Here is a 144,179-nt window from a genome sequence, read left to right on the forward strand (position 1 = left end):
GTTTAATCACCTGGTACCAAAAGAAAAAAAAAAAAGAAATGTAAAGTTAAATTTGATAATATATGTAAACTGCCTAGTATCAGATCCATTTATTTCACAGCCATTTAAGGAATGGCAGCTTAGATCCTGCAAAATCACCTGGCTTGCCTTGGAATTCATGAATCTTCTGGATTAAGCTCCAGTTGTTGGGTCTGCTGTATCCTGTTTTATTCCCCTACTTTAATACCAGCACATTCAGCCTCATCTGATAATTACATATATTTATATGTAACTATGTTTTATTAAGTTATATGTACCTCTGAAGGAACCTCAAAGCTTTTAAAATAAAATGTAATTTGAATTTTAAAAAATAGATTTCTTGGATTATAACATATATCATAAAATTCACCTGGAAAAGTATACAATTCAATGTTTTTTAGTAAATTTACTGAGTTGTGCCAACATCCACCATGATAATTTTAGAAAATTTCCATGTTTCCCCAGAGATCTTTCAAATCCATTTATTCTCAGTTCCCATGCTGTAGATTTTGTAAGGAATTAGTTTTTGCATTTCATTTAAGAATGGTAGCCATGATATGGAGAAGAGATATAAGGAACCTAAGCCCAAAAGCTAGCATCTCTCTCTCTTTTCTTTCCTCCCTACTTTTCATCTATCCAGGTTATATTTATTGAACACTCAGTATGTAACAGTATGTCCAACTGTCTTCTGCCAGTTCAATGGCATTCATAAAAGGGCTGTCATGTATAGTGTTCTAGTGTAGTTTTGTTGTTAAAATACCTAAGTTTTATTTTAGTCTACAGGACAGATTTCTGAAATGGTTTTATATATAATTTAAAATTTAGGGCTGGGGTTGTGGCTCAGTGGTACAGCATGCGTCTAGCATTGCAGAGCCCTGGGTCCAATCCTCAGCACCACATATAAGTAAATAAATAAAATAAAGGTATTGTGTTTAACTACAACTAAAAAGTAAATATTTTTTAAAAATTAAACATATAGAAGAGAAAAAACATTTAACAAACACAAGTAATGTCACCTTATTTTACATGGTGCACTTTAATGTACTTGATATAATTAATTTATTATCTTTTTTTATCTCTTCCTTCTCAAGAAGGAAATTGAGATCAGGCAGGTACATTTCACAAAGCAGGCAAAAAGTGATTTTAAATTTAAAATACTATAAATAACTGACATAATGGCTAAGAAAAGTATAGTTTTTAAGCAAGAGTTAATTATAGCCTAGCTAGGATAAAGTACCTGTGTAGTAGATTTTAAATTTAGATTTTAGTAGATTTTAAATTTAGAACTCTATAAATAACTGACACAATGGCTAAGAAAAATAGAGTTTTTAAGCAATAGTTAATTATAGCCTAGCTAGGATAAAGTACCAAGTCTACTTTCTGGACAAATTTGCTAGGATAAGAATTGTATATCTGTGTTATTTTTATTTTGTTGCTTCATACTATATAAATTATTTCTCAAAACAGCCATTTGACATGTTAAAGTGTCCTCCTCATCCAAGTACTTTCATGACTGCTAACTCATTTTGTACTTGTTGGGTGGGAACTATTAGCTCCATTTGATGAATAGGCACATAAACTACGAATGCCAAAGTTAACCTAAATTCACATAGATATTTGTGCCCTTACCCAACACAGACCAACCTCAAGTCTTATGTTCACAATTCTATTTAACCCAAACAAATACAACCAAGAAGACCTTTCTGGTTAGAAGTCATTCCTTTAGGAAAATCCTAACCCATCATTTCACATTGTAGATGGGTTTAGACTGCAACCTATCCTGCCCTAATCTCTGAAAATTGCCACAAGATAAATTTAATTATTTCAATTAAAAAAGCATGTCTGGGAATCTTGCAACATTCAAAGATTATAACTGACGATGTATTTCCTTGCAAACAAAATGGAAAGGGACATTATTATTGGCTAGGGATGAATATAAAAGTATAGTTACACTCACTTCAATAGCTTTCAAGGAGTGTTTCCTATGCTTTCAGATTTTGTGGACCAGTGAAATTTCAAAAAACATCTTGTGGTCCTGTACAGGGTAGCCAACTTAATTTTTCAAACTAAGAACATTTTAAAAGGCAACCTCTCATCCACAATTGCAAAAACATTTGAAAATCAAACATGCCTTTTTATTCTTGCCTGTAACTCATTTGTCATCAACATCTCAACTAACCCTCCTCATCTGGCAATAAAGCCTGACCTAAACTGACATGAGGCTATTCACCGGCTTATTCTATCATGTAGAATAAACATTCTTATGTTTCACTGCAGAAACATTACTGTAATTGATTAGGGAGTGTCCTCTCAGACCCTGCTGTGGCTGTTATGTAATATAGGATACATGGACTTTATTACCTTTCCAGAATCCAAAATGAACCTAAATTCTGAAACATATGTTGTCTCAAGTATTTCATAAGGGTACAGATTCACAGTACCTGGTCATGAATGTTTCATTAAAAGAAAGGGCAAATTTCAATTTAAATCATCAGTAAGTATGAAGGACAATCTTAGAATAAAAGATAATCCTTTATATTCAATAAAATTTAGCTTTCTGAGGAAAAATCAAGTTGTTGCTTTTTATATGTCACTGAAGATGATATTAACCAACATATGAGATTCACTGCCATTGGAAAATGTCCTACTCAGATGGCTCCACATTTAAAACATGACCTTTGGAGCTTTATTTATAGTATGAAGCAGGACACATAGAATAGGAATGAATTATGCCATGCTGTGGCTCCTGTAGGACACAGATAAATTATAATTATACAGCAAAAGAACCAGTGATGTGGAATCTATCTAATAACAGAATTTTATTTTTTCCCTTAAATTACCTTTAGTGTTTACAAATTGGAAGTGCTTAGAATGCTGGACCTGATCTAAGAAAGTTCTCTGATTTAAAAAAAAAAGTTCAAATTAATGAACATGAATATGTATACAGATAAATCTAGAAAATCAAAAGATGTATCCTGCTTGTCAGAATACTGGACGACATGGAGGAAAAAAATCACTAGCAAACCATCTTTTTGCATAAGAATCTTATGGCATTTTTGTATTGTTTATTTCTACACTGCCTATTTTCTGAATAGTTTGAGATATTGGCAAAATGGATACTTGGACATGTCAAATTTTATCCTAGCAGATACTAATGAATTAAGTGTCCAGTAGTTTAAGAGAAATAATTAAGTCTCTGCTATAAGGGCTACCAGCTGCATGTATAAACAAGACAATAAATTATTCAGTTTGACAACATTTAATGAGTTTCTACATGAGATAAATCACTAGGCTACCTGCAGGAAATGAATGGCTAGATAATAACACTTAATTTTTCTCATAAACTTCATGGTCTAGTCAGGAGAGACTATTAAAAAATATTGCACAAGTAAGTTCTAAGTGTTTTAGTAGATGTGCAGTCAAATACTATGGGACAGAAAAGCATGTAATTTTGATTGGAGGCAAGCTGCACAGTACTAATGTTCAGTAAGAGCAAAGGCACAGAGGAAGGTCTTATTGAAACTTCAGAGGCCTAATTACAGAAAAAGATTATGGTGTCTCCCTCATTGTGTATGTCAAAATATAAATAGTTCTAAACTGTGAATTAGTTGTAAGGAAGTCAAATAAAGATTTAATTTCTTTGGTGATTAGAAATATAATGCTCATGAAATATCAAATACACTTTTTTTCACCTCATGGTTTGGTACCTATGCCTTGAGGAACACAGCATTATTGCAGAAATAAAAACAAGGTGGCAACTTGAGGAAGGATAAATGATGTGATAAATTAATAAAAATGAAAAGTGGCAAAAGAGGTAGTTTGGGAGTCCAGTGAAATGCTTTCTATGACATGCAAAGGACATGAGACTTTTTAAAAACTCATATTCTTATTTTTAAATAACTAGGAATAGATTACATACAATAGATTTTTAAATTAGCTTCATTCAAAAATGGTTATTATGAGAAAACAGTAGGAGTTTTTCAAATAATGCCAAAATTATCTGAAAACTCATTTTAGTCCCAGCAGCCTCATTTATTAAGCCATTATTTCTATAATATAATTAGGTAGAAACTAAACCAGCAATAATAATAAATGAGTAAACTAGTGTTGGGGTTTTTGTTTGCTGTTGTTGTCATTGTTTGTATATTTTTTTGAGATGAGATATCATTATGCTACCAGGCTGACCTCAAAATTCTGGACTCAAGAAATTCAGCCTCCTTAGCATTTTGAGTAGCTGGAACTACAGGTGTGCACCACCATGCCCAGCAAGCTAGTTAGTATTACTTTGAACAGCACTCAATTTGGCAAGCAAAATTCCCATAAATTATAATAAAAAATGTGGAGGTTGCCTGCAGTAAATCACTGTTTATAAGAACAACCACAACAAGAACATGTGACATACCTGAACATCCAATAGAAGAGTAGTAATCTTTAAAAATCCTGGTAGTGAGAAAATAGGTAACATCAACTTAAAAATCAAAGGATAGAAACTGTTCTTTTCATTTCCTTTCCTGAAGAGTTCAGTCAAAATCCTGTTATTGGGGCCCAGCAAAGCAGACATGCCCTGATAGGGGGACTAGGGGAGACCTGGCACAGTAAGTTGAAGCCTGAAAAAAATGAAGAGGATATTCATTCTGGGAGCTTGCAGCTGCAGCCAGGCATAGACTGTTGGAGGCCAAGAGTAAGGAGGGTATTCAGAGAGGGGGAGGGCAAAAGTGCATTAACAGATTTAGTGTTGGCCTACATCAGAACCAGTCAAATATTGGGAGTCACATTTTTTTAATGTTAGTTATTGAAAAGTGAAAATATGAAAAAAAGAAAATTTAGAATTGCCTTGAATTAGAACTTGAGGTATTAGAAAGAACTCATGGTCTTCCATGTATAAACATTTGGAAATACAGATATTAATATGTATATGGGTATGTTCCCTAACTCTTCTACCAATTGGGCTTAGGAGCAGCAATACCCCAATATCAATGAGTACTTTTGGCACACAGATTTTGGTTCCAGAAACCATTCTCTGCTAAGGGAAAAAGTACAAAAAAGTACAGAAAAAAAGCTCATTTTGTTCAGAAAAAGTACAAAATGAATTTAGAGGTAAAGAACAATGATAGATACATGTTTAAACCACACAGAAACAAATTGAAAGGGCCTCCGACTGGCCAAATCTGAGAGCATTTGGCACCAAAATAAATAACATTGTAAATCTTTGAATGAGGCTGACTCCATACTCATAGAAATAATTACATGAAATATTGAAAGTTTGATGAGGAATGTTCCAAAAATACTCCTCATTGACCCATAAATAATGCTAACTAGAAAGAGAAGAAAAAAATAGCATTAGAGAAATCTGACCAATACCACCATAATCAAGTTTTTGTCAGTATGAGACAAATTAAAATCAGGTGCCAACTGATAGGATGCATAGAAAAGATCAGATAACCTGTGCAATTCCTGAAGAAACAAAATCCAAATATGATCATGATGGACCATTAAGACTAACAGAAGTGCTGGGCATATAGCTCAGTTGATAGAGTGCTTGCCTCACATGCACAAGGCCCTGGGTTCAATCTCCAATAAAACAACAACAACAACAAAAGACTAACAGAAAGTGAAGAGACATTCTACGAAATAATGGCCCACAGCTTTCAAAAGTGTCAAGGTCATGAAAGTTAAGGAAATATTGGGAAGTGTCTCAAATGGAAGATAATAAAGAGACATTGCAATTAAATGTAATACAGGATTCTAAACTGGAACTTTTTGTTGTCAAGAATACATTGGGGATAATTGGGAAAAAATATGAAATGAGCTTTGATCAGAGTTTAGTGATGTATTAATGTTAATTTCCTGAATTTGATGGGTGAATTCATGTAATCTAAGGAAAATGTTCTCATTTATAGGTACTAGAGAATTTTAGGCTGAAAGGCACTGTATTATCAACTTATTCAAAATGACTTAAGCAAAAGAAATACTCTGTGTTCTAATCTTACATTTTTTGTATATTTGAGATTGTTTCAAAGTAAAGTTTTACAAATAGGAAAACAGCAACACAAATTTCACATTTATGATAAGGTGATTACAAAGAACAAATGACATTTGATTGCTTATTATGTTCCAGACAGTGTTTGTAATATTTTATAAACACACTTCCTATATTATCACATAGAATGGTACCTAAGTGAAATGAGGACTCAGACAGATATTACACAAAAAATCCAAATACAAAATAATATGTATAATATAAGTTTTTGTGGTTTTTTTGTAAAAACAACTTTATACAGAAGCATTTTATATAAATATAGATAAAAATGTTAATTGTAATATTAAGATATTCTTCACTGTTTAGATTTTGTATAATTTGTATTGTATTTCTTATATGTATTTTCTAAATTAAAAAAAAATCTATAAATAAATAGGAAGAGAGACCTACTGTAGAGTAGAGGAAAGGAAATGGGAAGGGAAGAGGAGAAGGGGGAAGTACTAGGGACTAAATTGAAACAAATTATAATCTATGCTTGTAAAATTATGTAAAAATCAACCCTTATATCATGTATAATTATAATGCATTAATAAAAAATAAAAGTAATAGCCATGTACTTACAATTTACTTTTTAAATTTACTGTTTAAATTTTTGCTAGAAGAGGAAATGTTAAGATTATACTATTCTTTTTTAAAAACACTTATTTTTTACTTATAGTTGGACACAATACCTTTATTTATATTTATTTTTATGTGATGCTGAGGATCCAACCCAGGGCCCCACATATGCTAGGTGAGCACTCTACCACTGAGCTACAACCCCATCCCTGTAAGATTATACTATTCTTAAGAGAATACCATCATACAAAAATACCTGAGTTGAATTTTACATTATTAAAAATTAGGAAGAAAACAATGACTGAATGAAATATGCTTATATTTTTAAAGTAGTTAAATTGTAATGGTGTTATTAAATTTTATCTGAGATTAGCCACTGTCTAAAGTTGGCAAACCTTTCAGGATGGACTGAAGTCCTGCATTTAAATTGTCATAACTAATCAACAATGACAGGCACAGAAACTAAAGTCCAATTCAGATGTAGAGCTTATAGGAAAAAGAAAAGGGGATCACTTTTTCCATTCATTTCAATCTGAAGGGAATAATAGAAGGAAAATGAAGTGCTATGGAAAGTAAAATTGTTGAAATATCAGACAACATGGACAAGAAGACAGAGGAAAACTTTGTTGTCTGGTCATATTCCTTTAAAAAGCATGCATATTAATTAAGGGCCTAAATTACTTTGTGAAACCATATTCCCGTTCATATTTACAGTAACCATTCTTTGTCCACAGTTCCATTTTCAGCAGTTTCAGCTACCATAGTCAATGGAGATCCAAAATTATAAAACAGAAAATTCTAGAAGTAAATGTTTATAAATTTTAAATCAAGCTATTCTGAATCATGATGAAATCTTGCACCATCCTATCCCATTCCACTTGGAATGTGATTCATCACTTTGTCTAGAGTTTCCACACTGTATATTTTACCTGCCCAATAACCATCTTAGTTATCAGATAAGCTATTGAGGAATTATAGTGCTTGTATTCAAGTAATCCTTATTTCACTTAATAATCTCCCTAAAGCACAAGCATAGTAATGTTATCAATTTTGTCACAGTATACTGTTATAATTGTTCTGTTTTATTTTTAAGAGATTGTTCTTTTTATTTTTGATTTTTAGCCATATATAACATTAAGATATATTTTTACATAATCACAAAAGCATGGAATATAATTTGTTCTAATTCAGTCCCTAGCATTTCTCCATTCCCCCCTCCTCCCTCCCCCTGCACCCCTCCAACTACTCCACTGGTGTTCCTGCAGTTTATTTATAGTTTTGTTGTTATTGTTGTTTTAAATTTGTGTCTTGCAGATATACTTGATTTTGGGATTCACTGTCATATATTCCTATATGTACCAAAAATGTACAGTAAGATTTATACACTGTTTTCCTTTTCCTTCTTTCTCCACCTCAATCTCCTTCAACTTCTCTACTGATATTTCTGTTATTTTAATAAAATTCACTTTCTCATTTTTTATTTCTTTCTTCCTTTTACTTCCTGATGCATTTTAGAATAGCCTCTGCAAATCAGAGAAATTATTTCACTTTGATAATTTGGGACTGGCTTATTTCATTTAGCATAATTGTTCTATTTTATTATGAGTTAATATTAGTCTCCTGCCACACCTAATTTATAAATTAAATTTTTTCATGGGTTTGTGTGGATATGAAAACATATACTACAGGGCTGAAGTTGTAGCACAGTGGTAAAACACTGGCCTAGCATGTGTGAGGCACTTGGTTCAATCCTAAGAACCATATAAATAAATAAATAAACAAACAAACAAACAAATACAATTATTGTGTCCATCTACGGCTGATTTTTTTAAAAAGAAGAAATATATTTCAACTCCTATATGGTACAACTTCTATATGGTTCAACCTCTTAGTATCTGTGCATTCCACATCCATGGATTCAATCAACTATGAATCAATAATATTTAAAAATTCCTTTCTCATATACAGTACAGTTTTTCTTGTCATTATCCCATAAACAATACAGCATAACAATTTACATAATGTGTATATTGTATGAGGTATTATACATAATTAGAGATGATTTGAAATGTACAGGAGTATGTGCATTATATATAAATACTAGGTATTATTTATATAAGGGATACCTTATATAAATATAAATATATTTTATATAAGGGATTTACATTTATATAAGGGATACTTTATATAAATATATATTATAGATATATATAAATATTAATACCTCATAGATACTGATGAACTATTATTTATACAGGGTTCAGAACTATCAGCTGTTTCAGTTATCCACTGGGTGTCACTGGACATATCTAGATAGAATGCTTTCACACTGAGAGACAGATGCAAGCCCTCCATCCAGATTTTGAAATTGCTTTTCCTGAGGCTTTACAAATGAGAGTCGTGAGGGAAAGAATTTCCTTACATTTATGGGAACAGAACAATATGGAAGAACAAACCCTGAAAAGAGTTTTAAACAGGACCAAGACTCCGGTAATTACTTCTACTACTTGCCCAACTTGGATTGCCATCTATCCAGGCAGAATTCTCCCCTGAAAACCTTACCTGTCAGTGATTTCTAAATTTCACAGTGATGCTTAGCACTCCTTTCACCAAGTCATTTCAGAAGGTTTGGAGGTGGTACACATCTTTTATGAAGACTTTCTGGGTAGCAGCCAGATTTCAGGAGGAATAGAGGATCTAAAGACTATATTAGGTGTTTCCCATCTGCAAGGCAAGCAGCAGTTCATTCATACACTTGCCAGGAGGAGTGCTGGAAATGTTTTCACTACACAAAACATATATACTGATGCACTTTTTCCTTCTCCCTAGGATGACAGATTCATAGGGCATATCAACATAGAAACAATAGCCTTCAGCAAAATGACTCACCACTATACAGTCAATTAAATACCAAATAAATTATTTTTCCCTCCATATTCTCAGGGAATATGAGACAAAAACCACAAATTCAAACATATTTACAAAAACAAACCAAGACATACCCCTGAACTTCTGCATCTATCCAAAATGTCATCTGATGGTGGGTTAAACTATGATCACCTTCAATGGCCTGTCCTGTCTCACCTCTGGTCTCCTTGGGCAAACGCAATGAAGTTGCCATGACCCAGTGATGATCAAGTACTTTCATTCTCAGGAAAGGGCCCTTCCTGGTGCTTTTCTGGAATTTGCCAATCCACAGATCAGTAGATATCAAGAAAGTATAACTCTTCACTTGTTGAGTCCAAACATGTAAGCAGACTGGGACTGTGTGTGGCTCTGGGTGCCTAGCTACCTGGATTCCAAGTTCAGAGAGTTCCATCAACAATGAAGTTGGGTGGGGTCACTACCTTCAAAGAAGTGAAGTGAGGTCACTTCCTTGGCAACCACTGTCTCCTACCAGGTGTTTCCAAGAGCCTCATGGGATGGAGGCTGCACCCATCTTCCTATGGCATTTTCACAAGTTGACAGTTATACCAATGCACCTGGCATCAAGTATTCTGACAGGCCTGGTTTTGTCCATCTTTTCTGGATTGCTTCAGACACATCCCTTCATTCTGACCATGTTTTTTTTTTTTTTTTTGTCCTGGAAGATGACATTGGGCATCTCAGAGCCTACAGAGCAACCTTAATATTCCCCAGGGATCATTCTGGCATCTACCTTTGAGGCTCTCAGCAGGTGTATAGTCCCCTACATACCAGTACTGGAAAAACAACTCTATTCATGAAATTAGATTTAGGTAAGGGAGTAAGGTTAGGATTAACATGCCATTTTTGTTTGGGTTAGGAAGAATATTGGTATGGGGAAACATGATATTCATAAGAATGTATAGGTGAAAATATGTATGAAAACATAAAAATATGTAAGATCTGAAACATAGAAGGGCATTAGGTATGTAATTTAGACACTTATTTTTTAAGTTAGGGGCTGCATGGATGTCCCATAGAAGTCAATATATGATAATATATGAAAGTGTACTCAATGTGCATGTCAAAATCCACTGAAACATTCAGTTTGTAGGTTTCAAATGTAGATTTAGGAAGAAGAATGAGTTTAAGATTAGTATTGATTTTCGTTTTAAGTAGGGTTTGTGTTAGATTCTGAATGTGAATGTCAGCATACAGGACTCAAAAGGATGTACAGGAGAAAATATGTTTGAGAACAGATATACATCTTTAAGTTCTGAGATAGGGAAAAGTATCATGTGAGTTATATGATCATGAATGTTTTTAAATTGGGAATAGCGAAATATATATAATATTACAAATACACAAAATATATATGCAAAAATATCATTGAAATTTCAATATATTTATGAACATAACCATGTATGTTTATAGCCATACATGCTTTTATTTAAGATTAGGTTTTGGTATAAACATCAGTTCAGGGTTAGTTTTGAATATTGTGTCAGTAATTTACTATTATTAAATAAATGTGTGCATTAGGTAACATGAGTATTTATTCTACTATACATGTGAAAATGTTTTGAAATCCTATAAATTAGTGTTTTTAGATAGAAAAAAGTGTACTGTGAGTTCTATGAATACCAATTTTTAACTAGATGATGCATAAATATATCATATAATGAATATATAAAATATTTGATGGAAATTCAACATGGATGAATGAAATTACATTTTAAAATATATATGGAATCTGATATTCATGAAAATTAATTAATTCAAACTATGTATAGGTATAGTGGTAATATCAGGGTTACTATTACATATTGAGTTTGAATTTTTTGTAGAAAATGAATATGTAGGGTTGTGGTTGTGGTTTGGTGGTAGAGTGTTTGCCTAGCATGTGTGAGGCCCTGGTTTGATCCTCAGCACCACGTAAAAATAAACAAATAAAATATTTTTGAAAAAGAAAATAAATATATATTTTGAAAACCATGTATAATTATAAGAATATTCATGTCAAATAGAGTAGGAAAATATGGGTGACTAGATGTGTATTAAAACTAGAAATGATTTAAAGTGAATCATATGAATACAAAGTTTTGGACTTGGAATGAATGGATATATCATATGATGAATATATACTAATTTAACCATTCATAATTAAAATTATAAGTCAAAATACACATCACATCTCATATGAATATATATGGATTTGTGCTAAATTAGGTATAGTTACAGTGGTAATATTAAGGTTAGTATTTAATATATAAAGGTTACTGAAAGCATAAAGGAATGAATAAGAATATCAGGAAACATGAATATTCCTGAAATTGAACTATTAAAAATTTGCATGAAAATCCATTTAAATGTACATGTAATAACTCAGGTTAGTGTATAATGTTACTCAGATTTGTAGACTGTACATATATCATATACATGAGTATATAATAATAGATATGAAATATGCCTTTGATAATTGAGTATACATCATTCAAATTCCACATAAATATTGATTTTATACTACATGCTCTTATGTAAAAAATAGTTTAAATATGGTTATCACATTAGGTTAATTTTCAGTTCAGCCAACTTTTATGGTTTGTGTTCTGATAAGGGAATTTGTATCTTCCAACATTAGAGTACTCATAAGAATGTTCATGTGATAATATATATGAATATATTCATATATGAATATATGAATATGTGTGTATATATATATATATATATACATTCATTTCATGATATTATGAGAGTCATGATATTATGCATTTCTTAAATTTGAGGACACATGGATACATATTATAATGAATATGTGACTAGTTATATAACTATACCATTGATAATGGAAAGGGAAAGACAAATGATACATAAAACCTCATATGATCTAACTGTATTCCCCATTATATTAGACTTAATTTTAACATAATATTAGGATTAGTAGTCAATATTTAATAGAGTTAATGTTAGAGAATACATAGACCATAAAATTTGAATATTCATAAAATGTGCATGTGAACCAGGTGATAACACAAAAATACTTTCAAAAGCCATTGCAAATAATGACATAAAATTGTCATTATCAAAAATTAGACAATTATAGCTAGAAGGAGGAGGATATCTTCAATGGCATATCTGGGATGGGTAATGCTCTGGAGCTCACCATGATGAAGGAGGTGGAGAAGAGTGCTAAACTAGGGTAGAGGGCAAACCTTCCACAAACATGAAGGTGTGCTGGCCTAATAGTTTCTTGAGAGCTAGCCTCTAAGCTTTGGTAGTTGAAATGGGTGTTGCTGTGAGGAGCATGGGCTCCCTTGGATGGATCTCCTTCAGTGTGAACTTTAGACATTCTTTCCTATTTTCCAATGTGCATGAGGAAGCACAGCCACTGGTGGCTGAATCGTCTTGGGTAAATATATTATCTAGGCCTTATCCAAATATAAAAATAAATATGTTGGCCTAGAAGTCACTGAAGTGCTATGAAAAACTCCCTCCAAAGAAGAGAGTATCATGGCACTAAATTCAGGATTAATTTTTCAAGCCCCTAGACCTCTATCAATTTTAAATTCCAATAACAGTATTAATGAATTAAAAGTTTTTCTGATTAACATTTTTATTTGAATAACAAATAAATATAAAACTAATGAAATTTGCTTTAAATGATCTTAATGGTGATAGTATATCAAAATCCCTTCAGCTTTTTAATTTTTTATTCTTATCTGTTATATATGACAACAGAATGCATTATAATTGATATTACATATGTACAGCACAATTTTTCATCTCTCTGCTTGCATATAAATATATTCACACTATTCATGTCTTTTTCATACATGCACTTAGGGTGGTGATGTTCATCTCATTCCAGCCCAGCTTTTTTTATAGAAATGAAAAAATGAGATTATTTGTGTATCTGCACAATTATTAACACAGGTTTTTATGGAAGCCCCACATCTAAAGAAACATTTTGCCCACATAACAAATTTACTTTTTCGTATATAACATTAACTTTCAATTTCCATACATTTTAAATTTCAAAAACCTTTTATGACATCTTTAGCTTTGGGGAAGCAGCTGATGGCAATTGCTGTATTAACAGGGAGAAAGAGAACTGTGGCCAAGAACACAAGGGCAAATTACTTTCATAAAAAGCATCCCATAAAGCTGAAAATAAATAACTCATTTAACCACAGAACTTTTAAACCCACAATCTTAAATAAAAGTATTTTCTAAACTGTGGGAAATTAAAAGTAGCAACATTAGTATGTTGATTTTAACAATATAAATCAAATGTTAATGTGCATTTAAAAATATCTACTGAAGATTTAAAACTGCATTAGACCTTACTTAGGTGAAATTATGCTAAATTTTGTGTAGAGCTAATTACAGAGGGTTGTTTATATATAATAGAGAACTAGGAACAGAGGCCATCCCTTTATGGTAGATCTAGGAACACAGTACTTCCTTTGTCTCTGTCCCATTTTTATACAGGAGTATAATGCCAAGAATATTTTCCAGATAAGGTGACATTCAAGGTGAGACCTGAGGGATAAGTATGGAAGGTCAGGAAAAGCCATTCCAGTAGGAAGTCATGACTGTTTCAAAAGTAATTTATTATTATTTGTTAGCCATTCATTCAACAAGTATGTATTGAATAACAGCCATTTTAGCATAGATATGTCTTAAAAAACTCTTCAGAATCTGGGTTCAACAGTTCATTGTTTGAGTTGTTCTGAAACTATGTGCAACAAAGTTCTCACATCTTTACAATTCTTTCCTCTTTGCCTCATAGTGAGAATTTTCCTTTTTTTTTGTCTTTTTTAGGCCCTATATTAATATATTTTATAATTATATGTAAAATTGTTAAATATATTATATAAAATATATTATAAATGAATTTGGTGTTTGTTCTATCTAAAATATGTTTATTCATAATAACATTGTAAGATAAGTAATCTAAAACAAAAATAATGAATTCATGAAGTTTCCTCATGAAGTTCAGAGCTGTGAATAAGGAATCATAAAGATTCATTTATCCCTTAACTATTATGATCAATAAAAACAATCAGTAAGATAACAGTATAAGAAAATATAAGAAAGCAGGTCTTTTCATGTTATATAAATTTTAAAATTGAAAACAACAATCTTTTATCAATAAGCTTTTCCTTTCAAAATAAAAATAATACCATGCCACTAAAACTTTCAGGAATCTAATCTGAGTATATGAGAATGCATTTCAGGGCAGTGATGAAAATTTGCAACAAAAGCAAAGGGAAAGAGTGAGGTGGGAAAAGGTGCTCTTTACTTCACATGCTCCCATATGGAGAGATAAGGTTATATTTCAGCCTCCTGTCCACCTTTTTTCAGTTGGGTCCAGAAGAGTAAGAGAGGCTCACTGATGAAGGATTTGAGGAGACCCGAGACAAAAATGACTTAGTCTGTGGCTTATTTTCTAAGCACCTTTCCTGAACAGAGGATCCCTTCTGGACTATTAAGAAGCCCATAATCTCACTGGTTAATATTACTCTAATGTGAATGTTACATCTATATCTATCCTCTGATATTTTACAACTAATAGTTGATATTTGACCTCCATGTTTTTGATCTTTGAACTTGCCTCTCCATTACTTTAATACCATTACTGAGTTTGCAACTTTGCACAGGACACTAAACCCACCCTATCTCAATGCACAGAACAACTCATATGTGAAATGAAGATAATTTTTGAGGGTCAAGTTAGTATTATTAATATTTAGAAGTTCTTAACCTAATTCAGTATATAGCAAGCACTATTTAAGTGTTATTAAATAAATAAATATAATTTATTCTTTTACAACTCCAGCATATCCATGGTTTATCTCATTATGTCTTTGTTATATAAAGACAGAAATTTGAAATGTGCTCAAAGCATAACAGTGAGTATAGTGTGAGGCCTGTATTATAGGGAAATAGGAGGAGGAGTTAGACAGCTGTTGCTGCAGGCTGGAAGAGATGAGATGCAGATAGGAGCTAAATGAGCAATTCTACAAAGATACAATGAATATGGCAGAAATATTGCTTTGGGAAATCTTTCTGTTGTTTACAAAACTCCCACATATGCCTTTCATAAACTTACCATTAGGTACAGGTTTTCATTGTGGTCAGTTTACTTTATCAACAACCTATAGGCAGCTTCCATGTCCTCTCACACAGGCATGTTTCACATGGAGTGGATGAAATGGTGGCTTTCAATGTGAAGTCTCCATGTCCAAATTCTGAAACCCATATAGATTACACTGTTAAGGAAAATATTATCTTTGCATTTTTAACAAAGTAAAGGGTCTTGAGATAAAGAGATGAACCAGAATTATCTGAGTGCCATAGCAAATGACTTGTTACTCTAAGAGATAGGAAGAGAAAAATTTGGGACAGACAGAAGAACCAATGTCACCCAATGTTATCAGCCATAAAACAAATACACGGATACTGAAGGGCCAGAAATTATTAATGAGACTTTAGAATTGGATAAAAGTTGAAGACTGGAAGAATTTGGAGAATCATGACTAAAAAAACATCTAAAGGCTCTGTTGGTAGACAGGAATTCCAAAACTGGTCTGGTGAGAACTTAGAAATCTCTAGTGTCTTAGTTGATAAATATATTCCATAAACAGAATATTGGCACAAATATGAGTGTTAGGTCCCCTCCTGCTGTGTGTTAAGGGAGAAGTGAAGCATATATAATTGGGAATGTGAGGAAACGTAATTCTTATATATAGTGATCAAAATTTGTCTTGAGTTTTGTTCTTTTTTATGCAAAGCTCTTACTCAATTGGTTAGTGCCTCACTTGCTGGGGCTGGCTTTGAACTGGTGATCCTCCTACCTCAGCATCTCAAGCCACTGAAATTACAGGCATGTGCCACGATACCCAGCTTATCCTTACTTTTGCTTTCTGGGGTTTCAGTTATCCATGATCAACTGAAATCCAAAAATATTAATGGAAAATTTCAGAAATAATTACTTCACGATTTCAAAACTGCTTTTCTGAGTGTCTTGTGAAATCTCATGCTATCCCATTCTGTCCTGCCCAGGGTGTGAAGCATCTCTTTGTCTAGTGTATGCACGTTATACACACACACACACACACACACACACACACACACACACACACACACACACACTACCTGTCCTGTGACAGAAAGATCACAGTCATGTAACTTCCATTACAATACAGTATACTGTCACAACTGTTCTATTTGAGGATTCCTCATAAGGATACGAAAATCAATGAACAAAATTCATCAAATTAATAGATCAAAACAGGAATCACACAATCATCTCAATAGATGCATAAAAAGCATTTGACAAAATAAAGCACAACTTCATGTTCAAAACACTAGAAAAACTAGGAACAGTAGGAACATACCTCAACATTGTAAACCAAACAACATTGTAAATCAAATACAAGAGGCTTATAGAACCCCAAATGTACAAAATTAGAGCATGCCCACACAAAGACACATTATAATGAGAATGACTAACACAAAGAATAAAGATAAAAATCTTAAAGGCTGTGAGAGGGGAAAAAAATCAAATTACATAGAGGGGGAAAACAATTCAGATCTCAGCCCAGACCCTCACAGCTAGGAGGTCCTGAAATAATATACTTCAAGCTCTGAAAGAACATGGATGCCAACCAAGAATTTTATATCCAGCAAAATTAAGTTTCAGATTTGAAGATGAAATTCCATGGTATCGAAGAGAAATGATAAAAACCTTCCATGATAAACAAAAATGAAAAGAATTCTCAACTAGAAAGCCTACATTACAGAGCATCCTCAACAAAACATTCCATGAGGATGAAGTGAAGAGTTCCTAATTTAAGGGCTGCTTTTTCTAGTTCTGTGAAGAACGTCATTGGCATTTTGATGGGGACTGCATTGACTGTGTATACTGCATTTGGTAGTATGGCCCTTCTGACAATATCAATTCTGCCTACCCAAGGACATGGAGCGGTCTTTCCCATCTTATGGGGCCCTCTTCAGTTTTATCTTCAGTGCTCTATAATTTTCCTTTTAGAGATCTTTACCCTCTTGGTTAGGTTATGTGGAGAGTGGTGAATTGAATCATGGCTGTGCTGTGCGGGGAACCAGCCCAGTTGTTACAGTGATGCTGGCCTGAGCAAGTTACATGCAAAGGCACAGAGCAGTTAGCAGTTGAGTCCTTGAGCTCAGGCACCAAGTCCCAGAGATGAGAGATCCTTCATATAGCCTATTTACCCACAGATAAGCTTTTTACAAAACTTATATAATAAATGCGCTGAGCTAGTTTAGGGTCACTACATCTCTAGCAGAGAGCAGTGCCCACCGGCTCCACCGTTTTCTCTCCCTGTGTGTCTCTTAGACTCTTTTATTCATCCTCCATTGCCTCTCATATGGTATCTCCTTAATTAATGGCTGTGGCTCGGAGAGAGATGAGAGGGCCACAGCAAGGTTAATTCCTCAAATTTTTTTCTGAGGTTATTAGGAAAGGAATGATTTCCTAATTTCTTTCTCAACAGAATCACTGTTGAAGTTTAGAAAAGCTATTGACTTAGAAGTGCTCATCTTGTATCTAGCTACTTTGCTGAATTTACTTGTCAGGTCCAGAAGTCTTCTGTTGGAGATTTTGGGGTCTTCTAGACACAAGATCATGTCATCAGCAAACAGATAGTTTGACTTCTTCTTTTTCTATGTGTATCTCTTTAATTTCCTTCTCTTGTTTGTTTGCTCTGGCTACAGTTTCAAAAACTATTTTGAATGGAGGTGGTGAGAAAGTATATCCTTGTCTTGTTCCTGATTTTGTAGGGAACCTTTAAATTCATTTGGAAGAATAAGAGACCCAGAATAGCCAAAGCAATCTAAGCAAAAACAGCGATACAAGAGGCATGACAATACCTGATCTCAATTTATACTACAGAGCTACAGTAACCAAAACAGCATGGTGTTGCAATCAAAATAGACACAAAGACCAATGGAACCAAAGACAAAGACAAATCCACATACTTATAGCTATCTGACACTTCATAAAGGTGCCAATATATGTTGGAGAAAAGACAACATTTTTAACAAATGGTGCTGGCAAACTGGATAGCAATATAGAAGAATAAAACTAGGTCCCTCTCCCTTACCCTGCACAAAAGTCAAATCAAAATGAATCAAAGACTTAAAAATTAGACCAGAAATATTACAACTACTAGAAGAAAACATACAGTCAACACTCCATGATACAGGTTCAGGCACTGACTTCAACAGACTCTTAAAGATCAAGAAATTTAACTAAGAATCAATAAATGGGATGCCATCAAATTAAAACACTTTTTCACAGCATGGAAAATGATTAAGAGTGTGAAGAGAGAATCTCAGAATGGGAAAAAAAATTGTTGCCAACTGCTCCTCTGACAAAGGATTAATATCCAGAATATATAAAGAACTCAAAATAACTTGGACGGGGGCTGTAGCTCAGTGGCAAACAGCTTGCCTAGCATGTGTGAGGCACTGGGTTTGATTCTTAGCACCACATAAAAATAAATAAATAATATAAAAGTATTCTGTCCATCTACAACTACGAAAAAAGTTAAAAAAAAAAAAACATTAACACAAGAAATACAAACAACCCAGTCATTTACTGAGCAAAAGAACTAAACTAAACTTTCTCAAAAGAAGAAACACAAATGGCCAAGAAATACATGAAAAAATGTTCAACATCTTTAGCATTCAGGGAAAAGCAAATCAAAACTCAAGATTTCATCTCACTTCAGTCAGATTAGCAATCATCAATAACACACAAAAAAATAATAAATGCTGGCAAGGAGATGGGGGAAAAGGTACACTCATACACTGTTGGTGGGACTGCAAATCAGTACAACCATCCTGGAAAGCAGCAAGATTAACAAACAAACAAAACAAAAAAACCCTAGGAATAGAACCACCATATGACCCAGCTATGCCACTCCTTAGTATTTATTCAAAACAACTAAAATCAGCAGACTATGGTAATACAGTCACTTCAATGTTTAGCAGCACAATTCACAATAGCCAAATTATGGAATCAGCCCAGATTTCTATCAGTTGACAAATGGATCAAGAAAATGTTGTCTACATACACAATGGGAGCTTAACACAGTCATAAAGAAGAATGAAATCATGGCATTTGCTGGTAAATGAATGGAACTGGAGAATACCATACTAAGTGAAAGAAGCCAGAGTCACAAAGTCAAGGGTCAAAAGTTTTCTCTTACATATGGAGACTACGGCAAAATCAGATATCAGAAAGATATAGGGAAGATTAGTGGTGTACAAGAACCGAGAGGGAGGGAAGAGGGATGCTAGAGGGAAGGAAGTATAGAATAAACTTAGCAAAATCATGTTATATGCATATATGAATATACCACAGGGGATTTCACCTTTATGTATATGTAGAAAGCACTAACCAAAAGTAAATAAATGAGCAAAAGGAGGATGTGTAGAGTAGTGGAAAGAGAGTGGGGTGGAGAGAAGGGGAGGGAAAGTGTACGGGGGAGAAAGGGGATTGAAATAAAATTCCATGCACATATAATTCTGTCAAAATAAACCCAACATTACTATATATAACTAAAATGCTTTAATTAAAAAAAAGGAAATTAAAGAGCCATGAAAAACACTGAAAACCAGAATAACACTCTTAGAGAAGTAATAAATACATTAGAAATAGCATCAAAAAAGACAAAATACTGAAGACAGAAATCACGATAAAGGCAAAATACTCGCAACAGAAGTAATTTATACACATGAAGAAGTCAGAAGCTAAGCAAATAAACATGAGACAACAGATGTGGGAGACAAACAGCTATTTAACACGGAAACAGCTTGCCTTAGAACCATGAGACAAGAAAGAAGTTGTGGAGGGAATGCTGCCCGATGAGGAGGATGGCGAGAGCGCAGGCTGCCGGGGATCTGAAGGCACCAAGGCAGCCGCGCCCCGCCAGCTCTGCCTTCCTTCCCCAGACTCCTAGCACAGAAAGATGCCCAGCCCCTTGGGCAGGCCTCTGTTGGGTGAGTTTGTCACCCACTCCCAACAAGCACTCGGCCCACTCAAGCTCTCACCTTCCATTAGCCTGACCTTCCCACTGCTGCAAGACTTTTATCACATTCTCATCGGAGTCCTCATCCTTGGTCTTAAACCTTCCCACCCTTAGCAGGGCATGTGGTGCAAACTGCAGTCCCAGCCACTTGGAAGCCTGAGGCTGGAGGATCACAAGTTTAAAACCAGCCTGTGCAACTTAGCAAGATGCCGTCTCAAAAAATAAAAAGGGCTGGGGATGTAGTTTTATGGGTTCTACCCTTAGTAGTGCAAAGAAAAAAAAAAAAACAACAACAAAAGGTGCCTTCCCCTTGCTCTCTCTCACCTTTCACTGTGAACTCTGGCAAATTCCCACCCATACACTGCACTGCCCTGTTATCTCCTCTGGTTGTAACTGTGGGCAGCACAATGCTGCTGCAGAAAATCACCAACTCCACCCAGCGGTGCTCCTGGGTTCAGGAGTGGCCTGGTGGGCAGCTGACTCTCACTCCGAGGCTCCTCAGGTTTTCCCAGTCTCAGGTGTGCACCCTGGCTCCTCCCTCAGCCCAACACACCTCCATGCAGCAGGCGTCTCTCCATCCCCCCACTTTGGCCCATCTGTCTTGCTCTTACACAGCTTACAATCCTTTCCATGTCTTCTCCTGCCTCTTCCTCACCTCAGATGCCACTGGCTCAAAGGCAGGGGAATCCCTTCTTCAGTTTCAAATGAATCCTGTTGTGTCTTCCAGGACCCAAGTCCCCAGCTCATGACGCTACTATCTCCGCACTGTTGTCTCAGCTCCTCCTACTGGTTGCTTTCCGTGGCCCTAATCACATCCCCCACCTTTCCAGCAAAAAGTCACATCACTGTTCCTTAGCGTTTCACAGGAAACCTGACAGGCAAAAGCATCATGATACAAATCAGCACCTCAAGAATGATCTCTGCCCACCTATCTGGCAGCATCATCACACATTCACATTCAAGTGAACTGATTTCATAAACACTGAATTTCTGAGTCTTATTATTTTGACTTTGGCAAGTGATCTGTCATGACACTGAGACACATGAGACACTTGAGGTTGAAAAAGGCATCTGTTTGGAGAGGGGAAATACTGGATAGAAAATAGCTATTTTTCTCTGTTTTTTTATTTTTAACTTATGTTTCTCAAGTAATCCTGAAAAGTATTCTCTCAAAGCAGGGAATGATAAAAACAGCAGTTTGTATAAAACCAAGAATGGTGTAAAAGAGATCTTTCAATTAGGCACATCTGGGTAAAACAAGAGCTGGCAGCTGCTGCCCTGGCTGGCTGCAGTCTACTGGGTCCTGTGCTGGTAACACATGAGAGCTCAGGGCCCCTGGGATGCTGCCTCCCCGACCTGCCTCCACAGCATATATACTGTTAGGCAAGAAACATGAGCAGCTTTAAATGAATGATACCCAACTTTGAGCTACTATCTTCTTCTTTTCAAGTTCAGGGATAGATGCAAACAACACTTTCAGGAAGACCTGCACCTTCGAAATAGCTAGGTAATACACCAGTTCTGTGAAATACTGGTTTGTAAGGAAAACAAAGGACCAAAAAGAGGAGGAAAAAAGCTGGGAACAATTAATTCTGTGTGCCTGAGATCTGAGGAAGGAAGAAGGGCAGAAGAAAAAGGAAAAAAAATGCAAAGAAAAAAATTACAAAAAAATAAGCAAAAAGCTGCTGTTTAAAAATGACCGTGTGCCATAGGAGTGGAGCTGACTGACAGCACAAGGAGCCTGCACCAGCCTCTGGCCTAAGTCAGGTCTGGATGCAGAAAGCAGGGCATCACCAGGAGTATCAGGTGTCCACCTGAAGAGTAGATGCTTTTGCCCCTGTGCTGAGCACAAGCCTGAACCAGCCTGCAGGAGAAAAGAAGGCATGTGGGCTAAATGTGAGATGCTTGGCTGTCCCTAGAGTCTACTGTGCACCAGCCACACTGGCCAACAAACAGGCATATGAGTCGCCCAGCAGATCCACACCTGCCTGTAGGTCCTCAAAGAGAGTAACAAATTCCTATTCATTAAAAAAAAAAAAAACACTTGTAGCTGGGAATAGTGGCAGGCCTGCAATTACAGAAACTCAAGAGGCTTGGGCAGGAGGATTGCAGGTTCAAGGCCAGCCTCAGAATCTTAGCAAGGTCCTAAGTAACTTACCAAGACCCTGTCTCAAAATAAAAAAGATGGGGATGGGGATGCAGCTCAATATTAAAGAGACCCTGAGTTCAATCCCTGGTGCCAAAAACTAATAAACAAAAAAGAACTCAAAATGCTTATAAAGCAAAAGAATATAAAAAAGAAAAACTCTAAGCAAAGCCAAAACAGAATGGTAAACAAGAAGAAAAATATTTACAACTGGAAAAAAGATAAAAGAATTAATTCTTAATATAACAAACTCCTAAAAACTGGCACTAGTTCACTAAAAAAGGAAAAGGAGAAAATGCTACAAAGAGACAATTAAAAATTCACATGACCCTTAAACATGAAAACCACCAACTCTGCTAATTAAGAGAAATGCAATTTACACAGCTCATCAGTTTGACCAGGAAATATTCCAAGGTTGGATGGTCTGCTCTGAAGGCAATGTGTTATCTCCTAGGATGGAATGTCTGGTGATACCCTGGAGTACCCACCCTTGAAATACATGGCTTTTTCACTCCTAGAAATCTACTCACAGAGAGACTGGTAAAAATGTGAAGTGACATATGCAAGAGGATTTCCATTATGACATTATTTTAATAACAAAAGAAGGAAAACAAGTCAAAGGTCCACCAGTAGTGAACAGGTTGAATAGACTACAGAACATCTACACAATGGAGAAGAAAAAACAAGGAAGACTTCTAAGCGCCTGTAAAAATAAATGTTACAAATACGAAACTGCTATCATATCTTACCATATGCTTACCATAAGGCTCATATGGTAGGTGTATGTTTAAATTTTTAAGAAAATGCCAACTAATTCCTAGGTTGTACCATTTTACATTTTATGTGCAGTGTATGAAAGTTCCAGATGCATGCTTCACTGCCAACAATGCAGCCTTTTCAACTTTAGACATTCTAATAGATGTTTAGTAGTGTCTCATTGTGGTTTCAACTTGTATTTTCCTAACAACCAATGCTGCTCAATATCTTTTTTTTAATCTATTTATTTGCCATCTTTAAGTCTTCTCTAGGGAAATCTGCTCAAATCTATTGAGTATTTTTTAACTAGGTTGTTTACTTTTCTCAATATGGAGATTGGAGAGTTCTTTACAATATTTTAGACACAAGTAAGATATATGATGTACACATTTCTTCCAATCTGGGGCCTGTCTTTTCAATCTCCTCACACCGACTTTTGAAAACAGACATTCTTAATTTAGATAAAGCCCGCCATACAGTTTTCCCTCTATGTCCTAAGGAATTGGTTCCAGGACCCACAGATTTTGGTACCCACAAATACGTTCTTAATGTAAAAGAGCATGGTATTTGCATATAACCTAAGCATATACTCTGATATACTTACAAATCATCTCCACATTACTTATTAACCAATACAATGTAAATGTTTGTAAAGATAGTTGTTATGCTATAATATTTTTGGATAGAAAAATGTCTGCACATGTTCAGAATAAGAATCAATATTTTCCAAATACTTTCAATCTGAAGTTGGTTTAATGTGTGGATATGGAACTCTCAGAATCAGAGGACTAGCTGTGTATACATTTTGTTCTTGTATGGATCATGATTTTGGTGTCTTATAGAACAGATCTTAGATTTCTAACTTGAGATTAGAAGGATTTTTTCCTTTGTTGTACGAGTTTCTATTTTTAGTTTTTATATTTAAGTCTTCAATCTATTTTTGTTAATTTTTACCTATGGCTAGTGATATGAATTGAAGTTTCATTCTTTTGCATATGGATGACCAATAGATGAAAGGCCTATTCTTTCCTCAGTGAACTGCCTTTGCATCAGGCCTCATTTTTAAGTAGTTATTATTTTGTCTTTCTTGTGCAAAATGAGGTACTAGTTTCTCTTCCAAAAAAATGCCTACAATTATCAGAAATATAACAAAGGGAAAATAAAAATAAAACTACCCAAGAACGCTGAGGGTCAAAACACATGATACAAAGGAAGCCTGCAAAAGATGGGAGCGGAAAGGAAGTCTAGGTTGTATACATGGCTCTAGGTAGGAAACAGAAGTTTAAATACCTGGAAGGTAAGTCACATGCTTTTAGCATCTTTGACTTTATAATACTAGTTTTTGTCCTCACTGTTCCACACTCAAATTCAGTTATATACACATACACGTTATTATTAACTGGCGAGCACAATGGCATGTTTTGCTCATGAACAACAATGTGATGAAGCTTCTATGTCTGCAGTACAGAGCCCCATGTAAATGACTAAACAGAAAACAGTAATAAGCATAGAATCCGTTATTTCTGAATGCAGACCTAGAGTTCAGCAGGCGGCAGCTCTGGGAATGCTAGAGCCACAGGGGCTCTGATACAACTAAGCACGAGTACCTTACAGTTCATCTTGTCAAGCTCCTTTTCCTGTAACCCAACCCCTGTGGCTGTCCTCTCAGCTAACTACACAGCTGTTCAGATTTTTTTTTGAATGTGTATGTACTAGTAACATAAGATCAGCAATGTAATAGAGATATTAAAATGCTACTTAATGCTCAGATATTCTCAACATCTTTGCTCATGCTTATAAATATCACAAATAAAAGCACACTTCAACTCCATGTTCAAAATGTGTTTATCAACCTCGGTTTAATTTTAAACAAATTTAAAAAGACTTTTCAAAAATTTAGGGGTTTCTTAAAAGTATATTCTCTACTAACCTCTTCTTTTAGAAAGAAAAAAGAAATTTTAAAATTGCCCAATATGGAAGGGCACAGATGCATGCTGTTGTCAAGGGGCCACCTTTCCTGCTACTCCAGGGCAGGACTAGAGACAGGAACTCCCAGCTATGTGGCCACTCCAGCTCAAAGGGACCCTTCCTCACATGCATCTTGCCTCACCCACTCCTCAGGATGTATCCATCTGCTTTGCTGCTGAATACAGATATTTTTTCACTTCTCTGGAAATTTGTTTTAATGTCACAGTCAAATCAAACCATTCTGTGCCGAGTCCCACAGCTACTATATCAGTCAGCAAACACAGTATGTACGTATGGTGTGTTACAGGGCCCTTGGCCACCGCAGGTGCTGTGTGAGATAAGTCAGGACAGAGCTTGGGCCCTGCAGTTTCCACATCCACAGGTAAGCCACCAGTATACCGAGGGAGCTGCCAGTCAGCAGCAACCTATATTTTTTGCTAGTAACTAAGTGATCCTAAATCAGAAGGGAGTATTTTTGTCAGTGCTAAATATCTGTGGCAATTTGGTATCTTACTCGAATGCTAAAGCAGCTAACTAAAAGCTTTTCTAAAAAAAAATAAATGCTGAGGAAATATTATATTTTCTTCTCTCTGAAAAACAGTACCCTGGTTTTCAAATTCATTAAATAGAAGAAAATTTCAAGTTTCCTCTATCTAATGAATCACTGATATCTTCCATCTTTTGGTGAGATATGGAGAGTCATCCCCAAAACAAGCCTCTATCAGACTGTGGGCAGCCAACTGTGCCAACCCAACACACGAGCGCGCTTTGTTTCCTTCAGCAGAAAGGAATGCCGCTCCCTGTCCCAGAGCTCTCCACACAACCCGGGCTGCTGTGCAGACAAGCAAGGGCCAGATCAGAAATCACTTGGGAACACAGGGCAACTTCCCTCTATACAAGGAAAGGGCATGAGTCCACCAAGACCTCTGTTGTGACAGACATAGAGGGCACTGGGGTTGTGGGTCACCACAGGTAAGATCCTGTCTACCTGACTGACTCTCAGGTCTCACCCTTTATGAAGTGAGGAAGGCAGAATGACTTGCCATTGTGAATGCTCGGAGAAGCTCCCCGTCTCCTCTTCCTGCCTATCCCCCAGGCACAGTGCTCTGAGCCCCCACAACACCAAGCAAGCATCTCTCACATTTGGGGTGCAGTGACACACTCCAAGTCCCAGGCTGTCATCAAGATAGGAAAAAAAAACGAGCTCCCCTCCCCTACTAAGAAACCAATTCTTCTCCAGCAAAGAAGCCCTACCTCCTCTCTCAGGTCTTCTACAAAGCAGAGACCACCAGGGTGCAATTTATGCCTGTACTGTTTTCCAAGTGTGACACTCGCAGGAGAGTGACTCATGTGGGGTCTGTTCTATTTACAAAGGAGCTGGGTTTCTGAGAGGAGCCACTGGAGAATGGTAAATACAAGTCAATCATAGCTGATCAAGTATTCATTATAAAAGACAGAAGCTGTGGTTTCCACTGATATAAGCTCCCAAAGAGCCTGTAAAAGAAAAAGGAGAAGGGAGCCAAATGTGGAGTGTATGCCAGGACAGAGGAAATTCTCATTTACTCCTTTGATTCTGAACAATCTCTTTCTTCCCTGATAATACCATGGCCCTTGTACACTCCATTCAACAACTCTCTGGGTCAATTTTTATACTGACAAAGCAAAGAATGATTCACCCTGCCCTCTCTACGTGCTGTCATTACATACAATTGTCACTGCATACATCCACAGATTCAACTATCCAAAGACCGAGTGAAGGGAAAAACAAACAAACACTGCATCTCTACTGAACATGCGCAGACTTTTTCTTGATTTATCCTTATTCTATAAACAAGACAGTATAACAATCATTCACATAGAATTTAGATTGTCTTAAGTACTATAAGTAATCTAGAGATGATTTAAAAATCTAAGGGAGGATGTGTGTAGGTTAGGTTCAAATACACCGGTTTATATAAGAGCCTCTTTAGGTTCTGGTACCCACAGAGGGAAGAGGATCCTAGAATCAATCCCTTACAGGTGCTGAAGAATGACTGTAATTTAATGTGGTACAGTATTAGATAATTTTCTTCTGATCTAGTTCCTTCAACATTCTATTGTTAAGTGGTTCTTTTATGTCTAATTGAACTACAAAAGCTGCTGAGGAAATCCTTTGATCTAATAACCAATCTCTCTTTTCTACCTTTTCTCTTTATATATAGGAAGAAAAAGCAGAAGTTATTTTTTAAGACTTTTACATATGATCAAGGAAATATTGGTACCTTGGGGGGAAAAACACCCTAAAACAGCAAGCAGAGAACATGAATCTGCAGCTTATTACATGCCAGCCCTGTTCTAATTCCCACAACAAGCCTTTGAGGTGAGGCCACAAACCCCATGGCACAGATGGGGACTGGGGACCCAGGACCCATCGGCAGGCTTAACATGCACATATATCACCATGCTACCTCTTCTATCTCTCTAAGGACAACAGAGTCCAGGTGGCTGTCTTTGCAGGTCCTAACTTCACAGGGCTAAGATCAAATAGGCAGAGATACTTGGATGACCAATGCATTAAGATATTGCAAACAAAAACCCAGAAAAACAGCTGAAGTAGCACAGTATTAACGTTAAGATATCACAGGGGATGAATACAACATGTCTTGACGAAATTAAAATAAAAACATCATAAAATCCCATGAAAAGAAATGAAGCCATTAACACCAACCTTTTAATATGGAGGTGCCAAAATCTTGATTTTCACATTCTGACTACTAGGCTGTAATTACATTTGGTGCAGACATATATTTAATGAGAATAGGCAAACTTTCTGTTTCTATATCAATTACTACTAGTGACTTTTTTTTCTTCCTAGTTCTACCTTTTAAGTCCACTGTATGTATAACATTTTTAGTTTTAAAAATGACAATACAGCCATTTACTCTTTGTGGATTTGTTGGCTTGTTTTTGTGTTTTTGGTACCAGAAACAGCTCAGGGGTGCTGACCCACTGAGCTACACCTCCAACCCTTTTTACTTTCTATTTAGAGACAGGGTCTCACTAAGTTGCTTTGGTCTTTGCTAAGTTGCTGAGGCTGGCTTTGAACTCATGATCCTCCTGCCTCAGCCTCCCAAGCTGCTGTGACTATAGGTATGCGCCACTGCGCCCAGCAGGTCATTAACTCTTAAGAAAATAATTCATCACACAATTCCTCAAACAAGATGCTTTCATTGCTTGAAATAATTTCTACAAAAATCTTTTATAAATACAAAATGAAAAACAAGTTTGAACATCAGACTACAAATACTAAGTGAGTTCCAACTCAAGGGAAATTAGGCAAAATTAATTTGGCAGTTACCATTTTCATGTTTAGCAAGATGCAAAAATTTGGGGGCTTTCTATATTGTGTAATATGAAATGAAAAAATAACTAGAACTTTGGAAATTATCAGGTATTCTGATCTCAGATACTCATCTTTATCAGTAAATTTTGACCTGTATCCTAAAAACCAAGACTATAAAAGAAATCTTCCTTTACATTAGGTTTGTAACACATTCCTACAGAGACAGAAGGATGGCAAGTTTAAGGCCAGTCTGGGCAACTTAGTGAAATCCTGTCTTTAAAATAAAACTTCTAAGGGCTGAGGGCACAGCTTAGTGGTAGGGGGCTTGCCTAGCTTACACGAGACCCTGGGTTCAATCACCAGTATTGTAAAAATCAATCAAACAAAAAAAGAAAAACTTCAAGAACAGACCAATTTGCAGTATTTTTCACGGGCCCAATGCTATCCTGTGCGCACACCTCAGCAGGCCTCCCTGCTCAGAACAAGAGCCTCTCCTTCATTCTGAACCAAATCTCAGCCAGCATAGTAAGGAGCTGGCTTTTACAGATGCATGGTCCTTCTGTGATCCCAAATGCTGATCTCTGAAGAGCCAAGGAAGACTGCAACTAGAAGGAGTTTTGCAAGCTGCTCACTGAGGCAGTGTGCCTAGCACCTCATCTGGTTCCTTGTGAATTAACACTCAGAACCTCTTTTTTGAAATAGTGCATCAAAATTATCTAAATATATCACCATATAGTGGATAATTTTTGTATACCTCAGAGTAAAGTGTTAAGACAAGTAATTCTTCTGCATACAAATTGTATTTTAATGATGTGATATATAGCATCATTCAAGCAGACAAACTATAAATATATTGGAATAAATTAACATAAGAAGTCAAGTAAGCAAGCTAAGTAAGGAGGGAAAATAATTACATTTCTAACTAATTAAAATGGAAATAAAACTAATGTCCTTTCTGGCATAAAGATCCATCCATAAACAAATTAGCAAAAAGAAATTAACAAAGTGAATGTGGACTGTCTTGAACGGCCAGGCTATTTCTGCAGGGCTGCACCGTGTGTGGAGGAGGTCATCTCTGGATGGTGTGCCCCAAATTGTGCTGATTCCTGGAATTTGCCAGATTGCTTTTATTTGAGGCTAAAAGATGAAGCACAAATGATGCTGTAGAAGGAAGCCACAGAAAATACTCCCTGAGGAGGGAGCATGTGGGCAGGAGGGGCTTCCTGACAACAGCAGGAGGTCTGGAGGGCACAGACACAGGACGGGATGTGCAAAGGGACGGGAGATGAAACCATCAGGGCCAGGATGGGTTTATGCTTTCTTTGGTGGGCAATGAGAATCACTGAAGGTTCTGGAGTAAAGTCAACCTGGACATCACATGGACATAAACGTACTGAGGAGAACACAGAATCCCAGAGTCTAGTTACAAATGTGAGACTGGCTCGGGAGGCAGGTAATACGAGTCTGAATTAAGAGGGTGGCAGGAGAAATAAACATAATTCTAAAAATAAGAGACAGGTCGTCTCCAACAGCAAATGGCCCAATGTCCCTTCAGTTAATACAAAGTGTCAAGAACTGCCTGCAGGGGCGCCCACCTGTGTGCCCTCTGGGCAATCAAGATCACGCTGCCAGGACCACTTCCCCAACACCACAGTATTTCTCTAAACTAACAAAAATCCTACATGGCAGAAGGGTACAATTAATATCTAAGATTAAATATTTTTAACTACCTATGTGCCCTTGGAAAAGGTTCTAAGACTCAAGATCTACTGAGTCTAATGCTTATAGACTGAAACTGAAATGTTTCAAACTACCAAAAGTTGGAATGAGGTTTAAGTTTGTGTTTATAAAAGGGTTTACATATATCCTAAAGTTCCCAAATGGGCAATAGGTTTGGAATTTCAGTCTCCTAGTAATCTATATTATAAAGTCACTAAATATATACATTATAATATGTTTACATTTCTCAGCATCAGAGAAGACTAATTAGATGTTGGCATGAGTAGCCCAGCATAAGAAATTTCAAGTTCAAAATAACCCGAGGGTGATAATCCATATTTCTGATGATATCTTTTGTTATAATTTTTTAAAGTTTAATACGATCAATTTAAACTGTCCTCAAGAGCAGTTTTTTTCTGACAGTATCATGAAATACAATGACGTCAGACATTTCATCTCCTCTTTACTATATAGCTTTTAATTTGCTTCCCACATGTGTAATCTCTGAGTGGTGGCAGAACTACAAAAGAATGTCATTTTTAAAAAGAAGGAGCTTTGCACAGCTGCTTGCAATAAAATAACCAAACCTCACAGCAAGGGCTGATTAAGATAAATATAGTAACAGATGCATAAGTCTGAAATAGATCTGAGAAAAACTGTTGCAGAGGACATTTCCATGACTGTCCTGACAAGCAATTTCTAATAATTAAGTAGGCCTATGCATGTACATGTACACGTTTTTAATATAAAGACTATTTATAATGTCCCTTTACCAGTTAATAGAGTCATAAAATAAAAATTTTATTTTAAACTATCAAATGCTAAGTTGGTACACAATAGAATTATCACTTAGAAATGACCTTTATTGTTTAAAACCAAGTATAATTTGAATTAACTTGGAAAACGTCATTTTTTCCCACTGTCAAAAACAAGCTAATTGCTCATGAATTGAAGCACTGTTAAGTTATGCAGCTCTATTTTAAAAACAGATAATTAAAGGATAAGCTCTAAGTTCTGGCATTTTATCTTCCATTCTACAGGAATTAAATATAATCAAATTTAAATAATGTCATATAAACATTTTGTTTCAGTTTCAACTTATCTTAGAAACAACAAAGACTGATCATTTGTAATCTATGAAAGTATCTGAAACTGCTTTTGGCTAGTCTATTAAATCGGTCAGTGAGGCTTAAACTGTAAAACAAATACAATCTACCCAGACTGCAACAATTAAGCTTACAGTTTATTTAGTGACAAAAAATAACACCTTTATTATTGAAACCAAGACCATGATGATTCTAAAAGCCTTCCTCCCATAATGAAGTAACAAGTGGACTGAACTGCTGGCCCACTCTAAAAACCCATCTTTGGGTGCAGGAGTTAAAGCAGGTGGCAGCCTTTCTTCACTACCCTGACCAAGTAGGAATGTGGGTTCTATTTCTGGAATGTCTATTCTGCACCACTGCTCTGTGTTGTACTTAGAATCATGCCTTTTTGGTTTGTTTTTTTAGAGAAACCCTAGAAGTCGGGCATTGTAATAAGGTTGACTTTGTTCTTTGCCTTCCCATAAGATTGTCATTTACATGAAAAGGCTGTTGGTATTTTAACTAGGAATTCATTGAATCTATACAGATCAACTTGAAGAGACATGACATCTTTAAAATATTGCATTTGCCAACTCTTGCACATGTTATCTCTCTTATAGAACTGTTTATCTCAGCCATGTTCTGTAGTTTTGAGTACACAGACCTTTCATGTCTGGTATATTTATTTACCATTCCATAACTTTTAATGCTTATTAAAAATCAGTGATTTTTAACACTTATTTTTTCAATGTTCATTGCTAGTACACATAAATAGGATTCATTTTGTATTTTGTCTTTGTATCCAGAGTTCCTACTTAATTCATTTAATTCTAATAATGTTTTTGGTAGGTTCCTTCAAATTGTCTCCAAATTTGATCAAGACATCTGTGAAAAGGAAGAAGAATCAAAATCTCTAATTTGTATGTCTCCTATACCCTTTTTCTTGCTTCTACTGCACTGGTTAGAATCTACAGCACAATGATGTATAGAAAATTAGTGGACATTTTTGTCTTGTTTCTATTTTTGGCAGAAAACTGTTCAGTTTCTCATCATTATATATATATGTTAGTCAGAGGTTTTTTTGTAAAAGGCCTTTATCAGGCCCAAAAGGTTTCCTTCTGTTCACAACATTCATTTTTTTTATGATGAATCAATAATGAATTTCATCAAATGCCTCTTCTTGCAAGTATTGAGATCATTACATATCCCCCTCCCATTAATATGGCAAACTATACACTGATTTATACAGGAGATAATGGCTAAGGATGTAGCTCGGTGGCACAGTGCTTGCCTGATATGCACAAGGTCCTGGGCTGGACTCCATGCACTGATAACAAATAAAATCTTTCATGAATAAGGTAAATCTTACTTCGTCTATTGTTATTGGCTTTAATGTGCTAAAATTTAAAGAATTTAAGAATCTATATTTATTAAGGATTCTAGTCTATGGATTTCTTTCTTTATAATATCTTTGTTTGATTTTGTTAGGAAGGTAATTCTGTCCTCATAAAATGAGTTAGAAAGCATTCTCTCCTCTAGTTTTTAGAAGAACTTAAAGATTTGATAATAGTTCTTCTTTAAATGGCTGAGAGAATTTAGCAGTGAAGCCATCGGGCTCCAGAGTTTTCTTTAGGGGAAAAAATTGTTAATTATGAATTCAATTTCTTTAAAAAGTACAGAGGTATTCAGACTTCCTTTCTGTTCATGCCAGTTTGGATAAGTATGTGTCTTATAAGCTGAATCTGCTGGCATAAAGTTGTTCCTAATATTCTGATTATCCTATAAATAAATGTCTGTAGAACCTGTAGTGACGACCTATTTTTCTTTCAATCTTGATATTGTTAATCCATATGTTTCTCTCCCTCCTTGACGAGATTCAGGGTTAACTTTTTTTTTTTAATTTTCAGAGAATGAGTTTTGGTTTCAATGATTTTTCCCTACTATCTGTGTATAGTCAAGTGCACTTATTACCACTCATAAGGCAAAAGTAAATTAGGAAAGTAACTCTAGACTCTTTTTCTACCATAGCTTTTAAAGATTAATTTTTCTTAAAAAATTAGCCAGGCACAGTGGCACACACTTTTAATCCCAGCAACTCAGGAGGTTGAGACAGAATTTCAAGTTTAGAGGCCAGCCTCAGCAACTTAGTAAGACCCTGTTTCAAATTTCTTTTTAAAAGGTACAGAGAAGGGGGAGTCTGGGAAGGCAGCTCAGTGGTAAAGTGCCCGAGTTCATTTCAATTCCCAGGTTTAAAAAAAAAAAAAAAGAATTACTTCAATTACTTGTGCACGCGCATGCGCTCTCTCTCTCTCTCTCTCTCTCTCTCTCTCTCTCTCTCTCTCTCTCTCTCTCTCTCTCTCTCTCTCCTCTCTCTCTCTCTATACACACACACACACACACACACACACACACACACACACACACTACATTGTTTTCCTCAAGTTCAAGCTATTTTCTAATCTTTCTTGTGATTTCTTCTTTGATCCATGGGCTACTTAATAAAATATTTTCTTAATTTCCAAGTATCTGGGGATTTTTTATATATTTTTCTGATGCTGATTTCTAATTTAATTTTGTTGGATAATTTGGCCCTAATAATGCATGATCCTTGGGTTTCTAGTTAATTTACAGGGTGTTCTACAAATCCTCATTATTCAACTATTCAGAATTTCAAGGTTTTTTTTTGTTTTTGTTTTTTAGTTTGCTCTTGTGTAAACTCTGGAAATTATTCTGCTTACAATTATCTGACCATTCTTTGCCCTGATCTTGAAGACTTATGTAAGCACATCTTAGGTGTCTTCAGCAACAAACTCAAAAGTCACCTCCATGCAAATTTCTAAAACTATTTTCTGTGTGGCTACTACTTCTCCTGTACTGCATCTCACCTGTTTAATCTACTTTAGCCTTCCCAGAGATGCTTTCCCAAATTGCTTGGGTTCCTCTTTTTTGCACTGAATTTGGAAAATACCTCTATGTAGAAAGTTTCAGAGATTTTAGGACTTCTCTTGTGTGATTCTTTTCTCTCAGACTCACAGATCTATATCGTCTGTAATCCAATGTCTGAAAATAAATGTTTTATATATTTGCCCCAATTTCCTAGTTTAAGGAGAAAGGGCAAATATGGTCTCTTATTATTGCAACATGGCTAGAAGAATAAGGGTATACTCCTGAATTGAACATGAAGTTGAAGTTTGAAACTGGGCTAAACTGAGAAGGTATTTTTCTCTTAAATAATCATACTATATAAAGGTACAGTATGAACCACAAATGTTTTAAGAAAAAGTGTTAAATTTAATAATGGGAAAAAAGAATTATTCATTCGAAATTTTGTTCTTGGTGTTCAAATTGATGACTAAATTTTAAATGACAAGAGTTAAGCAGAAATTTACATATAACTTTATTTCCAAAGGCTCTATCAAATTATTTAAAGTCAATGATTTAAATTAACTCTTTAGTAAAACTTCATTATAGGTCTGACTTAGTAAAATGCCAGGTTAGAATACATTTTAAGTGTTTCATTTTTTCAAATATGTGTACATAAAATATTCTAAATAATACACAAGTATTTGTTTCCACAGTTTCTCTCTCCATTATATCTTAGTGCCCAGAATAAAATTTCTGATAATTCTTGTGGTTCATTCTTCTGGTAGTTATCTGTATATCCCCTAGTACACTTAATATGTATGTTTCTGGATTGAATAACCATTAAGTATCTATTCATTCTCCTATATGTAAAAATTAAAAATTTAACTTGCCCACACTAATCTTCAACCACCCCTCCCAATTTTTTGTCTTTCTACTATGTGATTATAAGTAAACAGAATATAATTAGATTCCCTATTCCACCAAGTCGACCATGTACATCAATTTTTCAGTGATACTAGAACCTCAATACACTTTTCTTCTGAGGAAGTTTCTGACCCGGGGTTGGTTGGTTAGCTATACTTCTTTAACAATGTCAAGACTTTACATCATTGGGACCATTTACGCCTTGGGGTAAACAGCAATTGTGACTTCTTTAAAGCCTAGTCCAAGTGGTAGAAAATCAACCACCAGCATTCTCATGATACATAAATACCATTTAATACCAGGCCAAGAATGTGTTAAAAATTACATTTCATTCTTAATAATTAATGTTTTGATCTCCAGCAAATCAGAAAATTCTAGTTTGGGGACAATTCGACCTACTTTTCTTGCGGATCATTTAAAAGAATGACCTTCACTCACAAATTAAGGAACAAATGGAGGTTTTCTTGGGATTTCTAATTGCTTTCTTTCTATGAGCAAAGGATTCAGAGGAAACAAGTTATCTTAAAGTTGTTAATCCTTGATTTGCTTCAGGAGTACTCCTGGTTCCATTTGGAATGGCTGTTGTCTAGACCTATTTTACCATTATTCTGACTGTCAAATTAGTATAGTCACTGTATTTTCCCAGAACTTTCCCAGAAAGTTCTAATATCTTGCTTGTTTGACTCTTCCCAACCCCCTACTTTTTGCTAGTTATTAGACTTATTATCTTCTCTCTCTTTCTCTCTCCTCTCTCTCTCACACACACATACACACACACACACACAAAAAAAAAAAATCTATGCAGGAGGCAAATGACAATGTCCAGTGCTTAATCTGCCGTCTTTCCCATACCCTTAAATGATTTTGATGGAAAGACTATCATGGAAAGAAACAATCACACAAAAGTCCAGAGGAGACCATAATAAAATGTCATGTACTGATGCCTAACCTTCAAAAATAATTTTAAGCAAATAAAATTTGTGGCCTCTATATTAATAAACTCTGAGCAAAGACCTCTATGACTGGCTTCTATGAATAAGAATTACAAAATATGGACACCCATTTATAAGATTTCACAGAACAATTGCCCTGAAGGGGCCACCAGGGCTCAAAGAGTGCAATCCTTTTCTTTAACACATGAAAGAGCTCAAGAGTGTTCACCGAGGACTAGCACTACTAAAAATAGTACTCAAAGCCACAGGCTCAGGCAATCCTACTCTGCCCAATAATTGAGCAGCAACTGTCCCTACCTTATTGACATCTTAATCACAAGTAACAATACAAGGTATGTTTAGCTGAATAGAAACATGCTGTCTAGGCCCGACTGTAAACTTTACAAAAAAAGTATAAAACACAATGACATTTTATAGAAACTATAATCATGCAGCAGAATGTATGCACACTCTGCATGTATTTCACTTTATGTGCACTTTGGTGGATTAGCACAAAGCTAATCAGGTTCAAACTTAATCTCCAGCACCATGATCCAGGTCTCCTGGTTTTCAGTCCAGAGAGCAGAAAAGGGAGTCTTAACTTCACCAACTGCAGCACTGCCCAAATTTACCATTGACAAGACACACTAAAAAGGTACCCTAGCTACAAATGCAAAACTCCGAGGGATAACTAGCATACATACAGTGCTCTATGAATTATAAAGCAGTTTTAAAATGTAGCAAGTACAATAAATCTTCAATAACTTTATAATAAAGGCATTATCACTTTCATTTTGCATACAAAGAAAAGCTTAGAGAACTTGCCATGATAAGTAACCTACAATACAATTAATACATTATCTAAATGCATTCTCCTCAACTCCCATCCCATCACGTAAGATGAGTCCATCTTTCACACAGACCATTCACTAGCTCCTTCCTCAGGATGTCTGGTTCTTGTTGAATGGCTTTAACAGCCAAGTAGATTACCTTGAGTTTTTCAAATTTATATTTTCAGTTTTCTGAATATGCTGATCTGCTTGTCCCCTGGGAGAAACTAGCCATGAAGCACAAATTAACAGGGAGGGAGTGCCCTTCTCCCTCAGTTGTGTCTGCACAACTGGAGAGCTAAGAGCAATCCAGCCCAATGCCCCAGCCTTGCTGGTAGTGGTTTAAGGGAGCCTAGTTCTAGCATATGGGGACATTTGTTGCAGAAAGAGCAAGAAAGGACTTTGTTTCCCTTTCCTATTTTCTTTTCCCCACTCTGAGCACTGCCCTTATCCTGAGGCCCCTACCACTTTTTCTATATGAGCTCTTGGAAGAAATATAATAGTGTAAATTTGCTGATTCTGGCCCCTCCATTCACAAATACTGTACTACTGCCTAGGCCCACTCCAGGCTCACATATCTGTCCCACTGACTTCCGACCTCAGCCGTGGGATGCCCTGGTCTTGAAACATTAACTCTACAGGGATGCCTTGAAGGAAGGCAAAATGAAGACCATATTAAAAGACTTGGCATCAACCTCCTCTCAAGAGCCAAAAAAACATCATCATTCGAAATTCAACTTGCTTTTTACCATTATAAGTGTCTTTGCACAGAGGTACTGTTTTCTTTTATACTTGAAAGCAAAACTAAACTTTGGGTTAAATTAGGTTCTGGCACTATCCCATAGGCCTTCTCGTTCTATAAAACATTTCTATAATGGGAACATACTCTGGGAGGTTAGAATAAACTCATTCCAACATCACTCATTCATTCCTATGCTGGGAAAGCACAAAATCTAAAGTGTATGTAAACCCTGCAAATGTGAAAAGAACATACACACACTGAAGAAAACATGACACCACATAGATATATTTCTTAAAACCCCAGTTTTAATGTTAATACATCAGGTGCTATTATTTCAGTATCTTCTTTTTAAAGTAATTTGATACCTACTCAATTGGGATACATTTAAATATATTCAAGGATATGGTGTATACTAGAACATCTAGGCATATATTTAACAGACAAGAATAAAAACAAGCTGCTGTTATGACTAATCTATCATGGCGTAACCTATTGAGGTGCTATTATTCAGATAATTAACATTTTCTAAATATCTGAGAAACCATTTTTTATGCACCTTCTCATAAAAGATGGACTAATTTACAGAAATGCTGTCTAGGAGACCAAGGTGAAAAGATGTGATAAAGACAGTGATCCAAAAGAAACACAATACAGTGACAGACCTAAATACAAATCCTCGAATTTTCCTTTTAATTACTTCATACTCAAGACTGAAAAAATGTTTATTTTCTTTTTAATACATAATTCACTCAACAAAATTTAATTTCAATAGAAAACAAATACCTCCAATGATAAAAGTATATTTTATTCTGTATAAGTGAATTTAAAAACCATTATAATGCTTGAACTTTAGTCATCTTATATACTTCGTACCCCATCACATTAAAAACAAAAGAGAAAAGGAAGTACTTATTTTGTTTACTTTCACAATGCATTACATAAAAATCCAGTGTAGGGGATGTTTTAGTTGGTCTACCCCTTCATATAAGACACTGTATCCAGTGACCAACCATGGCTTTAAACACTAGGGCCCTGGGAATCGGTGCTTACCCAAACCTGCACAAACCACATGTTCAACACCCACTACAAAGAGAACAAAGTGCCACCTGGCTGGGTCCACAGGCCCAGTGGAAGAACCACCACCCACAGTGGAGTATAAACAGGCATCAAACTGTATCATGTGAGCCAGCAGGGGACAATTTTACTAAGTTTCATTTTAGATTTTAAGACTATACTTCTAGAGACAATTAAAGTTCTTGTGAAGTTCATAAGGAACTCAAATCAACTCTGGTTAGCATGAGGAAAAAGAGATTTTCAGAAGATTCTCAGGCAGAATCACAGGGAAGCTCTAAAAGGTAACAGCTAACACAAGTAGCCTGTCAGTGCCCAAGGGAAGGGCCAGAGTGTCCCCACAGAGACATCCTCCCACAGCTCCTGCCACCTCTACCTCCTACTAGAGGAAAGCTCTTTAGAAAGTATCAGATAGAGACAAGCAGGTCCCATCCAAGGGCAGAAGAGGCAGAAGGGGCTCTGGCCCACACGCCAGTAAGAACAATCCGTGGCTTCTTCTTGTAGAAACTGGGGTGTTTTCAGGAAGGGAGACAAAAGCTGGGCTGCCAAATCCCAAAAAAATGTCTACTGCAGATCCTCAACAGTCCAGCAATACTGAAATATTTCTCAGTGTAAGTATTAGATAACTTTAAACCACATTCATACTTTCTTGGCTCCTGTCAGACTCAAATACATAATCCTTGTAGGGCAATAAAAGAATAAACAACTTCTGCTTGGCCTTCAGAACTTTCATTCAATTTGTACTGCAATCAACATGAAAAAGAATCAATATTTGACAGGCTGGTACAGCCTGCTTGGTGCCATATGCAGTACCTATCAGATCAAACACTGTAGTTATTCAACCACCAAAATACACTTGTGCACAATCCAAGTAAACTCACAAACTGGTATTCATCACTTTGATGGAGGCTTTAAAAAAACAACACTAATATATAAATTGGAATCCCTGTATCTAGAATGAGTTAAATATTGTCCAAGAAAGGAAGCTATATAAATCTTAATTACAAACATAGATCAAAAGTGCTTCTTTAGTTCGGGCACAGTGGTACATGCCTGCAATCACAGTGGCTTGGAAGGCTAAGGCAAGAGAATCAGTGTCAGCCTCAGCAACTTAGCAAGACCCTGCCTTAAAATAAAAAATTAAAAGGGGCTTGGGATATGACTCAGTGGTTAAGCATCCCTGGGTTCAATACTTGGTATCAAAGGTGAGCATGGGGGGAGGGGGGTCTTTAAAATAGTATTGTAATCTCCCCTCCTATGAATGTTCAGTATTGTGCAATTTAGAAATATCACTGTTAAATGAATATTCAGAATATAGCTGAAAGGAGTTTATATGTGTGTGCGTGTATATAGATATACACACACAAATATGTACATATATATTTGCATTTATATATATATATGTATATATATACATATATATATATATATATATGTTGTAGATGGACACAATATCTTTATTCATTTATTTTTATGTGGTGCTGAGAATTGAACCCAGTGCCTCACACGTGTAAGGAAGGCGCTCTACCACTGAGCTGCAGCCACAGCCCCCTAAAAAGACTTTTGTCTGCTGGAAATGAAGCAAAAATAAATCTGAACTTACAGCAGCAATCATCCAAACTCAATCACAAAATACTTTACAACAAATTAAACAGAAAGAGCAAGCTTCCAAATGGTAACTGTGGTATGTGCATTTGCTTGCAGAGACAATTAATGCATGCAGCTGGTGTCAACCTTCAGTAAATTTCAATCAAAGCTTGACAGCTTCCAGTTATATTTCACACAGAGTAATTATAGCAAATGGCGTTCAGGCTTAATGTCTGCCATTTCTTTTTTTTTTTCTTTCTTGGAATGTAATCAACATGATATTAAGATTGCTTCTGTTTAGCTTTCCTTTAATATTCACACTGACAAAAATAAATATTCAGTCATAAGGCATTTAGTGAGAAGCATAGGTGAGGAAAGACCCAACTGATGCTCTGTAGGAGTTTCTCTATGGCAATTACAACAAATATATGAGTAGCTTTTGCATATAATAAAATATTAGTCCTTTGATAGTGAAATACAAAAATCTCCAATATGCTTCTAATTTTCTACAAAACCTAGACTTTCCAGCATATATCACAGCAGCATTAGTGCATATCAGGTATCAAATTCTTATATGTGTTAAATAAGAAAATACAACAGCAGCTCCCCTGGAGATTAAATTATTCTAAAATCTAGTACTCTTACACATTCTTTGTATGTGGTATCACAACAAAATAGACATTAAGATAACTAAATATGGTCCAGATTTAAAGTTTTATAGTATGTACCATGTTAATTCTTATATTCTAATGTACCTTTAAACCTCATCCTACAGCAAATGCATGTTTAATTTTACTACTGGCCCCAAGTTTCTCTGGCTATAGCTGTTGTTTTAAAATGCTCCTTCTACAGGTCCAGTCAGGGTCCTGCATCAATGACCTAAGGAGTCAGTGAGTGGGAGATAGAGGCCATGAGGACACTGGGTCAGCCTTGTTCCTTCCTTGGCCCCCAGACCCACTCAGAAGAAACAGGTGCAGGGCCCAGCACTCTACCACCTCTGTCTTGAGACTATTAGATCCTTCTAGGCCACCCCCCAATCTGAGGGCCTTTTGGTCCACACTCTTTCTCCCCTCCTTTTTTATCACCACAATTAGCACCATCTAGCATATTACGTAGATTATTTATCTGTCTGCCTCCTCAAATACAAGCTCCAAGAAGGCTTTTCAAAAGTTTCTGTCACCTTTGTTCACTGCCAAGTTTCTAGCCACTACAACAAGGGTCTGGGACAAAAATAACATACCCAAGAGAGATGTATCTCCCAGACCTACAAACCCAAAAGAATTCTTCACAGAAAAAAGATCTACTAAGCACAGAACACATTCCAAAGGAAAGCAAAATTCAAGTGTGTAACACTTGCACTTGAGTATCAATGTACTCACTGATGTCGAATCAGGACAACAGTCCATGACTCCGTCAGCCACTCTTCTGAGCTGCTAGTAATGGGAACGAACTTTGGCTGATTTACACAGAAAAAGGAACTAACTAAAAGGGTTTTGGGTGGCAGCAAGAATGACCATAAATGCTGAAGAAATACATTATAAAAAACAGGCAGGAATATTAGATTGTTATATTGTGTGCATGTATGAATGTGTAACAACAAATCCCACCATTATGTACAATCAGCACCAATTAAAAGCAAAAAATGAAACCAGGCAGGAACCAAGAGACACCACAAACAAGGATCGTAGCTCCAAACCACACCAGAGAGGCCAACCTCTGGTGAGAAGCTTGCTGCAGACCAGCACTGCGGCAGAGCAGCTCCCCTGGACTGGGCAAAGGCTGCCAGAACCAGTGAGCAGCCACACAAACTGTACAACAGGGACTCAGAGACGTGAAAAGAGGACTCCCGATGACGGCAAGGCCAAAAATCAAAAAGGAAAATGATATGAGGGTTCATCATACCCTTCACCAAAGAGAAAGCCCTTCCTAGCATTGCCTGTAAAGCAGCTCTCTCCTGAAGGCAGCAGGACATAAAGACTCTACTACAACTGACTAGTACCAGAGTGTTGGTTAAGTAAGTGGATACTAATAAGCACTGTTTTTAAGAATTGTTGAAAAACTAATACACTACATTTCACATATATTCATAGCAATTTGGAATTTCTGAAATATCAACTGGGCGTGGCAGTGTGTGACTGTAATCCCAGAAACTCCAGAGACTAAGACAGGAAGATCACAATCTTGAGGCCGGGCTCAGCAACTTAGCAAGACCCTGTCACAAAATAAAAAATTTAAAAAAGGGCTGGGGACACGGCTCACTGATAAGGTGCCCCTGAGTTAAATCCCCAGTACCCAAAACAATAACATCAACAACAACAACAGATTACACTTAAACTAAGGTTACACAGAATAAAGGTATCAAACTGAAATATTTTTAAACCTCCTCTATCTTTATGTGTTCTTGAGTCATGTGTACATTCATGAGTCAAATCAGCCAAATAATATTTACACAGAGACCCAAATAACAGGCACTGGGAGGGGGGTGGCTCTAGTTCCAGAGAAATCACTCACTCATGAAAATACAGGGGTTTGCATTTTAAAAGGGTATGAATTCTTATGAGTAATGCTTTTTGCCCCTTTAATTTTATGCAGCCACAAAAAAACTCCTGAATATTCATCTGTTTTCTTTCCTCTGTCTCAGAGCTTGTAAAAGGGCTGGCCAGGTGTGCTTGAGCTTAAGAAAGACAATCTGCTTTTTTCTTCAGCAAGGATCAATTGAGGACCACAAATGAAGGAGTCTCTCAGGGTGTATGTTACAACAGGAAAACAGTTGCTACCAAATCCTAGGTCAATAAAGGGCATAGAAACCAGGCCTACTTAAAAACAATCAGACTACAACAAAAGCAACAAAATGTGCCTGTGTAAAACATACTTATTATAAGTAAAAAGAAATCCAAACATGTAAACATAATTTTTGGGTATGCCTCCGAAAAATCCTAGAAACTACAAAATTAAAAAGTAAAATCATCTCATTTCATTCAAGAAACATTTACTAAGCACCTATCATTTAACAAGCACTGAGCTAGATATTGCTGACACCAGAGTAAGTCCCTTCTCTTACACCAAGTGCCATGACAACACATCCTTGACATCACCAGACCAGCAAAGAGATGTAATTGCAAACTGCAGAAGGACAGGATGTCATGAGGTTCTTATTTCAAAAACCAAACGACTTGTTCTTAATGCACTTACACAAAAATTCTAAACCTTTCCAGATTTTATAATATTTATTTTCCACTGAATCCCCAAAAGTTGTTGTAAAGTTTATGAAAGAAATAACCAGCAAAATATTTATAACTGAAAAAACTAAGTGTATAAAAATTAAGAGAACAAAATAAACATTAGATTGGCACTCAACATAAATTTCTGGATAATTCAGGACCTGATTAACATTAGATAAATCGTTACAGAGGTTAACAATAATAAGATGAAAATGAACTTTAGACAAACAAGGAAGAAAAGTATCTATTAAACAACAAAAGGAAACCCAGAAAAGGCCCAAATCTGTAATTTCCCTTACCAAGCTTTACCCTTTACTGTTAGTTTAGAAAAGTTCCTATTAATTATGTTCAGGTAAGGCTGACTGGCCCATCCTGTGAGAATTATATCTCCTGAATAGTTAAAAATTAGGCCAAATTTCTAAAAATTTATCCTCAGGGGAATTAACAAAACTAGGTATCCTAACCACACAGAAGACAGTAACAATTTATTAGACAAGAAAGGAACAGGCATAGCCAAAGGAGTAGGAGGTTGGGTGATATCCATAAAGGACTAACATGCTCACAGCAATAATAACAAGGACTACTACTACTGCCCCCAGAGATGGTGGTAATTATCTACCAGAATCCTTTCAAAACTTTGTGCGTCCATTCATTCCCATCATCCTCACAGTACACTATAAATTACACAAGGCCACTCACACTTACAGATTTAAGAAACAAAACTCAAGAGAGTCAAGTCACTTTCCCAAGGCTACAGAGCAAGAAATGAGACCCAGAGAGCCCAGCTCCTGGTCCTTGAAACACCAAACGAGGCTAGTGGTTTTGAGTGATTCATATTTTCTTCATCTCTCTTTGAAACACTGAACTGATACATAACTAAATTAAAACAGTTTGTTTTAGATATTAAATATTATAGGACCTATAAATAATTAATTTTAGAGAAGCATTATGGTTATTTGTGTTTTTCAGGTACTTGTTTCTGGCTGGTGAGCAGAATAGAGAATTTCCCTGAGCATAAAGTTGCCCATAGGAAAATGTAATCCAACAAAACACTCAGGTGATTAGATGAGTATCTGCAGTCACTTGAGGCAACAAATACTATCACAGTGTCAAGTAGAACGTTGTTCCTTGGTTTTCATAAAATTTCAACCACTTGGTTTTCAAATTTCAACCTAAACTGAACAGGAACTCCATAACTCATTACCTAACTCGGTAACAATGGCCACTTCCACTCGCTTTTTCCAACTCTGAAACAACAGTGATTAAGTAATTATTAACAGGTTGAAGAATAAATTAATTCAAGGCACTGGAAATTATGTTCATGAAATGAAAAATGGCCTTGCTGACACTGCATCACTATTTCTAGACAGCACCCTTGAACATCAAATAAATCTCACATTATGGATATGTGCCCCAAACCAGTGACCTAGTTTATTAGGGTGGGAAAAGAATAGTAATCTGTCCTTTGAGGCTAGTACTGAAATAGCTTCCTAAAGCACCGTCATGCATTAAGAGTTTTAAATAATTTTTCCATGCAAGGACAAAAATAATATCCTGAGCCAATATCAAATTATGAATTTCCTTTTCACATCCCATAAGTTAGTGCTAGCTCTCATAAGGTTATTTATGTTTTCAATATTTCAAAAAAAAATTCGAGAATCAGTAGATTTACATAAAAAAATATTTCAACATTTTATTGCTTCACTTTCAAAAAATAGTTACTACTGAATGAAAGTGAATACTGCATATGTAAACTGTTATCAATGTGAGTTCTCATTACTGGGGCCTATCCTTATCTACACAGTAATGTGACTGTAATAAATTTGTTTTTGATTTGTTTTCCAAATGATAAAAAACCAGAAACATGTAACTGCAATTCAATATCATTTTTCAGAAACTCAATAAAGATTACTGGCTGACTCTAACAGTACCACATCTAAAGAAATATTCAAATTATGAAACACAAGATGAGGATAAACTGGATAAAACCATAATAAATATATCATCTATCAGGCACCAAAAACTATGTAATCAAAAAGAATATTTCTTTTCAAAGTCCCCAAAAATATATTTATAAAAACTAGCCAATGCAATTATACAAAAATGAAACTGCAATCACTTCCTAAAAATAGTGCTCTAGAAAGCACAATCTAACATGTTCTAGTAACATAGAAATATTAAGAGGAAATACCAAAAGCATCTAAAGGTTACAAATTAAATAAGAATAAAAATGTGAATTGAAAAATAAAAAGTATCATATAAAAATGAAAGGAAAATAGCTGAAGCTGGCTTAAAATGCAGTCAAATGCCTTCATCAAAAAATGAATAAACTAATTAAATATTTAAATTGCTAAGTTACTAAAAGGGGAATGAAAACACCAAGAAAAGAAAAGGCAGAATATATAAGTAAAAAATCATAAACTTGAAGAGAGAGAAAGAGTGCAATTTTTTTTAAAGAGAGAGTGAGAGAGGAGAGAGAGAGAATTTTTAATATTTATTTTTTAGTTCTCGGTAGACACAACATCTTTGTTGGTATGTGATACTGAGGATCGAACCCGGGCTGCATGCATGCCAGGCGAGCGCGCTACCGCTTGAGCCACATCCCCAGCCCCAAGAGTGCAATTTTTAAAAAGGCAATATAAGAGCTATTTCTAGGAATTAGTGAAGACAGTCAAATATGAGAGGGAATCTCTAGAAATGTAAGAAAACAACTACAAGTCAATGTTAATACTTCTGGGAAATCTGTGCAAACCATATTTCCCAAGAAATACCAGTTATTAAAGGGAATTTTTAAATGTTAAAATGTACCAACATACACAGATAAATTTAATATAAAAATTTCAAGAAATGGTGATTCCAGTATTACTTTCTAGTATGCCAGAGAGGAGATAATAAGTCTTCTAAGTACTTTTTTAGATACTAATATTTAAAGGTTATGTTGCTAAGATAACATACAAAACAAAACTTTAATCTCATCTATAAAAATTAATCCATGAAATGCCATTCCAATATAGGTACAATATAGAATGCAGAATTAGAATTTAGTATGAAAGAATAACATATCATGACTAATTAATAGTTCATTCCAGGAAAGTCAAAATCTTTCAAAAGAAAATCTAAGGAATTCAGGTATCAAAATTTTAACATTATCAATATGTCATATTTCATTAACAATTAAGGAATTAAGGAAGCATATATCAAACTGAAAACCAGAAGATTTCATGTTGAAGCACTAAAAGTTTTCCATTAGTTACAAGTAAAACAGGAAGGAGAAATTTCTAAAATGTATCATTATTATCAAAAACATCAAATTGCAGAAGGGAATTATAATATAATTGTATTTCAGGAGAAAATTCATGTTTATATGTCTTAATATACTAGTGGACAAATTTAAAAAAAATTTTAAATGACAAGTTTCAAAACATTAATAATTACTACTTATTGGGTTTAATATTTCCTTACAATATGAATCAAAATAAAGTTACATAAGGCAACACAGTCAACTGGTTTTAAGAAATCCCTCAATTACTGATTAATTAAATTTTTAAATTTTCCCAAATAATCTTCCATTTCTGATATATACTTCTATTATTTATATATTTTCATTTTAAAAGAAAATAGCAACCTTACTTGTGCATTCAAATTCTCTAGGAGTGATTTTTACAGTAGCACCATTGCTTCCTTACTAAAGTTATCATAGCTGGCAAAAGAACTTCGGCTCTAGGAGTGGGTTGCTCAATATTACCCCACTGGAGGGGACACGGTAGATGGAGTAGGTGCATTCCAAATGAAAAGATGTCAGGAAAGAGAGGAAAAGGCATAAGTCAAAGGAAGGAAGCGCAGGAAAAGAAAAGAAGCAAAAACTGGTACAGAGTGGCCACAGAAGGTTTCCACGTTTAGTAACCACAAGGTCGAAGCACAATTTGCAAAGTTCCAACTTCACATGAAAATATAAACAAAAGGAAAGGTAGGATACTTGAATATAAAAATACATTCCAATTTCACAGCATAATCATATAGGTAGCAAAAAGCCCATTTTATAAAATCCAATTTACAGACATGAAACCGGAACACTGATCCACTCTCTATATCTCTCTGTAATTTTGACAGATTGTACTCACTTCTGAGTGACAACTATAAAAGCTGAAAAGTCTGTTTCAAAGGAAAGGTGGTGCTTTACTCATATCAAATTCCTGTTAAGATTATCACTCTTAAATTTAATTTCACCTTTGTGACACTGAAAGTAGTACCTGGTCTTAATAATAATAATAATAACAACAACAACAACAATGTTACCAATTAATAGTGGTAAGTCTAAGTGGTCAGTTGGGAAAGAAAATGCAACTAAAAAGTAAAGTGTCTTTATTCAGTTAAGAAACCACAGCACTTCCTCTTCTAGCGAAGATGGGGTGGCAAAGGCTGGATTCACCTTCCTGCCTGAAAAACCAGACAACAGGTTTCAGGACTCTGAGGCAACAAAGGGCAGCCGAAAAGCCCCTGAAAGGCAGAAAACAAGGTGAGCCCTGTGAGTGTCTGCCCCTCGAGATGTGGAGAGCTTCCAGGACAGGACCCAGAGAAGAAAAACCTAAGCTACGCCAGTGGACCTTTTCACTTCAAAAGAAGCTGAGGGTCAGAAGAGATCCATGTGACAGGAGTGTGTAGGGCAGGGATGAATAAAACTCTAGAAATCCTGAGGTTTCAGCAGAGCATTGAACCATTGAGTGTGTCAGCAAGCTGCTGAGGCCAGGGGAACCAACAGAGGCAGCAGAGATTCAGGAAGCTCAATGAACACCAGGCAAAAGAAACACGGCAACACCACACCAAAGCCCACTGTGATTCAGATTGCTCAAAAACAGTGAGAACTAAAACCTTAAAAGCAGTTACATACATAGAACAAGGAAGAGGATGACAGAAGATTTCTTGACAGGAAATACTATGCAACAAAGAAGACAACAGAACATCTTTTTAAAAAAAGGAAAAAAAAATGACAACCTAGAATTCCATATCTATCAAAAAGATTTTCAAATACAGATGTAAAACAAAAACTTTTTCAGACATTCAAAAGCTGAGTCTAAGCCAGGCACAGTAGTGCACACCTGTAATCCCAGCTACTCAGGAGGCTGAGGCAGGAGGATTGCAAGTTCAAGGCCAGCTTGGGCAAAGAGTATTGAGTCTTTCTCTCAAAATAAAAATGTAAAAAGGGCTAGGATACAGCTCAGTGGTGAAGCACCCAGATTCAATCCCCAGTATCAAAAAAAAAAAAAAGAAAGAAAGAAAGAACACTAAGTTTATCACCAGAAAACATACACTTCAGAAAAGAAGTTAACAGAGGGAAATATGGTCTACACAGAGAAATAAAAAGATCTGGCAATAATTATGTAGGTAAAAATATAAGACTTTTCCTAATTACTTAAATCTCTCAAGAATAATTAACTATGCAAACAAAGGTATAACGGTGCAGTATACATGTAAGTCAAATGCAAAAAACAGTAACATAAAGGTCAGAGAAAAAAATGAAATACTTACTATCATATGAAATGGTTTATCACTTGATGGCAGACTGTCATAATTAAAGATGTACAGTAAATACCCTAAAACAATAAAAAATAGCAAAATAAGAACAAATAGTATAAAAACCAATGAAGATAACACAGCATCATAAAAATATTTGAATAATCCAAGTGACAGCAAAAAGAAAACAGGAACAAAAACAGATGGAATAGAAAAAAATAAGAAAATGAGAAATTTAAACAACAAAGTGAATAATTAAATTAAACTTAAATGACTTGAATCTCCCAAATAAAAGGAAGTGGTTGTGAGATAGGATTAAAAAAACAAGGCTCACCGGTATGCTGACTAACAAACACACACAGACTAAGAATATAGGGAGGAGAGCTCAGAAATGAACTAGAAAGGGCTGCATCCGGCCATCCTAGTCAAACGTACACTGCAGAAGCCATATGAATATCGGACACGGATTTTCAAAAGCAAAGAACATTACTAAGGGGGAAAAAAGATGATTTTAAAAATAATACAAAGGTCAATTCACCAAGAGATGTGAGCAAACTAAATGTCTGTGCTCTTAACAGAACTTCAAAATACATATGGCAAATACAACAGAACTACAAAGAGAAAGGTGATGAGTTTACAGTTACAGTTGGAAATTCAAATTCTGATCTCTCAACAATTGTCAGAATAAGTGGAAAGAAAACCAGGAAAGGCATAGAAAATCTGAATAACGTTGTCAACCAACTTAATTTGTATTTACAGAACAGTCTGCCAGACAAGAACTGAACATTAAAAAATGCTGAGAAGATCTAACAAAAATAGACACTGTGGTTCTAAAAAGTCAGGAAGATATCAAGTCTCCACAAACTGATCCAAAGACTGAATGTAACCTCAATCAAAATTCCAGCAGGATTTTGTAGAAATTGACATGCTGGTTCCAAAATTCATACAGAAACACGTAGGATCCAGATTAGATAAAACAACTTTGACAAATAAGTAGAAAAAATAATACTACCTGATTTCAAGATTATAATGCTACAGTACTCAACACAGTATAGTATTGGTATTAAAACAGACAAATAATTGGACAGAACTGTCCAGCTATAAACCACACCTATAAAAACACTTCATTTTTTTTAAACAAATGTACAACAAATGATGCTGGAACAAGCACTGTCTTTATGCACAAAAAATATAAATCCATACCTCACACCATATACAAAAACTGACAAATCCAATCCAGAATAATACTGAATGAATAAAAAACAAAAGCATTTCTTCTAAAATCAAGAACAAGGCAAGGATGTCCACTCTCACCACTCCAATTCAATTTAGTTCCTTGAAACCCTAACTAGGACAATCAGGCAAAGAGGAAATTAATGGAATTATAAATAGGAAAAGAAGTTAAATTAAATCAACAGCTTTCCTATACTCAAATAATGAGCCAACTGAGACAGAAAAAGAGCCTAATTTTTTAAAGACTAATAATTTAAATAATTTAAAACATTTTGCCACTTTTCCACCTGGAAAAATATGTTAAGGGCTCTCAGCCTTTCCTTAAGTAATGTTTCAGATGTATGTCATATTCTACTACTAAAATTCATACAGAGTCAGAAAACAATATATGTAAATTGTATAAAATTTTATCTAAAAAGAGAGACAAAGATCAACTTTAAAACTAAAACATTTTACCTAAGATTGTGAAGAACCCTGCCTTACCTGAGATAAGGCTCTGTCTCCCACCTTACAGCATGTCAAAGTAGGCCACATTTCAGTTAATTTAAAGTTATATTCAAAAATTAACTTTATTGGAAAAATTACTGTGATCTCAAATAAAAAATATAATGTATAACTCAGCCAAGGCTCAAAATTATATACAAGCTAAATATGTTTTTACTATTGTTAATTTCACTTTGTATTTTCATTATAACTAAAAAAATGTGACCACTACACTTAGAGCAACCAAGAGACCTTTACTGTGGCAGTGTCTGATTAACACAAAAGAGAGAGAGAAAGAAAGAGAGAGAGAGAGAGAGAGAGAGAGAGAGAGAGAGAGAGAAGGAAAAAGAGAAAGGAAGGAAAAGTGAGAGGGAGAATGAGAAACAGGGAAAGTGAGAGAAAAAGGAGAGAGCAAGAGAGGAGGACCTGGCAAAAGAGAGTTTTTATAGCCAAAATCTAATGGGGTCTCTGGGTCTGCAAGCTGCCTTGTTGGCGTAGAGTGATTGGATCATACAGTAGATGCTAAGGTGTCATTTTCTCCTTCAGGCAGATCTTCAGCATTACATAAGTTAATAAATAAAATAAGGATATTGTGTTACGTAAAAATTAACTGTAAAAGTTATAAACATAAAAGTTAAAGCCCAGCATTATTACTTTAAAATGGGTAAAACTAACCTGCTGGATGTTTAAGGCGGCAGTGGGGGGGCGGGGCACAGTACCAGGAATTCAACTCAGGGACACTCGACCACTGGGCCACGTACCCAGCCCTTTTTTGTATTTTATTTAGAGACAGAGACTCACTGAGTTGCTTAGTGCCTCCCATTGCAGAGACTGGCTCTGAACTCACAATCCTCCTGCCTCAGCCTCCCGAGTCACTGGGATAACAGACATGTGCCATTGTGCGCAGCTAGAACCAGCTATTATAAATAAATGGGAAAATATTAAAGCACTATAATTTTTATGATAAAATTTATTTAATAAAAATTAGAAAAATAATCCCATTCATGAGAAAACATACGAACAAATTGATTCAAATCTACCAAAAAAAAAGTATTCTAATTAATGGATCCACTTAAAAAGAATGCTGAAGAACTTAAGTACACTGGGAGAAATTCTGATATCTAGAACTCACAAGGCATAGCACATTGCCACTCACAATGCCACTCATGAGGCATTCACAACAGAAGGAAGGAAGCCAATAAAGCTCACCCTCATTTCTGAAGTACAATCCATTTTTTACATTATAGAAGTGTTTTAACTTTTGGTTGTTTTAATACAAAACACTTCATCTTCAAGGCATGGTAAGTATTCAAATTATCAAGTTCAGTTTCCTCCCATCCCCAATCTCTTCCACCTACTAACCCCTGTCTAAACATATTACTTTAATATCATTGAAAAGTGACAGTATCAGTTTCCAAAGAGTGCTATAACAAAAAAAATACCACATATTAACAACAGAAATTTATTCTCCCAGTTTTGGAGGGCAGAAATCCAAAATCAAGGTCTCTGTGAGGCTGGATCCTTCTGGAGACTCTGAAGGAGAAACTGTACCATGGTGCCTTCCCCCACACTTTGGTGACTGCAGACTATCCTTGGCATTGCCTGGCTTATGCGTGCATTATTCCCCTGTCTTCACATGATCTTCTCTTCTGCCTGTTTCTTTTCTTTCTTGTAAGGATACTTTCTCATTGAACTTTAGAGTCCCTCAGATATTATAGGATATGCTCATTTTTAGACCCTTTAATTACATCTTTAATGATCCTCTTTCCAAATAAGGTCACATTTATAGGCTCCTAGATTGCCATAGCTTGTGGGGAGGAACGAGGATGCACCATGCAAGCCACTATCTTTCTAGGATTAGTTATATCCTAATTACCCCTAAATGTTTATTTCTTAAAAGAAATTCCAAAATGTGCAATGTCACACTTTTTCTCCATTTCATTTTATTTCACAATTAGTTATCTGGTAATTTTTTTCAAATAGATTAATTCTCTTACAAACCCTTCTCTAGTGTTTTCATTTGTTACTATGGACAAGGTAGGCATGGTAGAACAGATAGATATTAAATGCTTCTTTGGGCTTAAAAAATAGCATTTTTGTGGATGACCAAAATAGAATACTCTTGTGCATGAACTGAGTAGTCTTCCCAATTTCACTATAACTTAAGTTTAACTTTCTACCTACCTTATGTTTTAATTCTTTACCCTAGCCAGGACACATACTCTTTAACATACAATTTAAACCTATTCATCTGCAGACATCTGTCATGTTCAACATTGTATTTAATTTTTACACGGTACAGTTATTTCATCCATAACACTGATAAGCTGTCATTTACGTGTGAAAGTTACCAAGGAAGGTTACTATACCATACACAAACTTAAGTGAAGACAACTGTTTCAAAGAAGGATATCATAAAATGGGAATATCTCCAAATTCTCTATATCACAATAGCAAAAAAATTCAGATTTATAAATGATGCAAAATTTTACTGTCAATGTTGAAATGGTGATTTCTTATATGACACTCACAAAAGCAGCAGCTCATCTATGTTCTTCATGGGAACAGAAGAAACAAAACCTCTTCAGCTCCAAATTCAGGCTACCCACTAACCCCAACCTTTGTCCTGCTGTACAAAAACAAAAAATATGGCCCAAAGCTTGGGAAGATGCTCATTTGGATCTGAAATGTTCCCTAAAGGCCCATGTATTCAAGGCCTGGTCCCAGCTTTGTTTTCTTGGCTGGTGGGGCCTGGTAGGAGGAAGCGGGGTCACTGTGGGCATGCCATTAAAGGTAGTTTTGGAACTTAGGCCCCTTTTTCCCTCTTTGCCTTCCAGCTGCCATGTAATTTCTCACCACAGGTCCAAAAGCAATGGAACCAACCATGGACTGAAACTTCCAAAACCATGAGCCAAGGTAAACCTGTCCTCCTCCTACATGGTCTACCTCAGGTATTTTGTGCCAGTGATACAAAGATGACCAACAGAGAAGCCATCTCTCCTCTTCTACTCAGGGTCTGACTGTGTGCAGGAAGCTCAGTTAGGGCACACACATTTAAATGCATGAATAAAAATTTCAAAACTGGAGCTGGGGTTATGGCTTAGTGGTAGAGCACTTGCCTAGCATGTGTGAGGCACTGGGTTCAATTCTCAGCACCACATATAAATAAATGAACTAAATAAAGGCCCATCGACATCCAAAAAATACTAAAAAAAAAAAAAAGTTTCAAAACTGCCAAGTAGTCCTTTAACAAAAGAGATCCAAGCAGTGATATCAATGTGGACTGTACAATAATTGAAAACTTAAAATAACATAGAAAAGCAAAGAAAACAGCACAAAAAGAAAGTAATGGCTAGTATATGACCACCATCTTCAGCTAAAAAGGAGCATATTTTGAATAGGGATTTCACTAAAATAGCCAACAATACAGTAGTCTCCTCTGCCTTTTCCATGAACAGAATTTTCCCTTAGACACTGTAACTGAGAACACAGTAAGAATACTGAGAGACAGGAGTGAACAACTCATACCTCCACCAGGAATAATTGCCAACTTTGTTTCAACCCGGCCCATTTTTGCAAAGGAAGCTAAAAAGAAAAAAAAATAATTAAGAAACATACACATCATAGCATTAAAAAACCACAACTTGAAAGAGTTAGTAAACTAAGATACATTAAAACACTGTTTACTAATTTAACTGGTGTCACTTTTTTTAATCACTTCAAAAGATACTTAGAGAAACAAGAAAATACTCTAAATTACTTATATATAAGGAGAGTAACACAACATTTTCTGTTAAAAACTGCTTGGCAGTGAATTCGTTTTTGATGGTAAAAAACAAGAACTATATTATTAGAGCTAATACTACCAAGTCACATTTGAAGGCTTGGATCTCAGTAATTATTCAGGATCAGGAGAGAGACTGTGTCTGACAAGCACAAATTCTTTAGCTGCCTGAATTGTCCCCTCGATCAAACAGCTTAATATATCAGATATGGCAACTTCTCAAGACCATGTCTCTAGTTACTTTCAACAAATAGTTTTACTGTTTGACAGTTGGGAAGCATTCCTTTTGTTATGTTTGTTTTCACAAGTACCTTACAACATCTTGATCATTTCTTAATGTGCATATTCAAATGTACTCAGACTATTTTTCACATCCTCATTACAAGAGCCTGCATTCTTTCAAAATGGATTCCAGATACCTTAGCTTGTCAATTGAAAAGCAAACTGATCTCTAGCACCATAAAACAATAACTGAGTTCATCATTAAAAGAATATATAGGGACTTAAAGTAGAAAGAAAAAAAACATATATAAGGACAAGCAACCACTAGTCTCAAGACACAATCCAAATCATTTAAATGAATTATATTCACTCTACTTTTAATATGCAGCCATATCAGGTGACAATGGGAGCCAAAGGAAGAATAATGACTGCTGTCTGCTGTCTGATCAGTCCCAGAGCCCATGGAACAGCTAGAGCTGAAACTCTCTGGAAGACATTGTCCAGAAACATCAACACAAAAGATTGGTATTCACACTTACTCCAGGGGCGTAATAGAACTGTGGCCTGTGATTCCAGTTCAGTCACCCCTTTGGCCTTGTTACTTCCCCTCTTTCTGTTCCCAGATTCTTCCTGCACCAAAGCACTGTGCTTGCAGGGTTGCTAGGCACACTGAGTGACTAAATATATGTCAAGTGTGTACCAGGCACCTGGGCAGCACTCAGTAACCAGTCAACACTAATTGTCTTCATTATTTTCATAACCATCTCTACATACTCAGAAAACCACTTAGGAATAGAATGAATTGCAAAGGGATTATGTTATTATTACTGCACTTAAGAGTTATTAAGTACTTGGTCTAAGCACTCCCACAGTGGCTTCCCCCATTTAGAGAGGGGGGGGGAAACTCATATGAAAAGGATAAGACCTACAGTTCAAACTCACATCTGTCTGACCTAACATCTCTTCCTACTGCCATAAAACAGCAATAGACAACAGAAGATCCTTTTCTTCAGTGGGGTTCTAAATGCACCATGAGGCCCAACAGGTGACTTTTAAAATGTCTCACTCAAAAACAGCACCAGAACAAAATACTAGAATTAACTCAAAAGTAAATACAAAATCCATTTTTGAACATTACATTTTTAATAGGATCAATTCTCACCTACCTGCTACTCGTATATCACAGGCCAGAGCCAATTCAAGACCACCACCTAGCGCAAGGCCATCTATTGCTGCAATCGTTGGCACTGGAAGATTAGCTGAAACAGGATGACAAAGGTCATGCTTCTTCAATTAGTTAATTATCTCACTATGTAATTCCATTTTTTTGTGAATACATTTTTAAATGGGATATTGTATATAGACTCTATATCCATTTTACCTTTAGCAAACCATTTACATTTCCATCATTATTCTTCAAAAACTTTTATCTAATGATTGCATAGTGTTCCACCACTTGAATATACAATAATCATCTTTAAACCTTCCTACATTAATGAATTTTTCATAAATGCTTTTGGTCAAATTAATAGTTCTATGACTTTTTATAGTATAGTCTTTTACAAGTTGTTTGGTTCATAAAAATTTCAAGGTGAAATGACACGCATAACTCAAATTCATGATCATTTAAGGGCTACTTTGAGGCTAAGAATGACAACCTCATTTAAAAAAATGGTATATGCCCTATAAAGAAAGAAGAAGCCCAACCAGTTGCTGTGGCAGCTCCACCATTTAGTGACAGGTGCTCAATGGGCTCCTCCCAAACTCACACCTCCTGGGGAGGAGACTTTGGAAGCTTGCCCAGAGGCATGACTGGAAAAAAGCCACCATTCACAGAACTCTAAACTACACTTCTGGAGTCTAGAGAAAGAATATTATTGTATAAAGATTTTTGTAAGTTACAATATACAGATTTGGCTAGGCATAGTGGCAGATGCCTATAATCCCAACAACTCGGGAGCTGAGGCAAGAGGATCACAATTTCAAGGCCAGCTTGGCAACTTAGTGCGACCCCTTATCGAGATAAAAAATAAAAAAGAGCTGAGGATATAGATATAGCTCATGGCACAGTGCCCCTGGCTTCTATCCCCAGTGCTAGGAGTGGGGGACATTTTACTTCTATAACTTGTCAAAAAATGACTGGTTATATTCATTGATTACTCTGTAAAACAGAAAAATTTCTATTAGTTTTATTTCTGACTATGGGAATATGAAGTTAGGCTGGCTAATCTTATTATATAAAGAGAATACAGGTTTTTAAAAGATGCCATCCCATGTAGCACAGTGGTAAAATGCTTGACCAACATGTGCAAAGCCCTGGGTTTAACCACTGGACCACAAAATAAGGTGGGGAGGCATTAGTCCCTAAAAGCTCTCTCTTTCATTAGTATGCTAACAGATGAAAGTCCCCAAGAGAGGCAAATCATTTTATTTCTTTAGAAACATATGAATTTGCCCAGTGCAGTCGTGCACGCCTGTAATCCCAGCGGCTCAGGAGGCTGAGACAGGAGGATCGCAAGTTCAAAGCCAGCCTCAGCAAAAGCAAGGCAGTACACAATTCAGTGAGACCCTGTCTCTAAATAAAATACAAATTAGGGCTGGGGACATGGATCAGTGCTCAAGCGCCCCTGAGTTCAAGCCTCAGTACCAAAAAACAAAAACAAAAACAAAAACATGAATTTGTGGACTGGGGATGTAGCTGAGCAGTTAGAGCACTTGTCTAACATGTGCCAATGTTCAATGATCAATCCACAATACAAAAAAAAAAAAAATCCCCAAACTTGAAGTATGCTGAATCTCACCCATTCGCACATCAAGAAATTTTCCAGTCTTACTCTGAGACTAAAGTCTGAAAAGGCAGAGAAAGAGCACACATGTGCAGCTGCCACCCAAGACAGAACACTCTAGCAAGAGCAGAGATGCATAGGGCTTTTGCACAGGGAAGACACCTAATGTTCTTTTCTAGCACACTTAGCAGGGGAAAGAAAGATATATCAGTGTCGACAATCAGGAAATGAGTTTAATGTACAAACAATATCTAGTGAATTTTAACTTTAAAAGAAAAAAATCAATAAAGTGGTTAAATGGCAACTTAATCTCAATGGTTCCCCAAAGTCATCTTAAGCTCCTACAAATGAAATAGAATGACTTTGTCACTTGCTCATGACACTTCCTCCTTCCTAAGAACCTGGTTGCAGAGCTTATCTATTTGTAGTTCCCTCAATCTTCAACCTCTCCAATCTCATGTCCCTCCCATCAAAACCTTTCCTGAGGCCCTACCTTGGGCTCATCTCCCTTTACAAACTAGTTTCTGGGCAGAGTAGAATAAGTCCATGTCACCCATACCCATACACCTCCAAGCCCCCAAGATGTTTGCTCCAGGTCCCACAACCAGTGTACAATCTTTAGTCCCCATTAAACATAGAGCCTTTAAGATCAGAGTAATCCTGATTACTGTCTCCTTGAATTACCTTCTCCATTTGCCTGCTGGGTCCCACATCCTTCCTGGTTAATTCTCAGTCTTGTACCTTCTCAGTATAAGCTTTACTCATGAGTTCTCATTCCCACCCAGCTTTTATTATCTGTAATACCAAGAAGTCCACACTCCTCTACCTCAAACTCAAATTTCTTTCTATACTATGTCTGTATAGCCACCTGCCTACTGGACATCTCCACTTAAATACTTTTTCATGTCCACAACAACTCTTCAATACTTCTACATTCTAACTCATAGTTAGGAGCAGATCCACTCACCAAGTCATCCAAGAAGCCATCCTGGATTCCTTTTCAATGCCCATATGCCCAGCTGTCTTGAGTCTTCTAACAGCTTGCTAATCTTCAAGGTCCCCTCCCTGTTCTGTTAGAGTTTTGGGTATCATCATTCCTCACCAGTAGGAAGCCTCAAAATGAATTTCTTTACCTAACCCTCTGATGCATATTCCACATTTCTACTGGGCTTTTCCCCTGTCTAAAATTGTGCAATTATTGATTCCATCTCTGAGATAAAATGAAGTAAACTGTAAGCATAGCACAAGAGGCACCTATTGTCTACCTATTCATCTTTTCTCCAGCCTCAGACAGATACTCTGTGTTCCAACCCCAAGCTAACAGAAGCACCTCTAGAAGTTACACCCATTCAAGAATCCACACCTATGCAAGAGTTGCACCTCCATCTAGAATACCTAGCTAGTCCTTATGTTCTTACATGTCTTTCAAAGCACTACTCAAATATCCCTCCCTTTGTTTCCATGATACTCTAGGCACCCTTCTCTGTCAAACCATCCCCTACTGCACTGCCCATCTGAAACAAAGACCTGATGTCAAATCAAGGCTACTCAATAACATTCTTAAACTGGGATATACCTCCAAGTTTTTCACGGCCTGTTCCCCATCCACTACTTTAAACTTGGTATTTTATCTCCTTTTCTATAATTGTTAATTCTTTTGTTTTTAATACCTTAAAAAACAATATGAACTTATGCAGTCACAGGGAGCTTCAGAAATAAAAATCCCCAAAGTGTTCCCAAGCTGGAGAGTGTCTCAGTAGAGAATGAATGCTCTCTCTCTGAAGCATGGAATGCCATGCACTGGTAAGTTGGAAAGGAACTCATGAAGAAGCTTCTGGAAAAGTGACACTGGAATGAATATGCATCTGGTCACCCTACCTGTTTCTAAACACACAGCTCCTAGAAACATTGGAATCTTTGGAGTAATAAGACTATACTTTGTATGCCAGCCAGATAACTGATGAAAAGCTTCAGCATGAGAGCTGATCACAGAAAAGACCAAGCCAGGATTAGATGGCTGGAACTTTCAGCCCCAGCCCTTCAAATCGTTAGGGAGGGGAGAGGAGCTGAAGGTCAAGCTGATCACTCAGCCTCTGGACATGAGAAGTAAAGAAAATGTGGAGGGGCTGACCTGGGAGGGGCTCAAATCAATCAGCTCCTGATCAGGTGCTCTTGATTCTGATGTTAGAGAATATAACCTTTTCCCCAATATTTAATACTTTTGGAATTAATAAAAATTATTTTTAAATTTGATAGTTAACAATTTGAGAAACTAAATTTCTCATGAAGGATAAAAAAATTAACATTACGATTTATAAGAAATATATAATGCAAAATGACAAGAAATTTGGGGTCTTCGTACCAGAAAAAGGTGGGGGTGGAGGCGTGGTATGAGAGAGACTCTAATGCCAGTAACTCCAGAGGCTGAGTGGGGCATGAGGTCGCAGGATGGATGCCAGCCTGGGAGACTTAGCAAGGTCTTATCTCAAAATAAAAAATAAAAAGGGCTGATAGAACAGAAGGGAGGAAAGGACAAAGGAAATGAGGGAACCATAAAGGTAATAAGAAAAAAAAAGAGGAAGAACAAGGAGAGGAGGAGGAATCACAGCATCTTCAAATCACTGAAAAGGTTAACTACTTGAGATTTTCAAAATTAATATTTTAGCATTGTGGAAAGCTGTCTATAAAATTTTCCTACTCAAAAATTATTTAGGTAAAATATCTTACTTATTATTCCATATTAGCTATTTCACATCTTGATAAATTTAAAACTATATATAATTCTTGTCCCCCGCCCCCAGCCCAAGACATTTGTCCTGTTTTTCAGGAAAATATGCATCATCTCAAAGAGAATGCCACTTTCGCAGTTATCAGATATGCCTGTTTTTACATCTTATATTTCTTCTACCTGTGAGTACTTAATAAACACAGGGGAAACAATAAAACCCACCTTTAGAAAGGCAGATTATCAGTTTAAAGATCTGAAGGAATATCACAATGGCAGTTGTACATGAGTACAAAGGAATGAAACAGGAACTGCAAATCCAGTGGGCACAAGCTATTCCCACAGCAACAGGATGCAATGATGACTCAATGCGTTATCCAACCATCAGCATCAGACACTATTTTGAGTGCAGTATCAGGAAATGAGCCAGGTATGACATAGAAGATAATAATGCTTTGAAATTCTCCTAAAATATAATTAAAGCACACAATTACAGAATGTAGCTATTTAAAGAGCAGTAAGGCAGGCCTCTGGTACCCTTCAGCAGCCTCCAGGCCACCATCCCCAAGGGCAACCAGAATGAGAGGAGGGTGAAAACACAGGAAACCATGTGTCTACTTTCAACTCTTAAGGAGATGTAATGAATGATGTCGATTCTTTACAAGGCTCTATAGAAACACAAACAATCTGATTAAGGAGAAATGACAGTGTCAGTCATGTGGTTTTTAAATTTGGGTTTTGCCTGAAGACTAGTGTTGTCGTGTAAAACAGAAATCCAAGTATTTCAACGGGAATGCCCATAAATTATGTGGAAACTCCAAATAGTGAAATCTTTCAAAGATAGAAATAAAATAAAAACAACTAAAAACCATAATAAATTACTAATTATCCTTTAAGTTCAGCTAAAACTTTATCTCTAGTTTAAAGTGCATTCTCCCATTCCAATCAAGTATTAAGGAAATCAGAAAAACAACACAACACAAATCCCTGAGCAAAGCTTGCGGGCTGGCTGTACCTCAGTTCTCCTACAGGCTCACACCAGGGTCACTGCCAAAGAAGCATCCTGGGTACTAACATGCACAGCAGAGGAGAGGGTTAGGGCCAGCAGGCAGGAGACAGGAGTTACAAGAGGGAGACGTCCCAGGTGCCATGGACCTTAGAGAAAAAGCCAAAAGGAAGAGTATTTATAACACTGCTGTTCTAGCACTAGGTTAAAATCCAAATAAAGTGGAGAAACTCAACAAACTGTTGTGATGAAAAACAGCTGAACAGCAGCTTACAAGAGGTAAGATATTCCTTACAAGAGGGTACCATTATGTTAATAACAAACTGCTAAAGAACAGCATTCCCTTCTACATGCATTGTATATACTGGCTCAACATAGTATCTCCAGGCTGTATTGATACACACAGAAAAAGAAAATAAACTTACTTTTTTACTAAGAAAATTGGAGAAAAATGCCTAGTAACAGTATGATAAAATAATTACTCCTGCCTTTAATAAAAACCAGAGGAACAAGGGAAAAATGGCATGGGGCCAGCCTCTATCCTGCTATTGCTGCAGGATATGATGATCAGGTACAGGAACAAGATGAGGACCTGGCCACAGTACTTCAGATTTTACGCAGAGTGATTAAGGCAAAAGGTATCTTCCTTAATTCGTAATAGCATAGCTGTATCTAAAACTTATAAAAGTAAAGTTGGAAAAAGCAATACATTAATATAATACCACAAAAAGACATTATTTCCTCAGCATCTTTGTGGTTTTGTTTTTTTTTTTTTTTTTTTTTTGGTGATTTGAGGTTTTTTTGTTTGGTTTGGTTTGGTTTAGTTTGGTACAAGGGATTGAACTAAGAGGCATTCAACCACTAAGACACATTCCCCAGCCCTATTTTGTATTTTATTTAGAAGGGTCTCACTGAGTTGCATAGTGCCTCGCTTTTGCTGAGGCTGGCTTTGAACTCGCCATCCTCCTGCCTCAGCCTCCTGAGCCACTAGGATTACAGGCCTGGGCCACTGTATCCTGTTTCCCTCAGCATCTTTAGAAAAACCTGATACAATGTTTATAAAACCACACAATATGACATAAATGGTAATTTCCTATAATTTTTTTAGAAAGCAATTCAGCTATTGAAAAGAACCCATTCTTTCCTATAAGTGAGTGTTGATGATATAGCTACAATGAGATCCACTGCTTTATTACTGACAATAGCCAAGCTGGAACATCAAAGATGGAGTCCTGGATGGGAGTTCAACAGTGGTTAAGTTGGTACTGTAAGCTCATGCTCACTTTACATTGCTAACAAATGAGGAAACTGTCAAAGTCTAAACTCAGTCACTGGGTCATCAACACAAATGCCAGGCAGCAAGCAGCAGAATGCAGCCATGAGTGGGGAGTTCATATGCTGAATTTCAGTCAATCTGTCACTGAGACAATTGTGAGACAGGAGAAATATTGCTTAATTTCTCTAAGCCTATCACTAACCCGCCTACTTTCCCCTTCTTTTCTATGTATGTACCTTTTAATCTACCAAATACATATAAAGTGCCTACTATGTTGTGGCCACTGTCCTAAAAACTTTACAAATAAAGTTTAAAGTATATTTAAAACTCTCATCAGCTTTATGATGTACCAACAAAGACCCTCAATTTGCAGATGAGGCCACCAAGGCACAGAGGAGCTGCTGTTACTCGCCTGGCATCACTAAAATTTGAGGACAGATAGTGCAGCTCTTCACCATTACTGCCTGTCACTACCTCTCACAGCCCAGACCCAGAGCCCCTGAAAAGCATCCACATCATATGCCATCTTTCCGCCCTCCTCTAAGGACATCTGCCCTGAGTACAGGGAAATGCTGAGGCTGTGGGAAGTGACCAGTACACTGGCTCTGTAGGTACTAAGACCAAAATCTCTGTTCACCGGGTCCAAATGGGGAACATGGGAAACTGGCTAGTCAGCTGACTAATAGAGTTCTGCCTTGAGTTTTCTCTGGGTATCCCCAACAAGAGAACTGTGTCAGTGTCCCAGTATAGGCCTTCAAAGTAAGAAAGGTCAAGGCCAGAGCATCTCCCCCCTACCAAAATTCCCAAAAAGTAAAGCCTCTCTGGGGTAAATGCAGAGATGAGAGGCCAGGGTGGGGTTAAGTCACCACTCATTTCCACTTATCTTGACAGTTATTATTCAGTAATGTGACTGAGTAATATAATAACTTTACCTGTGGTTCCAACTCCTAGCATTTTTTAAAATGTTTCTTGACATGGCAAATGTAGTTATATCTATTTCTGATAAATATATACATATACATACATACATACACACACTCACACACAAACACACACATACACACACACATACACACACACACATACACACACACACACACACACACACATATAAATAAATAAAAACACTGTACATAGTTAACTTTGACCTAGCCAGAAAAAATACATATGCACAAATTTCTGCTTCAGTACCTCTTGAGTTCTATTTTCCCTTGCTACCCAAAGAGTGGCACTGGCAACTCCTGTACACTTCTTAGAAATGTAGAACTCAGTCCCACTTCAGACCTGCTGAACCATGATCTGCATTTTAACAAGACCCTCAGGTGACTTTTAAGTGGATTAAAATTTAAGGAGCTCTGGGTGACTATGCAGAGAACCTGAACAGTCTCATAATCCCATAGGATAACATACTTTCTTCACTCAGATTAACACCAATAACAGGAGGAAGCCAGAAGCGCCCTAATTCTTGGGGTATGACTCATAAATATAAAGATGATGAACACTTAGGCACAAATGTCTATATAACAGCCCAGAATTGGTCACGACCTAAATGTCTATCTGTACCATGAAACACTACTCAGTAAAAAAAACTATCGACATGCTACAAAATCAATGAATTTAACCAAAAAAAACAAAAACCTCTCTGCTAGTGAAAAAGACATATAGAAATGAACACTATCTTCCATTTTTATAAAATCTTAAAATATGGAAATTAATTGATAGAGACAAAGCAAATTCTATTAGACAGCTGGGGACACGTGGATAAAGGTAGAGAGGAGCAAGAGAAAGGGATTACAAAAGGTGATAAAATTTCTGCAGAGAATGGATATATTTTTCCATAAGTCAATGCATAATTCATGGCATGTCAATTATATCTAAATAAATATTTTTTAAAATTAATTGACCTACTTGATAAGAAAATGTTAATGCCAACAAAAGAAAAGTATACTGATTTCATAATCTTTTGTAAATAAGGATTGATGGAAAGATGTAATTTCAGACGGATAAACCAAGTAACAGAGGTATGTGTAAGTTAAAAATTATTTTAAAAGCTAAGAAAAAATAATAGGAGAAAGAAAGGAGGAAAAATTTAAAAATAGAAATATACTTATTTTGTCATCACTTGGAGTAGGAAGTCAAGAGAACTTTCTAAACAAAACAATGGATCAAGTATAATTCATAAAATAAAGATAAGGTAGTACAAAAATACAACTCTTTCACGTTATTGAAATAAAATCCATAAACAGAAAACATAGAACACAATTAAAATAATTTTAAAAATGTAAAGTAAGCAAAATCATAAACTACAGAAAATCATAATAACAGGAAGGTTAACACCACCCCATTTATACAAGTGAAGGACCTATATTCATCTAGCAAGAAAATGACTCCACCCAGATCACAGAGCAAACTCCAGCTACAAGCAGAACAACACAAAAAGGAAGTAAGAGCCCTGCAACAGCAAGGTATGGAACCCCAGCCAAGTACAGAAAAAACAACTCCCAATCCTTACAAGGGTAACAGGAGGGAAAAGAGAGCCTCCTATCTACTGATATATACACATTTCATGCAAAAGTCAAGGAAAGGCCTAAAAATACACACATTAGCAATGATTACTTATGTGTAAGAGAAAGATGCAGGAAACGGCAATGAAGAATTTAAATGTTTATAATAAACATACATTCAAATATTACTAAGGAATTAAAAACTATCAACAGAAAAAAGGCTGGGCATGATGATGTGTGCCTGAAACTCCAGCTACTAAGGAGGGTGAGACAGGAAAAGGATGCAAGTTCAAGGTCAGCCTGGGCAACTTGACAAGACCCTGTCTCAAAATAAAAAATACAAGGTTAGGGAAGTAGCTCAATGATAGGGCATCCCTGGGTTCCATATCCAATAACTAAAAAAGAAAAAGAGATAGGGGGGCAGGGAGGGAAGGAGAGGGGGAGTAGGGAGAGAGGGGAAGGAAGAGAGGGAGAGAGGGAAGGAAGAGAGAGAGGGGGAGAGTGGGAGGGAGGGAGGAGAAAAAAAGGAAAAAGAACCAAAAATAATTAGTGAATTCCTTTTTTGGTCTTGTCCAATTCTAGAGTAATTTTCTGGAACAACACAGCTTGCTTAAGCCATTGCTCCTACTTAAAAAGTACAATTTTTCCCCAAACTGGCAAAAGTCACAACATGAGTAAATTGCAAACAAGGAAGGACTGTCATAAATCATAAATTGTCAAGTTTAAATATAAACTTAGCTATGATTCAACAAGGCAGAGATGTTAACAACTCAGAAAATAATTGACTTCTAGACACTTGCTTTCATTTTCCAACATTCTTGGCAAGAGGATAAAGAAAACTACAATCGAGATCTGTAACTCACTATGTGGAAAACAAATCAAGGCAATTAGCTGGCGTGTTCTATTAACCAATCTTTCAAACACCATAATTCAGCACTTTGCATTTCCAGTCTTTACTTCAAATTAGGAAAATGAAGAAGTAAAATATATGCTGTACTGCACATAATTTAACTACATTACTTAATATTTTAAAACTTTTTCTTGACCCTCAAACAAATGCAAAATTCACAGTAAATATAAATATACTGTCTATCTTACAGATGGGTCAATTTTGCAATCTCTAAAATTAAGTAATTCTTAATAAAATATACGCAAAATAAAAGTCAATCACTTAGAGAAAGAAAATATAATATATATAAATATAAAATACAACCTCCCAAATGATATGACAACAGTTACTGTGGTATTAATTATTTTCAGAATAAGCTACACTTTATTTCAGATAAAGTGAAATAAAAATGAAATGCTTGAAAAAACTTATGACTTATATAAAATGGTGATAATCACCAAAATCTAAAAAAAAATCAGTCATCTCTATATCTTCTGTTTAGTATTAGATACACTAAATCAAATGAACAGTTTAAAAGGGATATACCTCAAATTTGTGCACACTCTTCAGTATTTACTATTCATAAACCTCTAAATGCTAATAAGTAGGAAAATTTTTAAGTAGATTTATACTTTACAAGTATATTTCCTAGTAACTTTTTATATAATTAAAGTGATTACAACTACTAAATGTGTTAAGTGACAAATACAACACTTGAAACTTCAGTCAAAAATTATTCATGCCTTATTCATGCTGAAATACTGGATCTTATGTCAGAAACTATTATTTCTAAGCCACAATAAATCAGATATTATACTTTATAGAAATGTACACACATATCTTTTAGAGAAAACTTATCAAATAATTTTATTTATATAATACTTAAATACTTCATGGGAAATATTCATCTATAACAAGATATTTAAAAAATAACTAGGATTTTTGTTTTTTCTTAATAAGACCTAGAACAACCAAAAAAAGCAATAATCAAACTACAGTGTCAGGGAGAGGGGAGTACACTCCCAAAACTGCCCAAGAAATGCAGCTTGTTTATAATTTCCCAGGTAAGAAAGCAGCTGTCCCAAACTCCTAACAACTTTGTACAAAAAACATAAATAAATAAAATTAAATGCTTGTTAATGTCACTGAAAACAATGATGAAAAATCTAGCAGCAATTCTTATCAGTCATCTAGTTTGACCTTTCAGGGGCATTTGATTTAACTCCCCTTAAAACATTTTCTTTCAAATAAATGGATTCTTCCTCCCTCTATACTCTGGTGGGACTATCTTTGTGGTTCTCCTCTTTCTACAGTAACCCTCAAGTGCCTTAACCAGTGCCACAGTTCTGCATAGCATCAACATTCTGATGACTCCCAAATGTGCCTCTCAAATCTGACTACTTGTCTAAAATCTCCACTTGGATGTAAACTTTAACTCTTAAGTTACACCTGATACCCCCATCTAGATAAGGAGCAGTTTGTCCCAATTTCCAACAGCAGACCCCATCCAAGAACTGCTTCATCCATGTTCATTCTATCATCCTCGTTCACATAACAGGATTAAAAGGGAGCAGGGGTAGAAAGAAAAATTAAGATGCAGGCAAGTTTTAGCATGATTCTTAGAATATTAGTTAAAGGAAAACTGAAAGAAACTCCAGGAGAAAGTCCAATATAAAGACAGGAAGAAAGAATTATCCTTTGGCTCCCATGTCTGCCCCAGCTGGATCCCAGCCCATTTGCCCTTGTATTTGGGTCTGCCTACCATGTACCGGTTACCATGCTAGTTACCAGGCAGGGTTGCAAAAAATGAAGTCCACTTATTTCTTACAACAGGGAGGAGATATGGAAAGTACCAGATGGCAGAAGATTAGAATCCATATGAAGAGATTCTGTTCAACCAGTATGCCTCTGTAAACTTATAACAAAACAATTCAGAGGAGTTCAGTTTAATAATGTGTAAAATGCAATTTTTCTACAAGAAAATAAACATCTTACATGTTCGTGAAAAATGTTAAGCCCAGGGGATCTTTTGACATCCTGAGAGTCCCATTATATTGTGAGATATAATGTAACTACAAGCTTAATATAAATATAGTAGGAGGAAAGATCATATAGATAACAAAACCTTAAAGAAATTTTTCTTGCACAAACACAGCTAGGCTAAGGCATAAGTAGAGTGTGATTCCAGTAAAAAATCTCTGCCAGGGGCAGCCCAGATAAGTTTGATATGTGTGTGCATCTACTATACTAATGTAAATTTGTTTTAAGTTGTTAGTGACTTACTTCATGCTACTTTAAGCCTTTCAATTCTAAACTTCAAATATATCCCAATTCTAAAATTCAAAAACACAATAACAAAAATAAAATGAAAAGCACTCCTTGAGATTTATCCCATAAAATTTACATCAGATTTTTCATACAGAATTTTTAATCTATTGCACAAAAATATCTTTTTTGTATTTGACAAAGAAATACAACTTTTTCTGATAGGAAAAAAAAGTACATGAATTGTAGAATTTCAATCACATGAAGAAAATATAACCAGAGAATACAAAATTTTCAAAAATTATTTCTTTTTATAAAACCTTTTACCAAAATCTTTAGAAAAAAAGACTTTAGTTAGGTAGAGGATTCAAAATCTGCCCCTTTTAAGGTAATTATCTGCATTTCAAAGCAAATTCAGCCTACATTTACAAAGCTAAATGAAAGTTTCTGCAATTTTATTTCATCAGAGAAAGGAATAGGAAGCTGGAAATTCCTGACATTTTGAAGGAGTACTGGGCAAGATCACTCAGAAAAACAACATTTTACCTCACATTAGAATCTTCAATGTAATATTTGAGTGAAAAACTATTTTAAATATATCTTCATTACTAAGTACTAATTGTTGAAGGCCTCAAAAAGAGAGAATTGGGCCCAACTCCTCAGAGTTTGTATCTAAGACAGAATTTCAAACATGTTTCTTAGCTCTGCATGAACTGTCAACTAATCTAAATCCTGCTAAAGATAAGAAGGAGAACAAGGACGTAGCTCAGTGATAGAGGGTACATGCCTAACACGGATTAGAGTGCCACAAAAAAGAAGTAAATACATAAGAATGGCCACCAGTGGACACACACAAGTAACATGTCGACTCTCTATACTCTATACTGGTAATCTGCATAATTTTGGTCCCCATTGTGATGCACATCCTGCCACAACCAGGAAAACCTGCAAGGAAGGTGTACACCAGGAAGCCCTGGAAACTACAATGTTTGTAGACTCTAATCATTCTATGTCTGTGTTTCCTTGCTGATGCCTAATACTTCAAAATAATGGATTTGTTACTTTCAACAGAGATACTTCATACTTGAAGAGGGGAAGAGACTTGTAACAATAATCAATGTCTTAGGAATCTGATAACTCTCCATTTCCTCTGAATGAAGCATGTCAAAAAAGCCACATCATTTTTCTTTTTAAAAACAAATGAATTTTTTTTCTAGGATTTTGGAGTTACTGTTTAGAAAAAACAGACTTTCTAAGAAGTTAGGAACACTAACATAAAAAATGTAAGTGAAAATAAGGAACTTCTTTCTGATCTGTATTTTAATAAACTAGTTTTCACGTAAGTTCAGCAGCTTTAAGTTCCTCAGAATCTTTCACTAAAACCAAGCAGAGCACAGGAAATTACAATGACTATTTGCCCCTCAGACCCACAGAGAGAGTCTCCAGTTGTGGGAAATGTAAACTTCACAGGACAAGAAGGGGAAGTGACGTCCAAAAGGCAGGTAAACCCTGACTTGTCCCATAACTGATATTATAATTGCAAAATAAAATTATAGCTTCACAGCCTGAAATTTTAACACCCACCTTGAGGCAGAGTGGGCAGGCCCCAGCAACACATACTCAGGGTACTTAACCACTGGGTCTTAATATGAAGGAGCCCCATAAGAATAGGCAGGATCTTCTGCCACCAAATCCATGACCATCCACCAGCCAAACCACCTTCTCCCAAGGAAAAAAATTAATCTAACAAGCTCTTCTCTCAGAAAATGAACAAATATTATGAGAAGAATTAGTGAAATAAGGACCAAGAAATAAGAAGTGTATCAAATTTTCTTCCTGCAATGTCTGGTCTGTTAGTCCACTTTATTAAGATTGAAAATGGATTTTTTTCTCTCCCTTGAAAAGCCTTAAAACTAGAAAATATTTTTGAAAATGTAGAATTTTGGCTTTCCTTGAAAATAAGAAAAATATAAGAAAAAAGAAAAATAAAACTATTCAATAAATAAGAAATGTCTTCAGGACTCAATATACACAAATCTTAAAAAATTGTTTGATCTAACTTGGCACATATGAAGAATATATTCACATACACATAATGAAGCATAATAACAACAACTCCCATATAATTAATACTCCAAGTACATCAAAGTCAGAACTAATATTTTTTGTCCATTTGCTCTCTTCACCTGCCTTCCCAAACCCAAAGGAAACCAACACTTGCCAAACCCATGTTCATCTTTTTCGAATTTTTCTTATGTACAAGTGTGATTTCATTTACACATCCACAAACTATAAACTGTTTAATTTTCCATGCTGTTTATAAAAAAGATCATATTGCTTCAAATATTCATCCATACTCTTACATGGGTATATTATTCATTTATATGCAATGCTGACTAGTATCTAATTGTACAAATATACAAAAAACATTCACCCATTCTCCAGTCATCGAGACTTGGATGTTGTCATCTTTCTGCTATTAACAATGTAAGCGTCCCTAGGGCACATATACAAAAATGTCTATAGACCAATGTATTTTCAAATCCAAATACCAAGCCTTCATTAGTAGATCAAAATTAGGCTTTAAAAAAATAGCATAGGAGGCGTATTTTTTTCAGATCCATTATACAACAACACGGTCACAGTCAATAATCATTTTTTATTTGTAAAGATTGCTAAAAGAATATATTTTAAATGTTCTCACAATAAAAATAAACTATGTGTATAAGATGAAAAAAAAATAGCATAGGGTAGCATCAACTGTAGTACACAAGGAAAAGAACATGAATTTTGATACTCACCCAGCACTATGTGTTCAAGGGGCCAAACTGTAGATTTCTTTCTTACTGTGGGGTTAGCAAAAAGGCTTAAAGTCACCCCTCTAGGTAAATGCCCCCTAAAAAGTAAACTACAAAGTTTCATGAAATGTGGACATTCTAATATGTAAGGCAATATCAAACTGGTTCCCTAAGCAACTTGACCAATTTATCTCCCTTTGGAAGTGTATCAAATGTTCTTCCTGGTGATCTGCTTCCTCATGAGCTCTTAGCAGTACCAAGTTTAAACATTTCTGGATAATGCTATGGACAGAACAGCCTTCCACTGTGTCTTACTTTGCATTTCCACAATTACTAATGAGGCTAACCATTGTTCCAGGTTCACCCCCTTCTCCTGCTCTAGTGTGAAGTCCTTTCTGTGGTGCCCTCTTACTGACCACAAGGCTATGGTCTCATTGAGTGTCCATTCTTCTGTGCAAATGTATATACACAAATCCTTTAGCACCTGCTTCAAGTATTTTCTCCCAGTTTGTGACTCTATTTTATGTACAGTAATTTTTGAAGAACAGGTTACTTAAGTTTAATTTGGTAGAATTTATCAATCTTTCCTTTTATGTTTTTTTCATAATTAATTATTTATTTAATAACTTTGCCATTAATTACTTAATAAGTCTGCCATTCTCTAGCAATCCACATCACTACCTCTGTCATATCTAAGTTTCCCTACTTGGGTGGATCTGTTTTGGAGTTCTATGTTTGTGGGTCAGATCCAAGATGGCTACACAGTTAGGCTTCTTTACTGAGATTTCTGACCAGCTATGTTTAAGTATACAGTCCAGGTCATAAACACCTCCATTCAGCAATATGGACCCAAGGTCACAAACATCTGCTCATGAGCATGCAGATGTAACCTGTTGGCGCTGTGTCTTCTTTGTTTGGCCTGCATATAATAAAGGCCTATGCAAAGACTCAGGCTGGGGGTGGCTGCTGCCTCTGAATAAAGCATGTCTACAATCCCAACTGTGCCTCTCATCTTCTTTTACCTGCACAGATCCCAAATTTGTTTCCCAGGGCCTGAGCTTCAATCAGACAGTGTTCCACTCCAGTGGGCCACCTGTCTATCACAATGCAAATAATGTGTCACCTTAATTTCTATGTCATTAAAATAAGTTTTGAGTACTAATAAGATAAGACCTCCTCATATCCTCCTACTTTAGTAGAAGTAGTTGGCTATTTGGGATTGCTTTTTGCTCATGTTCCTCACTAAATCAATGATGAGAATTTGCAGGGTTTTTTGTTTTTGTTTTTGCGACGTCAAAGACTGAACCCAGAACCTCACATTCCTAGTTCTTTTTTTTTTTAAACTAAATTTGGAGGCAGGGTCTCACTAAGTCTCCTAGGCTGGCCTCAAACTTACAATCCTCCTGCCAAAGCTTTCTGAGTAAGGAGAATGCAGGTGTGTCCCACTGTACCCAGTTGATCCTTTTAGCTTTTTGATGTAGAGGACTCAGGACAGTGTCACTTCTTCATTTTCAGTCTTTACTTACCTTTCTATACAGATAGGACTTCAGAACAGAACTGGACAGAGATGGTGATGGGAGTGGTCTCCTACCTCATTACTGATTTTAGAAAATGGCCTCTAACATTTCACAGATGCTTTTCACAGGGCTAATGAGTTTCCTTCTATTTCTAATTAACTGTGAGCTTTTTTTCATGAATACCTGTTGATATTTCTCAAATGCTTTTTCTCAATCTATGCTTTATCTTAATTGCTAAATATCATAAATAAAATTAATTCTTTCAAATAGAAACCACCCTTACATTCCTTGGTCTTTTTTGACTACCACCTAGATTTCATCTATACTCATATAGATGAGTTCCTCATATTCCTTTCTCCCACTGTTTCTTTTATACTTAGGTATAAAGGGTACACAGGTATAAAATGATGTGAAAAGATGAGTTTAGAAGTAAATTCTCACTAGACTTGACTGTAGAATCATTTATATAAGATTGTAATGATCTGTTCTTTGCAAGTTCAGCAAAATGCCTGAAATGTACATCTTCAACATTTAAAACTATTCTAGCCCAAGATTTCTTCCTTTTTTTGTTGTTGTTGTTTGCTTTTGTTCTGTTTTGGTTTGGTTTTCTGGTGCTGGTTGAACCCAGAGACTTGTGCATGCTAGATAAACACTCTACCAACTGAGCTATATACCCAGCCCACTGAAACCAAAATTTCATGTTTACTGGCACAATTTTCTCAAGACATTTTCTTTTTATCTTCACAGTCTCTACACTGTCTATAATCTTGTCTTTTTTCATATGCAGTGTATGTATTATTAAATACACTGTACTCCCTTGAAAGGGCTTGGCGGAGAATTTGTTCCTCTCTATTATAACTGTCTTATTGCCTCTGAAAGTTCTCTGAACTTTCTTGGGTTTACAACTTTTCAAGATAACTTTTTAAGGTAAAGCTTAGTTATTTATTGTCACTGATTTTTCTCTTACTAACATATGAATTCAAGATTGTGAATTTCCCTCAAGTAACTCTTTGGCCAAATCTCATGTATTGAATATACAACAATCAATCCTCTTCTTCCCCTTCTTCTTTTTTCTCTCAGTAGTGGGGATTTAACCCAGGATCCTTTGCCACTGAACTATACCCCAGTTATTTTTTATTTTTATTTTGAGACACGGTATCACTAAGATGCTACAGCTTTCCTCAAACTTGCATCCCTCTTGCCTCTGCCTCCAGAGTCAATGGGATTACAAGATGAATTACCATGCTCGGCCTAATGATTTATGCTTAGAATTCTTTTTCCCCCTCTACAGTTCCTCCTCTGGCTCATGAGCTAATTAATAGTTTCTTTTAAATTGACAAATATTTGGTTTTGTATGTTGGCATATTTTGTTTCTAACTTGCCTATATTGTGAACAGCAAACGTGGTCTCTGTGTATCAATTTTCTGAAATTTAACAAATTTTGGGGGCTGGATAACACATTTTTTGTATTCATGAGAACAATAGTTTTCTCTGATCTGGGGTTAAGAGTTCATTAAACCAAACTTGGCAACCATGTTTAAATCATTATCTTTATTAACTTTGTAGTATTAACCTCATGATAAATTGAAGGAGATGAGTTGAAATTATCCACAATGATTATAATTTCACTGATGATAATAAATTAGCCAATTTTTCCGTATCATTTTATCTGTATATACACAGGCTTAGGGATATGCTTCCTGAAAAATAACCTTTCATCATATATAGTAACTCATTAATAATGACTTTTTTTTTTACCTATCCCTTTCTTTTGGTTAGCAATCTTCTGGTACAAAAATAGCTACACAGGATGTTGCCATTATTAACAACACATAACTGGGGATTTTAACTTTAATAGCAAGTTTAACTGACTGATATTAATGGTAACCATTAGCCATATTTCAACAGCATCTTACTTAGTTTGTTCTTAATTTGTATGCTTCTTTTTTCTCTTTTTTTTTTTTTGTTTTTGTTTTTGTTTTTTTGGTGGCACTGGGGATTGAACCCAGGTCCTTGTCATGGCAGGCAAACATTCTACCAACTGAACTATATCCCCAGCCCTGTCCTTCCATTTTTTAAGACTATAGGAACTTGTTGTTTTGTTTTTTCTTCCTACTCCTTCTATCCCTCTACTCATTAGCAAGTTTTATGCTCCATTCTGGTTCCTAAATTTTACCAAGAATGCAAATACCTAAGTGTAATATCTTAAGCTCCCTACCACAGAATATAAAGGACTTTTTAAGTCCTTTAACCCTTAAGTCTCCAAATAACAATGAAAATTTCCTGAGCTAACCATGAAGCAAGCTGTCCAAGTTAGAACTGGAAACCAATCAATTTTAAAACTAAACAAATTAAAAGAATGGAAGGTAGAATTAATTTCAAATGAGGAAAAATAAAGAAATTAGAAGAAAACTGAGATTTGGGCTGGGGATGTGGCTTAAGTGGTAGCGCGCTCTCCTGGCATGTGCAGGGCACTGGGGTCGATCCTCAGCACCACATAAAAATAAAAATAAAGATGTTGTATCCACCAAAAACTAAAAAATAAATATTAAACAGTTCTCTCTCTCTCTCTCTCTCTCTCTCTCTCTCTCTCTCTCTCTCTCTCTGTCTCTCTCTCCCTCTCCCTCTCCCTCTCCCTCTCCCTCTCCCTCTCCCTCTCCCTCTCCCTCTCCCTCTCCCTCTCCCTTAAAAAAAAAGAAGAAAACTGAGATTTAAAAAGAGAGGGTGGTCAGTGCTTAATTTCATTCTAGTACACACTATGAGCTAAAAATGCTTTTTATATTTTAAATAGCTAACAAAAAATTTAAATACTATTTCATGACACACGAAAATCTTATGAAATTAAAACTTCAGTATGCATAAAACTTTACTGCAAAAAGAGCCATGTACATTTGCTTATACAAATGTTCAAACATGATCTGAGCTACCCTTTTCACTGTAATGTCAAAGTTGAGTAGCTTCAAAAGAGATCACATTGCCTGCAGAGCCTATCGTATTACTTCTTTTAAGAAAGTTCGCCTGCCTCTAGTTTTCACATATTAGGCTGGGCACAGTGGCCACTTGCCTGTAATCCCAGTGGCTCAAGAGGCTAGGGCAGAAGGATCACAAGTTCAAAGCCAGACTCAGCAACTTAGTAAGGCCCTAAGAAACTTAGTGAGACTCTAAATAAAATATAAAAGGGGCTAGGGGGACAAAAGGTAGGGGGGCAGCCCTAGGGATATGTCTCAGTAGTTAAGAGCCCCTAGATTCAATTCCCAGTATCAAAACAGTAGGTTAGAGCAAGGTACTTAAGTTTCTACATGCCTTTCAAAATCTCACTGAACATCACAACAGATACCTTAAAATTTTTAAATCTACCAAAATGTGGCAATAATGAAATATTATTAAGAAATACTGAGGAGCTCTTGGAGAATAAAAGGAGACTAGATCAAGAAGTAGAGGAGAAAAGCTATATTATATCACAGAAAAGAAAAATGCTGCTGCAAAGATAAGTTCCAAGTTCAGAAACCATAAATGGAGATTCTGGAAAAAACATTAGGGTGACTTAAACAATGAGACCAATCTTAATTTAAAATCCAATATTTAAAAAGTTATAGGGAACATGAAATTTTACTTCCAAGACTGAGCTCTCTGATCGACATTAAACTAAATTCATTATCTGTCTCAGGAGAATCTGAACCTGAGGTTTAAGCTAGAAAGAGAAGCAGGGAGGGGCCTAAGACCAAACGAGCACAGGACACAGATCAGGAAGAAGAGGCAATTAAGTCCATGACCACTATGCAAATCAACATAAAAACTTTAAATTTTAGCCAAAAAAAGAGGGGTAGAGAGTAATGATACTAATAAAACCACACTGGGCCCCAAGAGGAAACAAATTCCACCAGCCAGTTAAGTTAAGAAAGTACTTCTCTACACCACACAGGAAAATATGGAAAGCTTTACCATGCTCTATGAACAAAATAAACTTTTTTAACAAACCAAAAAAGAGTAACCAAAAAAAACAAAATTAAAACAATCTCATTTGTGATTACACCAGAAATATTCAAAATTGAATCCATATTAAAAACCACTTCCACCCCTAATCACAATGATCAGGTAGGGCTTATCCTAGTCATACCAGGACAGCATAGCCTTGGTAAGTCAATTATTAAGATAACTCTGTATATTAAAGGCTAATTGAGCTAAATTCTAATTAATACTAACTGACATTTTAAAAGCATTTGGCAAACTTTGACATTTTTTCTTCAACTAAAAAACATTAACAATCTCACCAAAATTAAAACAGATAAGATTGCAACAAATGAATATTATAAAGGGTCTTAGCCAATGTAAAAATATATATGTATTAAAATATGTAAGATTAAATTATTGGGATCATGTGCATGTACAAATATGTAACAATGACTCTCACTATTACGTATAATTATAAGGCACTAATAAAAATGTGGGAAAATAAAAGATAAAAATGCTTTATTCATTGATATTGATTGATAAGGCAATGAACACTTCATGTGGAAAATACAAATTAAGGAAGAGCAATAATGGAAGTTATTACTAAGCTGGACTGATAAAATAACTACATAAAAATTCAGTAACTGTCCTATGGACCTATGATAATAAGATTGCTATAAAAGTAGGAGGAAGATCACATTTAAAGGCATAAATGCTTAAAAATATAACTAGAAATAAATACTAGGGGTGAGGGGGAGAAGAACAAGACCAATGTAAAAAAAAAAACATTAAACTTCCTTGAAGTCATTTAAAAATGAATGAGAACACCACCCCAAATGAATGAACCTCCAAAACAGGAGCCATGCATACCATGTTTGGAAAGGTTTCAGTATCATAAAAATGTCCGAGTTTTGTGGCATTCCAATCAAAGACCCAACGGAATATATTTTCCCTCTTTGCTTTGCTTTAAAAAAATTTTTTTAAGTACTAAATTCGTCTGGAAGAACTAAAGTATGAGAATCAACAAAGAAAATCTTCAAGGAAAAGAATAACGATGGGAACCTTGAATTGTCCACATACTAAAAGTTTTAAATTTAAAGCTAATAAACTCAATTTAGGGTGGTACATTAAAAGACATTATCTGTAACACACTGAACAAAAGATTAACACACAAAATTCTTTTAGGGCTTGAGTTATAACTCAGTGGTAGCACACTTGCCTGTCACACCAGAGGACCCAGTTTGATCCCCAGCAACGTGGCCTGAAAAGTCTTTAAAATAAATATTTATTAATCCTACAAAAGGATGAAGGATGTGAAAAGACAACTTACAGAGGGGGAAAGCATGTCTTAGTTGAAAAATTTCAAATTAATATGTTTAGCTGACCTTTTCTCTTGACAAAGAGAAGGGAGCGGGAGGAGTGGAACACAAGGGAAGATTAGGGAGGATGAGACTGATCAAATCATGCATATATAAGAATATGGCATAATGAATCCTACTATTATATATAATTATAATATACCAATAAATTTGTAATAAATAAATTATTATATTTGTGGGATACAATTTGATAGGACTTACAAAATAAAAAATGAACAAATGATACTTGGAATAGCAACTTCATGTTTAAGACTCTTTGTCTATGCAAAAATGTCTCTTATGTAAAAGCTCTCTCTTGTCTAGCGAGGAGGTCCACAGAACAGAGTAGAGGAGAGAGTGGCTATGAAGTCCCTGATCAAGACCTCCAGAGACCAAGCAGGAAGCAGGTCTGATTTTATTGCGCAGTTACCATGTATATATACTCAGACAGTAGCTAAGCAGATTACAGGCAGCCACCAATACAAGTTTTTTGTTTTTTTTTAAGAGAGAAGAGAGGAGAGAGAGAGAGAGAGAGAGAGAGAGAGAATTTTTAATATTTATTTTTTAGTTCTCGGTGGACACAACATCTTTGTTTTGCATGTGGTGCTGAGGATCGAACCCAGGCCGCACACATGCCAGGCAAGTGCGCTACCGCTTGAGCCACATCCCCAGCCCACCAATACAATTTTTGCTAACTGTCCTTGCAGCAACTAATCGAGGAGCAGGCTGTGGAGCAAGCATAGGGACCGCAACACAGTTTCACACCCAGAGATGTGCCTAGTGAGTAAGCGGTCTGCCACTCACATGCCCAGCACGAGAAGAGTGGCCTGCCACTCCAATGCCCTTAACATATGGCATGTATGCAGTACTTGATGCACTTGTCCCCACATTAAAGGTCATTCACTGATTGAGTGTAAATAACAAAAACAGTGAAAAAATTTTTAAAACCTACAATGTTCATTAAATGAAGAAATGATTTAAAATCTTAGCTAACACTACATTAATATGTAATAGTAAAATTGAAAATTGATAACAATAAAGTACACTGCTACATGTACTATAATTCTAAGGAAATAGTATGACCATATTTATATAAAAAACAAAAAAATACAAATCCCTAAATTTTTTGTGTAGGAAGTTATTTAAAAGATATACAAATGAGGTATCTGTAATTATAAAATATTTCACATAATTTTTTAAATTAAACATGACATATATGAATATGTCAAAATGAACCTCACCATTATGCATAACTATAATGCACTAATCAGATTTTTTTAGAACTGATTTGGCTCATTTCTTTCTCAGTCAGTAACCAATTCCCTTAGATATAACCAGCATTTTGATTTAAGAGTAAAATGTTTCACAAGCCTTTGAATTTCTTATGCATATAGTCATATTGTATGCAGTCTTTTGTATCTAGCTCATTTTGCTCAACATACTGTCTGACAGTCATCCATGTTGTTGCACATATCAGTTTATTCTTTTCAACTGCTAAGGATGCTGTGTTAGTATGGATATATAGTTTGTGTGTCTGTTCAATCATTTATTTCCAATTTTTGGCAATTATGAATAAAGCTGCTATCAACATTAAAAGTAAATAAATAACAAATAAATTAGCCAGTTATTAGCCATGAGTAATAATATAAGTATATGACCAAAGTTTATACATAAAGACAATATGCAACTATTTATGTCTGACATTGAAGATCATCTTTGGCATGCTAAAAGGAAAATTTAATTATGCTTACCTATGTCATTAATCACCGCTCTTATTTTGGAGACAAAAGGTCCAACTTCACTGGCATGCATTTTGGCTCTTTCTTTAAGATCAGCACCTGCAAAGTATTTTATTTACAAATATAATCTTGTTTTAAACAAATTTTAAGGCAAAGAATGGAAAATTTATTTAAAATTAATACGAAACTTTAGAAGTCAACTAATTTTTTCATCTATTAAAGGAACTAAATTACCTTTGTTTTCCTTCCCGATGACCACTCTCAACAAGAATAAAATATTGGTTTTTTGTACAGCTATTACATGTTTAAAGCAACACTTTTCAAGCTTTCTAGCTTCAGGACCCCTTCACATTCTTAAAGTAAGAGACTATGTTTGGATGATACCAGCAATTATTCTAGTAGACAGGAAAACTAAGAAATTTGAATGTAATTATTCACTAAAAATACAAATAAACACAGTCATATAAGCATAAATGACTACAGTGTGGTGCCAGCACCTTTGTTCTCACATTCATTCTACCTTCCCACCACCACCTTAGACTCATAAATGAGGGGGTATACAAGGCATACATGTGGCTATCTACTCTCTTTTTAATCCATTATAGATTAATTATGACCACATATGATATCAAGTATGGCTAGAGCTGGGGCACGTGAACTCACCCACTTCCCAGGGGAGTGAGAACTGGAGCTAACAAGTCACATATCATACAGTCCACCAGTTCTCAGGTATACAAAAAATCTCTATCATGTAACAAAAAAATACTCAAGATAGCATTCAACAGAGCATATGCAGAACAGCAAAGAACTAAAAGTAATCTAAATATACATAAAAAAAAATAAAATTAGGCAACAGTTATTCAACAAAGTCACACACACACAACACACACACACACACACAAGAAAGAAAAGAATTAAGCGTATAAATACAGATAAATCCACTGAATGAAACATGTATTTACAGAAAGATACACAGAATAATAACCACTTACTAAGTTTTTAAAACAAGAATATTACCTAAAGGAAAAATAGACAAATGGAATTACTTCAAACTAACAGCTTCTACATAACAAAGAAAATAATCAAAAGAGTAAAGAGACAACCTACAAAATGGGCAAAAATATGTGTAAACTATATAACCAGTAAGGGGTTAATGTGCAAAATATATAGAGACACAAACAATAGCGAAAGAATATGTAATCTGACTAAAAAAATGACAAAGGATGTTAACAAAAACTTCTCATAAAAAGATGTATAAAATGTCAACAAGTATATGAAAAAATTTTCAGTATCACTAATCATCAGGGAAAATACAAAATCATAATTTTGTATCACCTCACACCAGTTAAAATGGCTATTATCAAAAATAAATGATGGGCTGGGGATGTGGCTCAAGTGGTAGCGCGCTCGCCTGGCTTGCGTGCGGCCCTGGTTCGATCCTCAGAAACCACATACAAACAAAGATGTTGTGTCTACTGACAACTAAAAAAATAAATAAATAAAATCTTTAAAAAAAATAAAAAAAATAAATGATAGCAAATGAAGAAAAAGGAATTCTTGAGCTCTATGAATAAGAATGCAAATTAGTACAGACATCATGGAGAAGTACAGGGAGGTTCCTCAAAACAACTAACAAGGCCCAGCAATCCCACTACTGAGCAGGTGCATAGCTCCTAATCCACACTTTCATTTTGCACTGTTTGTTACCCACAGTCATGACAGTCCAAAAATATAAAGTAGAAAATTCCAGAAATAAACAAGAATTCTTAAGTTTTAAATTATGCACTACTTGAGTTGCATGATGAAACCTTGCTTTGTACTGTTCCATCTCACCCCAGACATGAAGACCTAACTCTGGTTCTAACACATTTCCTTTTTCCCAGAGTAACCACACTGTATACACAACACAATATTAGTCACTTAGGGGCTCAGTTTTGAGATGAACTGTTACAGACAAGCTGTTAATGTTCAAGTAGCCCCTATTTTACTTAACAATGGCCACAAACTATAAGAGAAGTGATGCTGACAATTCAGATATGCCACAGAAAAGCCATAAAGTACTCCCTTTAAGTGAAAGGTAAAAGTTCTCAATTAAAAAAAAATCATATACTGAGGTTCCTAAGATCCACAGTATGAATAAATAGGAAAAATATACATGTATTTGTTTTTACATATTCATATATATTTACATATAGTCTTATTTAATTGTTTCACTGTTTTATTTAATAAATAACACACTTTTTCCAAATTGAAGGTTTGTAACAACTTGTGCCAAAAAGTCTTATCGGTGCCATTTTCTCAAATGCATATGCTCACTATGGGTCTCTGTGCCACCTTTTGGTAATTATCACATTTTGAATCTTCTCAGCACTTATATCTGTCAAGCTGATCTGTGATCAGTGATTTCGGATGTTATTATTTTGGGTCACCACAAAACAAGCTTTTATAAGACAAGCAAACTTAACTGGGACACAAATTGAAATTAGGCCAATTAATAATCCTACAATGCCCTCTAAGCATTCAAATGAAAATACGAATCATGCACACATTGCTTACACTGAAGCACAGCTTAGGAAGGCATGTTGAAAACTAAGAAAAACCAGGAGTTAGGTCTCTTGGAGAAAAGTTGTGGATGCAAAGAGAAAATTCTTAAAGGAAATTCACAGTACTACTCCAATGAATAAACAAACGACATGAAAGTCAAAGAGTCTCATTACTGACATAGATAAAGTTCTAGTTGTCTGTATAGGGAAAAAAATTCAAGCCAGCTACAACAATCCTTAATCCTAATCCAGAGCAAGGCCCTATCTCTCTTCAATCCACTGAAAGCTGAGGGGTTAGGAAGCTCTGGAAGAAAAGTCTGAAACTAGCCCAGAATGGTTCATAAGGTTTAAGGAAAGAAGACATCTCCACAGCATGAAGGTGAGGCAGCAAGTGTTGATGAAGAAGCTGCTGCAAGTTACCCAGAAGATCCAGCTCCGACCCCTCAGAAAGGTGGCTACACTGCCAGCAGGTCTCCAAACACAGATGAAACACCCTTCTCCTGAAAGAAGAGGTCATCTAGGATTTTCATAGAAAAGCAAAGTCATTTTCTGACTTCAAAGATTCAAAAGACAGGCTGACTCTCTTGTTAGGGAATAATGCAATTGGTGGTCGAATCCAATGCTCACTTTTGACCACTTCAAAACTCCTAGGGCCCTTGAAGAATTATATTAAATCTCTGCCTGTGCTTTATAAATAGAACAACAAAGTCTGAATGACAACACATCTGTCTACAACATCATTAAACCCAATCTACTGTTAAGAACTATTGCTCAGGATTAAAAACAAAAAAGATTCCTACTCACTGACAATGTACATGGTCACCCAAGAGCTCTGATGGAAATGTACAGTGATGCTGATGCCTGCTAACCAAACATTTATTATGCAGCCCAAGGAGGATACAGTAGGCTGAGGCAAAAAGATTGTGAGTTTAAAGCCAGTCTCTGCAATGGTGAGATGCTAAGCAACTCCGAGAGACCCTGTCTCTAAATAAAACACAAAAAATAGAGCTAGGGATGTGGCTTAGTGGTAAAGTGCCCTGAGGTCAATCACCAGAACAGCCCCACACAAAAATAATTTCTCCAAAACACATTATAATTAAAATGACTAACATACAGAGCAAGAATAAAATATTGAAAGCCTCGGGGCTGGGGCTGGGGCTCAGTGGTACAGTGGTTGCCTAGCATGTGTGAGGCACTGGGTTCAATCTCTGGCACCACATCAAAAAATAAAAACAAATAAAATAAAGGTATTGTGGTCATCTACAAATAAAAAAAAACTATTAAAAAAATATATTGAAAGCCTCAGAGGAAAATGTCACATTTAGAGGAAAGCCAATCATAATTATTCTAATTTTTCAGCAAATTCTAAAATCAAGGAGAGTGTGGAATGAATGTGAAATAAAATAACCATCAACCATGCTTACTATATCCTGCAGAGCTATGCTTCAGAGTTGAAGATGAAGTAGTTGAACAAAATTAAAAGAATCCACGACTACTAAGCCACCACTACAGAAAATTCTTACATACTACAAACAAAAGAAATAAAAAACAGACCCCAAAGCACTCAAATAGTCAAATCTCACTTTAAAAACATCTAAGCAAATTAGAAACATGACCAAATTAAACATCAAAAATAAATCAAAATGGCAGAAATTAATAAACCTTTCTATATAATAACAATGAAGATAAATGGTCTCAACTTTCCAATTAGGAGGCATAGGGTGGCAGAATGGCTGAAACAACAAGATCCAATTACATGTTCTTTGCAAGACTCACCTTATAGGAAGACATACATATATTACAAATGAAGCCTGAAAACAAGAAGGAATAGCTACTTTTATATATGACAAAGCAGACTCCAAGCCAAAATTAATCAGAAGAGACAAATAAGGTCACTTCATACTGGTAAAGGGAACAATCCAACAAAGTCTAATGATAGTAAATATTTATGCACATGATTACATAAAACAGATACAACTCAACTTAAGGATTCAGAGACTCCAGTACAATAATACCAGGTAATTTCAACACACTTCTCCCACGAACAGATAGAGGAAAGCCAATCATAATTATTCTAATTTGTCATCCAGACAAGCTCAGTAAAGACTCATCAGACTAAAAATTATTATAAATCAAATGAATAGACATATATAGAATAATGCATCCAATAATGGCAGTATTCACTTCTTCTCAGCTACTCATGAAACTTCCAAAACAGATCACATTTTAGGTTACAAAGCAACTCTAAGAAAATAAATTATATATATATATATATATATATATAATTATATATATATAATTATATATATATATATATATATATATAATTCCTTGCATCTCATCTGATCATAATGGAATAAAGTTAGAAATCAACACACACACATACACACACACACACACACACACACACACACACAAAAGGCACCGAAGCTATTTAAACACATGCACAGAGATTGAACAATACACTTCTAAATGATGAATAGGTGATAAAAGTCAGGGCAGACCATTAAAAATTGTTAGAAAGAAATGAGATCAGTGATAAAACATACCAAAACCTCTGGGACACTACGAAGGCAAGTCTAAGAGGAAAGTTTATTCCCATGAGTACCTGCATGAGAGAATCCAAAAGATCCTTAAATAGACAACCTAATGATGGTCCTCAAGACCACACAGGAAAAAAAAGAACAAAAGAATTCCAAAATCAGTGGAAGAAAGAAAATAATTAAAATCAAGCCAGAATCAATGACATACTGAATTTCTTAAAAAGCATGGGATCAATAGAGTTATTTAAAGAGACAAGCAAAATAGATAAACCCTTAGCCAAACTGATCCAAAGAAAAAGGGAGAAGATCCAAATTAATAAAATTAGAGATGAAAAAGGAGAAATCACCACGGGCATCAGAGAAATCTGAAGAATCATAAAAGACTACTTTGAAAACTTACATGCCAATAAATTGGAAAACCTAAAAGAAATGGATACATTTCTAGACACAAATGACCTGCCTAAATGGAACCAGGAAGATATAGAAAAACCTAAACAGACCAAAACCAATCAATGAAACAGAAGCAGAAATTAAAAGGTTTCCAATAGATAAAAAGCCCAGAGCCAAATGGATCTCCACTATATTCTACCAGACCTTCAGAGAACTAATGATAATGCTCCTCAAATTATTTCATGAAACAGAGTGAAACATTTCCAATTTCATTCAAAGAAGCCAGTTTTTATATCAAAACCAGATAAGAACAAATCAAGCAAGGAAAACTACAGACTAATATCCCTCATGAGCGCAGATGTAAAAATCATTAAAAATGTATTAGCAAATCATATTTAACAACACATTAAGAAGATTACACATCATAACCAAGATGGTTTCATTCCAGAGATGCAAGGCTTAACATATGCAAATGAAGAGATATGATTTACCACATGAATAAAATTAAGGACAAAAATCACAGTCATTTTCAAAAGATGTAAAGAAAGCCTTTGACAAAATTCAGCACCCATTCATGATGAAAACACTGAAAAAAAAAACTAAGGATAGAAGGAACTTACCTCAACATCATAAGACTACATATAATAAACTCAAATCCAGCACCACAGTGAACAGGTAAAAACTGAAAGCTCTTCCTCTAAAATCTAGAATGAGACAAGGATCTCCACTCTTACCATTCTTATTCAATATAGTACCAGAAGTTCTAGCCAGAGCAATTAGACAAGGGAAAGAAATAAAAGAAATACAAATGAGAAAGAAATAAGTCAAATCATCACTGTTTACACATAATATGATCCTAAGCTTAGGAGATCTGATAGGTTCCACCAGAAGACTTACAGATTAATAAACAAATGCAGCAAAGTAGCAGGATACAAAATCAACACAGAAAAACAAGTAAGAGCTTTCCTATACAACAATTAGCTGAAAAAGAAATCAGGAAAACAATTCCATTCACAATAACCTAAAAAAATAAATAAATATCTAGGAATAATCTAAGCAACACGGAGAAAGACCTCTACACTGAAAATTTTAGAATACTGAAGAAAGAAATTGAAGAAGATAGTAAACCATGAAAAGAACTCCCATGTTTGTGGGTAGGCAGATTAATATTGATAAAAGGCCATATTACCAAAAGCAATATAGAGTTCAATGCAATCCCCACCAAAACACCAGTGACTTTCTTTACAGAACTAGGGAAAAAAACTACTAAAATTTATTGAAAGAAAAAATAGCCAAAGTAATTCTAAGAAAACTATACTGGAAGCATCACAATACCTGACATCAAATTACACTACAGAGGTATATGCATGCTACTGGCATAAAAACAGACACACTGACCAATGGGACAAAGTAGAAGACACAGAGACAAACCCATATAGATACAGTCAACCAACTATTGACAAAGGCATGAAAAAATATGTTGGAGAAAAGACAGCATTTTTAACAAATGTTGATGTGGGAACTGGTTATCCATACTAGGAAGAATAAGACTAGATCCCTATCTCTAATCCTGCACAAAAGTCAACTTAAAATGGATCAAAGACATAGATGTTAAAACAGATAACTTCACAATTCCTAGACTAAGACATAAGATCAACAGTCCCTACATACAGGTACAAGCAATGACTTCCTCAACAGGATTCCTACAGCTCAGGAAATAATTCCAAGGATTAATAATGAGATAGCATCAAATTAAAAAGCTTCTGCATAGCAAAGGAAATAATTCAGAGCATGAACTGGGAGGCTACAGAACAGGAGGAAATCTTTGCCAGCTATTCTGCTAAAAGATTAACATCCAAAATGTGTAAAGAACTCAAAAACTTTACCACCAGAAAAAGAAGTAACTCAATCAATTACTGGGCAAATGAACTAAACAGATACTTCTCAAAAAGAGGAAATACAAATGGGCAACAAATAAATGAGAAAATGTTCGACATCTTTGGCAATTAGGGATATGCAAATCAAAACTACACTGAGATTTCATCTCACTCCAGTTAGAATCTCAGCCATCCAGAACATAAGCAATAATAAATGCTGGAAAGGATTTGGGCAGGAAAGGAACATTTTTACATTATAAATGAGACTGTAAATTAGTACAATCACTACGGAAATCAGTATGGAGGTTCTTGAAAAGACTAAAAATGGAACTACCACATGACCCAGCTATAACAGTCCTTGGTATCTGTCCCAAAGAACTAAAGTCATCATACTATAATAATGCATGCATACCAATGTTTATAGAAGCACAAGTCACAATAGCCAAATAATCGAACCAGCCTAATGTCCATCAATGTTTGAATGGACAAAATAAATGTGGTGTATACATCACAACAGAGTTCTATTCATCCATAAAGAATGAAATTATATCATTTACAGGAAAACAGATGTAACTTAAAAATATTATGTTAAGTGAAATAAGCCAAACTCAGAAAGGCAAAAGTCATATGGAGATCATATATGGAACTTAGACAGAATAAAAAAAAAAGAAGGAGGGTGCCAGTCTCATGAAAATAAGAGATCAGTAAAGTATATGAAAGGGACTGGGGAGGGAGAAGGACAGGGAAAGAGGAAATACTGGAGAAGGATACTGACCAAATTACATTTTTATATCATGTACATTTGCAAATATGTAATAACAAATCACACTATTAGATATAATTATAACACATCGATAAAGAATGGGAAATGGGGGAAGAAAGCACACCAAGAATAAATGCTGAAAGACAAAGAAAAAAGAAAATCGCAGGAGCTTACAAAGAAAAAAAAGACAAATATCTTTAAAAAGAATAAGACTGCTGACTTCTTAATGGAAAATGGATGGCATTTTTAACATGAGTAAAGAGAATATAGTAGTTTCTCTTTCCCACAACTGCTTTCTATAATTTTAGTTACATGCAGTTGGCCTCAATCTAACTTGAACAAAATCAGAGAAAAAAGAAAATACTTTCTCCATTTTAAATTGCACACTATTTTGAGTACCAAGACGAAATCTCACATCATCCTACTTCATCTCACCCAGAATGTGAATCATCCCTTTGTCCATCATATCCACACTGTATGCCTGCTAGTCACTCAGTAGCCATCTCCATCATCAGATCAACTGTCTTGGTATCGCAGTGCTTGTGTTTAAATAACCCTTATTTTACTTCATAATGGTCCAAAGTACAAAAATTGTGAGACTAGCAACTGAAATATTCCAAAGAGAAGTTGTAAGCTATGAGGGCTACATTTAAGTGAAAAAGTGAGAGGTTTCAATAGGGAAAAAAACAGTAAACACAGGGTTCAATACTGTCCACAGCTTCAGGCCTCCAGTGAGGATCTGGAAATGATTCTTCTTTGGATAAGAAGAAATACTAAAATTAGGCTTCTCAACTAAGCAAACATCCTTCAAAAATGATAGTTTGCCAGCATGGTGGTAGCAAACCTGTAATCCCAGCAGCTCTGGAGGCTGAGACAGGAGGACTGTGAGATCAAAGCCAACCTCAGCAAAAGCAAGGTGCTAAGCAACTCAGTGAGACCCCGTCTCTAAATAAAACACAAAAATAGGGCTGGGGATGTGGCTCAGTGGTCGAGTGCCCGAGTTCAATCCTTAGTACCAAAGCAAAATACCAATAGTGAAAGGCACCAAAAAACAGACATGGTAGAAAAGATAGCTTTTTCAACAAATGGTGCTGGGAAAACTGGAAATCCACATGTAGCAAAATGAAATTAAACCCCTCTGTCTCACCCTGCACAAAACCAACTCAAAGTTTATCAAAGACTTAGACACTAAAACACAGACCCTGTGTCTAACAGAAGAAAAGGCCCAAATCTCTACCATGTTGGCTTAGGAACCAGCTTCCTTAACAGGACTCTTGAAGCACAAGAAGTGAAATCAAGAATCAATAAACAGGATGGGATCAAACTAAACAGCTTCTTCACAGCAAAGGAAACATAATGTGAAGAGACAGCCTACAGAATAGGAGAAATCTTTACCAATCTCCAGGATATATAAAGAGCTTGCAGGCTAGAATTGTGGCTCAGTGGTAGAACACTTGCTTAGCATGTTTGAGGCAATGGATTCAATTCTCAGCACAGCATACAAATAAATGAATAAAATAAAGGTCCATTAACATCTAAAAAAATGTTTAAGAGAAAATAATTCAAAAAACTCAACACCAAAAAAACAAACAACCCAATCAATAAATGGGCTAAGGAAGTGAACAGACCCTTCACAGAAGATACACAATTGATGGACAAATATATTTTAAAAAATCAATATCTCTAGTAATTATAGAAATGAAAATCAAAACTGCTATAAGATTTCATCTCCAGTCAGAATGGTAATTATCAGGAATACAAGCAACAGTAAGTGTTGGGGAGGATGGGGGAAGGGAAGAGGCACACTCTCGAACATTGCTAGAGGGACTGCAAATTGGTGCAGCCAATCTAGAAAGCAGTATGAAGAATCCTTGGGAAACTGTGAATGGAACCACCACCACTTTACCCAGTTATCCTACTCCTTGTTATACACAAAGGACTTGAAATCAGCATACGACAGTGACACAACCACATCGACGTTTCTACCAGCTCAATTTACATTAGCTAAACTAAAGAACCAACCTAGGTGCCCTTCAACAGATAAATGGATTAAAAAATGTGATCACACATACAGTGATATATTACTCAGCCTTAAATAAGAATGAAATTATGGCATTTTCAGGTAAATGGGTGGAGTTGGAGAATATCATGTGAAGCAAAATAAGCCAATCCCAAAGAACCAAAGGCTAAATGTTTTCTCTGATATGCAGATGCTAATCCACAATAAGGGGTTGGGGTAGGGAAGAATAGAGGTACTTTGGATTAGGCTGAGGGGAATTAATGAATTGGACATTATCACCCTATGTGCAGAGATGATTACACGACCTGTGTAACTCGACATCATGTACAACCAGAAGAACGAGAAGTGATACTTCATTTATGTATGATGTGGATTCTGTCATGTATAACTAATTAGAATTTTTAAAAAGAAAAAAAAATAATGAAATAAAGACATTTACACACACACATAATTTTTCACCATAGGTCCACTATTTTTAAGAGCTGTAGCTTAAAATGCAAGGTAAAGGGATAAAAAAAATATGCAAACACTAACCAAATGGAAACCTGTAAAGATATCCTAATTTTGAAAAAGTAAATCTAAGGTTAGAAACATAACTCAAGCTAGAGGGTCACTATATAGTAATAAGTAAGATTATCTACTAAAAGTCATAAAAATTCTAAGTTAGCAATAGACAAGAGACAGCCCCCAATATACATAAATCAAAGACTTATAGAACCTGAAATAAAAAGTGACAAATCACTATCACAGTAGATTTCTAACAGACTCTCTTAGTAACTGACAAAACAAACAGGCAAATATCCTTATCAAATATTAAGAAATAAAAAATAGGGAAGAAAGAAATAGAGAAAACTAGGAAGTCCAAGACCATGGCACTATCAAGGGCTTCATGCTACTTCAACTCATGCAGGGAAGAGGAAAAGCAAGGGGAGAGTCAGGGAAGAGATCACAAGAGGAGAAGTTTCAGTGTATAAAAACCCACTCTCAAGGCAGTTAACTGAGCCCTGGGTTACTACCACAAGAATTAACCCAGTCCTAAAAGAAAGGCATAATTTAACCAAGCACAGGGTGGATACTGGTACTCTCAACAACTGGAGAGGCTTAAGTAGAAGGGTACCAAGTTCAAGGCTGCATGGACAACTTAGAGAGACTCTCTCAGCACCCTGGGTTCAAGCCCCAATACTGAAAAAAACAAAAATAGTATAATCTCTTATTGACTTAATCATTTCTTAAAGACCAAATCCCAAAATCACCACAAAGAAAATCAAATTTCAATGTTATGTTTAGAATAAATCATATTCAAACCACAACAACTTTCCTGTAACTTTTTTCCTCATATAACCAGTGTTGATATCTTAAAATCGTTTGTTAACCTTGTCAGTTTCCTGCATCTACATATGTATATAACTGAATTAGTTTTTATTCAATTTCCTGTAACTATAAAGTGGTAGATTTTTCCAGACTGAACTTTCATTACAAGCATTACTAGCACAGAGTTGACTAAAGCATAAATATATTGTGAAACTGCTATTAAATGCTGAGTGTAAACATTTACCAATAATGCATCGGAATTAAGAACCATCTCCTCTCTTCCCATTACTTCATATACCCATGGATAATGATGCCACTAATACCGAATTGTTTTCCAAAGTGGTCTTCTCTGTACACTGCCACCAGCAGTGCACTGCTCCACCTTATCTCCAGTACGTGGCCCTGCCATACTTACTGTGATGGTTACCTTCATGTGTTAACATGATTAAGCAGATCAAAGGGTGCATCTAGGAGGGCATTTCAGGATGAGATGAGCATTTCAATTTGGGGTTTGAAGAACCATGCTCCCAATGTGCTTGAACATCTTCTAATCTATTGAGGGCCTGAAAAGGCAGAGGAATAAGGAATTCAGCCCTCTTTTCCCCTGCTTTATTGCTTGAACTCATTTCATCTTTTCCTGCCTTTGGACTGGAATTTACATTGTTGGCTCCCCTGGTTCTCAGGCATTTAGACTTGGACTAACTATACCCCTGGCTTTCCAAGGTCTCCAGCTTGCAGGTGTAGATTTTGGAACTTCTCCATCTGCATAATTGGATGAGCAATGCCTCATAATAAATCTCCTTTTATATCCTATTGGTTCTGTTTCTCTTGAACCCTGACTTATTAAACTGGGCCAACCTAGTGGATGAGAAATTAGCTACATTTTCCACAGTAGCAAAAGATGAAACTGCTCCCAAGTTTGTAAGCCTTATGGTGCTGTGAGTGAAGTCGTCACTTCTCAATCATTCCAGTGTTTGTAAACATCTGGTACTAATTCGAGCACCCTGGTCTTTCCTGAGCCCACTCCACAAGGATTTTTATTCCCTCCATTCAAACCAAAGATCAAGATAAGATGACCAATGACTTTCACACAGCTAAATTTCCAACTAGATAGAGCACTAGATAGAGCATATGCTCTGTGTATCCCGGGATGAGCCCACCTAAGATCAGGAAAGTAGTATGTTGTTTTCCTTTCCTGTGCTGCTCCTAAGGGGTGATTGTATCAGGGCTTTCCTGGTCTCATAAAATGAGCTGGGAAAGTGTCCTCTTCTTCTGTATGTATAAAAAAGTGCAATCTCTTCCATGAACATTTGGGTAACACCGTTATGGTTTAGAAATGAGATGTCCCCCAAAAGTTCACGTGTGAGAACATTCAGAAGTGAAATAATTAGACTATGAGTTGGATTAATACACTGATATGAATTAACTGTGGCAACAGTAGACAGATAGGTTGCAGCTGAAGGAAGTAGGCTACTGGGAGCACAAACTGGGATTTATAGTTTGTCCCCGGTGAGTTGAGCTCTCTCTCTGCACTTCCTCGATGCCAAGCTCAGCTCGGAACTGCTTTCCTCTGCCACATGCTTCCACCATATTCTGCTTCACTTGAGGCTCAGAGACATGGAGTCGGTCAACCATGGACATAAGCTCTGAAACCGTGAGCCAAAAGAAACTTCACCTCCTCTAAGTTGTTCTTATCAGGTCTTTTGGTCAGACCAGTGAAAAGCTGACTAAAACAGTTGTCAAATCCAGGTGCTTTTTGTGTGGAAAGATGTTTAACCACAGCATACTGTTCTGGGATTACTAAAATTTTCTAGTAAGTCAGTTTGGGGCAAGTTTTATTTTCTAGTAATTTATACATCCCACCTAAAATCCTGAATATTTACTAGAATAATATTGTTCTCAATATTATCTTACCTATTTTGTATTTGTTCCCTCACCCATGATTAATCTTGCCAAATGTTTATTTGACTTTTCAAAGAATCAGATAGACTTTATTCTCCTGATTACTGAATTTGTGTTTTCCATGTCATTAGTTTAGACTCACTTCACTTCCTTCTACACTATCTTGAGTTTATTCTGTAGTTATTTCTGTCACTGAAATTGGATGCTTAGTTTATTCATGTAAGCCATTCTTCTTTCCTAAAACACAGTGTATCACACTTGTAACTGTATTCCACAACTTTTAAAGTGTTTCTGTAGGCAACTGGTTCTAAATATTTTCTAATTTACATTTAGATTCCTTTGCCGAGCTGCAAGTTATTTCCAAGTTATCTTAAAATTTCCTAACGTAAGAGACTGTACTTAATTATCTTTTTTTAAATGAGTTATACTATAACTGCCTAGGGTGACAGAATGTGCTCCAATGATTGCAGTTCTTTTAAATCTGTGGATGTTTGTTTCATGTCCTAGCAGACAGTTAATTTCATAAATATTCCATGTGTACTTGAAAAGAATTCCTTGTCATCAACCACTACGAAAAATGATCCATATACGTGCCTAACATTAACCCTCAGCAGACTAGGCAAAATAGCCAACACTCTAGAAGAAGGGGCCAATGGACTCTTGATTTTGTTTAATATTTAGTCATTTTACAAATAATTTAAGGAAAAGTAAAAAGAAGGTGAAAATTATTAGTAAACATAACAAAAAATTAAACACAGCAAAACTGTATTTTATTATACATCTTCCTGGTATATGCATGTAAATCTATATTCACACACCCTACATATACATACACATATGCAAATATACACATATATGCTCACAGATATACCCAAACACACATAAAGGGATGAATCATTTGAATCAAACTGTTTAATTCATGCATGAATCTGGAATACACAGGTTTATAAAGACTGACTTTGTAAATATTTCAATAGATATATTTCAAATATATCTCTAATAGATATATATTTACTCTTGGTTCATCTTGCACTTGCAATGTAGAAATGCAGTGCTTTTGAAATGATGATGGCTTAATTTTGTTGAGAAGACAGTGGAAGACTTTGATCCCTGACTTCAAAATATTTTCACTGTTAGATTTATAAAGTCATAATAATCAAGCCAATGATTAGTTTTTATTTCTGTGCCATCTATTTCTTTCCCATCCCCTTTGTACACACATTTGCCTTCCTATAAGTAAGTTACAAGCTACATAATGTAAATGTTCGTGCAGACACCACAGAAGATTTAGGAATACTATTGTACACATCCTCTTAGCAAAACCATGAGGTCCTTCCCATTGCCTTTGGAGGCTCCACAAAAGCAGAGGTTATTTCTGACTTATTTATGGCTACATCCCCAGATCCTAGAACTGTACCTGACATGTAGAAGGCACTTCAAAAAAAGTAAAAAATGAATGAAATACATGTTTTCTTGTTAATTGGGCCCCAATGAAAACAGGTGAGAGCAGAAATTTTTAAAATCCGTAAATACTAACCATCTATTGAATATGACCTTCAACTTAGCATCTATGCCTCTCATTATGTTTCCTAATGTAGCCTTATTTTTGTTCTGGTGTCTGCCCTCATTATTTCCCCATCCACATATTGGAAAAATTAACCTACTCCCCACCCCTAGGGGTGGGCCCCAGTTGACTTGAGCTAATCAGGATAGTCCATTCTCCTAAGCAGTCAGACCAAGATCTGCCTGAGAGCTACAGGTTTTAGATTGGAAGTATTCTCTTCCCATCAACAAGATCATATGTGGATGTAAAGCCCAGAACTGCAGAAGCTTCAGGCTACCAAGCTGAGGATAAAGCTCAAGTACAGAGGAAAGACAAAGGAATTACAGAAAAATTCAGACTCTCTGGATTCTGGCAATCCTAGCAGCCTTACAGTTTAAGTCAATTTTGATCATTTTTTCTGTTATGACAATGAGAACTCACCATCTCCTAGATGATGATTTATGAATGATAAATTGGTTCTGCTTCAGTTCTTATCTCTTCTCAATAAACGGATCTTGATTGGTAGAGACTGTTATTAGTCTCAATTATTACAGGAAATTTTGAGATAAAATTTGGACTAGGAGGAACCAAGTGATGTTAAGGAGCATTGCCTTCTTGGTAAGACATGACTACCCTCACAGCTTCTCGAGCACTAAATTAACACACACCTCCTCATCTAGGATCCAAAGTCACACTTAACTCCCATTCAATATAAAACTTGAATCTTTAAAAATTATCAAGTAAAATTTTTTTATAGTACCTCCACAGTTGGTATAAAGAACACTGTCATCGAATTCTATCAGAATTTAAGACTCTAATAAACAGGACTTCATTTTTTTTTCCTTAAAATAAAGTATCCTTTTACCAACCAAAACCAAAACCTCCCACTCTGTCCAGCACCCCAGCCTCACTGGCATACTTCAAAGCTTCTCTACTAAAAGTGACATCAGTTCTCCCTCTCCATAAGGACAGGATCAATTCCATACACATGCAAACTGTGGTAACCTCTCCATCTTGAAAATGCCTCAATAACCACTCATACACACCTAGGTATCATCACATTTCTATGAATATGAAATGATGCCCAGGAGGTACTGCTAACTACAAAACACACTGCAACTTATGTAAGAAAGAATGTAAGTAGGTTAATAAGTGGATATATCCTTAATTTTGCAAAAGGAAGCATATGAAGTATAATCTAGAAACTAATGACATCCATTAACTCCCTTAAGGATGAGAACTAGAGGAAAGGGATTGGAAAGAGCAAGATACTTCTCTTATCTCTAACTAGTTTTGACTTTTGAAACCAAAGTTAATATTTTATGTATTGAAAATAAAATTAACAAGAGTACATACACCTAACTTTAATTTCAATAAATAAAACAACTACAATGAAGGAGAAATAACATAAGTAACTTTCAAAACAATACTGCTAGTATCACCTATGATTACAGATCATATACTCTCAGTCTAAATAAATAAATAATAAGCTCTGGTTAGAGGGTTTTGGATCAGCAATTTGTTTGTCAGAGTGGTTTGGATCAGCAATTCTGAAACACCTTCTGAGTATGACAGGACTGAGCTGGCAACACAAATATGGAATGGGAGAAGAGAAGATGCGAACTCTGCGGTGTTGAACTAGAAACACAGGTGTCATATGAACTCATGGTTTTCAATGTATAAATAAGGAATTGATTTAAATACATGTGTATGTATATAATATAGAATTTATCTATTTCTTAGCTCTGTCTCAGGAAAGGGCCTAGTAGCAAAGACAATGAAACAATAATGAGCACATGGAGCACCTAGACCTTGATTCCTCAAACCCCATTCCCCACTAAACAAAACCAGTCACCCGCAACTTGGACTGAGATGGAGTAATGGTACTGGACCATCTCCTCCAAACACATGAAAGGATTGCTTTTAACGTGAGTAAGTTAGATTGACATTTTTTAAAAAATATTTTTTCAGTTATACATGGGCAGAATATCTTTATTTTGTTTATTTATTTTTATGTGGTGCTGAGGATTGTACCCAGGATCTCATGTGTGTGAGGCGAGCGCTCTACTGTTGAGTCACAACCCCAGTTCTAGATTGGCATTTATTAACCATGTTGCCTTTACTTTTACAGAGAATATAAAAATACTGACTACCTTCATCTATCTCAATCTTATTTTGTCCCCAAAAGTCCAAAGTTACTCACATGGAAATTCTCCTCAGGGGGGATTTGGAAACCATAAACCTCAAGATCATTCTAATTGGTACTCACTTTCCAATCTAACATTCATCCACATGAGCTGTCACTCAACAAAATATTTCTTGAACTATGAGTAGTCCAGCTGTTTGCAGATCAGTGAACACTTTTACTACAGGCCAAGACATAACACCTCCACAGCCAGGCCTCTCTGGCTTCTTCCCTCCGCCCAATGTCTCTCACCCTGGTTCCTGCAGCTGCAGAGGGGCCAGGTTCCAGGGAATGGACTGGTTTAAGCAAAGAGGAGAGAAAATAACTGAGTCAGGACCATGGGTCAGTAAACAGCAGCCGAGACAGGCCAGTCTTACCCAAGTGTGAGGTATGAAAAGAGTGAAAATTTAATCTAACTTAAGGTTCAGAGACTGGACCTCTGGGATGTGAATAGGATTAGATAAGGTCATCAGGGTGCAGCCAATTAATGAATCCGATAATTTTACATGAAGATGGAGAAAGACCAGAAGATACATACACACACATATTCCCTGCCTCTTGCCATGAGATGCTCTGCACTACCTCAGGACTCTGTTAGCAAGAAGACCATCATCGAAAGAGGCTCCTAGACCCTGCACCTCTGGAACTGTTAGCCAAAATAAATCTTTTTTCTTTATAAAGTATCCTGACCCAAGTGTTTTGTTACAATAACACAAAATGGACTACTAATACAGCCCTCAAGAATGGTCTTCACTTTTCTAAAGGGTTTTAAAAGTAAAATAAGGAATATGTGATGAAGTTTGTAAGGTGGCCAAAAGCCTAAAATATCTGGCCTATGACTGAAAAATGTTTGCTGATAGCCAGAATAATGCCACTTCCCAGAGAAACCCCTAAGAAAGCAAATGCCGCTGCTCAAGATCAACTGCCAAGAATCGACTAATAAAGTTGTTTAACTCTGCTTTTTTCTAAGTTGTTTAACTCTGCTTTTCTAGCTGGAGCTCTCTCAATCCTGACCCAGCTCAAGAGCTGACTCAGCCTGCTTCTCGGAAGACCCTCTTGCTCCTCGCTGCCCCAAGGCCCTCCTTACAACCCAGCCAGTCAGCTTGGAGTGAGGAAACTAAGGGAAAATAGCTCAGGTCTTCTGATCATCTGTCCACCTTCCAGAGCAGCCTATTCTCTGCTCACCCCCAAGCAACTCTGCTCTTCCAAAGCATCTCTGTTATTGGAGGCAGTGAAAGAACTGAGAATCCATTTGGACCTGTGTCTAAATCACATTTCCAAATCGTTTTAACAGTAAGTAATTAAACTGATACTTTAATCCACACCAGTCCCCACTTCAAATTCATGAGGGGAAGAGAGGGGTCAGCTTTTACTGGTACCCTAGTTATAATCTCCCATCTGTGAGACTCTCACACTATCTCAAGAACAAGTCATTCTTCTTAACCACACAAGCCACCTACACATGTCCTGTGTAACAAAGCTCATTTTATTTAATCATGACACTTTGCCAATGTTACTTCCTCACCATTCAAAACTGTTGACACAGCCATCCTGTGAACTACTTGCTAAACTACCTTCTACGGTCCATGCACTGTTCTGGCAATAGGCCTTCCCCTGAAGGCAGGGAAGAAGCCTAACTATGGGTGAGGGTTATAAATAAGTAGTGATAATAATAGTGATAATAAACCGTGAAAAATAAATTGAGGAACTGAAAAGTTCAAAGATGAAGTTCTAAATACAGAAAAACACGACAGAAGTGGGGGAAGCAGGGAGGTCTGCTTCAGTAAAAGTGATGAGAACCACTTTCTATGACATTTGAGCAGAGGCTTTTCCAAGCAGAGGGAACACAGAGCAATGAGCCCAGGAGGAGAATGAGCTCTGGCTGGAACAGAGTAAGAAGGGAAGTGGACAGGAGGAGACAGCAAGCAGCGAGAGCCTGAGAAGAAGGTGACGGCCGCAGTAGAAGACTCCTCACACATTTGGCATCATTTTCCCCCGCTGCTGGACCACAACCACAGACTCAGAGGGACGACTCGGCAGCTCTAGGCAGAAGTCTGAAATGGGCTGGCGTGGCTGCCTTCCTCCCAGAAGCTCCGGATGTGCATCTCTGCCTCTTGGGCTTCTCCAGGCTGTCTGTATTCCTTGGCCCAGGGCCCTTTCTTTGCATCCCTATAATTTCTGCTTCTCTCGTCATTTCTCCTTCTCAGCTTCCTTCTGTCTCCTCTCATGTAGACCCTTGATTTTACACTGGGTCCTTTCGGTAAATCAAGAAAACTCCTCTCTGCCAAGTCCCCTTTAGCATGTAAGGTCACATGTTCACAAGCTCCTGGATTCAGACACAGCAGCTCTGTGAGCCTTGGATTCTGCCTCCTGTACACTGTATTCCTGGGGACTGAATAGGAGAATGAGGTGATCCATTATTATTTACTTTTTTACAGGCAATATTTAGTTCTTCCTTACTTTTAGCCAGTGGATAAACTAGAAATGGTAACAAGCTAAGTAGAGCACTCTTCTGACTTCTGTGAGTCCATCTAGCAAACTCCATGCCGGACACCAATCATGGTACTGCAACAGTGTCCACTTTATGCTTTGAATATACACCTTGCTGCTCTAATACTACAATTTATTGTTTAAATGGACATTGTTTCTTTCTCTTCCTCTCTCCCTGCTCCTTCCTAATCTCTCTCTCCATCCCTAATATCAAGGGAAACAGGATTACCTTTCTTCCCATCCTGGGCAGAGTTATCTGTCCGCAGTAGACACCCACCATAGGAACAAAGTCATCTAGGCTTTGAGGATGGCACCAAAAGATCTCAGAAATGACTATCTCCCAAATTAACAAGTGAATTATGACTCTAGACATCTAGACAGGACCTGTGGAATGTAGCCTTTGAGTCACCTCTTTAAACGCCCCCTGTTCCTGCTGATGGGGAGAACTGCAGCCTTTGGGACAGGAGTACCTTGTGTTTCTCCTCTGAAAACAAAGCAATAAACCTTCTTTCTCCTTTTTTTTTTTTTCAAAACCGTGTCCACGTTATTGGATTGGCATCAGGGACAAGGACTGAGATTTCACCAACAATATTATTTTTTCTAATACTATTTCTAATACCAAATTGGGGGGGTCGTCTATCCCAATTCTCCAATACCAACTGGGTATACAACAATCCAATTAAATTCTAATACTAACTCCCAAAGTTAGTACAAACCCCAGAAGCTAAGGGCTCAGTTGTACCAAACTGTCCTCACTTCAGATAACAACCACAAATCTCAAGGGCAACTGATACTTCTGACTAACTTATGGAAACCAATTGGGGGTTTCCATAAGCCCCTCCTCAGATTCATTAATTCACTATAACTCTTAGAATTCAGGAAAATCCTTTACTTGCTTTTATAGCTGTATTATAAAAAAACAGATTCATAGGGCAAGGGATGCGGCACTCCCCCGACTTCTCCAGCACATCAATGTGTTTCCCAACTTGGAAGCTCTCTGAATCCCACTGTTTTTAACATAGGTTTCTTACACAGGCCTGACTAATTAGATCATTGGTCACTGGTGACTGAACTCAAATCTCTGGCCCCTCGCTATAACCCAGTGGTTGAGAGCAAGGATGCTAGAATTTCTAACCCTCTGATCCCACAATTGTTTTCCTAACTAGAAATCTCCATCCTGAAGCCAGCTGGCGGTCACACCTTATATCATCTCTATCAAAGAGAAGGCCTTCTCACCATTCAGGAAATTTTCAGGGTTTTTAGGACTCTTTGCTTTGATGGTAGGACAAAGTTTGAGAGGTAGAGGCTTTGGGAGGTCCCTAATACATTTTTTAATCATACTATCATATCTCAATCTCTATCTCATGATATATGCAAAAATCAACTTATAATACATCACATCCTCAATGTAAAATATAAAACCTACGGAAGTACTAGAAGAGAACACAGAGAAAATTTTTCTGAGTTTGAGATAGACTAACATTCCTTAATTCATAAGAAAGTTATCAATCATAAAGAAAAAGAATTGATAAGAAAGTCTCCAAATGAAAAATCTTTGTTCTTAAACTATAAAGAAAAGGGCAAGCCAATCAGCAGGAAGAAAAATCTGCAAACATTCTATAAAAGACCTGTGCCAAGAATAATATAAATAACCCTTACAATTCTAGAAGATGCAATAAAGACCTGAACACACAAATCACAAAAAATATATGCAGATGACAAACAGGTACAAAAAAAGATGCTCAAAATTCACATCATTAGATAAATGCAAATTGGATCCACAGTGACATCTGACTACATATCTATTAGGAGGCTCACAATTAAAAAGACTGATAATATAAAGTGTGGGAATACATGTGGAACTCCTAGAACTCTAATACACTGCTGATGAAAATGAAAAATTATACAGAAAAGAGCTAGAAGTTTCTTGGGTTTTGTTTGTTTGGGTTTTTGGTGTTAGGGATCAAACCCAGGGCCTTGTTCACAGTTGCCATTTTCCTACAAAATTAAACACACGGTTAAGATAAAACTGAGTCAGTCCACTCCTATTTACCCAAGAGAAATAAAAACACACAATCACAAAAAGATTTGTACACGAATGGTCACGGAAGCTGGAACAGTTTGAATACTGAAAGCTCCCCCAAGGTCCATGTGTTAAAGAATGGTCCCCGGGGTAGCAGTATTGGTAGACGGTAGTTTGAGAGTTAGAGGATTTGGGAGGTCCCTAATCCAACTGAGGCCTGCTCTAGAAAAGAACCTTGGACCTTTCTCTCCTTTCCCTTGGCTCTCTGGCTCCTGATGTGCGTGGTTTTGCTCCTCCATACACTCTCTCTATGATATGCTACCCAAATCAATGGGGCTAATAGATCATGGACTGGAACCTGAAAAACTATGGGTCAAAATAACCTTTTTTCCTCTTTTTAAGTTAACTCAAGTATTTTATTATAGTAAATAAAAGCTAACACAGAAGTAATGAAGACAAAAGCCAAAAAAAATGAAAACTATCAACAACTATCAACTGGTGAACAGAAGAAAAAAATAAGCTCATACAATGGACTACTCAGCATATAAAATAAATATTCAGCAAGGAAATAAAAAGCACACTCAGCAAATAAATGAAACTGCTGAAACATAAAACATGTGTGAAGTTCAAAGCATTTTACACTAAGTGAAAGAGGCCAAACACAAAAGACCACCTAGAATATGAATTCATTTATAAGAAATTCTAGAAAAGACGAAAGTACAGCAGCAGCACAAAGACCTAGATTTTAATAAGAGTTCAGAGTAAGGGAAAGAGACTGAAAGTTTTTAAAGTTATGAACATGATCTTTAAAATGAGTGTAATCTTGGTTCAAACATTGGTCAAGACTCATTAATACCCTTAAAAATGGTAAATTTCATTGCAAGTAAGTTATATCTCAATAATTTTTAATCATATACAACAATAAAAACTATGCTGACATACTGAACTAACATATATTCATGGTGTATGTCCCTTTTACATTACTTATCAAACTTTCAAAATGACTACTAGGCAAATATATAACAATTAAGAATCTGAAACAATATTTAACAGATCACAGGCTCCTACATAACTATTCCTGTCATGACATCTGTATTCATTTAAACAATACACAAGTATTCAATAATGCATGTTGACAATTTTAGTGAGAAGTCTTTAGTCATAACACAATTTACTAGAATTCAAAAGCAGAAGCAAAACAACCTTTACTTTATTTGAGAGGGGAAAAAAAAGCCTACACTGATATAATTCAGTGAAACACTCAATTTAGAGTTCTAAATACAGTAATCAATTACCAAGAATTATTTATCAGCTATTTGAGGAATTTCAAACAAAAAAACCTCTCAATCTCAGTAATTTCCCATAAAATTTCATTTTAAATGTTATGGTAAAAACAATGCACATGCACTCTGATAGGAAGTATTAGAAGAGTTGAACAAAAATAAACAGATGACTGTGATTACAGTTTCCATCTAAGGCAATAGCATAAGCAAAAGAATTCTCTCCTAATTTCATTATAGGTAAAATACATTAAAATTTTGAGTGTCTAAACATTTCAAAGTGACAATTATTTTATCTTTTGTGTACATAAAAAATAAAGTAAACTTTTTTAAAGTGAAGAAATAAATAATTTCTACAACATACAGGGGTAGCAGCACACATTCAAGTCAATCTCTCATCATTATGTAGCCAATGCTTCACAAGAAGGTTGACTATCAAAATGCTATTTCTCAATATCTGAGAGAAGTAAAGGCAGGCCATGAACCCAGAAGCAGTCTTCTAATCTACAAGTAGGTATACAAAAGTGATTCCCAAGCCACAGGGCCACTAAGATAGGTAAGTGCGTAAAATTTTAATTGCAAAAATGTCTTTAAAAATAAGTCTTCATACTTCTTTTATTTTAGATTGAAAACACATAAAGGAAACTGACAGGCAGGGCCAAGGGGGATGATTCTGCAGCAGAGTGCTTGCCCTGCCTTTGGAATCAAGAGAAGTAACTAAGCTAAGGGTCTTTAATCAGGTCCTTCACCTCACAGAGATTCTACAAACTGAAATTCTACAACTTGAAAGGATCAGAATTGTTCTTTGACATCTCTTTTCAGTCTAAAATTCTGCCTCTCAAATTTTTAATAATAATTCTGGAACTCAGCTAATGTTACAATTTAAGTTACCAAAACAGAAAAATAGATGAACATACTTTATAATTTTTTGAAGTTATTACTTTATATGTAGTTGCCTAACATAATTTGTTAATATAATTTATCATTTCAGAAACGTTTCAAGAAAATGAAATACCACCCTAAATCATGATTTTATTTATAGACATTTCACACAATTAGAGTAACAATGGGCATAACATTCTGTATACAACTGTCTACTCTTAGGTGTTTTCCACACCATCATACATAACCTTAATATGTATTGCTTTAAAGAGTTGCTTAACATTCCGATAAGTGCATGTCTATATTCATCCATAGACATATATATTAACACAATAAAATACTAAAGGATAAAAATTATTAAATTATTATTCTTAGGGAAATAATAGAGATTTCTCAGTATAATTTTCTATACATTTTGATCTAATGGTTTTTTAATGTAAAATTTGATTAAAAATTAAAAATGTAAGTGAAATATAGTTATGAATTCTAAATAAATGGAAATTAGAATTAAATTAAATGGAAATTAGAAATCATGTGATCCAACCTCCAATACAATGCAGGAATCTTATCTATTTTCCTACCATTTTAGGAAAAGGATGTAGGGAAATGAATCTAGTCAGCAATCAAAACACTATCAGTGAAAAGAAAAGTGGTCTGTGACTACTCAAAGAAGCTACTTAAAACTCATCCCAACAACACTACAACAGCATCAGCAAATCAATGCTTTATTTAAAGGATTAGGTGTTAGGTTCTGAGGAGACAAAAGATGATTCTCAAAGAATGAGAGCAGCTCATATGCTCAAGAAATGTGAGGCAATCCGGGTGCAGTGGTGCACACCTGTAATCCCAGAGGCTCAGGAGGCTGAGATGGGAGGATGCCAAGTTCAAAGCCAGCCTCAGCAACTTACCGAGGCCCCAAGCAACTTAGTGAGACCCTGTCTCTAAATTAAATACAAGAAAGGGCTAGGAGTGTGGCTCAGTGGCTAAGCACCCCCTGAGTTCAATCCCCAATACGAAAAAAAGAAATGTGAGGCACAACTACTTCACACACTTTAGGTTTTTAGAAATGAACAAGGTACCACTGGAATGCTGATGTATACAGAAATCTTTGTGAAAGCCAAGAGGGAAGAGGGAAAATGAGTGACTTTGTGGGGACAGGGAAGGTTATTCTTCTTCCACAAGAGTAACCAATAAATGAATATACAGTTTCTGAGGATGTTGTAGTCAAGAGACTATTACTGCTACTTCAGAAAAGAAATTACAGATTTTATAACGTGAAAGATTGAATTCTTCAACAATAACAAATAAATGCAGCCTGATTAAAATTAAGATATTTATGACAAATATAGGCTATGATGAGTTTAAATACTCTTTTAATAGTAAAGAGACTTTATTTACCAGGAATTATATTTCATGCACACAAATATATACAGACAGACCCCAGTGGCCTACCTATTTCAAGTACATGTAAGAGAAGAAAACCTTTCAGAGAAATCTGATTGAATGGTTCAATTAGATACACTAACTAAAATAAATGACTTGGCCCAATTTTTCTACAAATCGAACACTGATTTGGGGCAGAATATAGTAAAAAATGTCATAAGTTAAAATATGAAAGATGACCCTGATCATGTAAAAATTTAAAAGTACATAAAGCAAAGATAGTAGATGGGATGGTACTCAAAAGCTCTTACTCAACTGATAAACAGCATCTGGTACATTATTTAATGTGCCCTTTGGGGGGAAAGGGCAACCTCTAACAGTTTCAAACTGTACTGAAGTATTAAGCCTTTTTCAAGCAATATTACTAATGTAGAGATGAAGAACAAATGAGTTACCAAGACCAAGAAATAGATTTTAAAAATTTTTAAATTCTACCAGTAATTACAGGGTGATAATTACAAATCTATTACCAATAGAGAGAGAACAGTTAGATGAATGTTAACACTTCTATTTTTTTTTCTTCTTCTTCCTTTTGGTACCAGGGATTGAACCCAGGGGCATTTAACCACTAAGCTACATCCCCATCCTTTTTTATGTTTTACTTTGAGACAGGGTCTCAATAAATTGCTGAGGCTGGCTTTGAACATGCATCCACTGCCTCAGCCTCCCAAGCTGCTAGGATTACAGGGGTGCACCACTATATCCGACAACACTTATTTTTATTTTTTTAGGTGCTGTTCTTCCCTCACAATATCACCATTACTCCTCAGAGATTCATGTATATTCATATATTTGAGCCTGCCTTAAAACTTAACACTATACCTTTTATTTTAGGCTGCATTAAAAATCCTAACACTACAACTTTCTAATAAGCTACCCTGCAGCCCCAAAAGAACCTCACAGCCACCAGTCATGGTATGAGAGCCTTTTACCTCAAAACCATGTTAACCCTGTCCTAAAAGTTACACATATAAGAATCCTAATTCTCTTGGTCTAAATTCCTCACACTGCTCAAGAAAAAGAATTGAAAATAAATGTAAAGCCTTTATAAGAAACATACAGCTATCACTTATTGGATACAGTTGGCTCTCTGTATCCATGGATTTCATCCTCAGATTCAACCAATCACAGACAGAAAATACTTGCGGGGGGTGGGGCAGGGGGGATTCATAAGTACTGAACATGTACAGACTTGTATCCTTGTTATTATTCCTTAAGCAATATAGTATTACAACTATTTACATAGCATTTACATTGTATTCGGCATTTTGAAGAGCGGTGCCAAGTAGATCGGAGAGCAGTGTCTGAAATTGGGGTCCCTGATGTCTTCATGGCTGTGGCATGCTTAGTACCTAGGAAAGTTAATCTGCAAAGGTGCAAGATGCCTAGTTGCTATGGTAATGCATTCCATGAGGAAGCTCTGTGCAAGAGTCTAGACCTTGATCCCAGGCACCCAGTTCCTGGGACAACCACAATGTTTCACCAGCTCTGCTGCTCCTGAACCTGCCTGCATTAACAGTAATTTTAGACAATGGACTTTCTTGAGGGACACACAAACCTCCTAAGGTTGCACATTGCAAATTTAGAATGTAACCGAGGAATAAGCTGCATAAAGTTGCTAACTTTCATGAATACAAAGAATAATGCTTGCAAAGAATATCTTGAATCTGAATGAGCCATATATAATAAAGATTGCTAGCATGATTCTTTAGACCTCCTTCTCCTTCAGAGAGCAGTGTTCCACCCAATCCCAGCTGTTATCTTCAAAAATCTGCATATTTGAGTCTTTATTTTTCTAATCTCCCATCGCCCCTTGCCGGAATTGCTAGTTTGGCCACACTGGTTGCAGCAGGGTAACATAAGTAATACAGAGATGATTTAAAGTATATGGAAAGATGTGGGTAGGTTATGCAAACACCACACCATTTTACATAAGGGACTTGAGCACCTGCTGATCTGTGTACTCATGGAAATTGGGAGCACGAAGAGAATTGAGGGCGAAGGTTCAGGGAGTCCTGAAACCAATCCCCTAAGGGTAGAAAGGGACAAATATAGTGCACTGTGCTTTCTCTACACTGCCACATCAAAGTCTCCACCAACCCTACTAGGCAGATAGCACTAACTTTGACAAATGTGAAAACAGAAGCCTGAATGCCTAACATAATCACCCAAGCATCTGAGGACAGTGATTCTATGTTCTTCGATGAAACAAATGGAGTTAAAGCAATCCTTTTTTAGGTATGCTACATTACATTATAACAAAACAATAAAACCTTACCACAGCCAAAACTTTTGCAATGAATATTTCTTAATACTTTAAAATTCTATGTTTTACAGTGGAAGCTATAGATTAAAACCTAAAAACACTGAGTAACTAAAGAATACAGGCCATAATTAGGCACCTCTAAAAACATCTGTCTACAAATATACCCTCATGTTCTAAGAACTGTTCCAAATATAGAATTCTAAGCACTCAATAAAAATTTGTTCAATGAATAAAACACTGCACTGACTTGAATGTCTGATTACTTCAAGAAAATTACCCTATTTATATTTTTGTTGAAATAAAATAGTTTTATGCTTCAATCAACTTCTGTCTCTATTTGATTATTAGTAAATAAATAAATTAATAATAATGATGCTGCATGTTATCAGCTTTTTTATTTTGATCACACACATTTTTCACTTGTTGAAACAGATTCATTTAACATCTTGGCTTAGAAATACTAGGAAATAGGGAAAATGCAAAATAACTTGATGTTTAGCTTTGAGAAATGCAACACAAACACAAAAATGTATATATGAATTAGTTATCTTTTGCTACCACAGATAGCACAGACACATCCAGGCCCCACCTGGATACTACCATAAACACCCATCTTCAAAGCAAATTATCTATACTTGGCACTCTGAGATGAGGCAGCAACTGCCAGTCAATTCGCGCATCTTCTGAACAACTAACATACAGGGAATAATGTTTTGTTGGACACCTAATTTTTTCTTCCCAATTGATGTTTCATAAATATGATTTATGTATGCACCACAAGCAAATGTTAATGACTCAAAATATTTTTTTTGGTAAATACAGAATTTACCAAACCCACATGTTGCAAAAGATTCTAATGCTGACAGAGTAAACATGTTATTTTTCTCATGAAAAACAGACCAAGTTGCTGCCAGTAATGAAGTTTAAACCAAACCACAGAACATTTGAAGGAACAATGGGCCACTACTGAGGACACACTAACCCTTAAATATAATTTCACAATAAAAGTCATTTACATACCAGCACAGAATATCCCTGGAACTTCACTCTTGATTATTATAGTCCGAACTTTATTATCAGATTTTAAGGCATCCACAGCTTTTGATAAATAAACCAAAATAGGAAGAATAGGAAAGAAAAAGAAAAAAAGATAATTTTCAGATTGATATCAATACTATATCTTAAAATTAGAAGCAAACAGTTTAATCTTTACACTCACCATTTTTATAAGATTTTTACTAAGTGAATTTTTGCCATAAGCTCTGTTTATTCCAAGCACCACAATTCCTGGTTAAGGGAAGGGGGGGAAAAGCATAACACTTGAGTTAGTGAGATTTTCAGAGAACACAGACTCTAGTACACCTAGCTACCTTGGGACTTAACAAACCTACCATCTCCGTAAGGTTCCTGCAAGACTTTATTCATCTTTATTTTCATATTTAGTTTCCTTTATAAGATAAACAGTTTTTTTTATTTTCTGGATTTATTGAGGTATAATTGACAAATAAAGTGATATATATTTAAAATATACAACCAGATGTTTGGATATGTGTATACATGAAATGCTTGCCCTTGTTAAGCTAATTAGCATAATCATCAACTTATGCCTTTTTTAAATTTATTTTTACATTACAATCCTTAATACACCATTATACCATAATTTATCATATCTCTGATTATATATGTTGATACCAAATTCACATCTTCATACATGTATTTTGTATAACTATCATAGTTTTAAAAAACTGTTTATCTTGTATCTCATCATTATATAAGATAAACATTTTTTTAAAAAACTATGATAGTTAAAGAACTTATAAAATCAAACTAGAGCTTAATGTTCATTACTTTTAGGGAAGAACTTCATGACCCTTCAATTTATCTCTGTAAGCATCATCAAGATAAAATGTAACATTTTACTAAATTTTAAATCACTAAATCAGACACACTAGAGAAAGTTACTTATTAGTGAACAATTGGATTATAAGACAGTACTTAAAATGTGGCTTCATCACTTCAAGCATACAGTACACAGAAATAACAGCTAACAAAACCTTGTCACATATAAAAATTACCTGATCTGTTTTTCTGCTGATATACCAGTTAACAGCTCACTAATGCTTTTTGTTATAATTCTCTTTATTTCAACCCCAGGCTTTTCTCATGACTTCTGTCCCACACACTAAACCTGAGGGTATTTCTATTTTAAAAACCTATGAGAAATTCAAATTCAATCTATATAAAACAAAGATCATCATCTTATAAAAATGGAGATCTCCCTCCTAACTCTTCTAATTCTATCAAAGACTATCACCTAAATACAGTCCCCCACTCCAACTGCAGCAGATCAATTTTCTAAAAGCAATTCTTACACATAGAATTCATCTCTCCTTAAAATTTTTTAATAATTTATTTCAAACTACATGAATTCAAAGACCATAAATGGATAATCAAAATCCTATGCAACCTGTACTCAGCCTTCTTGTCTCCTGGGTAAGCACAAACTTGCACTATATATCAGCCCTTCTACTGGGCTGAATACGGTCCTTAGTTTTAACTGAGTAAAATGAAGACAATGAAATGTACACATGTCTGTTCAAGAAACTGCAAAGCCGTTGTTTTAAGAATTCCAAATGATCTCAGTTGATGGAGAAAAACATGAGAACTGATATCTACAACAGGCTGAATGTTAAACACTGTGTGACCCTGAATAGGTCTCAACAGGAATGACAATGGCTCCACTAACTGAGCACATTAGTATGCACCCAGCACTGCTCCAGTGCCTTATCCCTGCTAATTCACATAATCCTCACAATCCAAAAGGTAGGCACTACTTTTATTCTCAGTTAACAGATAAGGAAAGACTTGAAGAGGTTAGGAACCTTTAGCCAGTAAGGAGCAATCAAACTCCACACTTCAATGAGTATGGTTCACCATTCAAGCTTCAGTTTAGTAGCTAACTGTGAATGAGATGTGTTCGTTAAACTATATTGAGTATGCATTTTGGTACTCAGCCCTCAAGGAACTAGAGTCTAGGAGGGAAAGATAAACATTAATAATCAGCAGACTATATAATCAAAATGTTGTATACAAATGTTACTATAGATATGCTATATAGTAACTTATAGCCAGAACTGATATGGTCTGGGGACAAAGGGAGATGGCTAACAAAAGCTTACCCACTATTTGAGGTGAGCTGAGAAGAATGCATTAAGGTGGGAAGGCCGGAAGACGGCTGAATTCCAGGCAGAGGAAACACAGGAGAAGGCATAAATCAGTCCTGGTCCCATTTTTCCCCACAGGAAAAACCACAAACCAGTAACAGTCCACAGAGAGGAGAATGGAGAAGAGAGTACAAGACTCAAGGTCTTCAATGAGGGACTCAATGTCCCTTCAAGTCCTGCTAAAAATCTGGCCTTTATCCTAAGAACAAGGAGTAACCTCTGGAGCAGATATACACACACCTACACACACACAAAACGAGAAAGGGGATCAGCCAGAAGTGCACAGGATAGAAGCTCAAGGCACACTCTGTAGTCCAGTCAGGAGATGTCAGGTTTGGCTGAGGCTGACAGTAGTAGAAATAAATGGAACTGAAAGGATTCATGAGCTATTCAAGGTACAATTTAAAATGAGTCACTGATGACTGGACTAAGGATTAACTGAACTGAAGAGAAGTGTTGGGACTCCTGGTTTCAGCAAATGGACAGAAGGAAATGACTTTTAATAAAACAAATCTATTAAAAATGACCAATGTGAGATCTGGAGGGGGGTAAAGCTCCTGAGTTCGGTTTTGAATTAAAGGGAAGCTGAAATGTCTTTTGAGGTACGAACTCTAGGGGCAGAAGCTAAGAATGCAGACTCTGAGCTGGGGCTCAGATCCCAGTCTATCACTTACTAGCTATCTGACTTTGGGCAAGTTACTTAACCACTTTGACCCTCAGTTTCTTCATTAAGATACAAATAATTCCAAATGCCATGGAGAGACATGGTGTGAGGACCAAATGATATGACACACTTAAAACTTACAGCACAAGTACCTAATTACTATCTCTCCTTCTAGCACAAACATTTTTGGTGCATTAAGTTACTAATGTTTTATCATAAACTTTGCTAGATACTGCTGATATCATTATTAAAAATTCCATCAAAATGCTTCTACCATAGTTAATTCCAGCAGTTTTTGAACTTACATTATGAAATTGATGTTTTTACCATAATTATGTCCCCTTTGTTCCATACTATATTTAGAGAATTTTTTAAAAGTATGTTTTAAGGAGCTTGTATTATCTATATACTTTATAGCAGGACAATAAAGGGAGCCTCCTAAAAATATGTTAACTGAGAATTCCCGGACTAACTCAATACTGAATATCATATCTCTGACAATATATGGGAAAATAATGTTCTTATATAATAAGTTTCACCAACTTTCTGAACTAAAGTTGAGTTAACTAAGTTAAATGTTCATTAGCTCTTTTATGAATTACCTATTTTTATTATTTGCCTATTAAATCATTTTCTTCCAGGACATGGTGTAATGTTCCACGTTTTTAGGTCTTTCATTCTTTTTGGGGGGACCTGTAGGCTTTCAGGCATAGTTCTAGCACATGTTTTGGAAGGCTACTTGTTCTTGTGAAGGCTTTTATTTCTATTTCAGTTATAATTTCTAATCACATATTATAAGTATATGAAAAGTTTTGTAGTATCATCTTTAGTATTTTCCTAGAAAATTTATGAACAGTTAACAGATTTAATGAGTGATTATCTTCAATCTTCCAAGGACATGAGCAATCATCATCTAGAAATGTTGGCAGTAACATTTTTCTGTTCCAGTGGTGACTTAAATTTCCCATTTCCTTCTCTTACCATTTTACTTTAACTAGAATTACAAAACGAATACAGACGATTTGCAAAGATAACAAGTTTCCTTATTTTATCAACATCTTTAATGAGAATGCTTCTGCCATTTCATCAATTGTTATGCTTGCTACAGGTTTCTTCTACTGTCTTTTAACAAGTTGTAAAAATTTATTTCTAAGTTCACACTTGCTTTAAAAAAGGCCATTCAGGGTGTGACTCTACTTTGTGTACAACCAGAGATATGAAAAATCGTGCTCTATATGTGTAATATAAATTGTAATGCATTCTGCTGTCATATATAACAATTTTTTTAAAAAAAAAAAAGGTCATTTAGGCCACAATACAAAGAATGGATCAGAAAAAAGCAAGATAAATGGATGGAGTTGGAGAAGATAATGCTAAGTAAAGTTAGCCAATCCCAAAAAAACAAATGCCAAATGTTTTCTCTGATATAAGGAGCTGATTCATAGTAGGATAGGGAGGGGGAACATGGGAGGAACAGACGAACTCTAGATAGGGAAGAGGGGTGGGAGGGGAAGGGGGAGAAGGGGGATGAAATCATGGTGTAATGTGATGGACATCATTATCCAAAGTACATGTATGAAGACACGAATTGGCATGAATATACTTTGCATACAATCAGAGATATGAAAAATTGTGCTCTATATGTGTAATATAAATTGTAAGGCATTCTGCTATCATATATAAGAAAAATTAATTTAAATAGAATAAAGACATACCTTCCCACCCCACCTCCCCCCCCCCAAAAAAAGAAAACAAAAACCAAAATGCTTGGGGCCAGAAGACATTTCAAATTTTTTCAGGATTTTAAAATATTTGCATATACATAATGAGATGTCTTCAGGACAGTACCAAAGTCTAATGTATGTTTCACATACACCTTCTATAAGTATTCTGAAGGCAATTTTACACACTATTTTTAGATTGCCTGCATTTTGACTGCCATCTGTCACATGAGGTAGGGCATGGAATTTTCCATTCATAGCAACATGCCCAAAATTCTAAAGGTTACAAATTCTGAAGCATTTCAGATTTCAGGTTTTCAGAGTACAGATGCTCAGTCTGTACTAGCAAACCAATCCAGATCCAAGAACTGTAGACCAAAAGCATAATAGGAGCTTTAGACATCATGATCAGGTGAGATTTATTCCAAGAATGCAAGAGAAGTTCAACATACTATAATCAAAGTAATACACTACATCCATAGAATAAAGAAAAAATTCTTAAAATCATAAGATCATCTTAACTAATGTAGAAAAAGCATATGACAAAGCCTAACTCTCTTGGATGATTATAAAATAATTAAAGCAACAACTAGTAAGAGATAGAAACTTTAACTCAACCTGATAAAGGGCATTTATGAGAAACCACAGCTGACATCACCAGATTCAGCAATGAAAGTGAAAGTCTTTCTCAAAGATAAGGAATGAGAAGAATGCCTATTTTCACCACAGCCACATTAACATGGTACAGGAAGTTCTAGCCAAGTCAATTAGGCGAAAAGGAAAGAAAAGGAAACAGAAAGTAAGTATCATACAAATTTGCAAGAAAGAAGTAATTCCCACTCATAAAGGACATAATCCTATAAAGAGAAAATCAGATCCAAAAAAAGCGCTAATAAAGGAATTCAGGAAAGTTCACATAATTACAGACTGACAATGAACAACCCAAAAATGAAATTAGAAAACACAATTTGCAACAAATCAAAAACAATGAACTTGGAATTCCACTTTGCAGTTCAGCATAAGAAGCCAGAAATTGTCACTCAATTCTAACCAAAAAAAAAAAAAAAAAAACCTGAAGAAACTGAATAAACAATAATTTATCGTAGAACTATGAGAAAAGAGAGGCCTACCAGGACTAACTGCTGCCGCCCCCCAAAATTAATGAGACAGAGAATTGTGGCTTGTCTGAGCAGAAGTTCAAAGGTATAAACCTCAGTGCAGGGGTTGTAGCTCAGTGGCAGAGCACTTGCCTCACATGTGTGAAGCACTGCGTTCGATTCTCAGCACTGCATATAAATAAATGAATAAAACAAAGGTCCATCAACCACTAAAAAATAAAATAAGTATATAAATAATATAAAATAAAAAGGCATAAATCTCCACAAGAACTACTGCTGAGGTATGGAAACTGGAGCAAACTGCTGAAGTTTCATATGGACAAGTATGAGAGAGAAAAACTCCAGAGAAATCCAGTCACCAGCTAAGGAAAGATTGTTTGAGCTTCAGGATAGCACAACAGAAATCACCCAAACTGGAAAACAAAAAGAAAGAAAATGATACCAAATCCAAGAACTGTAGACCAAAAGCAGTAACACACACAATGAGAACTCCAGAAAGAAAAAGAGAGAAAAGAAAAAACTAACCAAGCTGGGTGCGGTGGCATATACCATTTGAGGCCAGCCTTGGCAAGACCCTGTCTCAAAATAAAAAATAAAAAGGGCTGAAGATGTGGTCCACTTTTTACTGGGTTCCATCCCCAGTGCAAAATATAAATACACATATGCATAAATATACATATAATTACATATATATTTGAAACTATAATGATCAATAATATCAAATTAATGACAGACACTAACCCACTGATTCAGGAAAGGCATAGAAGATCAGGAGGATGAATACCCAAAACACTACATCCCGACACATCATTTTCAAATTCTAGAACATCAAAGACAAAGAAAAAAAATCCTGAAAGAGGTCAGAGAATCAAAATTTCAACTAAAAGGGGCAAAGAAAAAAATTATAGACAACTTATCCGCAGAAATGAGGTAAGCAAGAGGAGATTGGAGTGAAATACAGTCATGCCTATACCATGTGAGAACATTCCAGTCAATGACAGATCACATAAACAACAGTGGTTCCACAGATTATAACTAATTTAAACTTTCCTGTCAGCTAGTGATGTCAAATCCATCCCAGTACTGCAGCACAATACATAACTCACATATTTCTGATGATTTTGACATAAACAAATCTACTGTGCCACTGGTCATATGAAAGTATAGCACATATAATTATGTATAGCAAATAAATTCTTGATAATAGTAATAAATGACTGCTACTGGTCTATGTATTTACTATGCTATTTCTTCAATCATTATTTTAGAGTGCACTCCTTCTACTAGAACACTATGTTACAATGGCAGTAACCACATATATCACACGTTTAACACATCTCATGATTTCCATCATTTTTTCTCATGCTTAATTTAATCTCAAATTATTTTGTTCATCATGGCCCTAGGAGCTACAAGCAAAACACACACACACACACACACACACACACACACACACACACACACAATACATCCTATATAAACAGCAGGCTATGTAGGCTATAACATCAACGTTTATGTACACTGTATGATGTTCACACAATGACAAAATTACCTAATGACATAGTTCTCAAAATGTGTGCCCCATTAAGCAACATATGACTATAGTTAAAGTGTTGAGAGGGGGGGAAAAACCTCCAACTTAGAATTCTTAAAACTGTAAAAATATCCTTTGAAAGCAAAACAGAAGTAAGCCTTTCTCAGATTAAAAGAGAAAAAAAGAAGTTGAGGAAATATATTGCCAGTAGATCTGCCTGCAAAAATTAGTAGAAGAAATTATTTATACAAGAAGTAATATCAAGAACCAACAAATGGGATGGATCAAACTGAAAAACTTCCTCAGAACAAAAAAACAATCAAGAACATAAGAGAGAGCCTACAGAATGGGAGAGAATCTGACACTTCCACCTCAAATATAGCACTAATTTCCGGGATACACAAAAAACTCAAAAACCTAACACCAAAAAACAAACTCAAGCAATAAATGGGCAAAGGAACTGAACAAACACTTCACAGAAGAGATAAAAATGGTCAAAAAAATATGTGAAAAAAAAATGTTCAACATCTCTAGCAATTAGAGAAATGCAAATTAAAACTACACTGAGATTCCAAGTCACTCCAGTCAGAATGGCAATTATCAAGAATATAAGTAGCGACTCCAACATGTGCGGGTTGAAGAGCGAGCCCGCTCGACTAGGCGTTTGCCGCAGGCCGACTCACCCCGGGATGGCAGGCTGCTGCCTCTACCCAGCGCTTACCTGGCTTGGGACCCGAGGTCCTGAGCAGGCGCCTCTGAGCGTCGTGGCCACCGAAGCGTCCAGACCTTCGCCGCTGGGCTTGGCGGACTCATCCCCCCAGGATCGCCACGATGCGAGTAGCAACGGGAACCCGCGCATCCCCCACCTCTCCTCGGCTGGGCAGGGCAGCATCTTTACAGCTCCGCACCGCCGCTGTCCCACACTGGAGTCGCCGAATACCAGCCGCCACCCTACTTTCCACCGCCTACCAGCAGCTGGCTTACTCTCAGTCGGCAGATCCCTACTCGCATCTGGGCGAAGCCTACGCTGCGGCCATCAACCCCCTCCACCAGCCTGCGGCCGCCGGCAGCCAACAACAGGCCTGGCCCGGCCGCCAGAGCCAGGAGGGCGCAGCTCTGCCTTCGCACCTCGGGCGTCCGGCCAGCCTGCTCCCCCACCTCTCCGGGCTGGAGGGAGGTGCCGTGGGCGCCCGCAGGGATGCCTACCGCCGCTCGGACCTGCTGTTGCCCCACGCACATGCCTTGGACGCCGCGGGGCTGGCGGAGAACTCCACGACATGGCTCACCAGATGGAAGAGGTGCAGAACGTTGACGACCCACACTTGCTTGGGCCCGATCAGACTGTAATCCGCAAAGGTCCCATTTCCATGACTAAGAACCCCCTAGGTCTCCCCTGTCAGAAGGAGCTGGTGGGAGCCCTGATGAATCCCAGTGAAGTCTTCTGCTCGGTTCCAGGAAGGCGGTCCCTCCTCAGCTCCACATCCAAATACAAAGTGACGGTGGCTGAAGTGCAGAGGCGATTGTCACCGCCTGAATGTTTAAATGCCTCACTGCTGGGAGGAGTTCTCAGAAGAGCCAAGTCCAAAAATGGAGGCCGATCTTTGCGGGAGAAGTTGGACAAGATTGGGCTGAATCTTCCCGCTGGGAGACGGAAAACTGCTCATGTGACCCTCTTGACATCCTTGGTGGAAGGCGAAGCTGTTCACTTGGCCCGGGACTTTGCGTACGTCTGTGAAGCGGAGTTTCCTAGCAAGCCAGTGGCTGAATATTTAACCAGGCCTCACCTGGGAGGGCGAAATGAGATGGCGAGGAGGAAGAATACGCTGCTGGCAGCTCAGCAAGTGTGTAAAGAATTCACGGACCTCCTCAATCAGGACCGAACGCCCAATGGCAACAACAGGCCCTCCCTGGTCTTGGAAACGAACATACAGAACTGCTTGTCTCATTTCAGCCTGATTACCCACGGGTTTGGCAGCCAGGCCATCTGCGCCGCTGTGTCTGCGGTACAGAACTACATCAAAGAAGCCCTGATTGTCATAGACAAATCCTATATGAACCCCGGAGACCAGAGTCCCGCAGATTCTAATAAGACCCTGGAGAAAATGGAGAAGCACAGGAAGTAAAATGGGGGTGAGCAGAGGGCGGGAAGGGAAAGGACTGAGGAATCCTTCTCCACTGGGACAGACCAGGACGCCCCTCCTGCTGGGGGAGGAGCTTCCAACCTCCCCTATCCACCTATTCAAAGGCCTCTGTCACTCGAGGCTTGCAGGATCTTGACCTGCCCTCCTGGATCGCTGTGGCTTCCCCAGCACTGCAGTGTCTGACCTTGGACACAGGATCCCAAGGTGACAAGTACTGGTTTTTGTTTTACTTGTTGAGCGTTCATATTTTGGAACCCCATCCCTTCTTCTTCTGAAAGTGGAACCTTCTCATAAGTTCCCCAGGGCTGACAAGAAGCCATGCGCCTAGCTGTTGAAACATCCGATTGATGCGATTCAGATCAACGATGACTTATTTCCTTCAGTGTTAAGATATGGCTGGTTTTTATGTCCACTAAATATTGTTTTCAAAAATCAGTCTGTATCTACCTTCTTCGGTGATCGTGCCCTCCAGGAGGAGGCAGAGGTACCGCGTGCTGGGTGGCCAGTGAGCAGGTGCTGGGTGGTGCAAACCCGGGCTCACAGGGGCCTCTGGTTTGTAGGAAACTTGTAGAAACAATGCCTGCTGATGATTTCATTTTTCTTTTGTCTTTTTTTTAACTTTGAAAGTTAACTCTTTAAGTGGGTGACTCTTTGAAACGACAGGTTCCTGTAAGGTACTGAAGCTTTATTTGCATATTTATTTCAGATCTTGATTTTTGAGTAAACTTGAAAAGGGTGAACACAAGCGTCTGCTGCCGCCTGTCACCCCCAAGTCCCTGTGGAGGCTCTGTATTTTGAGGCACAGTGTGTTCAGTGTACAGATTTTATTTATGCATAATTTAATGGGGTCTGTAAATACTGGTGCACTTCTTACAAGTTTTTGAGAAATAGGATTCGATTTTAATACTAACTTTTAATGGTGGTGGGGTAATCTATAACACTTCTTTAGATTTTATTCATCTGTACACAGGGTATGAAGAATTAAAAAGCATATACAGGGCTTTGTTCTTGGTTTGGAAGATTCTATTTAATCGGAGCTCTCTGTTCAGAAAGCAGTAACTTGGCATCTCGTTCCTGTGGGGCTCATTCACCCTACAGTGAATGTGTGTTATAGTTGGTGTGGGTGAAATGGAGGTTTAGAATTGAACAACATGCCTGTAAATGTTTCCCCAATCATTGTGTGCATATAATACCTGTATAATAAAAGTATTCTGGATAGAAAAAAAAAAGAATATAAGTAAAGGGCTGGGGATGTGGCTCAAGTGGTAGCGCGCTCGCCTGGCATGCATGCGGCCCGGGTTCCATCCTCAGCACCACAAAGATGTTGTGTCCGCCGAAAACTAAAAAATGAATATATTAAAAATTCTCTCTCTCTCTCTCTCTCTCTCTCTCTCTCTCTCTCTCTCTCTCCCTCCCTCCCTCCCTCCCTCCCTCTCTTTAAAAAAAAAGAATATAAGTAAAAATAAATGTTTGCAAGGATGTTGGGGAAAAGGTACATTCAAACGTTGCTAGTGGAACTACAAATTGGTGCAAACACTCTAGAAAGCAATATGGAGATTCCATAGAAAACTTGGAATAGAACCACCATTTGACCCAGTTATCCACTCCTCCATCTATACAGAAAGGACTTAAAATCAACATACTACAGTGATGCAGTCACATCAATCAATAGCAGCTCGATTCATAATAGCTAAGCTATGGAACCAACCTAGGTGCCCTTGAACAGATGAATGGATAAAGAAAATGTAATATACACACAATGGAATATTACTCAGCCTTAAAGAAGAATGAAATTATGGCATTTGCCAGTAAATGGATGGAACTGGACACTATCATGCTAAGTGAAATAAGCCAGTCCCAAAAAACCATAGGTCAAATGTTCTCTCTGATATGCAGATGCTAAAACACAATGGTGGAGTGGATAGAAGTTCAATGAATTAGACAAAAGGAAATAAAGACAAAGGGGGGGATGGGCATAGGAAAGACAGTAGAATGAATCAGACATAACTTTCCTATATTCATACATGAATACACGACCAGTGAAACTCCACACTATGTACAATCACAAGATTGGGATCCCAATTAGAATAACTTATATTCTATGCTTGTATAATATGTCCAAATACTCTCTACTGTCATGTATATCTAAAAAGAACAAATTAAAAAATAGAACAAAAAAATTTTTTAGAGAGAAGGAAAATTATATAAGTCAGTATTCTAGATTTACATAAGAAAGTAAAGAATCAGAGTAGGAATAAGGTAGAATTAAAAGCATTGTTTTTCTTATTTTAATTGGTCTAAGATAAAAATTTATTCAAAATAATAACAGCAACATGTTCAATTATGTGTGTTTATGTATAAGTAAAATGGAGAAAGGAATTAGCAATATTTTATTACAAAATACCCATGAATCTTGAAATACCAGTGTTATCTGAAAATAGACTTGGATTACCTCTAAATGTATATCATGAACTGTAGGGCGATGCTGAATGTTTGCAAATGTTCATACAATAAAAACCTGGGGCCAGGCACAGTAGTGCATACCTAAAATCTCAGCGAGACAGGATGATCGATAATTCAAAGCCAGCCTCAGCAACTTAGCAAAGGCCATAAGCTACTTAATAAGAGGCTGGGGATGTGGGATGTGGCTCAGTGTAAGTACCCCTGGGTTCAATCCTGGTACCAAAAATAAATAAATAAAGGCTTGGTCCCCAGGGTGGCACTATGAGAAGTGTCATGAACTTCTGAGAGGTAGGCCTTAGGTCACTGGGGCAGTGCTCTCAAGGGGACTGTCGGACCCTGCTCTCCATCTCTTTGCCCCCTAGTTCAGCAGGTTAGCAGTTTGCTCCACCATGCGCTCTAGAGGCCCAAAGATATGGGACCACTTGATCATGGACCTCCAAACCCTGAGCCAAACTAAGTCCTTTCTTTTTACAGAATATTTCTAATAAGGGTATTTAGAAAGTTATGTATTTATAGGATATACTAATAAGAAGATAACTAATACTGGCAACACTATAAAAACTAAATATGCCAAAAAGGGGGGAATTGAATCACAGAAATGTTAATTAAAACCACAAAAGTCATAGGGCAGGAATGTAGCTCAGTGGAAGAATACGTGCTTCGCATGCATGAGACTCTAGGTTCAATTCCCAGCAGTGGGAAAAAACACATACACACAAGGTAGAAGAAACAAGACAAAAACAGGAACATAGAACAAGGCAACAAATAAACAGCAACTATAAATATGGTAGATATTAATCCAACCATATCAATTAGAATGACAACTTAGCGATCTAAACCACTACCACTTTGAACAAAGACAGACTGTCAGGCAGACCAAGAAAAACAATACCAAACTACACGTTGTCTATAAGACACCTCCTTAAAATATTTAAGATGCAAAGTAAAAGAGTAAAAGCAAACGTAAGGAGAAAGATAAGCCATGATAACAATAATCAAAAGAAAGCAGGAACAGCTACATTAATTTCATAAAAAGCCGGCTTCATACCAAGGAAAAGTTACATGGGTAAAAAGGGGAGGGGTGCCACATAATGAAAAAAGAACACATTTTCAAAGAACTCAATATTTAGGAATAAATTCAAGAAAGTTCAAGACTGTATCCTGAAAACAACAAAACATCACTGAAAGAAATTAAAGACGACTTAAATAAATAAAAATATGTCCCATGTTCGTGGACGATTTAATATTGGTAAATGGCAATCAAACTGATCTCCATACATATCTCTACCAAAATTCCAACTACCATTTTTGCAGAAATGAATAAGCTAATAAGCAAGGGACCCAGAAGAATCAAACATAATTTAAAAAAATAATTAAGTTCAAGGACTTATATTTACTTATTTCAAAAGTTCTTTCAAAACTATAAAAAACCAGTGAAGTTACTGGCATAAGGACAGACATACACATAAATCAGTGGAAACAAATTCAGAGCCCAGAAATAAACCTTTTTACTTACAAGTCAACTGGTCTTTGACAAGGATGCCAAGACAATTCAATGGCAAAATATAAAAATAAAAAAAGTTTATCAACAATTATTGTAGGAAAAGTAATTCTGACATGGAAAAAAACATGGAGTTGAGCCCCTTCCTCACATCATATACAGCAATTAACTCAAAATGAATCAAAGATACAAATGTACGCTAAAACTACAAAATTATTAGAAGTGTGTCTGTGTGTATGCGTGTGTGTGTGTGTGTGTGTGTATGAGTGTGTGCATGTATGCACCTTCACAATCTTGAATTACCAGGTAAATTTCATAATTAAGAAACACCAAAAAAACAAGTAACAAAAGAAAAAAAACCTTGTAAGACTTTATTTAAAAAATTAAAAATCCACAGAATAGGAGAAAATATTTGCAAACTACACATCTGATATGTTAACAGTAAGCAGTTCAATGGTTCCTCTAAAAAAACATAAAATTATCACATGACATATGTTCAAACAAATAATCATACACAAATATTCAAAAACATTCATAATATCCAAATAGTGGAAACAAAATGTGATGTATCCATATGATGAAATATTACTCAGTCATAAAAAGGAATGAAGCTATGGCATGGAAAAACCTTGAAAATACTAATCTGAAAATCAGTCAGATTACCACCCCCCCTCCAAAAAAAATCCCACATGTACCATCTATTTCTATAAAAAATATAGTATAGGTGAATCTTTACCAGCAGAAAAAAGATTAGAGGTTTCCAAAGGCTAGAGGGGAGAAGGTAATCAGAAGACAGGGATGTAGAAGTTTGTAAAAAAGTTTAAAGAAAGTATTCTGGAATTAGATAATGGTTGCAATTGTGCAACATGGTAGACAAACTAAAACCTACTGAATTATACACTTAAAAAGTTTAAAATGATAAATTTTGTATATGAATTTCATCTCAATTTACAAAAGAAAAAAAAGAGGGTGAATATACTTAGGGAGACCAATCAAGACACTACTGCTGAGATCTATATAAAGTATGACAATTACACAGATTTCATCTGCAGTAGTCACAATAGGAAGTAGACTGATTCCAGAGACATAGTGAAGGTATTATCAACAAAAATGTTATCAGTAATATTATAAGCACTGTTCATATTCAACATGTAGATAAGGCATAACAATTATGATAAGAGAACAAAATGTAACTGTCATAAATTTTGATGATATAAATGAGTGTTTTCAATGCAGAAATTGGAAGGCAGAAGACAAACTAGAGCAGCAAACCTTCTCTTATCTTACATCAAAAGGAGGCCAGATATTGTCTATAAAAATTAATAATGTATGTTAACACAAATCAGAAAGGCAGTAAATAAAATTACTGTTATTCACAGCAGAGACTCTAGATGTTTTAAAGTCTTCAATTTTGATAAAGAGACTGAAAGTGAAGTGGCACTTTTCTGTAATGCTGCCTTTTATTTATTTATTTATTTATTTTAATTTCCTCTGTTTTTTTTTTAATTTTTTATTTTTTTTTATTGGTTGTTCACAACATTACAAAGCTCTTGACATATCATATTTCATACATTAGATTGAAGTGGGTTATGAACTCCCAATTTTACCCCAAATGCAGATTGCAGAATCACGTCGGTTATACATCCACAATTTTACATAATGCCCAATTAGTAATTGTTGTATTCTGCTACCTTTCCTATCCCCTACTATCCCCCCTCCCCTCCCCTCCCCTCCCTTCTTTTCTCTCTACCCCATCTACTGTAATTCATTACTCTCCTTGTTTATTTTCCCATTCCCCTCACAACCTCTTATATGTAATTTTGTATAGCAATGAGGGTCTCCCTTCATTTCCATGCAATTTCCCTTTTATATTTCATCATGGGAAAGTATATTTTTACTTCTAAAAATTTTGCCAACTTCAATAACCTCAATCATCATTACTAATAAATTGTACGGAATAAGCCACTGAAAAGTAGTGACCAAAAGACGGTTTGATAACCACATATATAATCCAAGCCCCTTGAAAATGTTACACCAAGTTGTAACAACCCACACTAAAAAGACATAATGATCCTATGATATTTGTATCAAATTATGTAAATTAAGAACTGAAAGAGGGGGCTGGGGCTCAGAAGAGCGCACTTGCCTGGCATGTGTGAGGCACTAGGTTCAACTCTCAGCTACCACATATAAATAAATTTTTAAAAATAAAGGTCTATCAACAATTTAAAAAATATTTTTAAAAAAAGAACTGAAAGAATTGCAAGTAGAAAGAGACAAATCCAGAATTACAGCTGCAGATATCAACTCTCTGCTAAGTGACAGAGCAGGCAGAAAATCAGGGTACAGCTGAACAGAACACCACCACTGATCAACTAAATGAAACTGAATAACAAAACTAACTGAATATAGAATAACCCACAACAGCAGAATGAATACATGTTCTTCCCAAGCTCACAGAAACATTCACCAAGAAAGACCACATTATGTGCCAAAAACACACCTTAACAAATCTAAAAGAACAGAAATAATACAAAGTGTGCTCTCAGATCACCATGGAAAGAAACTAGAAATCAATAACAGAAATCTCAGCTCCAAAATACTTAGAGATTAAACAAGGCACTTCTAAATAATGCATACATCTTGAAAAAAAGTGTCAAGACAAAATTTAAAATATGTAGAAGTAAACAAAAATTTACTTATCAAGACAAATGGCATGCAGCAGAGCTTACAGGAAAATTTATAGCATTAGACAAATAAAACTAAAATCAGTGATTTAAGCTTCTACCCTAAGAAACTAGAAGAGAAGCAGTCTGGCAAATGGCACACACCTGTAATCCCAGCTACTCAGGAGATAGAGGCAGAAGGATTGCAAGTTCAAGGCCAGCCTCAGCAACTGAATGAGATACTCAGCCTCTTAATGAGACCTCCATCTCAAAATAAAAAATAAAAAAGGCTGGAGATGGAGCTCAGTGGTAAAACACCCTGAGTTCAATCTCTAGTACCAAAAATAAAAATCAGCTAGAAGTAAAATAAATTGAAAATAAAATAAGCAGAAAAAAATTCAATTAACAGAAATCAATGAAAGTGAAAATAGGAAACCAATACAGAAAAGTGAACAAACCAAAAGCTGGTTTGTTTGGTTTTTGTTTTGTTTTGTTTTGTTTTGTTTTTTTAAGATCACTAAGTTGATAAGCCTCTAGTCAGGCATATTATAAAAAAGAGAAAATACAAATTACTGACCTCCCCCCATTAAATGCATAATAAAAGAAAGTTATAAACAATTTTATGACCAAAAATTTGATAATTTAGATTAAATAGACCAACTCCTTGGAAGATAAAATATAAATACAGATAAGGACAAACAGAACTGAAAAAGCCTATATCCATTAAAGAAACTGAATCGATAAGCAATAAGCTTCTAGAACAAAAGTATCAGAGCCAGAAAGTTTTGCAGGTAAATCTCACTATCAAAATATCAAGAAAATTATATCATAACTCTACAATTGCTTCCAAAAAACAGATGCAAAAAGAAAACATCTAAGCTCATTCTATCGAGTTAGCATTATCCACATACCAAAGACAAAGAAAGACATTACAAGAATGAAAAACTAAAGACTACTCTCTCATAAACATAGACATAAAAACTCTCAAACAAAATACACTCTCACAAACATAGACATAAAAGTTCTCAAACAAAATATAAGCAAATCAAATACAACAATCTATAAAAAGAATTTTATAACACAAATAACTAGAATTTACTCCAGGTATGTAAGTCTGGGTCAGTATTTGAAAATCATTTAGTGGAAGTTATCACAACAATAGGCTAAATAAGAAAAACCATGATTATCCCAATACGACAGAAAAAAACATTTGACAAAATTCAACTCAAAACACTCAATAAACTACAAATTTGAGGAAGTTTCCCAACTGATAAAGGGAATATACCAAGAAAAAAAAAATTACTAACATCACAACTAATCACTAACATCAATGTTCCCTCCCCTCTCCTCAGCAAGATCAGGGACAGGACAAGCATGTTTGCTCTCAATATTTTTATTCCACAGACATGGAGGCTCCATGCATATAAATCAGGCAAGAGAAAGAAACTCAAAACACTCACATTCAGAAGAAAGGAGTAAAATTACCTTATTTGCAAATAACATAATCTTATATACAGGTATTATTAAGAAATTCACTAAAAATCTATTAGAATAAAAGAGTTCATCAAAATTGCACAAGATTAATTATACAAAAATCAACTGTTTCTATACACTAGCAATGAGCAATCTAAAAGTGAAATTAAGAAAACAATTTCATTTACAATAGCATCAAAAAAATACTAGGAATAGACTTAAAAGTAGACAAACCTACTGAGAGAGAAAATAGATAAACATTGTTTTAGGACTAGGAGACAGAGGCTGACTGAAGAGTCACTGCCAAAGACAATAGGTTTTATTTTTATTTTGATTTAAAATGAGTTCTAAAATTGGATTGTATTGATAGTTATAACATAACTGAATACACTAAAGCAACTATCCATTTTGAATATTAAATGGTATGCTATTTGAATCATTATTTCAATAAAAAGTAAAAATATATACATATATCAATATATCTTTACTTTTTTATTTTTACATAAAAAATATCAAAATACATTTTTTAAAACATAGAAAAAACACAAAATAAATCAACCTGTTAAAAAGAAAAGGAAAGATGGACATTATTACCCTATATACGTGGATGATTACACGACTAGTGTGACTCTGCATCATATTCAGCCACAGGAAGAAGTTGTGCTCCATTTGTGTACAATGTGTCAAGATGCATTCTACTGTCATGTATAACTAATTAGAACAAATTTAAAAAGAAAGGGAAGTAGAAATAGGAAAACCAATTACAGAACTCTGTAGCATAGGGAGACCAACTACAGATCTCTGTAGCAGTCCATGAGGCTGGCTTAGATAACATAGATAAAGAAGAACATGAAATATTTCAGACACTTGGTAAGACATGACAATCTAAATGTCATGACTGAAGAAGTAGGTATCATGAATGACTCTGCACTATATATTTGCTTATTTGCCCTATTTTTGCTAGAAGTTATTCCACCAGGTTTACCAAGATCTTTGAAATGGTCACAATTATAGAAGCTTGCCACACTGGGAGAAGATTAGTAGGGAAAAAGGAAGGATCATTCCAGGAGGTGTTTGCAGAAACCACGACACAGAATACAGCAGGAGAAGCTAAAAGTTAATGGAGATGGACTGTAAAGACCCAATGGCTGAGAAGGACTTGCAGGCAACAGGGAGCAATTAATGGTTTTTAACTGAGCAGAGGAAGGGTCCAGGGGTATCAGGGCCCAGGAGGAGTGGGGCACAGGGAATCCAGGGCAATTGGGGAGTAGAACCGGGAGTAGCAGGGCCCAGGGAGTAGGGTCATAGGGAGCAGAGCCAGAGGGAGCGGGACCCAGAGAAGCAGGACCAAGGAGAGCAGAGCCAAGGGGGAGCAGGAGTCAGTGGGAGTGGAGCCCAGGGAGGAGAATGGCCCAGGAGAGCAGGGCCAGGAGGAGCAGGGCCCAGGAGAAGCAGGGATCAGGTTGAGCAGGGCCCAAGGTAGCATGGCCCATGTGGAGCAAGACCATGGGGAGAAGGGCCCAGGGGGAGCAAGGCCCTGGGGGAGCAAGGCACAAGGGAACAGGGCCCAAGTGAGCAGGGCCAGGGTGAGGAGGGCCCATGGGGAGCAGTGCCAGGGGAAACAGAGCCCAGGAAAGCAGGACCAGAGGGAGCAAGGCCCAGGGGGAGCGGGGCACAGGAAAACCGATGCCTAGGCAGAGAAGAACCAGGGAGAGCAGGGCACAAGGGAGCAGGGTCAGGGGGAAGCAGGGCCCTGGGGAGCAGGGCCAAGAGGAGCAGGGCCTGGGGAAGCAGGATCAGAGTGAGCAGGGTCAAGAAGAGCAGGGCCAGGGGGAACAAGGTAGGGGGAGCTGGGCCAGAGGTATGGGGTCCAGGGAAGCAGGACCAGGGGGAGCAGAGCCAAGGGGGAGCTGGGTTCAGGGGGAATGGAGCCCAAGCAGGGAGCAGGGAGGGCCCAGAAGAGCAGGGCCAGGTGGAGCAGGGCCCAGGGGAGAACAGGACCAGAGGGAGAACAGTCCAGGGGAACAGGGCCAGGGGGAGCAGGACACAGGGGGAGCAAGGTCTAGGGGAGCAGGGACAGGGGGAGATGTAAACAATGGGAGTAGGACCCAGGGAGTAGGGCCAGGGAGAGCATGTCCCAGGGGAGCATATCTCAGGAAAGCAGGGTCAGGAAGAGAAGGGGCCAGGAGAAGCAGGGAACAGAGAGCAGGGCCGGGGGAGCAGAGCCAGGGGATTATGGCAGGGGTAGCAGGGCCCATGGGGAGCAGGGCCATGGTTATCAGGACCAAGTGGAGCAGAGCCCAAGGAGAGCAGGACCAGGGGATTAGGGCCAGGGGGAGCAGGGCCCATGGGGAGCAGTGCCAGGGATAACAGGGCCTAGGAAAGTAGGACCAGAGAAGCAGGGCTCAGGGGAGCATGACCTAGGGTAGTAGGGCCAGGGGGAACACGGCCAGGGGGAGCAGGGCCAGAGGGAACTGGGCCTGGGGAAGCAGCACCAGGGGGAGCAGGGCCCAGAGGAAGCTGGGCCCAAGGGGGAGCAGGACCCAAGGGAGTAGGGCCAGGAAGAACAGGACCCAGGGGGAGAAGGACCAAAGGGAGCACAGCCCAGGGGAGCAAGGCCAGGGGAGAACAGGGCCCAGGGGTGCGGGGCCCAGGGAGAGGAGGTCCAGGGGGAGCAGGGCCCGAGAGATCAGGGAAAGGGAGAACAGGGACCATGGGTATTAGGGCCATGGTTATCAGGACCAGGTGGAGCAGGTCCTACGGAGAGCAGGAAAGGGGATTAGGGCCAGGGGGAGCAGGTCACAAGGAGAGAAGGAAAGGGAATTAGGGCCACGGGGAGCAGAGCCCATGGGGAGCAGTGCCATGGGGAGCAGAGACCAAGAAAGCAGGACCAGAGGGAGCAGGGCCCAGGGGAACAGAACCTAGGGGTGTAGGGCCAGGGAGGAGCAGGACCCAGGGAGCAAGGCCGGGGGAGAACAGGGCCCGGGGGGGGGGGAGCAGGGCCCCGGGGAACAGGGCTAGGAGAAGCAGGGCCCGGGGAAGCAGGACCAGAGAGAGAAGAGGCCAGGGGAGCAAGACCCAGGGGAGCAGAGCCAGGAGGAACAGGGCCAGGGGGAGTAGGGCCAGAGGGAGCTGGTCCTGGGATAGTAGGACCAGGGGGAGCAGGGCCAAGGGGGAGCAGGGCTCTGGGTGAGTGGAGCCCATTGGGGAGCAGGGCCCAGGAGAGCAGGGCCAGATGGAACAGGGCCCTGGGGTAGCAGGACCAGAGGGAGAACAGCCCAGGGGAGCAGGGCCAGGTAGAGAAGGGCCGGGGGAGAAGGACACATGGGGAGTAGGGCCCAGGGAAGCAAGGCCAGGGAGAGAAGTTCCCAGGGGAGCAGGGCCCAGGGTAGCAGAGCAAGGAGAAAAGGGCCAGGGGAAGCAGGACCCAGGGGAGCAGGGATAGGGGGAGTAGGGCCCAGGTTAGCAGGACTGGGTGAGTAGGCCCCAGCGTAGCAGGGCCAGGGGAGCAGGGCCAAGGAGGAGCAGGACCAGAAGGAGCAGGGCCCAATGAGAGGAGGCCTAAGGGGAGAAGGGCCCAGGAAAGCAAGGATAGGAGGAGCAGAACCCACAGGGAGTAGGGCCAGGGGAAACAGGGCCAGCGAGCAGGGCCCCTGGATACAGAACCAGGGTGAGCAGGGCCTAAGGGGAGCAGGGCCCAGGGGGAGAGGGGCAAAGTAAAAGCATGGCCCAGGGGGAGCAGAACCATGGGAGCAGGGCCCAGGGAGCACAGCTATGGGGGAGCAGGGCTCAGGAGAGCAGGGCTAAGGGGAGCAGAGTACACAAAGAGTAGGGGCAGGGGTAGCAGGGCCAGGGGAGCAGGGTCTAGGGGAAGCAAAGCCCAGTGGGGAGAAGGGCCCAGGGGAGCAGGGCCAGAGGGAGCAGAATAAGGGGGAGCAGGATACAGGGGAGCAGGGCCAAGGGGAGCAGAGTCAGGGGGAGCAGTGCCAGGAGAACGGGGCCAGGGGAAGCAGGGCCCAGGAGATCAGGGCCCAGGGGGAGTAGGACACATAGGTGCATGGCCTAGGGAAGCAGGTCCCAGGGGAGCAGGACACAGTGGGAGCCGGGCCCAGGGAGAGCAGTATCAGGGAGAGCAGAGCCTGGGGAAGCAGGCACAGGGGAAGCAGGGAAAGGGGGAGCAGGACGAGGGGCACCAGGGTCCAGGAGAAACAGGGAACAGGGGGAGCTGGGCCTGAAATAGCACGGCCCATTTGGAGCAGGGCCCAGGGGGAGAAAGGCCTAGGGGACGCAGGGTGCAGTGGAGCTGGGCCCAGCATGAGCAGGGCCCAGGGGAGCAGGGCCATGGGTAGCAGGACAAGGCAGAGCAAGGCCCAGGGAGAGCAGAACCAGCAGATTATGGACAGGGGGAGTAGAGGGCCCATGGGGAGGAGTGCCACGGGGAGCAAGGCCCAGGAAAGCAGGACCAGAGAGAGCAGGACCCAGGGGAGCTGGGCCAGGAGGAACATGGCCAAGGGGAGCAGGGCCAGAGGGAACGCGCCCAGGGGAGCAGGGCCAGGAGGGAGCAGGGCCCAGGGGAGCAGAGTTCAAGAGGATCAGGGCCTAGGAAGAGCAGAACCAGGGAGAGAGGGCTCAGGGGACCAGGACTGGAGGGAGTAGGGCCCAGGGGAGCACGGCCAGGGAGAATAGGGCTGGGGAGAGCTGAAACAGGTGGAGCAGGGCCCAGGGAAAGGAGGATCAGGGGGAGCAGGGCCCAGGAGAGCAGGGCTAAGGGGAGCAGAGTACACAAAGAGTAGGGGCAGGGGTAGCAGGGCCAGGGGAGCAGGGTCTAGGGGAAGCAAAGCCCAGTGGGGAGAAGGGCCCAGGGGAGCAGGGCCAGAGGGAGCAGAATAAGGGGGAGCAGGATACAGGGGAGCAGGGCCAAGGGGAGCAGAGTCAGGGAGAGCAGTGCCAGGAGAACGGGGCCAGGGGAAGCAGGGCCCAGGGGAGCAGGCCCAGGGGGAGCAATACACAGGAAGCAGGACCCAGAGGAGCAGGGCCAGGGGGAGCAGTGCCAGGAGAAAAAGGCCAGGAGAGCAGGAACAGAGGGAGCAGACCAAGGGGAGCAGGGCCAGGGGAAAGAGGGCTCAAGAAAGCATGGCCCAGGGGAGCAGGAACAGGGGGAGCAGGGCCCAGTGGAGCAGGACTTGGGGGAGTAGGGCCCAGGAGACTAAGGCCAGGGGGAGCAGGGCCCAGGAGAAGCAGGACCAGGTAGGGTAGGGCCCATGGAAGGGAGGACCAGTGGGAGCAGGGCCCAGGGAAGCAGGGCTAAGAGGAGCAGAGCTCATAGGATTAGGGCCAAGGGGAGCTGAGCCAGGGGAGCAGGGCCCATGGGGAGCAAGATCAGTGGGAACAGTACCCAAGGGGAGCAGGGCCCAGGGTAGCAGGGCCAGGAGGAGCAGTGCCCATGGGGAGCAGGACCAGAAGGAGAACAACCCAGGGTAGCAGGGCCAGGGGGAGCAGGACACAATGGGAGCAGGTCCCAGGGGAGCAGGGCCCAAGGCAGCAGAGCCAGGGGTAGCAGTGCCAGGAGAATAGGGCCAGGGGGAGCAGAGCCCAGGGGAGAAGGGCCAGGGGAGCAGGGCCCAGGAGAGCAGGGCCCAGGAGAGCAGGGCCCAGGAGAGCAGGGTACAGGAGAGCAGGGCACAGGAGAGCAGGGCCAGGCATGTAGGGCACAGGAGAGCAAGGCACAGGAGAGCAGGGCCAGGCATGCAGGGCACAGGAGAGCAAGGCCAGGCATGCAGGGCCCAGGCAAGAAGGACTGGGGGGAGTAGGGCCCAGGGGAGCAGGGACAGGGGGAGCCTGGCTGGGGAGGAGAAGGACCGGGTGGAGCAGGGCCCAGGGAAAGGAAAACCAGGGAGAGCAGGGCCCAAGATAGATGGGCTAGGGGTATCATAGCCCACAGGGAATAGGGCCAGGGAAAGCAAGTCCCAGAGAAGCAGTGCCCAGGAAAGCAGAGCCAGGGAGGAAAGGGCCAGGGGGAGCAGTCCAGGGGGAGCAGGTCCGGAGGAGCAGGCTCAGAGATTCAGGGCAAGGGGGAACAGAGAAAGGGAGAGCAGGGGAAGGAGAAACAGGGAACATGGAGAGAAGGGCCTACGGGAGCAGGGCCCATGGGGAGCAAGACCAGCAAGATCAGGGCCCAGGGGGACAAGGGCCCAGGGGGAGCATGGTGCAGAAGAGCAGAGCTGATGGGAATCAGGGCCCAGCAGAGCAGGCCCAGGGGAAGCAGGGATCAGTAGCCTAGGGCCCAGGGGAGCAAGCCCAGGGGAGAATGACCAGAGGATTAGGGCCAGGAAGAGCAGGGCTCACAGGGAGCAGGGCCAGGGGGAGCAGGGCCCAGGAAAGAAAGACAAGAGAAAGCATGGCCCAGGGGAGCAGGGCCAGGGGGAACAGGGCCAGGGGGAACAGGGCCTGGTGAGCAGGGCCCATGAGGAGCAATACCAGGGGAGCAGGGCCCAAGGGAAGAAGGGTCCAGGGGGAGGAGGGTACAGGGAAGCAGGGCCCAGGAGGAGCATGGCCCAGGGGAGCAGGGCCAGGGGAAGCAGGGCCCAGGAGAGCAGGGCCCAGGTGACCAGGGCCAGGGAGAGCAGGGCCAGGGGATTAGGGCCAGAAAGAGCAAGGCCCATGGGGAGCAGGGCCAGGCGAAGCAGGACACAGGGGTTGCTGGGAAGAGGGGTGCAGGGCCAGGGGGAGAAATACTCAGGGGGAACAGGGCCCAGGGTAGCAGGGTCAGGGCGAGCAGGTCGCAGAGGAGCAGGGTCCAGGAAAGCAGAACCAGAGGGAGTAGAGCCAGGGATACAAGGACCAGGGGGAGCAGGGTCAGAGGAGAAGGGCCCAGAGAGAGCAGTACCAAGGGGAGCAGGGCCTGGGGAAGCAGGCCCAGGAGAAGCAGGAAAAGGGGAGCAGGGCCAGGGGGGACAGGGCTCTGGAGAAGCAGAGTAAGGGGTTAAGGGCCTGGGGGAGCAGGGCCCAGGGAGAGAAGGGACCAGGGGGAGCAGAGCCAGGGGGAGTAGAGCCAGGCATAAAAGGGCCAGGGGGAGCAGAGCCAGAGGGAGAAGGGCTGAAGGACAGCAGTACCAGGGGGGAGCAGGGCCCCGGAGAAGCAGGGAACAGGGGAAAATGCCTGAGAGAGCAGGGCCCATGTGGAGAAAGACCGGGGGAGCAGGGCCCAGGGAGAGAAGGGCCCAGGGGAAGCAGGGCACAGAAGAGCAGGGCCCAGGAGTAGCAGGGCCCAGGGGAGCAGGGCCTGGGGAAGCAGGGCCCAAGAGAGCTAGGTCCAGGGGAGCAGGGACAGGGGGAGCATGGCCAGGGGTTTAGGGCCAGGAAGAGCAGGGCCCATATGAGCAGGGCCAGAGGGGGCAGGGCTGAGTAAAGCAGGACCAGAGGGAGCAGGGCCCAGGGGAACAGGGCCCAGGGGAGCAGGGCCACAGAAAATAGCACCAGGGTTAGCAGGGACAGAGGGAGTGGGGCCCAGGAACAGGACCAGAGGGAGCAGGACCAGGAGGAGCAGGGCCCAGGGGGAGCAGGACCAGAGGGAGCATGGCCCAGGGGAGCAGGTCGAAGCGGGAGCATGGCCCAGGGGAGCATGGCCCAGGGGAGCAGGGCCAGGGGAACAGAGCCAGAGGGAGCAGGGCCAGAGGAGGTGGGGCCCAGTGAAGCAGAACCAGGGGGAGCAGGGCCAGGAGGAGCAGGGCCCAGGAGGAGCAGGACAAGAGGAAGCACATCCCAGGGGAGTAGGGCCAGGGGGGAGTTCGGCCCAGGGGAGCAGGGACAGGGTGAGCAGGACACAGGGGTAGCAGGGCCCAGGGGTGCAGAGCCAGGGGAGCAGTGCCCAGGAAAACAGGACCAGAGGGAGCAGGTCCCAGGGGAGCTGGGCCCATGGGGAACCGGGCTCATGGGAAGCAGGACCAGATGTAGTAGGGCCCAAGGAGAGCAGGATCAGGGGATTAGGTCCAGGGGAAGCAGGGCCCATGGGGAGCAATGCCCGGGGGAGCAGCACCCAGGAAAGCAGGACCAGAGGTATCAGGGCCCAGGGGAGTAGGGCCAGGAGGAATAGGGACAGGGGTAGCAGGACCAGAGGGAGCGGGACCCAGGAAAGCAGAACCAGGGGGAGCAGGGCCCATGGGGAACTGAGCCCAGGTGGGAGCTGGGCCCAGGGGAGCAGGGCCTGGGGGAGCAGGACTAGAGGGAACATGGGCCAGGAGAGCAGGGAGCACTGTTGGCATTTTTTCTCCACTTCCACATGGGCAAAGGACACCAGAGACGACCTGAGGTACCTCATCTTCCAGGCACATGTCTTTGACTTCACCTGGGAGGGAGGCCATTCTTCTTCCTGGTGATCTGCAACAGTCAGCTGGACCTCATGTTGGCTCTTCTTAGCCTGTTGACTCAGGGCATGAGGGGCCCAGAGTGACACAGTGAGTCCTACCACCCTTTGAGGAGCCATGGCTGTGACTCCTGGGGATGCCCTGCCTCTGGGACAGAGGCCTCCAGCCCAAAGAAAATAATGTGGGTGGCCAAGCAGAAGCTTGGCTGGGGGTTGCTTATGTGCCCCGCCCAGGAGGGTTCCCTTCCCACTCCTCCAGAGATGTTCAGCGGGCTACAGATCTACTGCTCTCCACGGGGCCCAAACATTGTACAGAGCCTTCTGCAAACCAGGCCTGAGTCTCTTCCTCTAATTGTGGGAACCCCCTGAGGCCATAAGTGCATGTGGGGAGAGAAAGCAGAGGAGCTGGGGGGACAATGGGCATTTAGGACACTGTATCATGTGACCTTGGGGCTTGCTCAGGCCTGGTCTCAGGTACACCACTTCCATGTGATGATGGGACAAGACTGAGGGACCCAGGTAGGGCCCCTAGGTGACCTTTGTTCCAGCTCTCTCCTATTTCTGCCAGGAATCACACAGACCAGGTAAATGCCAGAAGCTGGTAGGGATGCGGTTTATGTCAGGGAACATGAGGGGTCCTTATCCAATTCAGGCATACTGAGGCTGGGATCATGAACCCTGGAAAGATCACCTGAGAGACCAAAGGACAGGAGAGGTCATGGGAAAATGGAAACTAAACTGAGAACATTGGGTTGTTTCCAATGAAGGCTTGTTCTTTTCCTTCTCTTCCCTTGTCAGAATGGGAGGGATTATAAAGAGAAAGTCCAGAGAATTGTTCTTGGGAAATCTGAGGTGCTCGATGCCCATGATATTTTGATTCCCCACTTCCACCTTCTTCTAGAACATCAGGTTGAAGTAGTGGCCACTTTCATGAGTTATAGTCGACCACACTCTGTAAAGAGGTACCAGTTACCAGGCAGGTGGCCTGTGTGAGGCTAGTACAACTTTTTGCGTCTGCAGAGCCAACAAAGCAGAAGGAGATCCTCTTCCTGAGCTGGTTACTCCTCCCCATTCTGACCCTGATCCTCAAGGCCGAATGTCCAGGCCTCCAGCTAGAGGAGCCGCTATCTGGAGATCTAGATGCCTCAGAAACAACACATAGGTAGGTGACAAGCCCTTCCAGACTCTGCTGTGCAAACCATGATCCTCCAGCACTCAGGTCTGGGCCCTGAAACCTGACTTACTTTTCTGCACTCTCATAGAAGTCCATCTGGTCAAAGTTGCTTGTGTGCTGCCATCCTGAAAACCCTTTCACAGGGCTTCCTCCATGGTTATGGTGGGCTCCAGTTTGAACAGAGACCAAAGCACTGGGCTGGAATTCACTGGGACCAATCAGGGTCTACAAGGTCACCCTCCATTCTCTTCTTCCCAACGTGCCCTCCTTCCTTTGTTACATCTGCCCCATCATGTTCATCTCAAAACATTCACATTGGGACTCCAGGAGTTGTACCCATACCTTATGCCAAACATTAACACCAAGGTCTGCATTGGCCTTGTGATTTTAAATGTATTCTTCAGTGCTGTGGTGTTTTATGTGCTTAATGTCTTTTTTTCCTCCAAAATACACCTGGTTGAAGTCCTAACCCCCAATGTAGTGGTATCTGGAGATTGGCTTTAGTGTTTAGGAGGGTTAGATGAGAACCTGAGGGTGGGTTCATGAGGGCATTAGTGGTCTTCCTGGATAAGAAAGAGACACTGAAGTTATGTCAGTCATGTGAGAACATAGGTGAGCCAGCAATTTTCTCTAGCAAGGAGAAGAAAAAGCCCTTATGGGACTCTGGGTCAGGCACCCTTCCTGTGGGACTCCAGACTCCAGAACTGTGAGAAATGAATATTTAGGGATTCATCTACCCAATCTATGGCATTCAGTATGGCAACCCAAGCTATCAGAGACCGTGCAAAGAATGGCCTGGGAGCATGGTTACAAACTGGGGCAAAGATAAGCATCTCCATCCAGAATCCAAAGAGAGCTTCCCCATGAGTGCCACATCACCACAGGATCCTGATTGGGGTTTCAGGACAATGTGTGTGGGTATCTGCAGTGTTCACCCTTGGGGCCAGTACCCCTAAACCCACTTCTGCTTGTGATGTCCTTTGTGCCAGGAACAATCAGGTCCATGATGGAAGGTGAAATTCCTAGGGGAGGAACCATCTTATAGAGACAGCCAACTCTAAATCCTGGCTCACGTTAGCTCCAGAACCTCCTCTAACCTTGAGTCTTTTATGTGATGGAGAAGATCATTGGAAACAAAGATTGCTGCACTCACAGGGCTCTGATGGGCACTTGAGATGAGGCACATTTCATCTAATGGTGCAAGATCAATGTTCCTGGGAATATCGGTCCCTCAGCTTGTCCCCTACCCTCAGGACCTCCCTTCCAGTTCTCTACAACCCAGCCTCCTTTGTCCATCCCATGCTTTTCCTTCTGTCAGAGCTCCAGGAAAAGTTCTGGGTCCCTGGGAAGAACACTCACACAAGGAAGCAAGAAAGTGCTTCCACATCTGGATTCTGAGGAAGGTGCCTGTGGACTAGGATCTTGAATTGCTGCCAGTGCCTGAAATATTCATAGTTGCTCTGAGGTCCACAAACAATAAAGGAAAGGAAAAAATAACATGAAGAGACAGCTGACACAATGGGGAGAATTTTTTTAACTACATGCACCCCAGATAGATGATTAACCTCCAGAATATATAAAGAATGCCAAAATTCCAACACCAAAACCCCAAATAATCTTATCAATAATGGACTAAGAAACTGAAGAGAGACTTCACAGAAGAAATGCAATCAGTCAACAAATACATATATAGTGAATACCTCTAACAATTAGAGAAATATAAGTAAAACTTAGAGTAAGTTCTAAGATTGAAATCTCACTCCAGTCAGAATGCCAGTTATCAAAAGTATAAGCAACAATAAATGTTGGTGAGAATATGGGTGAGAATTTGCATATTGCTGGTGGGACTGAAAATTGGTGCAACCACTATGGAAAGCAGTATGAAGATTCCTCAGAAAATTGAATGAACCACCATTTGACCCAGCTATCCACTACTAGGTTTTTATCCAAAGGTTTATGACACAGCTCAACCACTCCTAGGTTTATATCAGTACTACTACAGTGATACAGCCACACTAATGTTTATAGCAGCTCAATTCACAATAGGTAAAGTATGGAATCAGATTAGGTGCCCTTCAACAGATGAATGCATGAAGAAAATGTGATAGTTATACACACACGATAGAATATTACTCAGCCTTAAAGAAGAATAAAATTATGACATTTGCCAGTGAATGGATGTGGCTGGAGTATATTATGCCAAATAAAATAAGCCAATTCCAAAGAACCAAAGGCCAAATATTTTCTCTCTTGTGCAGATTGCAATTCACAATAAAGGCGGTGGAAGTAGGTATTAATTGAGGTACACTGGATTAGACAGTAGAGTGAAAGGAGAGGAGGAGTATGGAAGTCAGATGCATAATACAATAAATGATCCTATGTGCATATATGATTATATGACCAGTGTAATCCTACTTCATATACAACCAGAAGAATGAGAAGTTATACTCCACTTAAATATGATGCATCAAAATGCATTCCATTGTCATGTACTAGTAATTAGAACAAATATTAAAAATTCTCTAATAACAAAAAATAGACAAATTGCATAGAAAACATATTTAAAAGATAGTGCACAATGATCAAGTGGGGTTTATCCCAGGGATGTAAGGTTGGCAAGCATATGCAAATCAACAAATATAATTCACCACATCAATAGACTTAAAGATAAGAATCTCGTGATTATCTCAACAGATGCAGAAAAATCATTTGACAAAATACTGTGTCCACTAATCTAGAAAAACTAGGGATAGTAGGAATATAGCTCAACATTGTAAAAGCTATAGACGCTAAACCAAAGGCCAACATCATTCTAAAATGGAGAAAGAATGAAAGCCTTGCCTTTAAAAACTGGAGCAAGGCAGGAATGCCCTTTTTCACCACTTCTCTTCAACATAGTCCTGGAAAACCTAGAAAGAGCAATTAGACAAAAGGAAGACATTAAAGGGATAAGAATGGGGGAGGGAGAGCTCAAACTATCCCTGTTTCCTGATGACAAGATTCTATATTTAGAGGACCCAAAAATCTCCACCAGAAAACTTCTAGAAATCCTAAATAGATTCAGCAAAGTAGCATGGTATAAAATTAACACCCATAAATCAACTGTGTTCCTATATACATCAGTGATTAATCCACTGAAAGAGAAATTAGGAAAACTGTCCCTTTCCCAATAGCCTCAAAGAAAAAATATTTGGGAATAAATCTAACAAATGAAATCTGCAGAACATTAAAGAAAGAAGATCTTAGAAGAAAATGGAAAGATCTCAGATAGCACATTAATCTCCAGGATATATAAAGAACTAAAAAACTTAGCACAATAAACAAATAACCCAAATTATAAATGGGCAAAGGAACTGAACAGTTCACAGAAAAATATATACAAATTGTCAACAAATATATAAAAATTGTTCAACATCTCTAGCAAGTAGAGAAATGAAAAGTAAAACTACACTTAGCTTTAATCTCACTCTGATCAGAATCAGCAATTATCACAAATACAAGCAACAATAAATGTTGGCAAGGATGCAGGGCAACAGGTACACTGATACATTCCTGGTGGGACTTCAAATTAGTGAAGCCCCTCTGGAAAGCAGTATGGAGAATCCCCCGAAAACTTAGAATAAAACCATCATTTGATTCAGCTAACCCAGTCCTTGGTGTATACCCAAAGAACTTAAAATCTGCATACTACAGTGACACAGCCACATCAATGTTCATAGCAGCTTGATTCACAAATAGCTAAACTATGGAACCAATCTAGGTGCCCTAAAATATATGAATGATTTTTAAAATGTTGTGTATAAGGAGCTGCAGCTGTGGCTTCAACAAACATGGAATACATCTTATTCTAATTAGGATCCCAGTCTTGTACATGATGCAGAGATTCTTTGCTGTGAAAATTTTAAATTCTATCGTAAAATGATATGGAATGTGAAAGCAACCAACTACTGAAACATTCTGAACAAGAACAACATTGGCATTCTATCACATCATAATTTCAAAACTCCCTGCTGTAAAGTTACCAGTCATACAGAGTAAACACAAAAGATAGAAATGTTGATTAATAAAACAGGGTAGAAAATCCAGAAATTAAAGAAAGAAAAAAATCAACCACTCTCACAGAAGTTCTTAAGTGATTTCTGACAACACCATTCCATGGAAATGGATGGTCTTTTCAACAAATACTGTTGAGAAAACTGAATAGACAGCCACACACCAAATAAGGAAGTTGGTCCCTTATCTGACAGCATAGACAAAAATTAACTCAACATGGATAGGGGACTTAAATGTAAGACCTGCAACTATAAAATTCATAACTCACAAGAGAAAAAGTCCATGACAATGGATTTGACAGTGGCTTTTTAGACAGAAAATCAAAAGTGCAGGCATCAAATGAAAGAAAGAAACTGAACTACATCAACCTGAAAACTTAATTCATCAAGTCTTTAGTAAAAAGATGACCCACTAAATGCAAAAAAAACATTTGAAAATCATATTTGTGATTAGAAGTTATGATATAAAGAGGCAACAACCCAATATTAACATGGGCAAAGGACTTCCACAGATGTTTCTTCAAAGAAGATATACAAATGGCTGAGAAGCACATGGCAGATGTTCAACCTCAATAATCAGTGGAAAAATCAAAATCACAATGAGATCCAGCTTCCCACATAATGAGGGATACCATCAAAGAAACAGAAAAAAACAGTGCTGCTGAGAATGTGATGGATTTGGAACCCTAGTGCACTGTGGGTTAGAATTCCAAGTGGTGCAGGGAAACTATGGGAAACTGATTGGTGGTTCCTCAAATTATCAAAAGGTAATTCAAATGATCCTTCAATTCTACTTCTTTTGAAGAGATATTTAATATGCTTTTAATCCCTTCAGGATTATTTATTATACCAAGGGTCCACTAAAGAGGAATATTTTTATTTATTTCATTGTGCTTTATAATTATACATAAGCATGGAATATAATTTGTTCCAATTCAGGCTTCAGAACTTGACCATTCTTTTTTTATTAGTTGATCATGACAATACAATCATCTTGACATATCATACATTTGAATCAAATGGGGTATGTATGCTTGGAAAAATGAGAAATTATACCCCAGAACTTGCCCATTCTCTCCCCTCCTCCCTGACCCTGTTTTTTTTTTTCTTCTCTACTGGTCTTCCTTCCATGTATTTATAGTTTTCTTAACTTGAGCTTCACAGATATCCATGAAGATGAAATTCACTGTGGTCTCTTCATATATGTATATAGGACAGTTTGGTCAATTTCATTCCACTATTGTGCCCTTTGCCTATCCCAAGGAAGAATGTTTTACATGTAGCACATGATGGAATATGATTTGGTCTGAAAAATGAAGGAAATCCTGGCCAACAGTAGAGCAGGGATGGACTTTGAGAACACATACTATATGATCCTACTTATATGAAACACAGTACACAGAGTAATTGAAATAACACAGAAAAGAAAATGGTAATTTCTTAGGGCATGAGGGAAATTGATAATTATTGTCTAATAAATGAGCTTCAATTTTGCAAGATAAAAAAAGTACTCTGATTGCATGCTGGTTTCAGAAGAATGGAAAAATAAGTGTAATGAACACCACCAATATGCCTTCCCAAATAGTTGACATAATAAAATTTGCTGTGAATATTTGAAAACTTAGAAAAAAATTAAACTCCTATTATTTGTTTCCACACAAATAAAAACCAAGAAAGTTCTCTACTGTAGAACTAATCAGAAGGAAGTTCTCCATGAGTAGAAATGTGAAAGGATCATTCAGGTTGAAAGGAGGTATCACTCACTTGGTCATGCCAAGAAATGAAGAATACAATGAGGGTAGCTCCTCAGGAAAATTTAAAGCAAGTATCATTTTACAATCAGTTTTTAACTCCTCTCTTATGTGACTGAGGTGTGACTGTGTAATAATGATAGAGCTCATGGTGTTGCCAGAGCATGCACACCATGAGGTCAGTCATGTGCACACATGGGCTAAGGACACCGCCAGGCTTGGAGGGTTCTGTGGAGACTTGTGTTTAGGGTCTTGGTCTTTGTCTTGGCAGAGGGAAAATTTCAAGGGAGGTTGCAACAGGTGGACAAACAAACAACTCTCTCAGCAATTGTCCTTGGATTTATGAAACTCCTGGAAGTTTCGTTCCAGACTCAGTCCCTTTGAACCATTCTGGAGAGGAATGGCCATATCTCACATCTTGGAGGAAGAGCTCCCCCCACCACTCCTGAGGGATCATCCTGGATCACTTTCCATCCACCATCCCATGACAGCTTACACCCACCAGCCGAGGATCCTGGAAGCCAGCCCCACTCAAGCACAAGAAGCACATCTACCTCCACCCAACACCACAACTAATGCAGATAGATGTCAGATAAAGATGAGAAAGCAGAAATCACTTTTGAGCTCCAGATCAACAGGAACAAGAGTCAGTGCACATAGGAAAGGCTTGCCATCACCAATGTGCTCCTGCTATCCCTTATAGCCACAGATGCACACACATGCCACCCAACCACAGAGACCTGGGCATACACCCCTTGCTGAGGCACATACATGTGAGGATGCACACTCATTACAACCCCTCCCAAAGCAAATATTAGAAATGGGTGCATGACCCACAACTCATTGCAATCCCACCAACCACAGATGCATAAATAGCCCTTATCTGCCTTCTCTGAATACATGAATCACCCCTTCCTTTCCAAAAAATATACTTGATGCATAACCCCAAATGCACATGCCTGTTATTACCCACATACTGACAGGCATGCAACTTTAATGTATACTTTTCCAAATGCAGGCTTATACCTACCTATATACTCTAACTTCCTGAAGACATGCACATGATATCATCAAACCCTGAGTATGCACACATAAAGAAACACAACTTACAAAAACACACACACACAATCCTACTTGTTACCGGAAGTCATATAAAAAAATCCTAAATCCTCTGGAAAATCTCACAGACTCTATTCTCTCAACAGAAATACACACTCAATAAATGTAAGTAATATTGCTTCTTTCCCAACATAAAAGCTCTTAGAACTTCCCCAAGATTGAATGCAACCTGATACATTCTGATTATAAAAATGTAACATCCATAATACTAAATGACACAGGCATAACCACCAACATACACACATAAACATGACTCTATATCCCCAGAATCACTTGATGTGCAAACACCAAGTCCCAAACACAAATAAATTTTCACAACCCTCTCCAAATGTACATAACAAAGATGTCAACTACAATCTACTCATCATTTCCCAAATACATACATAACATATGTGTGGCCCTAATACACATATTTTATCCCTGCACTCTCTAATCTCACATCCTTCCCAAACCAAGAAAGTATTCAAAATTTTGTGAATACCAAAAAGTATTCACAAAAATACTCCATTTAAATACTCCTCTTAATGATTAACCACAAGTCCTACCATGTCATAAATAACCCATATACACTGTCAGTACCCAAGCCTCCTAAATTGTATTCCCATATAAATATAACTCCTACATTCCCTCAGCAGTAACACACACCACTCATATAAAGTTTGAGAATGAATATTTAGCCATCATTTACATTCACAGTCCTAGATTAGACAGTCTGAGAACACACATGTCTGTCTGAATCTACAAATCCACAGTACTCCCACAGACCCAATGTACATGCAGCCACTCTCTCACAATTAATATGTATGTACAGAACTGCTCATATTTCCTGATATACACAGTCAACAGCACACAACACTGTGGAACTCTGAAAATCCTCAATTGCATAAACTTCCTATCATCTGATTGTAAACCCAGAGTTCCTCAAGCCCAAATTAAAACAAATACAGAGCAAAATCCTAACAATTATGATCAATAACCTTCCTTACAAAGTCTCATATTCAAGTCACCTCCAAGAAACACTTGAAATAGATATGAAGTAGGACAGAAGAAGCTGGACACCAGAGGAATTTTCAGAAAGCATGTTTATTGGCTGCAGTTGACCGCTCCAGAGTGTGGCTTGTGCCTGCATCGTTCTCTGGAGAGATATTTTGGAAATATTTTGAGTTTTACATCCCATGAGGGGAAAGAGGGCATGAAGATTCAAAGAGTCACTTGACAAGTGATTTTCATTCCATCCTCTAGGCCAGACATAGGTTTAAGAAAATTGTAACAAAAAGAGAGATAGAGATAGAGATAGAGATAGAGATGAGAGAGAGAGAGAGAGAGAGAGAGAGAGAGAGAGAGAGAGAGAGAGAGAGAGAGAGAGAGAAGGGAGGGAGGGAACTGGAGAGAGAGATGATATCTTTTATACAGCAAGTTTACAGACTTTAACTTTGTCATACCTTTTGTGTGCAAACCTGGCGTTTACAAGAACTAGGAAGCTACCAACCACAATAACCTCAGCAGACATGCTGCTAATCTGACAAGAGGAGAAGCTTAATTATGGCAATGGTCTTTTGGGTGGGAATATTTGGTGTACTTCAGATACATATGAACTCACACCCCAGAAAAACACACACCAGTTAGAATCACCCAAAATGCAATCACACAAACCCTCCCACAATAACTGAACAGACATGGACCAAACAAATATACTCATTAACATATGACATCAATTTCTTTTCTCAAATGAAAACATAAACAATCACATAGGTTGAAAACATGCACATACACAGAATGACTCAGAACTTGATGTTCAGCAAATCTCAGGCACACACAGACACTGCTAACTCCTCCTACATACTCACAAAGAATACCCCTCCATTCCCAAGAACAACAGGATCACCACAAAGCCCTAAATAAGAACATACACAGCAGTCCATCTTGAGACATTATCAACAGA

General features: G+C 37.8%; 2 long non-coding RNA genes and 1 pseudogene across 3 annotated transcripts; 1 reads left to right on the forward strand and 2 right to left on the reverse strand.

Annotated features, from left to right (window-relative positions):
• Positions 1 to 9,155: 9,155 nt before the first annotated feature.
• Positions 9,156 to 49,359, reverse strand: LOC144370204 (uncharacterized). Of its 2 annotated transcripts, none has more exons than XR_013430101.1 (3): positions 49,293 to 49,359; positions 15,636 to 15,774; positions 9,156 to 9,340 (listed from the first exon to the last, which is right to left on the reverse strand). It is a non-coding gene; the product is annotated as an uncharacterized LOC144370204 (long non-coding RNA). The 2 variants fall into 2 exon arrangements; XR_013430100.1 differs by lacking the exon at positions 49,293 to 49,359 and adding an exon at positions 21,254 to 21,392.
• A 6,806-nt stretch (positions 49,360 to 56,165) lies between these two features.
• On the reverse strand, positions 56,166 to 108,380 carry LOC144370205 (uncharacterized). Its single transcript, XR_013430102.1, has 3 exons — positions 108,295 to 108,380; positions 79,826 to 79,912; positions 56,166 to 56,258 (listed from the first exon to the last, which is right to left on the reverse strand). It is a non-coding gene; the product is annotated as an uncharacterized LOC144370205 (long non-coding RNA).
• Positions 108,381 to 116,125: 7,745 nt separating this feature from the next.
• LOC144369726 (transcription factor AP-2 gamma pseudogene) lies at positions 116,126 to 118,035 on the forward strand (annotated as a pseudogene).
• The last annotated feature ends 26,144 nt before the right edge of the window (positions 118,036 to 144,179 follow it).

This window comes from Ictidomys tridecemlineatus, chromosome 13 (assembly GCF_052094955.1).
Source record: "Ictidomys tridecemlineatus isolate mIctTri1 chromosome 13, mIctTri1.hap1, whole genome shotgun sequence".
Lineage (NCBI taxonomy): Eukaryota > Metazoa > Chordata > Mammalia > Rodentia > Sciuridae > Ictidomys > Ictidomys tridecemlineatus.